Source organism: Pleurodeles waltl, chromosome 8, assembly GCF_031143425.1.
Source record: "Pleurodeles waltl isolate 20211129_DDA chromosome 8, aPleWal1.hap1.20221129, whole genome shotgun sequence".
In the NCBI taxonomy this organism is placed as follows: Eukaryota; Metazoa; Chordata; class Amphibia; order Caudata; family Salamandridae; genus Pleurodeles; species Pleurodeles waltl.
In genome coordinates, this window is record NC_090447.1 from 151,691,763 (window position 1) to 151,835,941 (window position 144,179).

At 43.9% G+C, this 144,179-nt stretch overlaps 1 protein-coding gene across 2 annotated transcripts; it reads left to right on the forward strand.

Moving 5' to 3' along the window:
• The first annotated feature begins 14,908 nt into the window (after window positions 1–14,908).
• LOC138249826 (transmembrane protein 126A-like) lies at window positions 14,909–94,466 on the forward strand. Of its 2 annotated transcripts, none has more exons than XM_069203954.1 (6): window positions 14,909–15,064; window positions 34,774–34,862; window positions 42,580–42,704; window positions 66,866–67,059; window positions 87,184–87,298; window positions 94,169–94,466. In XM_069203954.1, exons 3-6 carry the CDS (start codon window positions 42,586–42,588, stop codon window positions 94,371–94,373), a joined length of 633 nt encoding a protein of 210 aa, XP_069060055.1. In that variant the 5' UTR covers window positions 14,909–15,064; window positions 34,774–34,862; window positions 42,580–42,585; the 3' UTR covers window positions 94,374–94,466. The 2 variants fall into 2 exon arrangements, with proteins under 2 accessions (XP_069060055.1, XP_069060056.1); XM_069203955.1 differs by having other exon boundaries at window positions 42,625–42,704.
• Window positions 94,467–144,179: the final 49,713 nt, after the last annotated feature.

Below are 144,179 nucleotides of genomic sequence, written 5' to 3' on the forward strand. Positions count from 1 at the left end.
AAGGTAGGACATATAGTAATGTGTTTTATATGTCCTGACAGTGAAATATTGCTAAATTCGTTTTTCACTGTTGCAAGGCCTGTCCCTCTCATAGGTTAACATGGGGGCTACCTTTAAATCTGATTAAAGTGTAGATTCCCTTTGGGAACGGATGGACATATGGAGTTTGGGGTCTCTGAGCTCACAATTTAAAAATACATCTTTTAGTAAAGTTGATTTTAAGATTGTGTGTTTGAAAATGCCACTTTTAGAAAGTGAGCATTTTCTTGCTTATACCATTTCTGTGACTGCCTGTTTGTGGATTCCCTGTCTGGGTCAGTTTGACAGTTGGGCTGGTTGCACCTCACACTAGACAGTGACACAAAGGGAGCTGGGGTGTAGCCTGCATATCCTGATGAGCCATCTGTGCTAGGAGGGGGGGAGGAGTGGTCATTCACACCTGAAAGGGCTGTGCCTGCCCTCACACAATGCAGTCTCCAAACCCCTGGTGAGTGTGTGGGGCCTGGCCTGGGCAAGGCAGCATTTCACACTTCAAAGAGACTTTACTTTGAAGTAGGCCTACTTCAAAGGAGAAATTGGGTATAAGAAGGGCACCCAAAACCACAGACTTTAAGAACACTTCTGGAAACAAGAAGGAACCTCTGCCTGGAGAAGAGCTGAGGAGAAGTGCTGCCCTACCTGTGACTGTGCTTTGTGGAGCTATCCTGGAGTTGCTGCTTCTGCCAGAGTAAGAGGGCAAAGACTGGACTTTGTGTGCCTTCTATCTTGTGAAGAACTCTCCAAGGGCTTGATTTAGAGCTTGCCTCCTGTTGTTTGAAGTCTCAGGGACAACAAAGACTTCTCTCTGCCAGCACCTGGAGTCTCTGGAGAGACTCCTGCTCTGACGAGTGGTGCCCTATCCAGTCCCTGGGCCCTTGAAAGGAAAGCTGGTGGGAATCCAAGGAAATCGACTTCGGACCGACGCCGCTGCTGAATCCGGTGACGCCGCCTGCACCCGACGCCGTGACCTTCGCTGGAACGCGACGCTCTTCGTAGGCCCGACTCCGCTGCAGCCCCACTGAAGTACACGACTCCGTGGAAGTCACCGCACCACGTTGTGATCAACGCTGCTCGACGTGCGCGGATTCAACGTTTCGCACAGACGCCGTGATCCCCGACTTCGCACATCGGCTTGTTTTCACTCTTCACCAAAGGTACTGTACTTGGGGTTCTACACGACTCTGTGTCCGGCGCCGCTGGTGTCGGCTTGTTGGGAACGACTCCGTCACGATGCCGTGTTAACATCTCATCGAAGCATTTTTGTTTCTAAGCGCTATTTTTTTGTTTAATCTTTAAAAATTCATAACTTGACTTGTGTATGTCGGATTTGTGTCGTTTTGGTCTTGTTTTGATTAGATAAATATTTCCTATTTTTCTAAACTGGTGTTGTGTCATTTTGTAGTGTTTTACATTAAGTTACTGTGTGTGTTGGTACAAATACTTTACACCTAGCACTCTGAAGGTAAGCCTACTGCTCTGCCAAGCTACCAAGGGGGTAAGCAGGGGTTAGCTGAGGGTGATTCTCTTTTACCCTGACTAGAGTGAGGGTCCCTGCTTGAACAGGGGGTAACCTGACTGTCAACCAAAGACCCAATTTCTAACATTTGTGATCAGCGGTTGGGATTTGGACTTGTATTTGTACTTGACATACAATGATTAAGTGTACACTACTGTTTGAGTTCAGACCACTACGTGACCACATACTACTTGTTTGGTGATCTTTTGATTTTTTCTCTTTGGGACTGTTTTTGTTCTACTTCCATTTGTTTTCGCTGATTCCTTGATTGACTTTCTTTGGAACTTCATTTGGGAACTTGTTTTTCTGCCTTTGGAACTTTGCACTTGTTTTTGAATCTTCATCATGTCCAATTTGCACTTGTTTTTGAATCTTCATCATGTCCAATGCTGGAGATCCATCAGTTGGAGCTGACTTTGACCTTGAGAAATTGGAGAGTTATACCAAAGCTCAGTTGAAGCAGTTCTGTAAAGGTTTTGACTGTCCCATTAAGAGCTCATCCAGGAAGGAGGAGCTGCAAAAGGCGCTGAGGGCTTGGGTGACAGCCAAGAGCACTGAAGGGCACACAGAGGATGAGGGAGATGAGGAGGATGAGGAAGAGTGTTCAGTACACAATGGTATAGTGGGTGGGCCTGTTATGTCCAGGGAGAAGGTCTCCAGGGCAGGTAGCAGTGTCTCATCCAAGGGTCTGACACCTGAGGAGTTACAGGACAGACAGGCAGAAAGGGAGTACCAATTGGAGCAGAGGAGGCTAGCCCTTGAGGGGAGGAAGTTAGCAATGGCTCATGAGCTTAGCTTGAAAGAGATGGATCATAGAAGCCAGTCCAGTAGAGATGGTGGCAGCAATCCTAAAGTGCAGCCTGAGAGAAGGGTACACATCCCAAAAGACCTTGTGAGGGATTTTAAGAGGGAGGATGATATCTACTTGTGGTTCAAGGGTTATGAGTCAGCTCTCCACATGAACCTGGTCCCTGAAGCTCATTGGGGGGCAGCCCTGTGGAAGCACTTGGAGGTAGAGGGGAGGGATACACTGACAGCCTTAGGGGATGCTCAGAATCTCACCTACTCTAACATGAAGGATGCCTTGCTTACAAGGTATGGTCTTACCCCTGAGCAGTACAAGGATAAGTTTAGGTCCTACAAGAAGAAGGAATCCCAAACATGGTTGGAATGTGTTGATTCTTATTGCAGGTCACTGGATGGTTGGGTGAAGGGCAGTAAGCTAACTACGTATGAGGGGCTTTACAATCTGATTGCTTGGGAGCACTTGTACAGTCTATGTTTTCCAGAGCTGCGCCAACACCTGATTGACAGCAAGCTGACTGACCCCAGGAAGTTTGCGCAGGAAGCGGACCGCTGGGAGAGCACCAGGGTCCAAAAGAGGTATGGGGGAGACCACGCCAAGGGTGGGCAGGGTCCCTCTCAGAAGAAAGGGGGGGTAAGGGCAAACAGGAGGAGTTCCCTAAAGGGCCCTAAACTGATTCCCAGGGTAAGGATTCCCAACCCCCCAGTGAAAAGAAGCCATGGTTCTCCAAAGGGAAGCCAGTGGCAGGTGGTCCCCCACGTAAGTGTTATGCATGTGACCAGGTGGGTCATGTGAGGGGGGACCCCAAATGCCCCAAAAGTACACCGGCACCCACTGGTGCACCGTCCCAGGGTTTGGCCAGTGTAGCGCTTGGGGAGGAGTTGGTTTCAGATGGGTGGGAACCAGCTGAGGTGACCCTTGTCTCACTAGGGGACAGTGAGATGGTCCAGAGAACCCTAGTGCCTGAAAACACTAAGAAGTACAGGCAGTGTGAACGGACAAAGGGGGAGGCTCTGAGAGACACAGGAGCCAGTGTGACTACAGTGAGGAGTCACCTGGTGTTTGAAGAGCAGATTGATCCCCGGGTACTTCACCAAGTAGTTGCAGTGGACAACTCAGAGCGCCTGTGCAGAGTGGCGCAGGTTCCCTTTGAATGGGGGGGGTCTCAGGTTCCTTGAAGGTAGCTGTGAGTCCAACCATGCCTGTTGATTGTTTGCTAGGCAATGACCTGGAGGATTCCTCTTGGAAGGAGGTGGAACACAGGTCTCACTTGGAGATGTTGGGTCTGCCTGGGTGGGTATGCGTATCCAACCGGTCAATGGCAGCCCATCAGGGTAATCAAGAGCCCCTGGAGCCTGAAACAGTGGCCCAGGGGATCGCCAAGAAGAGGAAGGGCAGGAGGCGCAGGAAACCGGCCCCAGAAGTTCCCACAGTCTGGGAGGAGGCAGAGCCTGAGGGTGACGCCCCGGAGCCTACAGGGGAACAGGTGGCTGAACTGGGGGATGTCCCTGAACTGTCGCAGTGGCAGCAGGAAGAGGGGCCCACCAGGGAAGCATTCTGTGCAGCACAGAAGTCACGCCCTACTTTGGAGGGTTTGCGGCAGCAGGCGGCAGACCAGGCGGCTGGCAAGGAGCCAGGATCACACCTGATTTATTGGGAGGATGACCTCCTGTATAGCGAGCCTAAGGTTCCTGAGCTTGGGTCAGCCCGTGTGCTGGTGGTACCCCAGTGCTTCAGGGCCTTCCTACTGGGGTTGGCTCATGATGTGCCTTTAGCTGGACATTTGGGGAAGGACAAGACCTTTGAGAGGCTTGTCACCCACTTTTACTGGCCCCTAATGCGCAGGCACTCAAATGCACATTGCAGGTCTTGTCAGACTTGTCAGGCAAGTGGCAAGTGTGGGAGGAAATGTAAAGCTCCGCTCCAGCCTTTGCCTGTTGTCAGTACTCCCTTTGAGAGGGTAGGCATTGACATTGTGGGGCCTCTGGATCCCAAGACAGCCATGGGCAACAGGTTTATCCTGGTCTTGGTGGACCACGCCACCCGGTACCCAGAAGCCATTCCTTTGAGATCAATCACTTCCCCTGTGGTGGGTCGTGCATTGATGGGGGTTTTTACCCACAGGGGGTTCCCCAAGGAACTGGCATCTGATAGGGGTACCAACTTCATATCCACGTATATGAAGTCTCTGTGGAAGGAGTGTGGGGTAACCTACAAGTTCACCACCCCTTACCACCGCCAAAGTAATGGTCTGGTTGAGAGATTCAACCGCACCTTAAAAGGCATGATCATGGGCCTGTCAGAGCCCTTGAGGCGGAAGTGGGACGTCCTCTTACCATGCCTTCTGTTCGCCTACAGGGAGGTGCCTCAAAAGGGACTTGGGTTTAGTCCCTTTGAGCTGATTTATGGCCACCCTGTGAGGGGACATTTGAGTCTGGTTAAGGAAGCTTTGGAGAAAGCTCCTAGTAAACCCCCCCAGGATGTATTCAGTTACATGCTGTCTTTGAGAAACCAGACTGCCCGCTTCAGGAGTCTCGCTCAGGAGAACCTGGAAGCAAGCCAGGAGGATATGAAACGGTGGTATGACCAGAATGCCACTCTGGTCGAGTTTCAACCTGATCAAAAAGTGTGGGTGATGGCACCAGTGGAGCCTAGGGCTTTCCAGGATAAGTGGACTGGGCCATTTGAGGTGGTGGAGCGCAAGAGTGAAGTCACCTACCTGGTAGACTTGCGGTCTCCAAGGAACCCTTTAAGGGTCCTGCATGTCAACCGCCTCAAACCTCACTTTGAGCGGACTGAACTGTCCATGCTCCTTGCGACAGATGATGGGGTAGAGGAGTAGAGTGAGCCTCTTCCTGACCTCCTGTCTGCAGGAGAAAAAGATGGGTCAGTGGAGGGAGTGATCCTCTTCCCCTCCCTGACTGAGGAGCAGCAAGGTGACTGCCGCCACATGTTGGGACAGTTTTCCTCACTGTTCTCACTGATCCCAGGAGTCACACACTTGTGCACACATGATGTGGCCACTGGGGACAGTACACCTATTAAACAGAAGGTTTACAGGGTGACTGACATGGTCAGGGCATGCATTAAGGATGAGGTATCCAAAATGCTTACCCTAGGGGTTATTGAGCACTCCAGCAGTCCTTGGGCCAGCCCAGTGGTATTGGTCCCAAAGGCTGCTGCACCTGGTGTCACCCCAGAACTCAGGTTCTGTGTGGACTACCGGGGACTCAATGCGGTCTGCAAGACTGACGCACACCCCATCCCCCGAGCTGATGAGCTCATTGACCGGTTGGGAGCTGCCAAGTACCTCAGTGCGTTTGATTTAACATCTGGGTACTGGCAGATTGCCTTAACTGAGGGTGCCAAGGAGAGGTCAGCATTCTCTACACCAGATGGACACTTTCAATTGAAAGTGATGCCATTTGGGATGAAGAATGCCCCTGCCACCTTTCAGAGGTTGGTCAACCAGGTGTTGGCAGGACTGGATGAGTTCAGTGCCGCCTACCTGGATGACATTGCTGTGTTTAGTTCCACATAGGAGGAACACCTGCAACACCTCTGGAGAGTGTTAGAGGCCCTGCAGAAGGCAGGCCTCACTATTAAGGCGAGCAAGTGCCAAATAGGGCAGGGTTCTGTGGTGTACTTAGGACACCAGGTGGGGAGTGGCCAGGTGGCACCCCTACAGCCTAAGATTGACATTATTCTGGCTTGGGAGCCTCCCAAGACCCAGACTGAAGTGAGGGCCTTTTTAGGTCTCACAGGATATTACAGGAGGTTTGTTAAGGGATATGGTACCATTGTTACCCCCTTAACTGAGTTGACTTCTAAGAAACAACCCAGGAACGTGATCTGGACAGAGGCTTGCCAGAACGCTTTTGATGCCCTGAAGGCTGCCATGTGCACAACACCTGTGCTGAAGGCACCTGACTACTCCAAGGAGTTTGTTGTGCAAACAGACGCCTCAGAGCATGGTATTGGAGCAGTACTCTCACAGCTTAATGAAAAGGGCCTAGATCAACCCGTAGCCTTCATTAGCAGGAGGTTACTACCCAGGGAACGTAGGTGGAGTGCCATAGAACGTGAAGCGTTTGCTGTGGTCTGGGCACTGAAGAAGCTAAGACCCTACTTGTTTGGGACTCACTTCCGAGTACAAACCGACCACAGGCCCCTCAGATGGTTAATGCAGATGAGGGGTGAGAATCCAAAACTGTTGAGGTGGTCCATTTCCCTACAGGGGATGGACTTTTACGGTGGAACCCCGTCCTGGTACAGAGCACGCCAATGCTGATGGTCTGTCCAGGTTCTTCCGCCTTAGTGATGAGAACTCCCATGAGGTTGGGTAGTTGCTCCCCACTTTCAGCTGGGGGGGACACGTGTTAGACTTTTCATCCTTGGTGTGGTCTCCCTTAACTTTTTGCCTCTGTTCCCCAGGTTGTTGATGTGTGCTGGACTCTGATTTTACTGTTTTTGTTACTCTGGGCACTTTACCACGTCTAACCAGTGCTAAAGTGCAAGTGCTCCTTTACAAAATGTGTATGTGTTTGGTTTATCCATGATTGGCATATTTGATTTATTAGTAAGTCCCTAGTACAGTGCACTAAAGGTGCCCAGGGCCTGTAAATCAAATGCTACTAGTGGGCCTGCAGCACTGGTTGTGCCACCCACATACGTAGCTCTGTAATCATGACTCAGACCTGCCATTGCAGTGTCTGTGTGTGCAGTTTTATCTGTAAATTCGACTTGGCAAGTGTACCCACTTGCCAGGCCTAAACCTTCCCTTTTCTTACATGTAAGACACCCCTAAGGTAGGCCCTAGGTAGCCCCAAGGGCAGGGTGCAGTGTATGGTTAAGGTAGGACATATAGTAATGTGTTTTATATGTCCTAACAGTGAAATATTGCTAAATTCGTTTTTCACTGTTGCAAGGCCTGTCCCTCTCATAGGTTAACATGGGGGCTACCTTTAAATCTGATTAAAGTGTAGATTCCCTTTGGGAGCGGATGGACATGTGGAGTTTGGGGTCTCTGAGCTCACAATTTAAAAATACATATTTTAGTAAAGTTGATTTTAAGATTGTGTGTTTGAAAATGCCACTTTTAGAAAGTGAGCATTTTCTTGCTTATACCATTTCTGTGACTCTGCCTGTTTGTGGATTCCCTGTCTGGGTCAGTTTGACAGTTGGGCTGGTTGCACCTCACACTAAACAGTGACACAAAGGGAGCTGGGGTGTAGCCTGCATATCCTGATGAGCCATCTGTGCTAGGAGGGAGGGGAGGAGTGGTCATTCACACCTGAAAGGGCTGTGCCTGCCCTCACACAATGCGGTCTCCAACCCCCTGGTGAGTGTCTGGGGCCTGGCCTGGGCAAGGCAGGATTTCACTCTCCAAAGAGACTTTACTTTGAAGTAGGCCTACTTCAAAGGAGAAATTGGGTATAAGAAGGGCACCCAAAACCACAGACTTTAAGAACACTTCTGGAAACAAGAAGGAACCTCTGCCTGGAGAAGAGCTGAGGAGAAGTGCTGCCCTGCCTGTGACTGTGCTTTGTAGAGCTATCCTGGAGTTGCTGCTTCTGCCAGAGTAAGAGGGCAAAGACTGGACTTTGTGTGCCTTCCATCTTGTGAAGAACTCTCCAAGGGCTTGATTTAGAGCTTGCCTCCTGTTGTTTGAAGTCTCAGGGACAACAAAGACTTCTCTCTGCCAGCACCTGGAGTCTCTGGAGAGACTCCTGCTCTGACAAGTGGTGCCCTATCCAGTCCCTGGGCCCTTGAAAGGAAAGCTGGTGGAAATCCAAGGAAATCGACTTCGGACGACTTCGGACCGACGCCGCTGCTGAATCCGGTGACGCCGCCTGCACCCGACGCCGTGACCTTTGCTGGAACGCGACGCTCTTCGCAGGCCCGAAGCCGCTGCAGCCCCGCTGAAGTCCGCGACTCCGTGGAAGTCGCCGCACCATGTCGTGACCAACGCCGCTCGAAGTGCGCAGATTCAACGTTTCGCACAGACGCCGCGATCCCCGACTTCGCACATCGGCTTGTTTTCACTCTTCACCAAAGGTACTGTACTTGGGGGTCTACACGACTCCGTGTCCGGCGCCGCTGGTGTCGGCTTGTTGGGAACGACTCCGTCACGACGGCGTGTTAACATCTCATTGAAGCATTTTTGTTTCTAAGCGCTATTTTTGATTTTAATCTTTAAAAATTCATAACTTGACTTGTGTATGTCGGATTTTTGTCGTTTTGGTCTTGTTTTGATTAGATAAATAGTTCCTATTTTTCTAAACTGGGGTTGTGTCATTTTGTAGTGTTTTACATTAAGTTACTGTGTGTGTTGGTAAAAATACTTTACACCTAGCACTCTGAAGTTAAGCCTACTGCTCTGCCAAGCTACCAAGCGGGTAAGCAGGGGTTAGCTGAGGGTGATTCTCTTTTACCCTGACTAGAGTGAGGGTCCTTGCTTGAACAGGGACCTGACTGTCAACCAAAGACCCAATTTCTAACAGATGTCAGTTCCACTAGCCCTGGCATTTTGGTGAATCGACATGCATGGCACTGCTAACACCTCACGTCCAATGGATTGGAACATACAGCAAAGCCATAACTTAAGTGACAGCGAGTAGTAGCAGCTACCACTCTTGAATTTCCATTTTTTATTCCTGGTACTCCCCTTTCTACCCCTGCTGCCAAAGGTCATGGAGGAAGCAACAGGAACTCTAAAAGTCCTGCCTACTTTCTGGAGAGTCCAGTCCTTCCCGTAGATCCTCAGAAGCAAAGAGGGGCCTGTTGAATGTCGAAGTGTGTGACGTGTTCAATTCATGATGTCCTTCATCATGTAAGCAACACCTGTCATTTTCATGAACCGATTTCCAGGCTTTACAGACGATATGATATACAGTGGCACCTGCACAAGACCTTCCATCCCTTGATCCCCCGCTTCTAGTTTTTAACGCTTTTAACGATTAATTGATCCTAGGAAGCCTGGATCTCTGTGTAAGTAACAGATGTCCACCAGGCGCTCTCCAAAGAGGCAATGTGGAGGAGTCTGTTAACAACAATTTGCTAAATCTAAAAGTCATACCTAGGATATTTGCTGTACTAGTTACTAGCTGCACTCTTTGCACTAGTTATTTCAAAAGCATTGTATGTTATTTATTAGTTTTATAGAACGCGCAATTACCCAAGTGGGCCCTGGCTCGAGCAAACTAATGCACTGTATTCATCTAACTAAGAGACTCAAGACAGCTCTGTACCGTATTTATCTAACTAAGAGACTCAAGATAGCTCTGTACCGTATTTATCTAACTGAGAGACTCAAGATAGCTCTGTACCGTATTTATCTAAGAGACTCAAGACAGCTCTGCACTGTATTCCTCTAACAGACTCAAGATAGCTCTGTACTGTATTAATCTTAACTAAGAGACTCAAGATAGCTCTGTAATGTATTCACCTAACTAACAGACTCAAGATAGCTCCAGGCATAGCCTACATAGAAAAAAATTGTTCTAAAGCACTGTGAAATGTTAGAATGTTTGCTGTAAGCCAAGCCCAAGAGGGGCAGCCTGTTCCATGACTGTGCTGTTACTACAGGTAAGGCATGCCCTCCCAACCTTGCTCTCTGATGCTTTGGTGCTGCGGAGGTTGAGCGAAGCAGTCTGGGACAGGTGTGTTTTTTAAACATATCAGAGATATACGAGGACCGTGCTACCGTATAGAGGGCCTTGTGACACATACATAGAGCCTAACTTGAACATCTCATGTGAACAGGGAGCCAAAGTAGCTGATGTGGTAGAGACAAGATGTCATATTTCTATTTCCACCTTCCAAAAATCAATCAGGCTGCCACATTTTGCATCAATTTCATCCTCGTTACAAGGTAATCTGAGAGTCCAACGTAAAAAGCATTGCAAAAGTCCAGTCTAATAAAGATCAGGGCGTGCACCAGCAGCGGTCTAGAATGTGGAGGAATAAAAGGGAGGACCTCCTTTAATTGTTTCATTGACAGAAAGCACAGACATTATCTTATTAATCTGATGCTCTGCCAAACTGTCAAACGGTACTAGACTTCTTGTGGCTGTTTACAGCCCCGCATTGTTTTCTGATAGTGGGATAGGCCGGGCGCACGTAAACAGCCACTGTAACCATTTGTTGTGGGTCCTTTCGGGAAGGGCATTGCGAGGAGACACTTCCATTTAAAGCCTTTAAATGACACAGACCGGATGAACTTCAGGTCGGTGATGAAATGACTGGAACAAATACACGTCTGTGTCCATTCATTTGACACAATTTAAGGTTGCGCCATTAGGGGTGGTACATATGACAGAAGTCCGGCAACGATGGAAAAAAATAGCGTCGATGCTTTAAATAGGCGGGTACGGTCCGGTACTGAGTACCTGCACTTCTTTAATTTGGAAGGGGAAATAACTGCACTTCTCAGCACTGCTGCAATACATTTAATGGGAGAGCACCGGCACTTCTCGAGGGCAGACATTTCCATTTAAAGCACTGAATAGCATTCTACCAAAGGTGTGTGGATGTCACATAAATACGAAGAGAACACTCGGAAAGCATTCATCTTTAGGTCGTAAACAGCGGTTTCTGAAGGATAAAACTACTGGATAAAAAAGCAGATTACGTAAATATGCCTGTAATTAAAAAGGAACTTTCCACTAATACGGAGATTTGAAGCGGTTAATCCAATTAGAAACAATACATTATTCAAAAGCGTCGAAAGGGTTTGTTTGATTGAAAGTTTAACCCAGTGACAACACTAGTATGATGGGTGAAACTAGTGAATTAATCACAACTGTAGCGAAAAGCGGCCTACGCGAGTCATTCTAGTGGCTGGAGTAGTACACCCGACTCCTGTCACAGCACTCAAGATTCTCCTCACGGATGGGGCATACCAAGGCCTAAACCTGCCTGGGTTCCTTGCGTCCTATTCATGGGGGATGGGGCGTTGTGCATATATGACAGGCCCTTTCTGTAACGTAAAGGCAAGCTCTAAAAACGGTGGAATTGAATGCTACCAGGGCAACTACCAGCGGTTTTCATGCATTTGAGTTTTTCCAGCTATCATGTCTTTGTTATCTCTCAGTGCCCTACTGTCAAACGTGGCACCTTGAGTCGGCCCAGTGGAATATGGGACTTGGCGTTTCACTCCAGTCATCATAATCACGAGAGGCCACGCACGGTGAAGGTTTCGCACATGGTATGTATGGCGTAAGCACTTTGCCATGAACATATGGGCTAATGTTGCCAGATGTTTCCTGCGCGCATGTTGTAGTCTGGTTCGCTAAGACGAAGCATCACGCTCCTCTCCGACTAGGGAGACACGTGCACCAGACTTGCCTACTAATTGCAAGCAGTGTAAAAGAGCTGCCGCACACTAAAGTATGTTCACATTCAGCGCATCCTTTCGAAACCTAAACCCCCGAATCATGCGGCGAATACCGAGCCAGCCCTCTGCCCCAGGCCAGGAACATTCCACAGTGGTTCGTGTTGAACTTGAATGGTGCTCTTTCTGATGCTGCACAGGGCGCCTGCGGATCTGAAGCATGCGTAATGTATGGATCATATAAAATACTCTGTTTTTATTATGGTTCTGTAGACGTCTAGCATGTTCTAATTAACCCCAAAGCTAACGTGGAAACGCAGTAGTTCCAAAAGGATCTAAGTATTTCTCCCTCACCACCGGCACCATACTAAGTCTGGGAGTAAAAAAATAAAGTACGCACTGCCTGCTAGGTTGTGTGAAAGTATATCCGTACATTTGCCGAGGAAAACAGTTGGAACTATCTACCAGGATAATTTCGTGAACGCTATGTTGGGCCGCAAAGACCACTAGAGGGCAGCAAGCACCATCAGAAATAGTGGTGAGATGCCTCCATGTCATAAGGTCGATTTTCTGCCAGGTCTCTTTGTAAGGCAACATCGTTAGGGACATTGAACCTGGCAGACATAGGGATATGTGGAAGCTTAAATATGCTCTATTATACTTCTGGCTGAAAAGCCCAAAGCTCTGACAAAGTCACCCTCATCCCAGGCGCACACTGGACATCCATATTTCAATCACATCATGGATACAGGTACTATATTTAAGGAAACAAGTTCCAGGACACTGAACCAGTGGCCAAATGAAATACCCCCGTTAAGACAATAGAAAGTGAAACTGCAAAATTCACCAGGAGAACCACTGAAGGGACAAAACGTTCAGGCAAAAACCTATGACAGCAGCATTCGCATCTATCTCGCGTGCACAGTATTAACGAGTTTGCAGTTTGTCGCAAATGTTAATTACTACACAAACTCAGAAAAGGCAAACCAATTGCAAAAGCGCTGCACAGTATGCACCTCACATGAAAATAAACCGTGAATCATGTTCCACAAGCAAGCCGAAGAGAGATGGATCAGTGATGATGCAGGATGCGTTGTGATGAAGTCAAATAAAATTAAATAATTCAATGAACATGTGCGAACTCGCGGGAATCTCATCCAGAACACAACAAATCACCAAATCTGAAGGTTTTGCCCACCTTGCTTCTGGACAGGCATTCCTTGCGTTTCCTTCTTGTGGTGTTCAATATATGGAAAATGTAAAACGTTCCCGTTGCGATCAAATTCCGCGGCCTAAAACTGCCAAAATAATGTTAAAAATGATAATGTGTAAATCCCGATGCGATCTTCCAAGGCACACCCCTTGATGAGAGTGGTCGATTCTTCTCTGGGAGGTAAAATCCAGAGCCTGTCCTGGGAACAGGTGAATATGTCGGCCTGCGATAACCAACTAAGTTTCAGTTCTCAGTCGGCACGACTATTGGCCATGCAAGAAGCGTCGAAGTCCCTCCGACTGCCACCCGTCACTGGGCTTCGGAGAGTCACAGCCTCACTGTAGGCTCAGGACTGACTGCAGAAAGTTATCCCGTGAGCTCCGTCCCACTCGGGCTGCAACCCATCAAAACACCCGAGGCGTGGATTCTTCTCTCCGCGGGCCGGTGCGTCCACACTGGGAATAAATTGCCAGATGTCGATATCACAAGCCGCACAGGAGCCGCCTAATCGAGTCCAGTTCTGCTATCTCACTAGTGCCCCATGGAGAGCAGTGGGATGCCAGCCTCGTGCGGTGCCCGCGTGTTTTACAACCCCCCCTCCCCCGTCGCCAGGGGCTTAGTTGTGCTCGTACTGAGGGCTCTGGCCGTGGCAGGATTACAGATTCGAGCTGTCACTGTATTCGCTCCCTGCTGCCCCGACAGCTGCATTTCCTTTTCCAGGGCTGGTCTTTCTTGCACCTGATCACGCAGAGTGAGCCCCACACATGTAGTGCCATAGTACCACGGGAGGGCTGCTCGAACCCGGCCCCCTCCCTTGTACACGAGAGGGTGCCAGCGATGCGACTCTGTATTTATGCATCGGGGTGTGCATTCAGTTGGGGTATGGACCATGGGCGAATTGCTAAGGAATGTAGGCTAGTGACGGGCTGGCGAAGTGGAGAGAGTAATGTTTTAACGTAAATAGTCACTACATGGCAGTAAAGCAAGTGCGGCTGGCCACGAGGGGTGTGTGCTCCAGGGAGGGTGAGGTAAATACTGTGGATGTAACTTGCTATGTCTTCAAGCCTATGCCTAATTACGGTGTAGTAGTTGAAACCTCACTGAAGGCTGCCGAGTGTTTGTGATCGGACAAAAGGAAGTTAGTGTCCCTAGGTATGAGGCATACCCAGAGAGTGAGTGGGGGTGTTTGCAAGTTTGAAAATATATCCGGAGTGTAATTGTAATTATATAGCGCTTACTGAGCTTTTCGGCAAGTAGCACACTTCTCCAGAACCCAAGAGGAATTAGTGGTGGATTAGCATAGGGAAATATGAGTAAAGTATTAGTAATAGTATGAGTTAACTTAAGCCGAGGAAAAGTGAGTTAGTTGGATTGACTAGAGTAATGGAGGGATAGAGGGAGGAATCCATACGTGTTAATTTGGGAGTTTATAGTAATAGGATGAGGCTTGGTATGAGTAAAGGAGAGATGGAGAGTGTGTCTAGCACATTCCCAAAACACAGACCAGGTTTGTGCAAAGCCCGGTCTTAGCAACCACAGTCTTTATACAGTGGGAAGGGTAAACCTTGCGGCCTCTGCGGCACTGGTTTCACCCATCATTCTCCCCAAACGATCATACAATGAACTATGCTCTCCATCACGTCAGGCCGCTTCCTCGGGACTGTTCTAGGCTTGCCTGTTTTTCACACGCTGCTGATGCCGCCGGGTCTGGGCTCGCGCTCTCTCCTCTCGTAAATGAAAACTATTACTGAGGTCGTAGGAGCTACCCATTGTAGTCATACTTTGTGGGCTTCATAGCTCTAACATCCAGGAACCACGAGTGCTCTGCGCCCACCCAGGTCAGGATTCCTTTCCTAGTACCAGCGTTTTCAAAGATGCGAAAAGAGAAGCAGGGCTCCTTGGCAACCGTCTCTGAGCAAGGAAAACAATCGAAGGGCGGGGATACGCATGCTTGTTTTCCCCACATCCAATGTGGCCATGAAACACGGAAATGTGTGTGTGCGCGCTCTAGTGTTTCGAAGAGCGGGTGGTCACGTGGTAATCCAACATGGCAGCGCCCTGTGGTCTATGCTGAACTTGAGCTGGTGTTCTGTGATCAGTGACAGTGTTTCTCTTTTTTAGAAGATTCTTCATACTTTTCTGACTGTGAAGTTGAAGGTGAGCCACGGTCGTGCGAATGTCTCTTCCAAGCTGCTTCCCCTTGTAACTGGCTCGGAATGAGTGTTTGCACGAAGGTTATAAATGGCCACTTGTAAACAGACATGCATGTTTGCAAGGGTAGTCCAGTCTAAACTGTCCCACAGAAAAATACCGGCTATCTGTTTATGTTTTAACCTTCTTGAAAGGCCCAGACCTGATTCTTAATTAGAACTTTATACGACATCGTATCTATTCATTTTAGCGTGGCCTTTCCCTAACTGACACGTTTTGAGACTGCTCATGCGTGACATATCCATAGTTTGTCTGATAATGTGTGACATTTGAATTTCTTATGTGTGACACTTGGAATGATACCGAGCAGAGAAACGGGAATCAGAATGCCCAGTGCTCCCAAAGGGTTTATGCAAGGTCTGTAACTTGGTTCTGTGTTTATGGGATCACATTCTAAGCATATTTGGCACTTTGATAACTAATGAATACATAAAATACCTTTTATTGCATAATTAATAAAAATCTTTGCTGTCAGCAGTGTACATAAAAGCATTTTCGGGTTAAAATAGGCAGCCAGAAACAACCTCCCGGGTTTCTAATTCACATAGAGTTAAAACACTGATACCAAAATAAGTACTGGAGACCTGCTTAAATAAGATTGTGTGGCTCATCACGGGGGTAATAACATGAACTGTCCCCTTCAACTCCATGCTATCCTTAAAGTTCTGCATCTAGGCTGAGCGTGAAGTAGCATTAACAAAGTTTCTTATTCATGAGATAATTAGCTCAATCAGCTTCCACAGTAATTGGCACATGCTTTAAATATGTTAATCTTTTAATATTAATTTTGCCACACATGCCATGTGCTGTGGTGTCAGCTCTTTGAGACAAAATAGGATAGCTTGTTGGCACGATCTAATGCCATTGGAGATACACATGTTTTTGAGATACAGTTTCCGCCAGGGTAACAGTGCAGGGCATATGCATAGAAGGTGTAAGAAGTCTTCCTGATGGTATACATATAGACTGCATTTCCAATTGTGTGAGGGTTTGAGCCATTTTGGAACTGAGTCCTGTGAGGGGAGTAGTCCAAACCTAGTGTGCAGCACTTTTGTTTTTAGAGATGTAGTTAGTATTACTCTCAGGTTCGGCTGTGCACCTTATACGTGTTGATAGTCATCCATGAGTGGGTTCATAACCTGAACTTGTCTTCGTCCTTACTCAATGATAGCTGTTTGATTTGCTTGATTATTAGTTGCTTGAATGATTTATGCGGTAAGGACTTTTGCCACAGCTCTTCTGCCCGGATTGCCAAGAAGGTTTTGTCAGGCCATGAGTTTGAGACATCTGGCGTGTTCAGGCCTGTTTACCCAGATAAGTGCTTTTAGTATGTTCTTAGTAAAGAGGCATATTTGAGGATAGCTCCATTCTGTACCAAGGCTTGGCCTTGTAGCCCGAATTACAATCTGACTTGTGCCGGTGAGGAACTGTATGGCAGGCGGAAAAGAAAACAGAAAACTTTAGTCTGGGCAATATTGATAACCAATGAATATATTGTTAGGGTCATTATTATAGTTCAATAAACCCGTATGTTATGTTAGGGAACATATTTCAGGTAAATTAAGCAAACTGTTAAACCATAACAGTCCATCGAAGACAATACATGGTAAAATGGAACACCAAAACAAAACTGGGAACCTTGGGCCAGATGTAGCAAAATTAGATTTTGCGACTCGGAAATTGTGATTCGGTGCGACTCGCAATTTCTGAGTCGCAAAACCATATGCAGAATGGTGTCTCAGACACCTTCTCCGTGCCGCTATGGGGTCCCAAAGACCCACCTCATTAATATTAATGAGGTGGGTCGCATTTTGCGACCCCATAGCGAGTCCCTGCACTCACAGGTCACTGGGATGGTGGCCTGCTGAAGTCAGCAGACCTCCATGTCTGTTACTGCTTTTTAAATAAAGCAGTTTTTTATTTTTATTTTTTGCAGCCCGTTTTCCTTAAAGGAAAACGAGTTGCAAAATAAAAAAAATAACGAAACCATTTGGTTTCAGTTTTTCCGAGTAGGCAGTGGCCCATTGGTCCATTGGACCACTGCCTGCTCTGAAAAACCCTTTTTGGCAACATTCACAAAGGGGAAGAGGTCCAATGGGGACCCCTTCCCTTTTGCGAATGTGTGGTAACTGCGAATTGCTTTGTGACCGCATTTGCGGTCACAAAGCAATTTAGCATAGCGATGCGAGTCGCAAATAGGAAGGAAACACCCCTTCCTATTTGCGAGTCGCATTCACAATTTGCGAGTCGGTACTGACACGCAAATTGTGAATGAGCATCGCAAGCGGCATTTTGCATGGCGCCAACTGCGATTTTCGCAGTTTGCACCATGCAAAATGCTTGCTACATCTGGCCCCTTGTTCCACTTTTCAAGGAATTGACATTCACCACCATGGTAAACTGCAACATGTTAAAGAGCAGGTATTTTTGAATAAGTCAATGTTTAACATGGAAAATGAACAACAAAAGAATAGAGCTACTCATTGGTTATCTCCCTTTCAAAGCCAGTTGGGATTCAGGCAGCATTTGGTATAAAGGCAAAGGACAACAGTGGCCTTTCCTTCCCCCTCTGCACCTTCTCAGTCACATTATAGTTCCTGCCTCGCCTCACATCTTACAAAATTGGGAAAGGGCAGCCTGTCTTTGCTTTCTGACCTCCTGCAGCATGTCTCAATAATCAGAGGGCCTTTGTGACAAAAAGTGAGAGCTGTTTCCAAGGGAACTTCGCCTTTTTTGACAGTCTCTGCTTTGCGCACTCAGAAGCATGATGACAGTTTTATTTATTTTCACACTGTCATGCTAAGAGCAGAGTGCGTGACATTTAGTTTTAGCGCCGTAAGTGGGGCCCAAGCACTGAAATGTGTTAGACTAACCTACAATGCGTTCCACTTCGCAGGCCTACCTTTCTGTCTTTGTTTAATTTAAGTACCATTTGGGGCCATTAGGGCAGCTGTAGAACACATTTTAAAGTGGTTTCTTCAATTACTGTTTAAAGTATGTACTGATAAGGGGGAAAATACCAATTTAAAGTGAGTTTTCTAATGTTCCCACTGGCCGGGACATTGAAATACCCATCATGCCAGAATTAAAGCTGCCAGGGGGGAACCCTACAGTTCACACACTAGAATATGTGCGTGCTACTCATACAAGATTGTGTGTGGGAGCACAAATGCTAAGCACATGTGTCCACTCAACTGGTCATTTGCCTAGCTGTCTTGTTGTGTCATCCATTTCAGTCATTGTATTCCACACAACTTGCAGTTTGATACGTATTATGTGCAGAACATTAGAAATGGAAAATCAAAATCTCAAGTCATTAAATGTAATGTTCAACTGGTTACATTTGCAACAATGTGTCATTCCTACGCCATGAGTATGGTGGTACAGACACATGTGCACAACGCCAATTGGACTAAAACAGATTCAGCCCCACCAACCCCTGCATCTTATGTGCTCTTTATACTTGGAATGTATAAGTCAACCACCCCCGAAAGCTATTTACAGAGGCTTCTTTAAGAAAACAAGAACAGTGTTTCCCTTGGGTGGTTGGAGGTTATAGCAAGATATAAATCATATATGTTGGACCTGGCCCTTTCTGCAGGGTCACCCTCAAACAATTTGCCTTCCTCCTTCCCTTTTTGCTGAATTTGGTTTTGTTAGCTTTAGGTCCCTGGGCACTATACCACTGCTAATCAGTGCTAAAGTGCATGTGCCTTTTCCCTAAAACATGACTTGATTGGTATATACCTAATTGACATATTTAATTTACTTATAATTCCCTATCCAAGAGCATTACTTGTGCCCAGGGCCTGTAAATTAAATGCTACTGGTGGGCCTATAGCACTGATTGATCTACCCACTTCAGTAGGCTTATAAGCATGACTCAAGCCTGCCACTGCACAGCCTGTGTGTGCAGTTTTAAACTGCCGTGTCGACTGGGCAAGTTAGTTCTCTTGCCAGGCTCAAACCTTCCTTTTTAATACATGTCACCCCTAAGGAAGGGCTTAGACAGCCCAAGGGCAGGATGCAGTTTATTTAAAAAGTAGGACATGTACTTTTACGTTTTACATGTCCTACTAGTGAAAAACTCTTAAATTCGTTTTTCACTACTGCAAGGCCTATCTCTCTCATGGGATAACATTGGAAATTACCTTATTACATTTTATAGCTGTAATTTCCAATTGGGAAGAGAAGGGACCCCCCAAAGTTGGTGTCTGTGGGATCACAATTTAAAATCACAACGTATGGCAAAGTCAGAGTTTAAACTGAAATTCTGAAAATGGCACTTTTAGAAAGTTGGCATTTTCTTACTTTTAACCATCTAGTGCCTTCTGTCTGTCTCCGAATATACATTTGGGTGTGTGACAGTTGGGATTTTGTGCATTCCCTCCAGGCAGCCACACACAATCCACATCCTGATGGTCCATCCTAGGCAGGAGGAGAGGGAGGAGCTGGCATGTACACCTGAATGGCCTGTGTCCTGATCCCACACAAAGAGCCGCTTAATCCCCTGTAACAAGTCTGGAGCCAGGACAAGAAGGGTAAAGACTCTGTGTACTTCAAAGGTCCCTCTTTAAAGTCTTTTCCACTTCAAAGCCACCTCTAGGTATAAGAATTGTACCTCAGACACCACCAACTCAGTACACATCTGCACCTGAGTATATTCTGCCAGGGAGAAGGACTGCTGTGCTGCTGAAGGGACTGTCACTCTGCTGGACTTGCTGGACTCCTGCTCTGCCTGCCCTGCTGCTCTCTTTACCTGAGAGTGAGAAGGACTGGACCTGCATCTCTACATCCTCAGAACCAAAGTGAGTCCAAGGGCTTGCTGACTTGCCTCCTGTTCTAAAGTCTCAGGGACATCAAAGACTTCACTTTATACTGCAACATCACCTGGACTTCTCTTAATGCAAGTTTTCCTCTGCCAGGTGATGCCAATCCAGTCTTGGCCCCTTGGAAGTGGGTAAAAAGTGATGTATCCGCTAGAACCTACACATCGCCGCCATTGCGCCATTCAGCACTGACGCATCTCCTTCAGCGCCAACACATTGCCTGCTTTGAAGACATCCTGTCGCCGGCTGCGTAGCTCGACGACAATGCATCACCTACTTTGAAGGAAGCCGACGCATCTCAATTTGCGCAACTCGGAACCAACACATTGCCTACATCCAGTGGGATCAACGCTGATGCATCACCTCTTCTGCGCATAGGGCCCCGTCAACAGTTAAACGCTGTACTGTTTTAGCGGGACAAGGTTGGTCCCTGTAGCTGACCCACTGTCCATTGCGGTCGACCTGACTTTTCAGAGTTTACCCAGTCTAGTGTGCTTGGATAGCTCCGGTTGGCACATTATGCTTCTAAGAACTATATTGCATTTTAATCTTTAAAAAATAATATCTCGCATTCTGCTTATTGGAATTTTTGTCATTTTGGTCTTGTATTGTTCGTTAACTTAAGCTATATTTTCCAAATCAGGTGTGGTGTATTTTTGTGTGGTGTTTTCACTGCTTTACTATTTAAGCGCTGCACAAATACTTTACACATTGCCTCTTAAGTTAAGCCTGCCTGATCTGTGCCGAGCTACCAGAGGGTGAGCACAGATTAATTTATGGTGTGTATCTGACTTACCTTGGCTAGGATTGATGATTTGGTACTTCTGTGTGTGCTGGCTTATGCTGGTGAGTTGCACACATGCAAAAATAGTGAACAAGACTAGTACATGGATGAAAGTATAAAGGTATGGCTGCATAAGTCTTCCTATTAGGAGGGAGGTAGAGTCCTTTTACCTCTAGTTGGCAATGGTAAATAGCATTAGCAGTCCACATTAATAACAGTAAGTTGACATTTCAACCCTCAGGATACTAGGGTCATCTTCAGTACAGGTCTTAAAGACAGTGTGAGGGTGAGCAACCCTTCCCTAGTAAGGAATATATTAATGAAGGTAACCCAATGAAATATGAATTCTGAGTTTTCCATTTGTCTCTTTAGAAAGCAACACAACCAGGACTAGCTAAAAGGACCAGCCATGACCAGAAAGCCACTTGGCAGGTGCGCATGTGCATATATAGATGCAATAATGTGTTGATAGCAATGCACTGTGTGTGTATAGTGCTGGAAGTGGAAAGAGTTTACCATGGGACCCCACAAATTAGATGTGTCCGAAAGAGAGTGAAGTCATACGGAACAGAGTGGCTGAAAGTCAGACTTCATATTATTTTCATATTCTCTCCTATTGAGAAATCTGCAACAAGGAAACATGATAGAAAAGCTGTTCTGGTTTACTTAACAGGTCACAAATAGATTTCATTTGACCATAGCTGAGGGGTTAAACAGTGTTTTAAGTGGGCCGAAAAAGGTGTGGGTTGGTTTCTAAAGCATCTGTGGCCAAAGAAGAGTAATTAAGAATCTTTTATAAGAGCGATAATGCTAACTGGGCTTGTGGCCTATAATCACGTTGGCCTCATTGTCTACCACTTCCCCCTGGTCTACTTCCTTCCTGTAGTCCTCCTCCTTTTCCACTCTTCTTCCACTTGGATTTCAACCTGGAGATCCTAATCCTAGTAATTTATCCCAGTGATGCCCCCCCCAGCCCATCTGTCCTAATATTCCTGGTTCTTCTTTAGGACTTGAGCCTTCTGGACTCCTGCCCTCGTTGATGACCGCATCGGGATTCAGCCCTCCTGCAACACATCGGTGTTGAGCCTGGCTTTGGTTTTTGCCCACTACCTTCAATGCCAACAAACCCATATATGACCCGTCGATGTCTAGAATTGTTTCTAAGAAAAGATGGTAGCTTTTTGACTGCGGCAAACGTGGTCATCCTTACCTTTTAAGTTTTCTGCAGTCCAGTACGAGTTACCTGCAGTTGGCGCTTTGCACTTTTTTGTGTTATTTTTATTTAAAACGTATAAAAATCATGTTTCCAGTTCCCTCATTGGCTCTTTATCGTTTTGGTGTCATTTGGTTCATTAAAATATTCTCTATTTCTATAAATTAGGGTGGGATTGTTTTTAGTTTTTAGTTTTTGACTTTTTAACTCTTTTGGTACTTCTAAATGCTTTACACATTTTCTTAGGTTAAGGCCTGTCTGCTCTATGCTATAGCTACCGGTTGTTGAGCTCAAGCTTGAAATACTGAAACCTTTCCTGGACCCAACAAGAAATAGTGACAATATGTTTACTAAAACTGCCATGGAAATGAGATTCATGTTCTTTCAGAGAATATAATTGCCATTCTTTGTATTGTTTGTACTTGTTCATATTTGGATATTGACAGATAAAATCATTTCTACACCAAATAGGAAAGTATGTCACGGGTTTTAGTATCAGTTAAAATTAATTAGGAATTGCCTGTACATCAAGGTAGCTGGTACTTAATATAGCTTTTAAATTTGTGTACTGTATTCCTTGATTTTACATTTTTTATGTGACATAAATTAAATTGTAAAACAAGACAGCCATACACTAAAGCTACCAGACGGTTGGTCTCTACCTAAGAGATTCATACCTCTTCCTTCCACATATCACTACACCTTCATCACCCAACAGCTGCCTGTTGAAGATTACAATTATAGTGGTGAACTATAGCAGTCTCCTTGCTCACAGAACACACCAGTAGTGGAAGATATGCTGCTGCTGAAGACAGCTTTAGAATCATTTGTTGCCCTTTTCAGAAGGCTGAATATGTACTTGAAATTGGTTCTTATCTCTCTTGCCACAAGTTCCTGAAATAAATGAGTTCATGAAAGCACTGTTTCCTTGTGTTTGCATTATGTATTTAAAGGTTTCCCAGTCTGTAAAAGATGAGTAGTCTATGACAGTTTTCACTGTGTTTTAAACTAGTAGTCTCATTGTTCTTCTGATTCACAACATTACTCATTTTAAGCTGTGTTTTAATTAGTGACCCTCAAGTGTAATAATTTATTAGCCATTTTGACAGTTCTGTAGCCAGTAAATGTATATTTTTAATTATGTTTTATTATTTCCTAACCTTTAATTCACAACACAAATTATTTGAAACCCAGTCCACATTAATACTTGAGCATGCAACTACTTAAAAAAGGAAGCTGGAAAATTAAAATGGAAAATTAAATGTTCAAACATCAACTCTTTTCGAGGATCACAGTCAAGTACTTCATAAAGCAAATTAGGAAGTTTAGTACTTTACTGGCAGACCTTCAAACCTCTGCTACGCACAGCTCACTTCCAGATTCAACTGAGCGAATATTCATAAAGTAACTTTCCAAGTAAAGGCTATAGCACAGCCAGATTAAGACAGAATAGAATGTATTATAACACTACTGTCTGCCTGCCCAAACCCTTTTAGTTTTAATGTACTTCACAGAAATATGTGATTCTCTTTGGCACAAAGAAATTGTATTACTGGCTTTGAATTGCTGTATAATTAATAGAAAAAAATTTAATAGCAAAGTCAAGTTTTTTTCAACCCAGCAATGGCAAAGAAGAGCACTTCTTTTTATGCAGATGTGCACATGTGATCAGGAAAAAGATTGCCCCTCAGGTGAGCTAGTGGCTAAAGTGGGGTGATACACTGCCCTATTCTGTATGATGTTTTGGCCAGAAGCAAAACGTGAGTGAACAGATCAATGGATAAAGAGTGCTGACCCAAAGCCCCTCTCTGCAGGCATAATTCTATTTATTTTCTAACTGCAATTTTTTCCATTACAAGTTGGGTGAGGAGCTAAAGTTGCCACTAGGCCAGACTTAATGAATGAAAAAAGTTGTTAACTTTCAGTGGAAGTGTTTAGAATAAGCTGGTATGTGATGGTACATAGACATTAAGAAGCACTGCTTGGATCCATTATGTAAATTTAACATTGGTGAGTTTAAGTTCCAACCAAAATCTCTATGGCAGTAGCTTTGCACTAAATGCATTTGAAGTAGGCTTGGCTTTATTTGATCGAATCTCTGTGTACTCCTGCCTCAGTGCTTAAGTGCGTAGATGTTTCTGAAGACAGGAGCTGGTTCAGCATGCAGTATGAAGAGTATGGAAAATCCCCTGTGGACTCAGATTTTGATTCTGGGTAAATCTTCAATGAGCAGAGAAAGTCCCCGAAGAAGACCATATATTGGTGGGTGCAGTGAAATCCCGATATTAGATCCTCAATGAGCTCTCAGTTGAAATTTATGTTTGGACACAAGCCTATAAGTTGAACTCTTATTGTGTAGACATGTGTTTTTAATTGAGAAGATTTCAGAATTTTCTGCAAGAGTGTACGAGTAGTATGGAACAGGCCAGAACAGGCTTAATTCAAAGTTTGGAATTAAGAGAAAATAGTTTGGTTTCTAGGTAAGTGATAAATCAGGAAGAGAATTCAGTAGAGGAATTTCCTATACTCTAGGTGTAGGGTGCTGGCAGAAATTTCAGTGGTGGATTCTCCTCTGAATTTAGCACTTTTACCCATTGATGAAGAATTTGACAATATCATCCAACTCTGGGTCAGGCCCTAATTCATTTTTGTTGAAATGTCATGTCTCGATCTCTGCAAGAGACTGGTACAAGTCCAGTTGGTCCACCTGTGTTGGAATTTGGCATTCTCCTATGTTTTATCCCAGTTCACTGTGTCATGGAGGTCTTTGTTCAACCATTAAAATCCTGAACAAGACATTGGGCTGCATGGCCGCATCCTTCTGAAGTTCCCAGTAACATGGGGCTTGGCTCACTGAAATATGGTCTTAAGCCATGTGGGATTAGCATTATAACTCAGACCATGTGTGTGAAGTCCTGGCACAGCCGGAGAAAGTACTGAATTGGGTACCGGAATGTTGTGAACCTGGCAGGTGCAAAGTACAACCTAATCAGGTAGAGCTATTTTTAGGACCTACTCGCCCCTTCTGACGAGTTGACAAAGAACAGATGTTCTATTCAGTCAAAAAGTGTAGGAGCAATAAAGACGCCTTTAAATCTTGTTCTTATATTGTCACATTTGCTCTGTGTTCAGAGACAGAGGTCAATAGTCAGTTTGTCTTTTTACAATTACTTTTACTTCTGACTGCATCGTTCCAGGATTTTGTAAGGTCAACTGTCTGACCTGCAATACTAAGAGTGTGAAATGAAAGGCTGTAGTTTATCAGGTTGTTCCTAACACACAACATTTAAATAACTGAGTCAACTGTACAAACATTTCAAAATATATTTCAGTGGTTGTGAAAGCCCATTTTTTGTACTTCTTTGTGATGAAAACATGTTATAATAGGATGAAAACTAATCAGAACACTTTACTTGGTGGCGTGCAAATGATAAATATGTTTTCTGAAACCCAAGTTTCGCAGATTATTGTTAATGCACTATATAGTTTTATCTGTAAGGCTGCAAGTTAGTGGAAAGGTGTTTGGACATTTCATGGAAATCTACTGTCTGTAAATGACAGTGTACTACCATATCATGCTTTAGTAATATATTTATTAAAAATGAGTGTTTAAACATAAACACTTTTGCTCTTATGGCAATGCTAATAGTAAACTTAGAGGCAAGTCATGGATCATGTGTATCCTATATGTTGGCTAGATTCTTATTATACATGGAGCTAACGGTTAGTCTATCTAATCAAACAAAGGAAGGTTTTTTGTACAGCAGAAATGCTGAACTCACATACTTGAAGGTGCAGCCATATTTGAGAATGAAGAAAAAGGTGACTCTGTAAAATAAAATATTTCTATAGGATCACACAATTTGAGGCCCGTTTAGGGTTCAAGTACATTACAGTTAGGTCAAGTAGGTTATTCAAGTTACTCAACCTGCAGGTCTAGTAACATTTCAATGATTTTTCGAGGCCTGTCTATGTGGTGTTCAAGTGTGTGGGTGTATCACTGTGAGTTTGTGTGTGAATATGTGTTATGGGTGTGGTTTTATTACTGTGTGCATGCATCTGTGTGTACCTGTGGGTCTGTTTATTTGTGTGTATGAAATTTTGTGCATGTCCCATATCTGTGTATGTATGCTGTGTGCATGAGTGTGGTGGTATCACTGTGAGTTTGTGTATGTGACGTGTGCTTTTGGTTCTATGTATCTTTGTGTTTGAGACTGTGTGTATATTACTGTGTGTTTGTTTGTGCAATGTGCATGCCTATTTGCCTGCCTGTGTGCCTGCTTAGAATTTATTTCAAGCACTACAGTGAGGTTACAAGAAGAGGCGCTAGGGGTGCCTTACGTTTTAACAATTCTAACCGTGCCCCCAATCCAAAACAATCTGCCCCAATCCAATCCAAAACAATTTGCCCTACTCCAACCTGCCCCACTCTGGTCTGCCCCAATCCAAATCAAAATAATCTGCCCTGGATATTTACATGTAAATTAAATGGTTTACTGCTAACAAACATTTAGATTATAAAAAATAAAAATACAAGGACAAATAAAAACCTTCAACAACAGAAAAAGGTCTTCTTTATTTACAGAAATGTATTCTTAAACAATATGCACTAAACCACCCACCAATCAAGTTTATAATTACCTATGCACACAGGCATATCATTACACTTTGCCTTTCCTAATAACAGCAAACAAATAACAAAACCAGTAAACGTGCACTCACATCCAAAAGGCGAGACCTATTGGTTATGCCAGTGCTTGTTTGTACTTCTGTGTAATGAACAAAATATTTTAATAGGATGAAAACAAATCAGAACACTTTACATTGTGATCTTCAAACAATAAATATGTTTTCTGCAACCCAGATTATGTTCACAGATTATTGTTAAATTACTATATAGTTTTATCAGTAAAACTGCAAATTAGTGGGAATGATTTTTTATGTGTCTTGGAATTTTACTGTCTGTAAATGACAGTGCGCTACCACATCATGCTTTAGTAATATATTTAGTAAAAGTGAGTGTTTAAACAGAAACATTCCTGCTTCATGGCATTTCTATTAGTAAACCAAGAGGCAAGTCATGGATCACGTGTACCCTTATATGTGAGCTAGATTCTTACTATACATGGAGCAAACGTTTAGTCTATTTAATCAAACAAAAGAGTTTTTTTTGTACAGCAGAAATGCTGAGCTCACATATTTGAAGGTGCTCTCATATGAGAAAATGAGAAAAAAGTCAACTGTAAACTAAAATATTTGCCTAGGATCACACAATTTGAGACCTGTTTACTGGTCAAGTACATTAAAATTAGGTCAAGTAGATTATTCAAATTGCTTGACCTGCAGGTGTGGTAACATTTATATGATTTTTTTAAAGCCTGCTAATGGCACACTGAAGAGAAGGACCTCGATTGGGGCCATGGCACGAAGACAATAGCTGACAATGCTCATAACAGGGCCAGATCAGCAGGAGACAATTTTGTCAGGAGGTGATGTCTTTCATCTGTGGTGGTGAACCTGCCAAGGACTGCATGGGAGGCGTGCAACCTGAACATTGGGTGGCAAAGCAGTGGAGCTGTGGTGGCAGCTACAGTGAGGAAGAAGAGAAAGAAGGTAGCCCGTGCAACACCAGCATCGGTAGTCTTTGAGACCCACACCTTTGCAGTAGACCCACTGCAGCTGTGTGACTACCCAGGTGATTGCCAGTACTGTTCTTTTAACTACCACTTCATATTCATGAGCAGAAAAAGAGGATGGAGAATGAGCCTCAGTGACAGCCATCTTTGTTAGGGGCATTGCAGCCCTTTCTCAATGGACTAGTTTCATATGGACCTACAACTGATGGACAGGTTCTGTTCTTCTGGCATTCTGCTTATTACCTTATTATTGGGCAAATGGATAGGGATAGAAAACAGTAATGCTTACAGAAGGAAAAAGAAAGCAATACTTTTCTGAGAACTCAGATAATCATTATCAGCTAGTACTTATTCTAGTCTAATTTTCGATTCCCCCATTGGCGCTGTTTTTTCTTTTAATCTTACACACAGTGACTGAGGCAATGGCTGTCACCCCTGTGACTACCTTGTTGTGCAACACAAAAGACCTCATTACGAGGCTGGCGGTTTGAGACCACCAGCCTCACTATGGTGGTCAGAACTTTTGCTGCAGTGGCAGTCCGAGCACCACATTACGACCCTGGTGGTCAGCCCACCAGGGTACTACAGTTTCTGCCGAAATCGACGATTTTGACGGGCTGTCAGTGCCGCCCTGCTGATTACAACCTGGTTCTCAGCCATTCTTTTGAAAAGACTGGCAGCGAACAGGTGCAATGGCCCACAGGGGGGCCCCTGCACTGCCCATGGAGTTGCCCCCCCCGCCAAGCACCCACGCAATGCTCACTGTCTGCTGCAAGCATTGCGAGAGTGCAGACAGTGAGCATTGTGAGAGTGCTGGCGCCCACTGCAGCGGCAGCATTTCTGCCGGCTCGGTTACGAGCCGGCGACAGTGCTGCTGCGACTTTCCTACTCGGCTAACGGACGGAAACCTTGGTTTCCACCCCTCAGCCCAGCGGGAAAGCCGTAATGGATCAGGTAGCCAGCATGGCGGCAAGCTCCCTGTCAGAAGTTCGGCAGACGGGTCTTCCCATCCGCCAAACTCCTAATCAGGCCCAAAGTGCTTTCAGACTCAATAGTCTAAACTGAAGACTGTGCGCCAGTTAATTTTCTCTGAGGCAGGTGGAAATACCTGCAAGACCATGACACACCCTAAAGACATGATTTTTCATCAAAGGCTAGAATGTACAGATTTCAGGGTGTGAGATTTGAAGAAGAGAGTGGACTGCATCCCAGAATGGGGTCCAGACATCTGGTCATTGAAACAAAAGGAAATAGACCTGAAAGATAGGAATCGTAGAGACAATGTACAAATCACCTAATCCTAGAGAAGGGAGTGATATGTTGGCTTTTAAAAATAAACTTTGGCCTTCTTCTAGAACTTCAAAGAGCTCACAGAACAAGGACATGCAATGCTTCCCCAGAGAATACACCTCGCAGAATTTTAGCTTGCTTCTTAAGCCACGAGCCGGACCAACTAGTCATTACTGTGCAAAGAAACACGACCCCTACCAATATGAGAACCAACAAGTATTTCTATCAGATGTCTCATGTGGATGAGCCACTGAAATCTGCTACTCAGACACCATCTAGGAACATGGACCAAGAAGAACACCAGAGAGTGGAAAAAGTAATGCAGACTTGGTCCAACAGGGTGAGACACTTGAATAAGAGATGACCCTCTGAGGGACAAATCCAAATCACCTATTAAAAGGTGACACTGCTGCTTCGGACTAAATTGCACAGGCCCTAGATGCCCAAGTTTTACTGCACACCAAGTGGCAACTTATCGGTCTCAGTCTTCATTTATTGTGAGAAATTATACTGTATAATTCTTCCTGTAAGCTATTGCGTGTTGGTATTGTTATATGCTGAGAGGAAGTGGTTATTTTCTTTTATACATGTGGGGGATGTTTTTTTTTTTTTTTACATATTTTACTCCACCTGCAGGCTAGAAACTTTACACATTCTTAGTCCTGCTTCCCTGTCAGCTAAGCATATGCACCATCTCATGTACTCCCCAATAAATGTGACAGAAGAACACCACATGCCTGGCTTGGAGGCGAATTGTTAGGAGTATAAGATTAGGAGCCGAAATCGAAGAAGAGGTAGCAAAAGCAATTAATGAGATGGCAACTAATAAAGCACCAAGGGATGTCCATCTGCCAATAGAATATTTTAAAATAGCTAACCTTTAATAGTCCCGTTGCTATGTAAAGCATGGAGTAAGCATCTGACACTTAAGGCGTTGTGAATGAGTTTAATAGAGCCAGAATTTCACTAATGCCAAAACCCGGGAGAGAGATCTGCTGCAGTGTACAAATTACAGACTAATATCCCTAATTAACTAAGACATTAAGATTTTGACAAAGATTTTAGCCAGCAGATTTAGGGTTCCATACCTTTATTGGCCCGTCCTTACCAGATTGGATTCCTGCCACAAAGCTCATCCGCAAACCATCTTAGAACGATATAAAATGGCAGGTCAAGGATGGCGATTACAAGAAAGTCCTATCACTAGATGCATAAAAAAGGCATTTGACCAAGTGTTCTTGGTATTTGCTTGAGATAATGAACAGAATGGGCTTGGGGAGATGTTTGAGTGACAACGTTTCTAGCTATAGACCAACCCCAGGGTATCAGTGAGTTGTGGTGGGCTCTCTTTGCCCTATTTTAACATAAGACTTAGCACAATTCCACTGTTTCTAATAGTGATTGAACCCTTGGTCATTGCTATACGTAGGGACCAGAAAATAAGAGAGGTGTACACTGTACTGGGGGAATGTTAAGCATCCTATTATGGAGACAATGTTTTATTAATCCTTCCAAAACCATTTGGTTCCATACCAGCTCTGATGCTAATAATTGATTCTTTTTATAAATTCATAGGCTACAAGGTTAACTGGTGCAAGTACAAGGTGTTAAAAATGACTTCCCATACTGCTAAAACCTGAATATGTCACTCATGATTCAGGTGGCTGCAAAGACACCTTAAATATCTTGGCATCTGCTGAAAAGGAACCCTAAAACAAAATGGTGAAATAACTCCTTATTAGATACAATCAAAGCCAAATTTGCTAGTTGGTCTAGGTTACATTTGTCCATGTAGGATAAAATACAGATAGTACAAATGAATGTGACACCCTGGCTTAATTACATTTTCGTTATGATACCACTGATAGTACTGCTTTCCATGTTACAAGCACTAGATAGCACCATTAAGGGGTTTGTTTGGGGCAGACGTAGACCAGGACTAAAGGCATCCAAATTACATGCAGCTACGGCTGCAGGAGAATTACAACTCCAGGATACTGAGGGCCTGATTTAGAGTTTGGCGGAGGGGTTGCTCCATCACAACGGTGAGAGATATCCCGTCCGCTGAAATATAAATCCCATTATATCGTATGGGATTCAAATTTTGGCAGACAGGATATGCGTCACTGTTGGGCCAAGCATTAAATTAGACCCTGAGTCTTAATGGCTTGCTTCCCAACTAGCACAGACAATATAAAGGTTAAAGACTCAATGGGAAATATCGGAGTGGGCACAAATACAACAGCATGTACTCGAGACTAAAAGCCAGCTGACAGTATTCTACATAAGTCACATACGAATACAACTGGAACATCACCCCATAATCCATTCCTTTCGTTAAAAGCGGAAGAGAGTATGAAATCTAATATTGGTTCTGGATTCTGACTGACACCGTTCTTTCACAAAACAATGCAAAAATTAGAGGACCATTAGAGGACCATGACAAAGCACTAAAAGAAGCTATATTTGAATTTAGTTATCTCAGGCTAAGTTATACAGCGCATGTGTCACAAGACTCTGATTGCAGGTGATGTGACGCCATCGACAGTGACATTGTACATACTTTGTGAGAGTGAATGATGCTATCCCATTACTAATGTGACACATCAGCTTTGCCTTCATTGCACTTCCACAGTAAACAATTCTTATCAGAGACACTGACTGTACCAGAAGTAGGTATATTGCGACACTGGAAGACAGCTGTACTAACAAAGTATAAACATTGTCTGAAAGGTGTGCACAATATGGCCACATATGAGAAAATAATTTATAAATTACAGGATCGACCGTACTGTTTTGAAGAGGTGTGGGGTAAATTCCTAAAGTAAATATAATTTACCACCAATTCTGATATGACACATAGCGGATAGGAGATGTATATATTTAATTATTGTATACAGAGAGATGCAAGAGCGCTAGTGGGTTGCGGTGCAATCAGAAGTAAGGGGCGTGGGCATAACAATACTTGTTTTATACTAATATATACATGAAATTAATTGTAGGGAATTGGGGCATCCTACTGAGTTTTATTACTGTAAGAGTCATAAAGACTTTCTTCTGACCTGATTCTAGTTTACGACTTCATTGTTTCTATTTCATTTATCATTGCCATATGCTGTTGTGAAGGATTATCACAATTTGCTGTTTCATGTGATTATAATTATAAATGCCAATAAAGAATTTAAATACAAAATCCTGAGCTGAGCTTAAGCTAATGGCTGTTGCACAGGCCATGTGCTCATAGCTATTGGGCTTTCTGCATCCACTTTAGGATCCCTCCACAGATATATCTGGAACCCACAGTGATGCCACCAGGCTCTAGGGCTGATCGACTGAATGAAGCTGTAGAAAAAGTGCATCAGATTATCAGAGGAAGGGTTTAGGGATAGGTAGGAGAGAGAATATATTCTGCACAAATGGTAACGGTAAACAGATATGAAGTAACTGAATTTCTCGACATTGCTTCGAATAGTAACACATTTATTCCATAAGCATTATCAATGCTCATATATAACTGAAAGTGCAGTCTTCTAAATCGTGGTTCAGATAGAAACAGGGCAAACTAAATAGTGCCCAACAGCTAAATGCGGCTGAATTTGGAGTTTCACATGCCTAAATCAGATCTTCCAGCTTAAATAAAATCCCTTCAAAAGTATGAAGGTTGAAACTCAAAAGTGCTCTGTTGAAGCCTTTAAATGTGCTCTAGGATGGTAGGATAACACTCATGTACACCTTCCTTGTCACATTCAGTGTAATTCCCTCCTCTCTCCCCTTCTTGTTCTCCATGCCTTGGATTAAAAATGTTCTTATATATGTTGTATATGATAAATAAATAAATACAGTTCTGTAGTCCCATAGCGTGCTCTCCACCAGTGTAAAATATGTGCAAAGTTATAGATTCTTCTACTCACAGACACACATTCCTCCAAGTGCTTTATCAAAGACACTGCAGATACACAGGCGCTACACACCAAGTACACATACATTACACGCCCATGGAGTGACTTAAATTGGAACTGAAGGGCAAAATGGGCCTGAGCACAGTAGACGGTTCTTCAACACCCTTGCAGTGTCTAGGGGTGCTGGCAGAGTAAGGTGCCAAGCTCACAGTGAGTATCATGAGCTCTCATTTGCACCCAGAGCACCATTTCAGAGTTATTAATATTTGGTCGGACACTATTCTAAGGATGGATTGTTTTATTTATTTTTCTGTATAGAAAATATGCATGGGGCTTGTGGGAAGGAATTGTATGGTTTATATACCTTGATGATCATTGATTACGAAAGGATGCCTTGCATAAAGTCAGAGCATTAGTGACTTGAAGATGTTATTGCCATGTCAAGAACTGACGTTCTCCCCTTTGAAGAGTAAGAAGCGTGATCCTCATGGCCAAGTAAAAGAACAAGAACACTGGACAGTTTATACTGCTGAGGGTATGTTTCGACAGATATATAAAACAGTGGCAGACTAAAGTTCCATAAAAAAGCAGGTAGTGATGAACACATACTGGGTTTAAATTCAGAGGCAGAAAGGGGTCCAAAGTGTGATTTTTAAAGAAGGGAAGCTCATAACCATATTTCAGAGACTAGCGGAAAGTAACAGAAAGCAGAGATAAGTTGTTAACAGTGCTGATTTGAAGAAGCTGATTGACTATAAGAATTCAATGTAAAGGGGGGTAGAATTCATATGTAAATCAGGAGGGCATAGCATTTCTAGTGAACGAATGACCGTGGTACCAGTGTTAAGTAAGCCATGACATATGTATCCTTTTGACAATATCCAAGTCACTTGTTTGTTGTTTAGTGCAGAGAATGAATTAAATATGGAAGAAGGTTATATAGAAGAGTAGTATCGTTGACACTACAATATATTTGACCCGATTCCAAAAGTTGTATTTGTTTACTCCTTTTTAGATCTACCCCTACACTTAAGGGCAGATCTCCACGTTTTCCAAAGGGAGATTTACAGCTGACTTACATGTCTCCACTCTCTCAAATAAGGGGGTGTAGCCTCCCACAACAGGGTTTATGTGTGTAAAAGTACTGGTAGAAACTCGTCACATGTTGGTGGAGATCTCTGTAAGGGAAATTGTAGTGAAATTTAATAAAGTTTATTTAAAAATATTTTAATGTATAATATGTGTTTAAATATTTTTTATTGACATGAAACTAATATACTAAAATGTTACAGCGGAATAATTCATCAAATTAAATGTGTGTTAAGTAATACAATATTTAAAATGTAATAAAATATAACTATTAATTTTAAACAGTAATATGAAAACAAAATACATTCCTTCACTAGCAGTTTTATTTGTATTTAATTTTTAATAAACATGAGTAAAAGTTATTATTTATATTTATTTTGAATACAGTTTAGCTTTAAAATAAGTTAATTTATTTAAAATAATTTTATTATTAAGGTTTAAAACAACATACAAAATAACTATACATATTTTTATCACTAATATATACATAAATAAATATATAATTCAAATGTTGAATACATTTAATTAGTTTCATATTAATTCCTATGAGTGTTATTTTAATTCCATGCCGCCATTGTTTTCTATGGAAGTGTGTTGCAATACGAGTGATTGGCCGTGTGAGGTGCTTGACTTATTACAAATCTGCCCTGGAGTACAATCACCTTTTTTGATATTTTGAGGGCAATAGTAACTTTAAAAGTGTATTTTGTGAATCACAATGGTCTACCTCTTTTGTAGGTGTGTGTATCATCATGTACCTCCCAACCCCCTCTTTAAATTTCCCATATCCCATCCTTCTAATTTTTGATCTTTGGTAAAAAATGCATATACTGTCTCCAATCATGTGCATTGTCTAAGTCCTTCTATAAATTTTAACTGATATTAAGATTTATTTATGCATTTTCATTTCTACAGGCTATTAAGGCATTGAAGACGTCATTTCTTTAATCCGGACTACATGATGCAAGAGTGTTTCTTACAGATTTAAGTTGGGACAAATTCAGGTATGAATCAATTCTTTTTCACACTTATTCATACAACGCAACATATGTCACCACTGTTGCAGTTTCCGTATCTAACATCTTCCATGTTCCTAAGATGAGCCTTTCTACAAATGTCTCTAGCTTTACCTTTTCTTATATGCCTCACAGTTACAAACATACGCTGTACTAAGGCCACAATTTCTGCATAGTCTCTCTCGATTTTTCTCCTTTTCAAGAGCAGGTGTTATGACTCTGGGCACTGTGAAACTGTCATTTATTACCACTCTGCATGCTCTTTGCTCCTATAGTACCAGATCAAGTTGGCTAGACTCAAGTGACTTATTTAACTTTTATGTTCTGTTTATTTGCACAGCACAAAACTGCCCAGTGCTTTTCTGGTGCCGAAATAGAAGACGTGGGGAATATTGCCTAGAATTCAGGGATGAAAATGCAGAGTTTTCAGTTTCCTTCTGAATCAAATCTAATCTGGTACTGACTATTTAAGGAGAAGGGTTTGCAAAAAGTCGTAGCCAGGACAAAAAAACTTTTATTTAAGCTTGACGTTAGGACCCAGAATGCAGTAAACTCCTAGGATGGTAGAGCTTTGGCAGAGATGATTAGCTAATTCCTTAACAGGCCTATTGTGCAACACACAAGCGTTTCAATTGTATTCTGGCAGACTTAAATAACCAGTGTAAAGACTTCAGCAGGGTACAGACCTACCCCTGCATCACTCATCTAGTGAACAGCTGCATTATAGATTTTCTGGAGTTTGCTTGTAAACTCTTGGGTTGCTCGAATCGGATACATTGACCCAACAATAGCACCGCTTGCTGAAGTAAGGCTTAGAATATTTATTTGCCTATTTATTTGTTCAATAATATAGTTCTTGAGTGCAAACCTCGCCAGAATTACCTTCCCTGTAAAGGACATATGGACAATATTATGGTCTTGAAGTAAAGATATATATTTTCTGTCATGGCCATTTTTGTGAGTGCACAGCTGGAAACCTTTCTCAGCCTCGTTATTAAATTAGGACTTTCTACAGTTTAGTAGGTAGACCCAGGTCATGAGCAGACCTAAGCATATGCTAGTACGTTAGAGAAGTCATGACACCAGAATTGCATTTGCCACTGATTGTGTAAAAAGGAATTCTTTGTAAAATCCCTAGTCTGTGCTTGTATGCACATGTTAGAGCCATCTAGAATTCTGAAGTTGCATACCCCCAACACTAATTTTCATCAAAGGCCAATAGATTCTAGCAAATACTGAGACAATCAATGCTCTACCACTAGTTTCTTCAATTGCATTTCACCAATTCTGAATTTAATTTCAGCATATTCTGGTTCATTCTGGCTGCTATATCTGCAAGGCATGATTTAAAGTATACCTATGTTATACTCAGACCTCCACCCTGTTATAAGAGGATCTGATTGTTGTTTACATGCATATAACATCTGAGCCAATAGTCCATAACAAGGACCACCAGTGACTTCACGAAACATTGAAGAATAAGGGGTAGAGGAATGAGCACAGTGAGACAATGTTAATGTCTTTGAGCTCCACTCACATGGGTGCAGTACCACCAGATGTTTTCTGGCACTTAGGTAGAACACAATCCAGTGGATTGTCTTAGTATTAACTCATATCTGATTGACTTTGAATAACAACTATTTCACACGTTCAGGAGGGTAGAGGTCCCTGGAACACCCAGAAGGCCTGCTAGGCAAAGAAACTTCCTTGAATATATATTATGTGATACTTTGACATTGAGTGAACACAAGTAGAGATGGTCACCCTTTCTCCATGGTTTCCTGGTTCTCTTGCTCAACTCTTATGGCAGGGTCATCAAGGATCTTTTGTGACGCAGTGATATTTGGAGATAGATCAACTGAATTATGAAGATCTTGGATAACTGTATTGTGCTCAAGTCTTTCCCACTCTATAAAATAAAATATTTATAGGCCTTGCAGACTGTGACGTTAACCTAGACTGTGTGCATTGATTAACCACAAGGCTTAACTGCAGTTGAATAGATGTCAGTGTTTACCCTTTGCATTACTTTGTGCCTGTATAGAAAGTTACACAAAAGACATTGAAATCACTATGACAGCAGGTTTGCTGTTACTCTACACTGTGGTCCTCATTTTATCATCTTTGCAACTGAGCAGACCAACTGAGATTTGAACCTCTGACTTCTAGGATGACTGTCTGACAATGTTTGTAAAGTGTGCCATATGCTTCTATTGGTTACAGGAAGTAAAAATAACAAATGCTAAAATCCTGAAAGCCATTACCACAACAACACATATGTAAACCTTTACCTAAGATAGTCAATTCATTTTAAATGCTTTAAACAAAAAAGCACCTTCACTGTGGCAGGGCCATGAATATAAATGAAGAACTTACTGTTGAATTGCATTGTACAATTTGTATAGTCTCTTAGCACAGTTATGGACCCAAAGTGCTCTCATGGGCGATTTGCTGCAACGTTTCCTCCTTTGTTTTATATGTTTTGGAGCATTTATAGTGTCGGTTTATAGTGTGGCCTATGTTGTAAGCACTGGGTGTTGTGCATGAGGGTTTAAAAGGTGACACATTCAGTTAACTGCGAATTTGTTGCATCTGGGCATAAAATGAGCAGAAGGCATTGGGCAGAAAGGAGGATGCTCCCGTTTACCAATCACAATCATCTTGTTCATTGTATGGGTGAAGGTATTGTTTTGCGGAAAGTGGCCATAATATTTTTATAGTGCACTAGTAAACAATGCCACTTTAAACTAAAACCGTTGTTCCAAAATGGCAGCACAATTGATTGTGACTCCACCCACTAAATGATTACACTCTTCACGACCCCTAGAAAAGCAACACGATTGTGCTCGAGCGAAATATCACAGCCCCATTGCAAGGACAGACGGGTTTAATCAGCAACATTGTGCAATTATGTATTTTGTTTCCACGTATTACCCACAGTGACAGGAGCATATCTGAAAGTGTTAACGCCTTGGCAATAGCACGTATCAAAATGACTACCTTCTGAGAAACCACAGATCCGCATGGCTCTGGGGCGGACCCTGGCACAGTCCGTCATGAAATGCTTATTCATGTACCAGCTCGAGGAGCAACTTAGGAGCGGAGGTAGGGCCAGATAAGTGGTAACAAGGGGGTAAAGTAGGGCATATGGAAAATTGGACCTGAGGTTCACCGGCACCGGAAACAAGTTACTGTACCATCAGTATAGAGTGAGTCTGTGCCCTGGTGGGGAGGCGGGTTCCAATGTGTAGGCAACCTTGTCATTGGTAAGTGGAAAGCCTGGTGCTGCGTGTGCCCACAACAGAATGAGACATACAGAGGCGGAGTGTGCTTGCAATATGGGAAGAAAGCGAGCTTAAAGAGATCAACAGTTAGGCCCATATTTATACAATTTTTGCGCCGCATTTGCGTCACTTTTTGACACAAAAACAGCGCAAACTTACAAAATATAATTGTATTTTGTAAGTTTGCGCTGCTTTTGCGTCAACAAATGACGCAAATGCGGCGCAAAAAAAAGTGTAAATATGGGCCTCAAACAGTTAAGAAAATGCAGCCTGACCTAACTAAGCACCAACTCCAGCTACAAAGAAGCTTCAGAAAACTGTTCTAATTTCCCCCTTAACTCGCATTGAGTGAAAAACGCTTCACCAAGCCTACTCCTCCCCATGACCCAAAAAAGTGGCTGCCTTCCTGCGAGGATTTGTCAGAGATGTGTGTTGCAGCCCTGGTGAATGGAGCTTACTGTGGTTGGTACGTTTATTCAGAAGGCTTGGAAGGAAAAAAAGGCCTCGGACAGAGCTAAGTTCCACCAGATTGGTAGGGGGGATGGGGACCCCTATCCTCCAATAAAAACAAGCACTGGCAAAGCCAGTATGTATCGCCTGTAAGAGCTATTGGTTTTGGCCTTGTTATGTAGCCATGCTGTACATTAGTGCAGATGCTTTAAAGTGTGGCTACAACTAATTTTAAAAAGCGCAATGACACAGCCAGGGCTAAAGCACTTTTAAAAAAATAGGTGTATTACCGCTGGATGCATCATAGCCCTTGTCAGAAATGGGGTCTCGAGTTGGCAGTCGGTTTGCACCCTGTCCAAGTAGGGACCCTCACTCTAGTCGGGATAAGGAAGATACCTGCTCAGTCAACCCCTGCTCACCCCCTTGGTAGCTTGGCACAAGCAGTCAGGCTTATCTCAGAAGCAATGTGTAAAGCATTTGCACATAACACACAGTAACAAGTGAAAACACTACAAAAGGACACCACACCAGTTTTTAAAACAATAGCCAATATTTATCTGTGTAAAACAAGACCAAAACGATAAAAATCCAACATACAGTGCTAAAGATATGAATTTTGTAAGATTTATCTTAAAAATACAGTTCCTTGAAGTCGATAGCACAGGATCGTGAGAAACAAAACCAACAGTTCAGGCTGGCTGCAGCTTCGCAGGCCAGCTACGGTGTCGGGAAGACCCGCAAACAATACCTTGGATTTAAAGGCGGTCGTGATCCTCGTGGTGAGCTCCGGAGAGCGCTGTCGGTTCTGAAGTCGGTGTGGGAGTCAACGGGCCATTGAAGTCACACACCTCTGAGATCGAACCCCGGGCTGATGAAATCAGATGCACTGGCGTGGATGGCATCAGGGCTGCGGTGCGAGGCAGAATGATGCGACATGTGGTGCCCACAGGTCACAATGCAGGCAGTGGCTCGATGATGGCGTCCAGTGGCGTCAGTGAAACCAGGGCTGCGGTGTGAAGCTGGGCGGTGTGACGTGCAGTGTCACCAGGCCATGGTGCAGGCAGCGTTGTTGTTGTTGCTGAAGCTCTGTTGTCGGTAGGCCCAAGCCAGCGGTGCGGGATGGGACAGCGCTTCGTGACCCTCACGAGCGGTGTCCACAGGCCACGGTGCAGCCAGGATGCCTGGTGACGACACGGGAGTCGATGATGCTGGTGTCGGTGCCCCGGAGCTGCAGTACCGGACAGGATGGTGCTTCGTGTACATCACGAGCAGTGTCCACAGGCCACGGTGCAGGCAGCATCGTCGTCGTCGTAAGCAGGAGTGGCGACGTCGGAGATGCCCAGGCTGCGGTGTGAGCAGGCAATGCCGGTCTGAGCAACGTTTACAGGGCTACATATGTGGGTGGCACAATCAGTGCCTGCAGGTCCACTAGTAGCATTTGATTTACAGGCCCTGGGTACTTCTAGTGCACTTTACTAGGAACTTACCAGTAAATCAAATATGCCAATCACGGATAATACAATCAACAGCACAATTTACACAGAGAGCATATGCACTTTAGTACTATTTTGCAGTGGTAAAGTGCCCGAGTCCTAAAGCCAACAAAAACTGGTCAGAAAAATTAGGAGGAAGGAGACAAAAAGGTTGGGGATGACCCTGCAAAAAGGGCCAGGTGCAACAGCCCTCTTTTCTTTATTATGTTTAGCCACACTGCTATACAGCATGACTACAAATCATTGTCAAAGGTGACAATGCACATGCCGTACTGCATGCACAAAAGGAAAAGACAAAGCCAATAGTCTCAAAGCCAAGACCTTTGGCTTTGCCAATGCTAGTTAGGTCTCAGCACAACAACCCTGTAATTCAAAACAATTCAGTTAATCTTCCCTTGTGTGACAAAGAAAAAAAAAATAACATTTGAAAAAAATCCTAACAAATTAAGAAAGCAATTGCACCCATGTTCATGTCTTGATGAAAATATATTTTGAAGCAGATAACATCTGCTGTCATAATACAAGCAGATAACATCGGTTGCACAATTAGCATCCATTTCAATGGATAAAAAGGCTTTTTTTTAAATGTGTGAGATATAGTAAAATGCAGCTACAAATGGCAAGGGGTTTAACAAGAATGCAGCGAAGAAGTAAAAGTAGTACATCTATCACAAAGCTATCTGGGGAAGGACAGTAGTGAAGCTGAAGGAATCAGTACTTGGTCTACGCTCCAGCCGAAAGAAGAAGTGAAGCCAGCATGCACTGGCCAATTAGAAGACAGCCACTAAAAGTGACAATGAAGCCAATGTTAAGCATTGGGTGGCATGCAAGTCGCTTGTTGTACACACTATCTCTCACAAGCGAGAACACATACAGTGCATAGTCTGTGGAATGGAAGATCTAAGAATTAATAAAATGAAAAGCATTATTGCCATTGTGCTTATGGACCACTTGTTTAGTGTTCCCATCCTTGATATGCCATGGATTGATACCATTACTAATTGATAATCCTGTCATTCAGTGCTTAAATCCAGCTGAAGCACGACAGCATGACAGCCAATGGCTAAAACAGGCTGTGTAGAAGTTCTTTCTGTCTCTGTATGTATTTGTATGTCGTGCAGTGTGGTGTGTTTGTGTGGTAACATGAACTCTTCAGACAGCTAACACTTTCAGCTGGTGACACCTAAAGAGTTGAGAGAGAAAGTAAGCTTTGGGTCAGCCGCTTCACCCATTTGCCTTCTTGTATTTTCATTGACGTTGTTAAATGGCTGTTCATCAAGGGCGTGGCATTTTGAGGATGTGTTCAATAAGGTTTGGTAATCACCGTTATGCATTCATTTCTTTCACTTTGCTGCCATGATAACATGCAGGAATTATGGAATTTTTTGTTCACAAGTTAAAGATTTGCATGTGTGTAGGATTTTTTTACTGTTGCAACCAAAATACTGTACAATTGTCAAAAGTATTTACTATGCAATAGTTTGCATTGTATGCCTTTTAAGTACATCAGTTTCCACACAAACTTCATTTTCTGACTCCCCTACACAGAGAGACTGCGAAATAGAGAGGGATCAAAAATATAAACACATGAACAGAAGAAAGCGCCATTTTAAAATCAAGAATGATTGTAAGCAGCATCACTTAACTGAACCGTCACAGTGTTGGGGGGAGAAAGGGTGTGACCGCTTTAATAAAGCTAGAGTGAATCCATCCCACAAAGGGCCAGATGTAGCAAAGATTTTTACCCATTCTGTGTCTATGGGAAAAAGTGTTCGTACGTATGGCCCAAAGCCTCTCCAGTGGGCCTGCATACGATGTGTGAAGCTTTTCCAAATCGTTAAATGGGTTTGTACATTTGAAAATGGGTTTTAGTTCTTGCAAACCCTCTGATTCACTGAGTCAGAGAACGCTAGAATCCTTTGTACACGAGGCCTGAAAGGGCTAAATCTTTTCAAACCTCGTAAGTAAACCTGTGATGCGTGGAGTTTTGACTTTTTCAAAAACATTTGTCAAAAGTGCCTCTGTTATTTCACCCTGTGGTGATATTGTTATATATTATGTTATACTGTTACTTGAAGCGTGAAAGTACATGCTGGTAAGGTTATGCAATCAAGAAATAAATTAACAATGCCATTTCTGCATGTTCATACACAAGGAAACTTTGAAGCCATGGGTATTGGCACCTACTTTGTGTGTTTAAATAAACTAAAGTAATAACTCATTAAAAAATAAACGTAAGCAGTGCATGTTGGAAGAGGTTTATGCGTGGCAGGATGTCATAAACGGCTAATGTGTGCAGAGCTGCTATTTGTACCTTATAAGATAATCTAAGTGTGTTTTATGCAGCTGCCCTTCTCTTTGTAGTGGACTGTGCTGTTTTGGAAAATAAGACAGGCTTCTGTGCAAAGAAAAAAGGCAACATTGCTGTTGAGTATGAACAGATGCAAACTGTGCTACAGATATGTGGTGTATTTTCAGGTTACGATGTCGGCAAAAGGTTTTATAGAATCTGACTCTTCACAGATGGACCGGATGGACCTTGGAAAGCCAGAGGTCGTAAGATTCTTGATTAAAAAGTTGGAGCAACTTCCAGAAGGTGACAGGTATTGACGATTTTCTGTTTCTTCCACCTTTGCCATTATGGTGTGTCTGATTTTATCTGTTCCACTTATTTTATATATGAGAGTGTTACATTAGTATCACGTATAACTTGGGAGCACATTTTAAGCACAATGTCTAATACAGGCTCTTTATAGTCCGTTCCTAATGTTACATATAAAGTATCATCACTGATCTAACTTATTTTGAGACGCTGCCATATATTGGGTGAAAACTCATAACCAGGGGTTATCCCAAATGCCTTGTGGAACGCTTTCTGAAAAGGGCATGGTAATGCCCTAGGGAGACATTACTCACCCCAAAATCCAAGGGAGTAATGTCTAAGAAAACGTATTTGTGTGACTACCTTCTCTACAATTTCTAGCTTAGTGCCTCAAAGCATTAAGAAGCATTGGAAGATATTGGCTGCAGGGTGTTAGAAATGGCATTGTGTTTTTTCTTCTTTACACTTGTTAGAAATGGGGTCTCTGGTTGGCAGTCAGTTTGCACTCTGTCCAAGCAGGGACCCTCACTCTAGTCAGGGTAAACAAGATAACACCTAGGATAACCTCTCCTCACCCCCTTGGTAGCTTGGCACAAGCAGTCAGGCTTATCTCAGAGGCAATGTGTGAAGTATTTGCAGAAACCCACACAGTAACACAGTGAACATACCACAAAAGCACTCAACACTAGTTTAGAAAAATAGCCAAATATTTATCTGAGTAAAACAAGACCAAAATGACAAAAATCCAACATACACAAGCAAAGTTATGAATTTTCATAATTAAACTTCAATATAGCGCTTACAAACACAAATGCTTCAATTTAGTACTATCACGGTGTCATGATGGAGTCGTTCCCAACAATCCGACGCCAATGGCGCCGGTCACGGAATTGTGCGGACCCCCAGGTACACAGTACCTTTGATAATGGGGAAACAAGTCGGTGCACGGAGTTGGGTAAGTGAGGCATCATTGGATCCGGTGCTGCATCAGTTCCTTACTGCAGAGCAGGAGAGATGATGCGGCATTGGTGCGAGGCATTGGTTCTTTACGCTCTGGGGCAGTCGATGTATCTGTCGGATCAAGACGCAGTGGGGCGACCTCTCGGGGTCGCAGTCATGCCACGGGGCTGCAGTCGGGTGACAAGAACGTTGGTGACATGGCACTCAGGACTCATGAAGTCGCTGAACGTAAGCGGGCTGCGGTGGCATCGGGCCTGCGGAGTCAGTCACGGTCGTCGCACTACAACAGGGGCCACGACTTCTGGTGCAGGTGGCGTTGCGGAGTCAGGCAGCGGCGTCGGTCCTGGCATCGTATGGAGTCGGTGCACCTGTTTTTTTCTTGTTTTTACGCCAGCTTTCACTCCCAGGGGCCCAGAAACTGGAATAGGCACCACCTGGTAAGTTAGGGTCCACAGCAAGGGAACCCAGAGGCTGGTAGGTGAAATCTTTGCTGTCCCTGAGACTACTTCTGAACAGGTGGCAAGCTCAGTCCAAGCCCTTGGAGAAACTTTACACGCAGGATGCACAGCAAAGTCCAGTCTTTGTCCTCCCTAAGGCAGAAGCAACAACTGCAGGCCAACCCAGTAACACACACAGCAAACGGGCAGTACTCCACCAGCTCTTATCATTGACAGAGGTTCCTCTTGATCCAGAAGTGTTCTAAAAGTATGGGGTTTTGGGACCACTACGTATACCTATTTCTACCTTTGAAGTAGGCAAACTTCAAAGGAAAGTCTCTGTTGTTTGCAAGATCCTGCCTTGCTCAGGCCTGGCCTGAGACACACACCACAGGGTTGGAGACTGCATTGTGTGAGGACAGGCACAACCCTTTCAGGTGCAGGTGTCAGCTCCTCCCTACCCACTCTAGCCCAGGAGACTCATCAGGATATTCAGGACACTCCTCGGTTACCTTTGTGTGACTGTCTAGAGAGAATTCACAAACAGCCCAACTGTCAGTCTGACCCAGACATGGATTCCACAGGCAGCCAGAGGCACAGAATGGTTAAGGAAGAAAATCCCCACTTTCTAAAAGTGGCATTTTCAAACTCACATTCTAAAAAACAACTTTATCAAAATATGTATTTTTAAAGTGTGAGCTCAGAGACCCAAAACTCCATTTCTCTAGGGGAAACTGCACTTAATAGATATTTAAAGGCAGTCCCTATGTTAACATGTGGGAGAGCTAGACCTCGCAATAGTGAAAACCTAAGTTGGCAGTATTTAACTATCAGGACATGTAAAACACATCAGTACATCTCCTATCTTTTTAATTCACTGTGCCCTGCCTATGGGGCTACCTAAGGCCTACCTTAGGGGTGATTTACATGTAGTAAAAGGGAAGGTTTGGGCTTGGCAAGTCGGTATACTTGCCAGGTCGAATTGGCAGAGCAAAACTGCACACACAGACTCTGCAGTGGCAGATTTGAGACATGTTTGCAGGGCTACTCAAGTGGGTGGCACAATCAGTGCTGCAGGCCCACTAGTAGCATTTGATTTACAGGCCAGGGGCACACATAGTGCCCTTTACTAGGGACTTACCAGTAAATGAAATGTGCCAGTCCTGGAAAACCAATTACCACTACAATTCAGACAGAGAGCAACTGCACTTTAGTACTGGTTAGCAGTGGTAAAGTGCCCAGAGTCCTAAAGCCAAACAAAACTGGTAAGAAAAAATAGGAGGAAGGAGGTTACACGTTTGGGGATGACCCTGCAAAAATGGACAGGCCCAACACAGGGGTTCTTATTCTGGAACCCCCAATGATCTCCTTCAAAAGGTTTAAAAATCTGACAGACCACTTAGTAAGGGCCACACTTGCACCAGAAAAATTGCCAAAAAACATTATTGATCATTGGGCACTACCCCCGTCACTGGACACTTTCAATGTGGCCAATGTAGTGTGTGCCAGTTCTGTATGGAATCTGAATCAATTCAACATTCCATTATTGAGATACCCCTCCAGTCGCAATACTTGGTATGTGATCTACAGAACAAAGTGTCTATGCAGTAAAATGTATATTGGGCAAACCACCCCAAAAATCAGAATACATATCTGCCAACATTGGAGCCGTGTCTGCTGCAAGGTCCCCAGTGCCTCCATGGTAGAACACTTTATTGCCGAAGGCGTACACAGGATGACATAGGATGGCAGGTGATCAGTTTTGTAAAATTACCTGAAAGAGGTGGCAATTTCGAGCAGCTACTCAATAAGGAGGAGTTCAAATAGATCCTCAGAATATACATGATGACGGCTGGAACAAAGAATGAACTAATTTGATTTGAGCAAACTCCAGTGTGTGTTACACTCAGCACCCTCACTATGGACCCTTTAATTATCTTAATATCAGTTCTCAGTTTCCAGCTTGACTGCTCAGGGCTCCATCATTATTCTCCCTTTGACTTTGCCTTCTACTTTATGATTGGGACTACTTTAATAGACTTCTGTATTTATTATAGTATATTGTTATGTTACATATGACTTCTGTTGATTTCTTATGCCTGACAATACATCTGTTTCTAATCTGATGATTCAGCTATGTTTTTCCTGTTCTTCTTTCCTGTGATCATACTCCTCTCTTTCCTTGAGACAATTTTTATTTTCTCAACATGGCGGCAATTTATTCCCCTTTGTCCATTAGTCCTTCTTTGCCCTTCACTACTTTCCCATTGTAGTGTGGTCCTTCCCCGTTGAGCATGTGCTGTGAGAGGCGCTTCTGCATGTATGCAAGCACAACACTCCCTTTGTCAGAATTTGACCGACTCTTATGCACACCTGCTGTCAACAGACCATTCTTTGTTAATCCCTGTTTATTTTCTGAGATGGCGAAGCACTCTGTGCTTGCATGTGCTGCGATTCAGTGCGAGCAATTTCTGTGCACATATACACAGTTTTTTCTCTTTTTCTTGGATAATTTGACCTCGCCAATATTCTGGAACCACTGAATTCCTTCAATATTGCCTCTGGGATCAAGGAAACTGCAATATTTGCCGCCTGTTACAATGTTATATTTTTTATTCACTTTCCTTTCCTATGGCACCAGAAGATTTTTTCCCTCCCTCCCTCCCTTTTTTTTTTTTTTTTTTTTTTTTTAAACAATTGTCTTTTTCAACCATTCTTCAGTGGGATGGACATCGCAGCTATAATATTGTTACCTGTTAATTCGAACTACCAGAATTCAGGTAGAGCTTGCTCTCCCCACTTCTGCTGTTTTTTTTGTTATTGGGTAGCTTACCGGCTACATCTTGTAATCTGACCTCCTTATTTTAGGGATGGCTGCCTTTCTTCCCCGTAGAAGCTTTGAATCTTTACTCTTTGCGTATGCACTCTATTATAAAGGCTTACACCTCACACATTACAACTGTCCTTTGTAAAAAATATTTATTATTCTTTCTTTCAGTCCTCGTTTTCCTTGTTTTGGGCTCCTCTTTATCTTATGAGTCCTGATGATGGTCCCCCTATCCTCTTTAGGGAGTGAAACGTCATTGACTACCACAAAGGATCCTATATAAATTATATATAATTGCACCATGTTTTTGTTTTTAAGATACACATCTTTGATCACTGAATTTGTTCACGTGTATTACTTTGATGAGAGCACCAAACACGTTTCTTGCTACACACTAACTGTGCCGTCACAAACTAAAAGTTTTTTTTTTTTTAAACAAATGTTCTTTATATATAATTTATTATAACTAATGATTAAAATGTCCATTTGGTTCATTTGAATTTATTGTATTGTTTTCAACTGTAGGACCAGTGTTTCTTTCACATGTAATTACCCAAGGTCCTTCGTAATTCTTGGTCTCCCTTGTTAGCTGCGACTGGAGTTCCCAAGAAGGCTGTCTCTCTGAAACACAATCTGCCTAGGTTGGACGATGGGGCTCTTTTATGCCTTCTTGCCATACCTCCCCTGCCTGGAGTTCTGAAGATCTGGAAAGACAGGCCCAGCTCATCCTAGTGGCTCCAGATTGGGTCGGAAAGTGTGGTTCCATTAACTATGAGACATCAGCATTTGTAATCCAATCGGATTGCTGCTTTCTGAGGATCTTCTGCCACCAGCGCAGGGTGCTACACTCGGGCCTGCGCAATCTGCGCCTTCATTTGTGCAGATTTAGTGGCAACAGTTGCTAGCTTTTGAACACCCTTGAAAAGTAGGGGATGTCTTTACAGTGGCCACATGTCCTTCTATGAAAACTGTTCAAGCCGGACACTGGGATAAATGTGTGGCCTGGTGTAAATCCTGCCATACAGAACAATAGGTAGAGTTTTTGGGATGTTCTGCTTTATGTGCGCAGATCATGTGGGCTGGAGCCATCGGTGGGCAGTGAGTGAAGCTCGGAAAGTTCTAAGGTGTGACTAAAAGGTACAAGGATGGCCATATTTTGCATATCCACCTCTACTTAGTAGGTAACAAAGAGGGGTGTGTACTAAAACATGGTAAGGGATCTAAATCCTGGTGAAGGCCAAACAACCCAGAGTGGCGAAAACTGGGCTGAAACATGTTGATTGAAGCAGAGAGAGGACAGGTTCAGCCCTAATAATAGTTTTTAACCCTGCTGGGGGGGGGGGGGGGGGGAATTGGAGGGGTTGGCATAAATTTATACAGTTTTAAATGTATTCTGCATAATGGAACACTTGTACAAACGGGTCATTGATCCCATAGAATACATGAGGCTCCACTCTGTTTGTCTGCACCCCAGTATTGTAGCACACCCTATGATGAAGAACGCCACTGTTAAGTGGGTGAAGACAACTTTTATAAACCACTCTGGTTTCTGTAATTAGAGGTCATTTACTATTTCTTGTAGATTTTTCCTCTTTTCTTTTTTTGTGTGTGGTTTGGATACTGTCTGTTGCCCAGCAAGGATTTGCCGTAGGCACCTTTAAAGGTTATTTGTCAGCCCTTTCAGCCTTTTTGCATTTACCAAACCAACAGTCCTTCTCTGAATCACCTGTTATGGGGCATTTTGTCAAAGCTCTGGGTCCATGTATTTCCACCCAAACCTTTTGTAATGCCACAGTGTAACCTTACATTTGTTCTCACTTTTCTTATGTTTACCCCTTTTGAACTGATGCACAGCTGTCCTTGGCATCTACTGAATTTCCAAATAGTCTTCCTTATAGAGAAAACCTCAGCTCATTGTGTGAGTGAGATACAAGCTCCGTCAATTAGTCCACCACTTTTTTTCCAGGATAAACTTGTGTAATGGTCTAGGGCGGCACAGCTGTCAAGGATTGTGGCCTCTTTTCTTGTCAGACAATCCATCACTCTTCCGGCATTCTCTGCTTCACCTCACCACTAGAAAGAGGGGGCAGCCTTGGTCACTTGGACCCCAAGAGAACTTTGAGCTTTTACATTGATCGCACCAACGGAAATCAGGGGGACGAACAGGTCTTTGTGGGGTTCACTGTGGTGAAGAAGGGTAAGGCAGTGCAGTAAACGACTATATGAAGTTGGATATTCTTCTCTATAAAAATATGCTACACATTGGCCAAGAAGTGCCCCTAGAGGGGCTAAGGGCTCATTCAACTAGAGCCAAGGCTGCTACCACTGCGTTGGCCTGTGAAGTGCTTGTTCTGGATATCTGCCAGGCCGAGATAGCATTGTTTCTGGTGGGTATTCTCTCTAACTGTGCATTCCTCACTGCCCTCCCACATCCCTGTTCTGTGGAATTAACTTTTTTCACCTTCCATAAAAGATCATAATTTAGAAATCTGCACACTGCATAGCTGATCATTTAGTAAGCTTCGGTGACGCATACAGTCAAGGAAGAAACTGGCATGAGCACGCAGGGGTGGTGCATAAATGTGGCTCCGGGATCCCTCAGGGGCAGTATAACGGCGATGCTGATCCACACAACGCTTCATACCGGTGTGCGGGAGCAACGCTGAAGAAAATCTACAGATCAAGTCTGGCACCTGGTGGTATTCACAACATGAGGAATCTGCATTTATATATAAAATATCCACCAGAACGAGTGTTATCAAAGTTAAGTAACATGTTTTGTGAGATGGAGGATGAATAGGATATTCAGAATGTATATCTGCGTTATAGTGTGTTCAGTTCTACATAGCTCAGTCTCTATGATGCGCTTTAGAATGTTGTTGGGGAACGTCCTGAGTGGCTGAATTGTGCGTTCAGTTGGTGTCTTTGCCTGGTGTGGACGGACTTTGGGGTTGCTTCTGATGGAATAAACTCCACTTGATACAGACTCCTGTATTGATAGCAACATTATTTACAACAGTTTTGGTGACAAGGCTTCGTCAGGCACAGTCTGTTTGTTAAATGAACCCTGTCAGTGAACGTGGTGATTGAGCGCTATGTTTCTGGACTTTGGCTATTCCCCAGTCTCAGGTAACCACCCTGTGATCCCCATCCTGCTGCACTTCCATCATGGAGGTATTGCTATATTATTATCACTGTGTTACCTGGAGGCTTCTGTTATGTGTGTGTATTCTTAGCGCGTTCCTGCGAACGCAAGCGTCTGAACATTCGGGAGTTGGCAGTTGAACCTGTGCTCTCCGGAGTGGCTGGACGCTAGGTCGCGCTGGTAATAAAGCTGTCTTTCAAGCTTGTTTATGCTGTGAACTTTATAGCTTTCATTCACCACAGTTTGGCGACGAGAGTTTTGCGCGACCTAGGTCAGCCCTGGATTCTATTTCTGCTGTTCTTTTGTTCCGGTTGTTGGTAGCGGCTGGTCGTGAGGATCCTGTTTTGCCTGGCGGCGGCTTTCAGCAGCGGTGTCTCAAAGAAGCAGCTTGAAGGTGCGAGAACACGGATTTGGGGTCATTTTGGCCATACTTTCGTCTGTTTCTTCTTGCTGGATACTGTGGAAGGGGCTGATTACTGCGCTCCTACGGCATTTCTTATTTATGGGCCGGCAAGTGTGTCAGCGTCTCCTAGGCAACCAGGAGCGTTTCGCACATCGGCCGGCAGCCTGTCAGAGTGTTGGTGTCTCCGTGGCAAATTTAGACACTCTGCATTTTGGCCGGTAATGTGACAGCATTCTAGCGACGTGAAATTTTAGACGCTCTTTACTTTGTTGAGCCTTAGCGTCTACTTGGCAACAAACAGGGAAATCCTTTGATTTATTCAGGAACACAGGTTGAAGGAAAGGAGCTTGCACTACAGGGACCCATGGCTACCCAGGCAAATATTTCTCCGCCACCATTATTCCTTCCACTTCCAGGAGTTCCAACTCTTCCTTGGGAAGATTGGATAGAAATGTTGGAGAATTATATTGTAGCGTTGGATGGACAAGGTTTTTCTTCTCTAAGGAAGAAAGCTATTCTTTTAAGTACTTTGGGGTGTGAGGGTCAAAGGATTTTTAAATATCTTCCTCCTTCCATGGGGCCAAATGGACAGCCTATGGATGATGTTTTTAAAGAGGCCATTAAACGGTTGGAGAATAGGTTTGCTAAGGAAACCAATTTGGTACTAGTTAGGTATAAATTCTATACGCAACGCCAGGATTTTCATGAGTCTATTGACGATTTTGTGTCCAGGCTGAGGGAATTATCAGTCAAATGTAGGTTTGGTACTATGACAGATGAACTGATACGTGATCAACTTATCGTTCAGTGCCGTGATAAAAGGATTCAGGAGAGGTTGTGGGCGGCAAAGGATCCCACCTTGCAAGAAGCGATTGACCTTGCGAAAGTTATTGAAGAATCGAGGCGTTGTATAAAAGAAATAGAAAGGAAAGAGAAAACTGGAGAAGTTATGGTTTTATCAAGCGAGTCTACTGGATCTCAACAGGAACTTGGAACTGTACCAAAGAAAGTGGGGGGTACTAAAAGCAAAGGAAAGGAGTGTTTTCGGTGTGGCAGTACTTTACACTTGGGGGATTCCAAGAAATGTTTTGCTATCAATAAGGAATGTCGCAAATGTGGTCGCAGGGGGCATTATGCTCGTGTGTGCAGGGAAGGTAACCGATTTGTTAAGGAGTTGAAACCGAGCATAAATATTGTGGAAGACTGTTGTGAATCAACTTGTGAGGACAGGATATTAGCAATTGAGGATGGAAGGATTCCGAGTGTGTGTGTGAGTGACCGTAGATGCTCTAGACCAATGGCTCAATTCTATATTGGGGATATTCAAGTGAATTTCATGGTGGATTCTGGTTCTTTGTACACCATAATCCCTGAGAGTCTCTTTAAATGTTGGTGGGCGAAGGAAGAATTGTTGCCAAAAGATATATCCCCTGGTGGGTATCAAGGTGTGGAAATTCAACTGCTGGGATATATGTTAAAAGAAATTCAATTCAAGGATAGAAAGGTTATTGGGAAAATCTATGTGGCAGTTGAAGGTCCACCCATCCTAGGTTGGATGCATCAATTTGATCTCAACATAGTTATCAGTCCCAGGACATCCAATCAGGTTTTGTTGATAGATAACATACAGTTGGATGATATATTAAAGGGGGCTGGTAATGTTTTTAAGAAAGAGTTGGGATGTTTAAAAGGTTATGTACATAAGATTATCTTGAAGGATGATGCTTACCCTACTCAACACAAGGTTCGTAAAATACCATTTGTTGTCAGGGATGAAGTCAAGAAAGTAATAAGCAACATGTTGAAAGAGGGTATCATCGAACCTGTGGAGGTTTCTCCATGGGTTTCTCCAGTTGTTATTACACGGAAGTCAGATGGCAATGTGAGGTTGTGTGTGGATTTGAGGTCTGTCAACCAGAATGTTGTGGTGGATGTCTATCCTTTGCCAAATATTAATGAGCTGTTAACCTCAGTTAAGGATGGTAAGTTTTTCTCAAAATTAGATTTGAGAAGTGCCTATCATCAGATTAGGCTTCATTCTGAATCCAAACATATTACGGCGTTTATCACTCCAGAAGGTACTTTTCAATTTACCCGCATGCCTTTTGGTTTGGCATCTGCGGCAAGTGTGTTTCAGCGAATGATGGCTAAATTGTTTGGGGATGTTAAAGGAGTATTATTTTTCCAGGACGATGTGCTAGTGATGGGGGAAACAGTTGGTGAACACAACATTACACTCCGAAAAGTTCTTAAGATTATTGATGAGGCTGGTCTGAGCTTGAATAAAGAGAAGTGCACCTTTCTGGTAGAAGAAATTGACTACCTAGGGTACTCGATTTCGAATGGGAGTATCAAGCCAAAGAAAAGCTTATTAGAAGCTATTAAGTTGGCACCAGCTCCGACTGATAAGGAACAGTTGAGGTCCTTTTTGGGTCTTGTGGAATATTACTCTAAATTTGTAGATAAGTTTGCAAGCAAAACTGAGGATCTTCGGAAATTGTTGAGGAAGGGAAGTAAGTTTTGTTGGTCGGATGAGCAGGCGTTGTGTTTTAATGGGATCAAAGAAGAAATTTGTGGAGCTGGTATCTTAACAGCTTTTGATATTAATATGCGCTCTATTTTGACTGTGGATGCCAGTAGCACAGGGTTGGGAGCGGTGTTGTCACAAATGCATGGTAAGGGTGAAAAAACGGTGGCGTTTGCGTCTCGAACTTTGACCATGACAGAACGTAACTATTCTGTTATTGAACGTGAGGCCTTGGCGGCTGTCTGGGGAACAGAGTACTTTAGAACATATTTGTGGGGATTGGAGTTTACTCTAAGGAGTGATCACAAACCACTGTTAAGGATACTGTCTGCTGGTGGTGTGGGAAAGGGGTCAGCGAGGTTGGCCAGACTTGCTGCTAGATTACAAGAATATTTGTATCGTGTGGAGTATATTCAAGGTTGGAAAAATGTTCAGGCGGATTGCCTGTCTAGGTTGTCTATTGATTGGGAGGGAGTTGATTCTCAATCGATAAGGTGTTGTGATACTGATGATGCTGTGGCCTCCATTGGTGATGTGGTAGAGTGGGGTTTAGGTACATTCACATTGGAAGAATGGAAACATGAGATGGCTATGGATGATTGTCTGAAATGTGTTTTTAAGTTAGTTTCTTTAGGGGTTAGAAGAGGGAGTTCTCTTCCACTGTCTGTGAGGCCATTTTTGGATGTGTTGGATGAATTGTCGTTTTGTGGGGAGAGTGTATTGATGCGGGGTGAGCGTTTTATTCCACCAATTGGGTTGAGGTTTAAATTATTTTCTCTGGCTCATGAGGGTCACTTGGGTCAGGGAATGACAAGTAGGAGGTTGAAGGAGTTTTTTTGGTGGCCAGGCTTAGATGGTCAGGTTAAGTGTTGGGTGGAGCAGTGTAGGCTGTGTAAGGAGAGTGAAAAAAGGTTGAAAGTCGGTGTGGGCAGGGTGGAAGGGCATATTGAGGATCCAGGGAAACCTTGGCACACAATTTGTTTGGATTTTATCGGTCCACTATTGGAACTTCCGCTTCAAATGCGTTTCGCAGTGGTGGTGATAGATGTGCACTCAAGATGGTTAGTGGTGAGATTTGTACGTGATATCACCACGACCACAACCATAAAGGTTTTGGAGGATATTTTTATGGAGGAAGGTATTCCCACGGTTCTTATTACAGACAATGGCACTCAATTGACTTCAAATGAGATGTGTATTTTTGAAGAATTGTGGAGTGCGTCATACCAGGACGTCCCTATATTATCCACAGGGTAATGGAATAGTTGAAAGAATCAACAGGTTAATCAAGGGTACTATACAACTAGCTCTGGCTAATCATTGTTGTGTGCGGAAAATGATAATTGATGTTGTACGAGCTTATCGTTCCACGATTCATAATGCTACTGGTAGCTCTCCTTTTCGAGTGATGAGGGGACGATCGGTGGGGACTAAATTGATTCCTTCTTGGCTTCAAGAGTGGGTTGCATCTGGTGGATGCAAGACTTCTGTACCCTCTCAACACAAGCATGGATTGAGGGTTGGAGATTGGGTCAAAGTCAAGTCTGGTAGACTGAAGGGGGGTGTTTCTAAATTTAGGGGGCCGTTTTGTGTGAGGAAGGTGGGAAAATTTCATGTTGAGTTCGAAGGAGGAGAGAAGTGGAATGTGAGGAATGTAGCTTTGTACCAGAGGGGTGGTGAGTGTGATTTAAGTCGGGGGGAGGAAGAATGTTCTAGCTCTTTCTTCTGGGGAGGAGAGGAAGTGTCTACTTCTGGTGTAAGGCATGGTTCTGGTCATGAAACTGAGGGTTGTGAGTCACAAGGTACCAGTACAAATCAAGAGGGGAAGAATCAAACAAATGTTGCTGTTCGTGAACAACCGATGAGGACTCGGAAATGTCCTAATTATTTGAAGGATTATATAATGATGTAACAACTGGTTTGCCATAGATGTTCTCTGTTTTTCCTATGTGTTCTCTTTTTATAATTACAATATAAGTTTTCTTAGCATCCTTTATTAGTTATTTAATGTGAAGGGAAGAGGATAATGTTATGTGTGTGTATTCTTAGCGCGTTCCTGCGAACGCAAGCGTCTGAACATTCGGGAGTTGGCAGTTGAACCTGTGCTCTCCGGAGTGGCTGGACGCTAGGTCGCGCTGGTAATAAAGCTGTCTTTCAAGCTTGTTTATGCTGTGGACTTTATAGCTTTCATTCACCACAGCTTCCTAGAAATTAAAGTTATCAGGCAGAAGCGAGCCTGCCTGACCTAACCATGCGGTGGTGTGCAAGCCTTCCCAGTGTCAGCGAGCCTCCCCTTAACATCAGAGCAGTGCGTGCACTGGCTCTAGCATGATCCACATTGTTTAATTATGATAATGTGACTCATCCATGCATAAAGGCCTCGTGTCACAGGAGGATGTGCCACGCATCACCTTCAAACAGACCACTACCCAGGGCCGTACATTTTGGAAGAAGTGAACCGGCTGTCTCCCGCCCTACTGATTCTTAAGCGGGTTGAGTCGTAATGAGTGCCATTCCTCTTGAGTTGGCTGCATCTAATAAACACTTGTTATAGCTAACATGGAAAAAAATAAACTTTAAGCTATTTCATCACCTGTTCAGTCACATACCTCTCGAAAGTGAGTTCATCTCCTCTCCAAACGTTACATTGCCACCTAATTTACACTATAAGCAATCAAATGAACTCTTATGTTCTTACTCACCGTGGGAGCATTTTACAGTGCCATCTAGTGGGCACAAATATATCACAGAGTTTTGTTGCAGATTACGTCATTCACACGAACAATTAACAATTAATATAAATCAGTCAGTTGTGGTACCAAAATAATTTGTAATGCAACGCAATAGATCCATCGATAGAGTGGGAACATTGGATGGAAAGTTATGAGAATTACATTGTGGCACTTGTTGAAACAACATTTTCTCCTATTAGAAAAAAAAGCTTTGTTGTTGGGTTGTTTAGGTACAGAGGGGCAGCATGTGTTCAAGTACCTATCACAAGTATATGAGGAGAACGGAGAAGAAATTGAAGAGGTGTACATAGAGGCTATACAACGATTACAAAAATGATTTGCAAAAACAGTTAGTATAGTGATGCAGCACCACAAGCTTTGCTCTGGTCCCCAAAAACCTTTTGAGTCTGTGGATGACTTTGTGGCCAGATTACATGAGTTAGCAGCAAAATGTAACTTTGGAACGATGACTGAGGAGTTGATCAGGGCCCATCTGATAGTCCAATGTTACAACAAGAAAATGCAGGAGAGACTATGGACTGCCAGCCATCCTAGTCTTAAAGATACATAAAAACTGCTAAGGTTGTGGAGAAGTCAGAAAGGTGCAGGAAAGAGATGCAGAAAAGTGAGTGAAGAAGCAACACTTCTGAGATGGCCAAGGTTGATAGTAGCGCAGACCTGGTCAATGCTTTCAACAAGAAAATGAATGTGACTAACAGGTTTTTTGGCAAAGGGAGCAGTGGACTGATGGGGGAGTGTCAAATACTTGTACCAATCCTTCAAACCTTGCCTGCTACGGATGTAGTAGCTCTTTTCATTTAGGTGACTCAAAGTCTGCTTTGCTGTGGGGAAAGAATGTCGGATTCGTGGTAAGAAAGGCCACTTTACATGTGTGTGCAAGTCATCTGAGAAGTGCTTAGAATCTGTGGATGATGTGAAAGAAACTGAGGAGCATAGACTGCTCATGGTTGATGATAGCAACTCAGCGATGGGGAAGCATGAAGATAAAAGATGGAAAATGCGACCTAAAGCAAATTTTAAGGTGGATAGCAGCCATTGTTTTGATGTCAGATTCAGGTTCACAGTACACAATCATACCAAAGGATTTGTTTGATCTTACGTGGTTTAAAGGGAACATAAAAGCAACTGATGTGGTTCTAGAAGGATATCAAGGAACTGACATAGCAGTAATGGGTTACTTTTTAGGAAATATTGAATTCATGGATAGAGCCAAGCTTCAAAAAGTATATGTGACTGCCAGTGGTCCGCCAATCTTGGGATGGTCACACCAGTATATTTTGCACATAATTGTCAACCCTTGTGCAAAAACCAACTGATGGTAATAGACGATAATGAAACTGAAACACTTCTAGAGCAATTCAAAGCTGCTTCTGAGGGCAGATTGGGGGAGGCAAAATATTATAAACACAAGATAGTGTTGAAAGAGAATGCTGTGCCAGTGAAACATGCTGTAAGGAAAGTACCCTTGGCAGTGCTGGCTGAAGTGAAAAGTCTAATAAATCAGATGATACAAGACAACATCATAGAACCAGTTGAGGCTACGCAATGGTGTTGAATGAAAATTCTCATGGCACACTAAGATTTAGTGTGAATTTGCACAGCTTAATTCAGAAGGTGAACATGGATTGTTTTCCCCTTCCAAATATCAATGAGCTCGTCTTACTGTTGTCTTGAGGATTTTTTTTTCAAAATTAGACATGAAAAGTGCAAACAAATTCCAAGTACCTGACAGCTTTCACCATGACTGAAGGTGTTTTTCAGTTTAATAGGTTGCCGTTTGGCTTGTCATAAGCTGTAGGTGTCTTCCAGACATTTATTACATAGTTCTTATCTGGTATGAAAATGGTAGTGTTCTTTCAGGGTGACATCCTGGTGTTTGGAGGAAGCATTGATGATCATGATAAAACACTGCAAGAGGTTCTGTATTGTATACATGAAGCTGAAATGATGCTGAGAAAAGTAGAGTGTAAATTCTTAGTGACCAAAGTCGAGTACTTGGGATATCTCTACACTGATGAGATTAAAACTGAATTTGGTCAGTGCCACTGTTAATGCAGAAGTGCCGGATTATAAAGACAAATAACTCTCCTTCATGGGTCTTGTGGAATACTACGCAAAGTTTGTGAAGGATTTTGCATTCAAGTCAAACCCCTAAGAGGACTGTTGAGAAAAGGAAGGACATTCTCATGGAATCAAACCCAACAAGAAGTATTTGATCAACTTAAGAAAAATATCAGCAGTGCTGGCATTGTAGTTCCATTCCAGTTTGGTCTAAAGATGATTCTTATTGTTGATGCCAGTGTCATTAGAACTAGGGCTGTTCGGACTTAAATTAATTGTAATGTTGAGAAGACAGTAGCTTTCGCTTCCCGCTCACTGACTAGTTCAGAAAGACACTACTCTGTTATTGAGCGAGAGGCATTGACTGCTTTGTTATTGGACACTAACTTCTTTTGCACCTTCATTTGGGGTGCCAGAGTAACCATCAGAACAGATCACAAACCACTTATCAAAGAGTTGGGGCCGAATGGCATATGCAGTTATTCAGGACATTTGGCAAGGTTGGCAGTCAAACTCCAAGACTGTGATTGTGAGGTGGAATACCTTCCAGGTTGGAAGAACAAAGTGGCTGACTGCCTATCGAGATTGCTGGATAAAGCCTCAGATTATTGTAATTTGGAAACTGAGGAAGTCGTGGCTAATGTGGAAGATGCTACTGAAGGGTTACAGGAGTGTGTCACAATGGATGAGTGGAAGTGTGCCATGGAGAGTGACTTGGTTCTCAAGGTGGTGGTTGAGATGCTGAAGAGTGGTGTGAGAAAGGAAAGTGCTTTTCCCGATTCAGTGAAATCATTTCATAAAGTGGTAGGATAATTATCATTAGTTGGAGACAGACTCATTATGAAGAATGAAAAGTTTGTGCCTCCTGCCACTTTCAGGGATAAACTCATGCGTTTGGCACATGAGGGTCATTGGGTCAAACGCTCACACTCAAGGGACTCTGGTGAGATGCTGGAAATTTTGAGTGACCTTGGTGTTAAGCACGAGTGCACCTCTCTTTACAACCCTCAAGGAAATGCTCAGGCTGAGAGGATAAATCGGTTGGTAAAGGAAACCATGGAAATGGCAAGTAAAGCTGGTTTGGATGTTCAGAGTGCTATGAAGGACATGTTATGGGCACCTCGTACGACAGTGAATATAGGCACAGGTTAGACACCGTTTGAAATGATGGGAGGTAGGCAGCCTGGTACTAAGTGGGTTCCCTCATGGTTGTGAGATGAACGCTTCAGGAGATTGATTGGTAATGCAAAACTGTTTAAGGGTTAACGCTGAATTGATGTGAGGCATTGGGTAAAGGTGAAACCTGGTGGTGTTGGTTTGTCCAGGTCTCGTGGTTCGGATAGAGTGAAGAAGGTAAGTAGTAATTGGGTGAAGTTGTAATATGGTCAGATGTGGAATATGAGGAGGGTTGCTTTGTTCCAGTAGGATGGGAGTGGTTTGGTGGAACCAGTAAGAGGTAGAAAGATGTTCAGGTTGGTTGATGATGGAAGATGCAGATTTTCTGCCGAGTTCTGTGTGTGACAGGGTAAATGCTTTGGGTACTCATGTTGATGAGCAAGATCACACTGTTGCACTTAACATTCATTCTTGCAGACCTCCAAGTTGGTTGGGTAATTTTGTGTGGGGTTGAGGGAGGTTTCAAACTGATGTTTATTTGTTAAACTGTTTTGTTTCCAGTTCATACTGGGAAGATGGTGATTTGTGGTCTTGTCTTGAGTGGTTGAATGTTGTGAGTGTAGCTGTTTGGCTGGGTGTTTTTTTTGCCTTAGTGTTGTGTTTATTGTGTTTGTTTTTTTGTGGGGGAAGGGGATGTGTTATACTGTGATCATCTCAGCATACCTCAGTCTCTGTGATGCGCTTTACAATGTTGTTCGGGAACATTCTGAGGGGTTTGAATTCCGTGTTAGTTGGTGTTGGGGCCTGGCATGGATGGACTATAGGGCTGCTGGTGGAATAAACTCGACTTGATACAGACGTCTGTGTGGACAGCCACATTATTTGCAGCAGTCTCATAATGAAGTTGTTTTGCCGGGTTTAAACACTATAATAACGTGTTACTATTAACCAACTTAATGGTAAGTAATTTTCCTACTTCTGAAGGATGGGAGACAGGATGGGCCAAGCCAGGATTTAAACCCATGCCCTGCAAATAACTACATAGCTCAAGGATGAAAGATTAATGCAGACTTGCTGTCATCCAAACTCTTAATCTGCAGTCCACTGCAATCCCCAGTGGCAAGCATTTAGCTCATTGCGCCATCCTGACAGCCTTCATTTGATTAAACCAATAGCCATTTGCCCCTTTTGTACAGATCATCCACATTTAGGTTCATTGCATGTCAAATTATCTCAGATGGAACCCCTGAATGCGATAAACAATCGCGCAACTCTGGTCATTTTTTTTTTGCTTACCTTGCTACAGGACACAGGGCTGTCGGCTCGGACCACCGCAACTAGCGGCACCCGCTTCGCGGCCGCCGCCGTTGTAGGCTGCCTGCTAAAACACGCTGGGAGGACTACAATACCCAGAATCCTCTGGGTTTCCTGTGCGCCAAGTGGCGCGAAAGTGCTGTTACGCCCCCCGGGCCCTTAAATTGCAACAAGGTACACCGCACCGCGGGACACGCAACTCTGGTCATTTTTTTTTTGCTTACCTTGCTACAGGACACAGGGCTGTCGGCTCGGACCACCGCAACTAGCGGCACCCGCTTCGCGGCCGCCGCCGTTGTAGGCTGCCTGCTAAAACACGCTGGGAGGACTACAATACCCAGAATCCTCTGGGTTTCCTGTGCGCCAAGTGGCGCGAAAGTGCTGTTACGCCCCCCGGGCCCTTAAATTGCAACAAGGTACACCGCACCGCGGGACGCGCGCGGGCGGCGCCGGGCTAAGCCCGGGCAAAGGGCGGGCCCTCTGTGGCCCTCAGAGGCCTGAAGAGTCTGGACTGGGCACGGGACTCTGCCTAAACTGTAAATTAGCTGTATTACATCTTGATTACGCGGTTTTGTGTTTTGTATTGCTGAATCATAGCTGGTGGTACTTACTGCAACCAACCTATGAAGGCTAACTGTAATAACTCCGCCAAAAATCTAGGGGCTACTATGCTTGATAACTACCTGGTTAAGGTGGTTAAAAAGATTAATAGCGATCGCAGAGTCTCCCTAGGGAAAGGAGGTTCCCCCGTTCAGATACACCCTAGTTCCTCCCCACATATAGTGTCTACTTTTGAGGATCTGGGCGCCAACACTGATAAGGATATGATATTAACTGAGGCACAGATACATTCTAATCCCTTAGACTCAACGGGTATAATTGGCGAGAGCCCATCTAGCCCGTGGTTATGGCAGAGACTCCCCCCCAACCAGCAAGAGCAGTTAGGGCTTGTAGAAAGTCGTTGGGCAAAAGAGGAGTGGGGAAGGTCAGCAATTCTCGAAAGCCCCTCGAAGCAAAATCCCATACTATTAAAACAAAAGGACTAGACGGGGGATCTGATAAGCCAGTGGGTTGCTGTCATAACAGGCAGTATATAGAAAATATACTGGCAACAGTAGAGGATAAGTTAGCGACAAAAATGGCTGAAATTTGTAGCGCATTATTGCTGAAAATTGAAGTACTTACCCAAGAGGTTCATAGTCTGAGGGTACAAGTAACATCGACACCAGCAGATGTACTAACGGTACCTCTAGATTTACCATCTGGAAATTGTGTTGAGCAGGCAATACTCGCGGGCAGCAGTTCAAGACACAAAGCCCCATGTAACGAAACAAGTTTGGAGGCGGAGCCCACTATACTTAGGGAACCCGAAGTGATTCGAGGGTCCCTAGAGGGTAGGCCTCAACCAACTCGAGTCCATAAGGAAGCAAGGGAGCACAACAATAATTATAATGTTAGGATTGACCTCCCACCGGAGGCCGCTCCATTTGTATGTATATTGTCAGGAGTCCCAGAACTTAGTCCAGGTAAAAAAGAAGGTTACAATGATTTAAAAAACAAAGTAGCCTTCTGGCTTACTAAGAATAGACCCCTCCCCCCTACCATTGATGGTAAAATTTTCAATGTGAGAAGGGTGGGTTGGCTTGGCCACATGATTAAAGATATCCCAAGTGATCTGGTAATAGTTAATTTCAGGAGTATTAATGTGGTCCCATTTTTGAGAGGCTGGTGTCCGCAACTTGCAGATGGACCAATAGTCACGTGGGAACTACCAGATTTTTATCCTACGGTGTATCCCGAGGTGAAGGTGCTTTCCCAGATTAACAAAAATGTCATTAACCCCCCCAGTGGATGGTTCGCACCAGAAAGCATTGAACCCTTGATTACTGTCGGGAGATATGGGCCGTTATCCTGCCTAGATGAGAATGATTGACTCATCGGGAGAGAAGAAATAGTTAATTTAACTTTATTGACATCCCCCCACATAGAAGATATAAGTTGGAAGGCTATTGCCACAGATCAAAGTAATAATCCTGACACTACCCCTGTTGGTACATTGTCTGCATTACCCAATTTTAGTACGGACTCACCCTCTGCTTTAGCTGAGCCTGTTGATATGTTATCAAGGTATATATCCTGGAATATAGCCGGTCTGGAGTCCAGTCAGTGTATTCCTGATTGGAAGGACTTCATAGATCAGGGTGATATAATTGCATTCCAGGAAACATGGGCTATCATACCGATATTTCGGGTGGGGTATCTGAATTTTAGCAAGCCAGCAATTAGAGGCCAGAAAGGGCGTCCTGTTGGAGGTCTTACAATTTGGGTCCGCCAAAGTGCGGGTGTAAGAGTTGAAGAAGTGACAATTGATAGTCCAGACATAATTGCTTTAAAGATAAAGTCCAACCAAGGTACAAACATCCTGTTGGTTAATATTTATGTCAGGGGCCTCCAGGGAGGAAGGGTTTCTCCGACCCTCCTCCTGTTGGATGACATTTTATCAGGAACAACGACCGATGGCCACAAGATTGTGATGGGGGATTTTAATACTTGTTTTGAGCCTTTGGGTATTGAGGATGGCCCGCTCACCGAGGATGAGGATCTATCTTGGGGTATTCCCCAACTCGAGATACCCCTGATTGCTAAGTGGTCGAGCTCAGCCACCTATATCAAGGGGCTATGCCTGGACATGGGTTTAAGAGCTGTTAATGGAAGGGTCAAGTCAGATAGGAAGGGCAGGCATACGTTCAACAACGGCAGACACAGTAGTCGTATCGACTATATTTTGGTCGATGTGAGGCAGTGGTTTGCAGTTGTTGATATGCTAGTTACGGAACGCCTAGAGAGCGACCATGACCCGCTGGTTTTGACCTTAAGGGATTCCAGCTTTCAGAGGTCTGAGGGCAGTGGTCCTTATATAACAGAAAAAGAGGTCATTGTGAGCAATGATACGCGTAGGGTACGCTGGTCTAAAATAGCTGTGGACGCTGGGGCCCGCAGGGCGATAAGAACCTTAGTGTCTAGTTCTGTGGAGCTTTTAAACAATTGTGGCTCACAGGACGAGATTAACAGCGAACTTATACGTACCCATTCTGACTTGTTTCAGGAACTTAAAAAGTTGTTCATCAAATTTAGCCCTAAACAACCTAGGACCAAGAAATACTCATCCACTACCTGGTTTGATAAAGAGTGTAGCAAGATAAAAAGAGTTCTTTTTGAGGCTATTAAAAACAAAAATCATAGCCAGATTAGATCTTGTAGAAAACTCTATAATGAGGCAAAACGCAAAGCAAAACATAAGTGGGATGAGGAACGCTGGCTTATGCTGTCAGAAGCCTGTGGTAAACGCAATATGCAACAGTTTTGGTACCTCATAAAATGGGGTATCTCGCAGGACGCGCACTATAGCCCAGCATCTGTCTCTAATCATCAGTGGGTAAAAAATTTTGAGGATCAGTTTAAGTGTCATACAGTAGAAGTGACTATACCCTACTGTCTTGAGCCCGTCGAGCCGTTAATATTCTCAGTTACTGAAGTTATCAAGTGCCTGCAAAACATCCCCAAAGGGAGGGCCCCTGGCCCTGATGGTATTCCAGCTGACATTTTTTTGGAAGACCAGGTCCTGTGGGTACCTTATATACTCCACCTGGTGAATGCAGTTGCAGCAGGCGCTAAAATTCCTGACTCATGGTATGGGGCAGAAATCCTTCCTATATATAAGAAAGGCGATCGCTCAGTACCCTCAAATTACCGGCCTATTAGCCTTATTGATGCGATCCAAAAAATCATAGCGCGCCTCATTTTAGGGAGGATACAGGAATGTATAACAGACTCAGATATTTTGACTCCGTTGCAGGCGGGTTTTAGACCTCATGTAAGCACCCTTGATCAAGCCTTTCGTTTTGCCCTTTTATATTGGAAAACAGTTTTTTTGGGTAAGGGCAAGTTGTATGCAGCTTTTGTGGATTTAAGATCTGCATTCGACTTGGTCCCTAGGACTAAATTATGGGATTGCATACTGGAACAGGGAATGCCCAGGGCTCTAGTGCGACTCTTAATGAATCTTCATGCATACACTTATGCCCAAGTCCGCTGGGGTAAGCCTGGCGAGGTTACGGACAGGTTTCATGTTTTGAAAGGTGTTAGACAAGGATGTGTCCTGGCTCCCACTTTGTTTTCCCTGTTTATTAACGGGGTTACCAAATATTTTGCAACACATCCCACGGATGCTCCCCAGATAGCGGGAATGAAAGTACCATTGCTCATGTTCGCGGATGATACCTTGTTATTATCAAAGACAAGGCAAGGGCTCCAGCAGGCCCTACTCAGATTTGAGTTATTTTGTGATGAGCTAGAAGTAAATGTTTCTAAAACAAAATTCATGGTACTAAGAGGTCAAACACAAACTGTGGCAAGGGTTAAAATGGGTGGTGCTATTCTTGAGCAAACTAATGAATTTACGTATCTGGGTGTGCATTTTAGTGATAATTTTAGTTGGAAACCCCAGATTGATATCCAAGCACTTAAACATGTTCAATTAGGCGGTGCCCTTCTTAAGGAATATAAAAGATCATTTACCCGCCCGATGTCCCCACTTATGGAAATTTATGGGTTAAAAATTCTTCCCTCAGTCTTGTATGGGGCAGAGCTTTGGGGTTATAGCAATCTGGACCAACTGATGCTGGCCCAAAATAGATTTACAAGAGGGGCGGTTGGTCTTCCGAGGTCATCCCCACGCATCCCGCTCCTTTATGATCTTGGGCTCCAACCGGTGGAAGATCAAGCCAGATTTCGTCCTTGGCCTTCTGGCGGAGGTTGTGGTCTACCCCAGAGCTGTTATTATATGCGAAAGCATGCCTCGAGGTAAGGGACACCCTAGGATCCGATAAGATTGGTTGGTTTAAGGGTGTTAGAACCACCCTTTGTGCCATGGGTTTAGGTGCCCTTTGGCACAACCCAGACTCAGCTACTTTTCCTTCAAAAAAAGAGCTGAAACAACTATATTGGAAATGGGTGGTAGGCATAAGACACTCATCCCTTATAGGTAGTTCCCTTACAACAACATTTGTACACGTGAAAGATGTTTCTGCAATTGAAAAGTACTGGGATGTTATTACGAAACCTATGGACCACAAATTATATCACCAAGTTAGAGTGGGCTCAATACCATTAAGGTGTTTAACCTGGGTCACTGGAGGCCCAGATAATTGCCCATTGTGTACCGAAATGCGGGAAAATGTGAGCCATTTGTTTTTTGTCTGTCCATTATATGCTGCCCCAAGGAAGAAGTGGTTGGTACCCCTATGCAAAAGTCTGGGCACACAATCGGCCGAGACTGCTTGTAGGATCCTTAAAACTGATCTTTCACCTACTATAGCAATAGGGGTGGCCAAATTCCTGGGGTGGGCATGGATAATTCGTTCTGAATTACTAAAACAGCTACATGTTTTAGATAAGTAAATTATCTTGAACTTTAGAACTGAGTTTTTAAAGTAATGTATTTCTTTTTTTAATATGTTAAAATACTTAACAAATGAAGCATTAGATAGATTTAATACGTTCTTAGTAGCTTTTATGAAATATTGTATTTATTGTTTTAATCGTTAGTACTGATAATTTTATAAGTATTATGACGTGTAGCATGTCTTTTATGATGAAATATCGAATAAAGACTTCATTGACTTGACTTGATAAACAAACGGCTGAAAATGTTACTTTGAATTGTTGTCATTCTGTAATGTTTTTGTGTGTTTGTAGCAGCCGATTTGGTCATACCTTATGTAAATGTTATTTTATTCTGTCCTTTAAAAACGGATTCCTTATCCAAAGCTATTATGACGAACTGAAATTAGACATATCAAAGCGTACATAAATATAAAAAATAATCGATACACAAATATATTCAAATTGTCATTGATTTTAGATTTTATGCAAAAACCCTAAGCATTCACAGCCTAGGGCCGTGGTATGTATATATTTATAAAAATCGGTATGTATAGGGCAGATCTAGAAAGCAAAGGTGCGCTGTTCAATAACATAGGAATGGTAAACAGACCAGAGAGCTAGCGCGAGGAGAGGTAGAAAGAATACTTTTTCTGCTGTAATATAACATACTTATGTGGAAATATCAATAGGAAATGTCTGTGAACGGGCACAAAGTTAGGACCTTGCTTGCGTTTACTAGTGGCACCCTAACCTATCCTGTCCCTACCCAGAATGGTGACAAATCCTCTTTTTGCGTATTTTCTACCACAGTGGAAGACTGTGAAAACCAAATTCAAAAAGGTGGCTCCAACAATTCATTAAAGAAATTAAAAGATTGGACCTTTTACAGAGATTGGTACTTGTCATTGGCCAACCAGATTATGACACTTGCAAGTTGATTGAATATTTCAAAGTTAAACTTTGTGGTCGGATTTCATGAGGCTTGTGCTTAGCTAGATTCACACCTGCTCAGTGCCAAGATACTGTCCCGGGTGAGAATGCTTAAAAAATCGACATAACATTTTGATTTGCCAACCTTTATCCACACAGTGCTCTCTGATGGGTCAATGTGGAGCATGAAAAAAGTACACACTGTCATGGTAAGCCATTGCTTTTAACATTTTCTTAATTGTAGAAAGTTGTTCGCATATGGATCCGTCTTCCTAGGAATCAACAGCTCCTTTGCTGGTCTGATCGGAAACAGCTTCTTCAGACGCACCCTGAATGTCACCCAGGCGCATTTTACATCTAGTTTGCCAATGGCCGTCCTTCCATTTTTGACAACAGTAATAGTTTATAATGGAACTGTAACCACCCCATTGCTTTCAGGTGAGTCTCTGCAAATGTTACGTGTTACTTCAATATTGTGTGTAATTTTTGTAGCCTTTTTTAACCACTTAAGAAAGTTTAGTGCAGGTTTTGATTCAATGACTTTCATATAGTCACAGTATTCAATTCAGCTAGGCAGCAAATCTATCGTTTTATTTTACTGCAGCTGTCACATACATAAGTAATGTAAAAGACTTATAATTACTGTTAAGCCTGAACTTTGTGTTTAACCTCTTGACTGCTAGGACAACCCCCACCCCACCACACATCTACCTACCCAACACCACCTCCTCATGATAATCCCATTTTTGGATGTTAAGAATAGCTCTCATTAAACCTTCAGAGCTTTTTTTTTTCCCCACATAACGTTCCATGTCATATTTGCTTCCCTTTTTCCACTTTCTTTCCTAAATTTTAAAGGGATTCCAAAGGTACCCACTGTTTGTAGATTCCCCTGGAGGGAACCTAGAAAATCTCCAAAATATAGCTACATTGTGTTTATTTATGGGAAAAATGAGGAAAAAAGTGCTTTCCATGACAGTCTATGGTTTTTGTGAAAACTGAATCAACGAAAGGCTTGCTCTGCTAGAATTGCCACCTTCCCAGCTTTCAGGAAGGAGTGTTCCATCAAAAAACAAAACTTTTTCCACCATTTTTGCATTTATGGAACACATAGCTGTTTTTTCTAATTTTTGTGGTTTCTGCCTATTTGCAGTTTGTGGTGTACACAAGTGCGAAACCCATGGTTGATCCAGAAAAGCTATACATTTCTGAAAAGTAACACAAGGTTTGAATGGTCATTTGTGTAGCTCCCGCAAGGCTTTCTGAAAGCAATCCACACCATGGTAGGTAGATACCCCTATGGTGGACTCACCCTCTATCTGGGTTATCTTGGGGTGCGCTCATTTGGAATTACCATTTTGTAAGAGGAGTACCCTGGGTATCCAGTCAAATGTTATCTGAATAGCAGTTGAATACACCTAGGTGGTATCGACCTACCTTGGTGTGGATAGGACACCAATGATGAATCATATCACAACAAGTGTGTGAGGTGGCCTATCCATATCTTGTGGGTACTTGCAGATAGCTTCAGATCCTACAAGATGTCCTTCTAAAAATCCAACTACAATTTTGTATCATATATTTTGTTTTGGGAGGCTGTGCTTGGGTAATATCCTCTCACTCTCTCTTGGTGGTTATTTGATTTATAAAAGCAGCATAGGGTTATGGCCAACAGGCCCTCATGGTCGCAGAGATATATTTAAGGTTTGTAGGTTCTCCAAAAACATGCAATACCCCAAGCCAACAACTGACCGTTTTTCATTGTGAGGTGACATTTTGTGGTAAAATATAAAGACTAAAAATGGATGTTTAAAAGACCTATGTATTTCCAAAACGTACACAGGATACTGAGTTTAGGAACATTACTTATTTGTACAGCTCTGAATTTGTGGTAACACATACTATCGTGATTCAGAGTGCATTTTGCAAAATGTCTTCTTTCTTGCACAATGGCTTATACTTGAAAACCACAAATACAGAAAAATCTACTATTCTGTGTTCCTATACGTCTCTCGATTAAAAACGGTACCCCACTTGTGTTTCTGGGTCTAGCAACTGGGATACAAAACACCCCAAAACTCAGCCTGAAGACATCCTGTTTCACCCAGCAAAATCAACATTTTTTACGGTGTGGCTAGCTGCGGAATTTGGGTCCTACCTCACCAGCACCACAGAAAAGTACCATACACAGACATTTCTGAAAGCTAGACACGCAGGGGAGTCCAGGACGGTGTGACTTATATGGTTCTCACCCGGTCTTGTTACACAAAGAAGTCCTTGAAAACCTCAAACTTTGACATAAAACACACATTGTCCTCACATTTCTGCGAAGGAAAGTTCTGGAATCTGCAGGGAGCCACAAATTTCCTACCACCCAGTGTTCCCACGCATCGCCCAATAGAAAGCAATATCCCACTTTTGTGACTGAGCCTGCTGCCCAAGACAGGAATGGATCAAACCAGGGTCAATGGGAGTCACCCTCGCAAGGACTCCCATTGATAGTTTGAGCCATTACTGTTGCTGAAAGACACTATTGCCCCTTCTGGGGTGGGGTCATGGCCTGATGCTAGGCTCGATTGCCAGGGGCAAATTAAGGGCAAATCACCTCTCTATCCTCCATCCCAGGGGGGAAAGAAATACTTGTTTTGCCCCTTTTAGGGTAGCAGTATGGCCCAGTGACAGGGTGGGACACCCACACTCTTTTGCTTTGCCCAAATGTAAAATCCCTGGTGTCTAATGGGGTTTCTACCCTTCTTGGCTTCTGGGGGTGGGGGCAGATTAGGGGCAACCGCTCCAGTCGGGCTAAACCCCCTTACTATCCCAGGAAGGCAAACAGATTGTTGCCCCTTCAGGGATGGGGATATGGCGCAATGTAGGTGTAGGCTGCCCCCATTCTTTTGTTTGTTTTAGTGCCATTTTAAAATCCCTAATTTCTAGTGGGCTGGAGCAGTTTTTTCATGGGTTTCCCTGCCCAATTCACAGCGGGCAGGGGAACAGATGAAAGTCCGCTCCCATTGGATGGGAGCATTTCACATGCTCCCACCCATTGGGAGCGGACTTATAATCTGCTCTGGCTTGGCAGAAGCTTTCCAATAGCTCCCGCCAAGAAAGAGCAAACAGCTATGTCCCAAGGATGATAACCTTAGGACATAGCAGAAGCCAGTAATGGGGGTGGCAGTCCCCAGGGCCACTAATATCTCCAGGAGGGGGGGGGGGGGGGGCGGGTAGTTCCCTGCCTGTTGAAGTGCACGGTCGTGCCCCGGGGAGGTGGTGGTGGTCCCCGGGCCTAAAACGGCCTGGAATGAGGGCCGCAGAGCCACCATCCCCGATGTTTAAAACAGCGTTGCCCTGGTGAGTGCCTCCCTCCCAGTGGTTAGTTCATAAATAAAAACGTGCGTGTGCCCAAAGCTGTCCTCTGAAACACGCAGATGCAGCAAATAAATGTGGGAGCACGGAATACTGAGGCAGTGTAATCCTAAAGCCATCCTACTCCTCTTTAAGCCATTTATAGCCTCTTCCAGCCCCTTCTTCAGCTCACTCTTGTAGCTTTCTGCTTTCTCCCTTTGTAACGCTTTTCAGTCTTTCTCTGCTCCATCTTTCCACTATTGTGCCTTTTGCTTGCAGTAAATGCCTGATGCAGAAAAATAAGTGCCGGTGCGCACATTCAAAACCACTGGCTTAAAATAAGCACTGCTCTCTCCCCAAATATATATATATATATATATATATATATATATATATCTCAATACACCCCCCAGGACCACCTGGGTGGGAAGAGGGAGATATAGAAAACAATCACAGCAGCTGAGTGTTTTTTAATTTTACGGGATTCGCAAATGCTCCGCGATTTTGCAGTAAACATTTTAAACCCTCCACCAGGTTTGGTTTGGGGGGTGAGGGTAGATCCTGCCCCCTTGTTTTATTTCTTAATGTTTTTCTGCTGGCAGCCAGTCAGATCTCAGCATGAGATCTGTGGGATTCGCAGACCCTCCGAGTTCCCAGATATCTATATTTTGTTTTTCTTAAATAACTCGAATACTACTTGAACGTATTTACACCACATTACAAAATGGGCTCGTTCTGGACCAAGAACTATCTTTCTGTTAAAACTGGTGTAATTTTGTCCAGCGGTTCAGGATGTAGTTGTGTCTAAAATCCCTATTGGAAATTGCATGGGGAGAAAGCATTTTGGGACTTCCCATTTTCTCAGCCCCCACTTGACGGATTAACCCAACATTTTCCAACCAGCAGTTGATATAACTAGTACACTAGTATTGAATATTTCGCCAAACTGCGCCAAAGTTACTCACAAAATCAAAAATGCTTTTTCTATGGAAACTACGTCCTAACTATGACTACCTACTGGCGAGCACAAGTAGTAACAAATATATATTACAGGGATGCTGTAGTTAGGTTCAGATTTTACACACACAAAGCAAAAGAAAGTCAGCTTTTAGATATTTTAAGTAACTATAACTCATGCCCTAAGGTAACTATAGGTTGCACCCTCGCCATGCACAGTTTTCTCATCAATAATTTTACTGCAGACGTTACAATGATATTATCAATGATGTCATAGAAGATGTCATGAGTGATGTAATATCTGGGGTAATTAGCAGTGCATGGCAAAGGTTCGAGTGATAGTTACCTTAGGGCACGAGTTATAGTTACTTGAAATTAATAACTATATAAGCTGAATTTCTATAGTTTTATGCTTGTAAAAAATCTTAACCTAACTACAATGTCCCTGTAACGTTTGTGTTTTCTTTGTAATTTTTTTTGTTTTTTAAGGTTAAGTTAAGATGCCCATCACAGAGGAGGGAGGGGGTTGGATGCAGGGCCTGGCCTTGCATTGTGGTGCCCCCTCCAAAGCTTGCTGCTCCTGTCCTCCTCCTCCTTGATATCCATTGGCAAGTCCATGCCCCTGCTCCCGCATTACAGCCCTGTGTGTGCCATTGTTCTGCCACTGCTCTTCCCGCCTCCCCTGAACAGTTAACTTGCTGCCCCATATGTATTTTCATACATATATATGTATATTAACTAATGGCGGTCGCAGTTCAGCAGTTATTGTTAACTCAAGTAATGAAAATGTCACTTACCCAGTGTACATCTGTTCGTGGCATTAGTCGCTGCAGATTCACATGTTTAGCACAGTCCGCTGCCTGGTGTTGGGCTCGGAGTATTACAAGTTGTTTTTCTTCGAAGAAGTCTTTTTTGGTCACGGGACCGAAGGACTCCTCCCTCTTCGGCTCCATTGCGCATGGGCGTCGACTCCATCTTAGATTGTTTTCCCCGCAGAGGGTGAGGCTGGAGTTGTTTGCTATAAATAGTGCCCATGCAATGGAGTGAATACGTATGTACATAAAAAGTTTATAATAATTATTTACAAATGTACAAATGTTTAAGATTTAAGATTTACTTCTAAACGGCTACAGGCTTCCCGGGGAGGCGGGAGGGCACATGTGAATCTGCAGCGACTAATGCCACGAACAGATGTACACTGGGTAAGTGACATTTTCAGTTCGATGGCATATGTCGCTGCAGATACACATGTTTAGCATAGACTATAAAGCAGTTACCTCCCCTAAAGCGGTGGTTTAGCCTGTAGGAGTTGAAGTAGTTTGGAATAATGTTCTTAGTACAGCTTGGCCCACTGTAGCTTGTTGTGCATTTAGTACATCTACACAGTAGTGTTTAGTAAATGTATGAGGCGTAGACCAGGTTGCAGCCTTACATATTTCGCTCATAGGAATGTTTCCTAGAAAGGCCATTGTAGCACCTTTCTTTCTGGTTGAGTGTGCCTTTGGTGTAATAGGCAATTCTCTCTTGGCTTTAAGATAGCATGTTTGAATACATCTGACTATCCATCTAGCAATGCCTTGTTTAGAGATTGGATTTCCTATGTGTGGTTTTTGAAAAGCTATGAACAGTTGTTTTGTTTTCCTGATTAGCTTTGTTCTGTCAGTGTAGTACATTAGTGCTCTTTTGATGTCTAATGTATGTAGTGCCCTTTCAGCCACGGAATCTGGCTGTGGGAAGAACACTGGTAATTCTACTGTTTGATTTAAATGGAATGGTGAGATTACTTTTGGTAGAAATTTTGGATTTGTTCTTAGAACTATTTTATTTTTGTGTATTTGAATAAATGGTTCTTGTATGGTAAATGCCTGTATTTCACTTACTCTTCTGAGGGATGTGATTGCAATGAGAAATGCGACTTTCCACGTTAGATATTGCATTTCACAGGAATGCATGGGTTCAAAAGGTGGACCCATGAGTCTTGTTAAGACGATGTTAAGGTTCCATGAAGGAACTGGTGGTGTTCTTGGTGGTATAATTCTTTTTTGCCCTTCCATGAATGCTTTAATAACTGGTATTCTAAATAGAGACGATGAATGAGTAGTTTGTAGGTAAGCAGATATTGCTGCGAGGTGTATTTTTATAGATGAAAAAGCGAGGTTTGCTTTTTGCAAATGTAGTAAGTATCCCACTATGTCCTTTGTAGAGGCATGCAATGGTTGGATTTGATTGGTATGGCAGTAGCAAACAAATCTTTTCCACTTAGATGCATAGCAGTGTCTAGTGGAAGCTTTTCTAGCTTGTTTTATGACCTCCATACATTCTTGTGTGAGGTCTAAGTGTCCGAATTCTAGGATTTCAGGAGCCAAATTGCTAGATTCAATGATGCTGGGTTTGGATGCCTGATCTGTTGTTTGTGTTGTGTTAACAGATCTGGTCTGTTGGGTAGTTTGACATGCGGTACTAGTGAAAGGTCTAGTAGAGTTGTATACCAAGGTTGTCTTGCCCATGTGGGTGCTATCAGTATGAGTTTGAGTTGGTTTTGACTCAATTTGTTTACTAGATATGGAAGGAGAGGGAGAGGGGGAAAAGCGTATGCAAATATCCCTGACCAACTCATCCATAGAGCATTGCCTTGTGATTCGCGGTGTGGGTACCTGGATGCGAAGTTTTGGCATTTTGCGTTTTCTTTTGTTGCGAATAAATCTATCTGGGGTGTTCCCCAAATTTGAAAGTAATTGTTCAGAACTTGGGGGTGAATTTCCCATTCGTGGACTTGTTGGTGATCTCGCGAAAGGTTGTCTGCTAGTTGGTTTTGGATCCCTGGAATAAATTGTGCTATTAGGCGAATGTGGTTGTGAATCGCCCACTGCCATATTTTTTGTGTTAGGAGACACAATTGTGTTGAGTGTGTTCCTCCTTGTTTGTTTAAATAATACATTGTTGTCATGTTGTCTGTTTTGACAAGAATGTATTTGTGTGTTGAAAGGCTTTTAACGCTAGAAATACTGCTAACAGTTCTAGGTAATTTATATGAAATTTTGTTTGGTGTACGTCCCATTGTCCTTGAATGCTGTGGTGATTGAGGTGTGCTCCCCACCCTGTCATGGAAGCATCTGTTGTTATAACGTATTGAGGCACTGGGTCCTGAAATGTCCGCCCTTTGTTTAAATTGTTGCTGTTCCACCATAGAAGCGAGAGGTATGTTTGGCGGTCTACCAACACCAGATCTAGAAGATGACCCTGTGCTTGTGACCATTGTGATGCTAGGCACTGTTGTAAGGGTCGCATGTGTAGTCTTGCGTTTGGGACAATGGCTATGCATGATGACATCATGCCTAGAAGTTTTAGCACAAATTTTGCTTGTATCTTTTGGTTTGGAAACATAGCACTTATTACCTTGTGGAATGCTTGAACTCTTTGTGGACTTGGAGTGGCAATTCCTTTTGATGTGTTGATGGTTGCCCCTAGATATTGTTGTGTCTGACACGGTTCGAGGTGTGACTTTGTATAGTTGATGGAGAAACCCAGTTTGTGAAGGGTTTGTATGACATATGTGGTGTTGTTTGTGCACTTTCTTACTGTGTTGGTCTTGATTAGCCAATCGTCTAGGTAAGGAAACACATGTATTTGTTGTCTCCTGATATGTGCTGCTACTACTGCTAGACATTTTGTGAATACTCTTGGTGCAGTTGTTATTCCGAATGGCAACACCTTGAATTGGTAATGTATTCCTTTGAATACGAACCTTAGGTACTTTCTGTGAGAAGGGTGTATCGGTATATGAAAGTACGCATCTTTTAGGTCTAATGTGGTCATGTAATCTTGCTGTTTGAGCAGTGGAATGATGTCTTGTAGTGTGACCATGTGAAAGTGGTCCGATATGATGTAGGTATTTAGTGTCCTGAGATCTAATATTGGTCTTAATGTTTTGTCTTTTTTTGGAATTAGAAAGTACAGGGAGTAAACTCCTGTGTTTTTTTGTTGTACTGGTACTAACTCTATTGCACCCTTTTGCAGTAGTGCTTGAACTTCTAGTCCTAAAAGTTCTAAATGTTGTGGTGACATTTTGCGTGTTTTTGGAGGGATGTTTGGTGGGAATTTGTGGAATTCTATGCAATAGCCATGTTGGATTATTGCTAATACCCAATTGTCTGTTGTAATCTGGTGCCAAGATTGGTAGAATTGGCTTAGTCTTCCCCCCACTGGTGTTGAGTGAAGGGGTTGTGTGACTTGAAAGTCACTGTTTAGGTGGAGGTGTTTTTGGAGTCTGGAATCTTCCCCTACTCCTTGGGAATTGACCCCCTCTATATCCCCTGAAACCTCCCCTTTGGAATGAACCCTGATATGGTGTGGTTCTTGTTTGTTGGCTGGTGGTGTCTGTGGGTTGGCCACGAAACCCCCCTCTAAATGGAGTTTTTCTAAAAGAGCCTCTGCTCTGCGGGGAGTAGAGTGCGCCCATGGCTTTGGCCGTGTCTGTGTCCTTTTTAAGTTTTTCAATGGCTGTGTCCACTTCAGGGCCAAAAAGTTGTTTCTCGTTGAAGGGCATATTAAGGACAGCCTGGTGGATTTCAGGTTTGAACCCTGAAGTGCGGAGCCAAGCGTGTCTCCTTATGGTGACAGCAGTGTTGACTGTTCTCGCTGCAGTATCGGCTGCGTCCATTGAAGAGCGGATTTGATTGTTTGAGATCGTTTGTCCCTCTTCAACTATTTGCTGCGCCCTTTTTTGGTATTCCTGGGGAAGATGGTCTATGAGAAGTTGCATCTCATCCCAGTGTGCGCGGTCATATCGGGCTAGCAGCGCTTGAGAATTTGCGATGCGCCACTGGTTGGCTGCCTGTGATGCTACTCTTTTTCCTGCCGCATCAAATTTTCGGCTTTCTTTGTCCGGAGGTGGGGCGTCGCCAGATGTATGGGAATTTGCTCTTTTGCGAGCTGCCCCTACTACTACGGAGTCAGGTGGTAACTGCAAAGTAATAAACACTGGGTCTGTGGGTGGTGGTTTGTATTTTTTATCCACCCTTGGGGTGATGGCTCTTGATTTTACGGGCTCTTCAAAAATTTGTTTTGCGTGCCGTAACATCCCTGGTAGCATTGGGAGACATTGGTATTGGCTATGTGTAGCCGAGAGGGTGTTAAATAAAAAATCATCCTCTATAGGATCGGAATGCAGTTGGACATTGTGGAATTCTGCTGCCCTAGCCACCAGTTGCGAGTATGAGGTACTGTCCTCTGGCGGTGACGGCTTTGTGGGGTATGAATCGGGATCATTGTCCGGCACTGGGGTGTCGTATAGGTCCCAAGCGTCTTGATCCTGATTATCTTGACTTATAGTAGTTTGCGCTGGTGAGTGCATTTGTGGCGGAGTTTGTGCCGGCGATGCCTGTTGTGGTGGAGAGGGCGGAGGCGTGACTTTTTTAACCACTTTGGCTTGTGGTTGTGTGTCATCCTTGAGAAATCCGATCCTTCTTTTTCTCATTATTGGGGGAAGGGTTGATATCTTCCCTGTGTCTTGTTGGATGTACAGTCTCTTTTGTGTGTAGTCTGATTCTACACTTTGGAGCTCTTGTCCAAATCTGTGCATCTGGCCACTTATTCCTTGTTCCTCTGTGTAGGAAGGAGGTGAGGAACTTTTCGGCGCCGAGAGAGAATCTTTTTTCGGCTTCGGTACCGACTGAATTTTTGTGGCTTTCGGCAGTGTGTCTCGGTGCCGATGTTTTTCGGTGCCGGCATCTTGTTTTTGCTTCTCGGAGCCGCTATCTCGGCTCCGAGGTTGCTCCATGGCGGTTCCTCGACCGGAGTCGGGTGTCTTCGCTATGGGCGTGCCCTTTTTCGGCGCCTTCGATGGCTCGCCGGTCTTATGGGTCGAGCCATGGCCTGTTGGCAGTGGCGTCCCCTGGGCTTTTGTTTTTTCGATGGTTTTTATTTTCGACGTCTTACTCACTCTGTTTGTTGTTGTTGTTCGACGTCGGAGTCTCCGGATTCTGAGTCCGGAACCGAGAATGTTTCCTCTTCGTCGTCGAAACGTTGTTTTGTCGGCGTGGACGCCATTTGTAGACGCCTGGCTCTTCGGTCCCGGAGTGTTTTTCTGGACCGGAAGGCTCGACAGGCCTCACAGGTATCCTCCTTGTGCTCGGGGGACAAGCACAAGTTACAGACCAAGTGCTGATCTGTATAAGGATACTTACTGTGACATTTTGGGCAGAAACGGAACGGGGTCCGTTCCATCGGCTTCGATGTCGCACGCGGTCGGGCCGACCAGGCCCCGATGGGGGATCGAAGCTACCCCAAAGTCTTCCGATGATCGGTGTCGATGTACCTAACTATCCCGATACCGAACGGAACAATACCGACGCTTTCTTCCGAGATTCTGACTAACTTTCCGAACCGAAACATGGAGCGAAAAGGAATACGTCCGAACTCGACAGCGGAAAAAAACAATCTAAGATGGAGTCGACGCCCATGCGCAATGGAGCCAAAGAGGGAGGAGTCCTTCGGTCCCGTGACCAAAAAAGACTTCTTCGAAGAAAAACAACTTGTAATACTCCGAGCCCAACACCAGGCAGCGGACTGTGCTAAACATGTGTATCTGCAGCGACATATGCCATCGAACCTATAATTCGCACCCTAAATTAACTATAACTTGCACCATGGACAGCTAATTACTCCTCATATAACATCATTGGTGTCAACTGCTATGGCATCACTGATATTACTACTGCAACATTTGCAATAAAATTACTGATGAGAAAACTGTGCATGGCTGGGGCGCGAGTTATAGTTACTTGAGTTATCAATAACTAACTGCTGAATTTCTATAGTTTTGTGCCAGGAAATTCAGAACCCAACAATAATGTCCCTGTAACCTTTGTTTTTTTTAGTGTGAATATAAATATTACTGCGAGCTTTAGCCCTATGCTCCAACTGACCATTTTCTAGTAAGAGCCCTAGTTAGTTAAAATGTTTTGATTGTTTGATCTTTTACTCTGCCGCTTGCAACTTTGCCTTAAACTCTAGTTCGGACTTCAGGCTACCCAACATGTTATTTTATTTTTAACAAAAGCATCAATGATGATGATAATAAACATCACTGTTTACATAGTGCTTGCAACCAACGCGATTAGCCAAATAAAGGGCCTCTTACTTGTGATTAACTGGAAAAGGTTGTGTCAGATACCATAGCTTTGATCTATTTGGTATGAAAATGTAAAACAAGGTAGTTGGCCTGACTTATTTATCGTGAAATCTATTTATTAAAATGACATGCCTAATTGGCTCATTTTTTACTGTTAAGTCGGATGTCAGAGGCCTGATCAGTTTATTATGAGTGCAAGGATGAGTGACTTCTTGAGTTTTTAAACTCATCAGTGACTGTAGAGGCACTTTCAGTTATAAGCTACTCCTGTTGGCATTCCCTATTCTTGTTCTGCTTGCATCGGATGTTTTGGCCTTTATTTGAAATACACACTATCAGGCTTGAAATTATCCAATCCAAATGATCACCTGGAGAGTTTGGGCCTCATTACGGTGACTGTCGGACTGCCCCAACTGTGGCAGTCTGACTGCCACATTACAACCCTGGTAGGCAGACCCACCAGGGGACCACTGTTTCCTCCGGGAACCTGGGTCCAGACGGTCCAACAGCAGTCTGAGTTGTACTCAGCCAGGGCGGTGCTAATTTCAGCGCCGCCTGGCTGAGTACAATTCAGCTTTCTGCCAGGCTACTCATGGCTTGGTCCCCGCCATGAGAAGGCTAGCGGAAAGCCCCCTGCCCAGCACTGTCAGAAGGCGCACTGTCTGCAGACAGTGCGCATTGTGATGGTGCTGTGCCGAGACCAATATTGTAGCACTGTTCCCACTGGGCAGCACGGAAGGATCCGTGTACAATGTTCCCGCTGGTCAGCCCAGCTGGAACATTGTAATGTGCTCGGGGGGATGCCATGTATATGAAAGTACGCATCTTTTAGGTCTAATGTGGTCATGTAATCTTGCTGTTTGAGCAGTGGAATGATGTCTTGTAGTGTGACCATGTGAAAGTGGTCCGATATGATGTAGGTATTTAGTGTCCTGAGATCTAATATTGGTCTTAATGTTTTGTCTTTTTTTGGAATTAGAAAGTACAGGGAGTAAACTCCTGTGTTTTTTTGTTGTACTGGTACTAACTCTATTGCACCCTTTTGCAGTAGTGCTTGAACTTCTAGTCCTAAAAGTTCTAAATGTTGTGGTGACATTTTGCGTGTTTTTGGAGGGATGTTTGGTGGGAATTTGTGGAATTCTATGCAATAGCCATGTTGGATTATTGCTAATACCCAATTGTCTGTTGTAATCTGGTGCCAAGATTGGTAGAATTGGCTTAGTCTTCCCCCCACTGGTGTTGAGTGAAGGGGTTGTGTGACTTGAAAGTCACTGTTTAGGTGGAGGTGTTTTTGGAGTCTGGAATCTTCCCCTACTCCTTGGGAATTGACCCCCTCTATATCCCCTGAAACCTCCCCTTTGGAATGAACCCTGATATGGTGTGGTTCTTGTTTGTTGGCTGGTGGTGTCTGTGGGTTGGCCACGAAACCCCCCTCTAAATGGAGTTTTTCTAAAAGAGCCTCTGCTCTGCGGGGAGTAGAGTGCGCCCATGGCTTTGGCCGTGTCTGTGTCCTTTTTAAGTTTTTCAATGGCTGTGTCCACTTCAGGGCCAAAAAGTTGTTTCTCGTTGAAGGGCATATTAAGGACAGCCTGCTGGATTTCAGGTTTGAACCCTGAAGTGCGGAGCCAAGCGTGTCTCCTTATGGTGACAGCAGTGTTGACTGTTCTCGCTGCAGTATCGGCTGCGTCCATTGAAGAGCGGATTTGATTGTTTGAGATCGTTTGTCCCTCTTCAACTATTTGCTGCGCCCTTTTTTGGTATTCCTGGGGAAGATGGTCTATGAGAAGTTGCATCTCATCCCAGTGTGCGCGGTCATATCGGGCTAGCAGCGCTTGAGAATTTGCGATGCGCCACTGGTTGGCTGCCTGTGATGCTACTCTTTTTCCTGCCGCATCAAATTTTCGGCTTTCTTTGTCCGGAGGTGGGGCGTCGCCAGATGTATGGGAATTTGCTCTTTTGCGAGCTGCCCCTACTACTACGGAGTCAGGTGGTAACTGCAAAGTAATAAACACTGGGTCTGTGGGTGGTGGTTTGTATTTTTTATCCACCCTTGGGGTGATGGCTCTTGATTTTACGGGCTCTTCAAAAATTTGTTTTGCGTGCCGTAACATCCCTGGTAGCATTGGGAGACATTGGTATTGGCTATGTGTAGCCGAGAGGGTGTTAAATAAAAAATCATCCTCTATAGGATCGGAATGCAGTTGGACATTGTGGAATTCTGCTGCCCTAGCCACCAGTTGCGAGTATGAGGTACTGTCCTCTGGCGGTGACGGCTTTGTGGGGTATGAATCGGGATCATTGTCCGGCACTGGGGTGTCGTATAGGTCCCAAGCGTCTTGATCCTGATTATCTTGACTTATAGTAGTTTGCGCTGGTGAGTGCATTTGTGGCGGAGTTTGTGCCGGCGATGCCTGTTGTGGTGGAGAGGGCGGAGGCGTGACTTTTTTAACCACTTTGGCTTGTGGTTGTGTGTCATCCTTGAGAAATCCGATCCTTCTTTTTCTCATTATTGGGGGAAGGGTTGATATCTTCCCTGTGTCTTGTTGGATGTACAGTCTCTTTTGTGTGTAGTCTGATTCTACACTTTGGAGCTCTTGTCCAAATCTGTGCATCTGGCCACTTATTCCTTGTTCCTCTGTGTAGGAAGGAGGTGTGGAACTTTTCGGCGCCGAGAGAGAATCTTTTTTCGGCTTCGGTACCGACTGAATTTTTGTGGCTTTCGGCAGTGTGTCTCGGTGCCGATGTTTTTCGGTGCCGGCATCTTGTTTTTGCTTCTCGGAGCCGCTATCTCGGCTCCGAGGTTGCTCCATGGCGGTTCCTCGACCGGAGTCGGGTGTCTTCGCTATGGGCGTGCCCTTTTTCGGCGCCTTCGATGGCTCGCCGGTCTTATGGGTCGAGCCATGGCCTGTTGGCAGTGGCGTCCCCTGGGCTTTTGTTTTTTCGATGGTTTTTATTTTCGACGTCTTACTCACTCTGTTTGTTGTTGTTGTTCGACGTCGGAGTCTCCGGATTCTGAGTCCGGAACCGAGAATGTTTCCTCTTCGTCGTCGAAACGTTGTTTTGTCGGCGTGGACGCCATTTGTAGACGCCTGGCTCTTCGGTCCCGGAGTGTTTTTCTGGACCGGAAGGCTCGACAGGCCTCACAGGTATCCTCCTTGTGCTCGGGGGACAAGCACAAGTTACAGACCAAGTGCTGATCTGTATAAGGATACTTACTGTGACATTTTGGGCAGAAACGGAACGGGGTCCGTTCCATCGGCTTCGATGTCGCACGCGGTCGGGCCGACCAGGCCCCGATGGGGGATCGAAGCTACCCCAAAGTCTTCCGATGATCGGTGTCGATGTACCTAACTATCCCGATACCGAACGGAACAATACCGACGCTTTCTTCCGAGATTCTGACTAACTTTCCGAACCGAAACACAGAGCGAAAAGGAATACGTCCGAACTCGACAGCGGAAAAAAACAATCTAAGATGGAGTCGACGCCCATGCGCAATGGAGCCGAAGAGGGAGGAGTCCTTCGGTCCCGTGACCAAAAAAGACTTCTTCGAAGAAAAACAACTTGTAATACTCCGAGCCCAACACCAGGCAGCGGACTGTGCTAAACATGTGTATCTGCAGCGACATATGCCATCGAACCTATAATTCGCACCCTAAATTAACTATAACTTGCACCATGGACAGCTAATTACTCCTCATATAACATCATTGGTGTCAACTGCTATGGCATCACTGATATTACTACTGCAACATTTGCAATAAAATTACTGATGAGAAAACTGTGCATGGCTGGGGCGCGAGTTATAGTTACTTGAGTTATCAATAACTAACTGCTGAATTTCTATAGTTTTGTGCCAGGAAATTCAGAACCCAACAATAATGTCCCTGTAACCTTTGTTTTTTTTAGTGTGAATATAAATATTACTGCGAGCTTTAGCCCTATGCTCCAACTGACCATTTTCTAGTAAGAGCCCTAGTTAGTTAAAATGTTTTGATTGTTTGATCTTTTACTCTGCCGCTTGCAACTTTGCCTTAAACTCTAGTTTGGACTTCAGGCTACCCAACATGTTATTTTATTTTTAACAAAAGCATCAATGATGATGATAATAAACATCACTGTTTACATAGTGCTTGCAACCAACGCGATTAGCCAAATAAAGGGCCTCTTACTTGTGATTAACTGGAAAAGGTTGTGTCAGATACCATAGCTTTGATCTATTTGGTATGAAAATGTAAAACAAGGTAGTTGGCCTGACTTATTTATCGTGAAATCTATTTATTAAAATGACATGCCTAATTGGCTCATTTTTTACTGTTAAGTCGGATGTCAGAGGCCTGATCAGTTTATTATGAGTGCAAGGATGAGTGACTTCTTGAGTTTTTAAACTCATCAGTGACTGTAGAGGCACTTTCAGTTATAAGCTACTCCTGTTGGCATTCCCTATTCTTGTTCTGCTTGCATCGGATGTTTTGGCCTTTATTTGAAATACACACTATCAGGCTTGAAATTATCCAATCCAAATGATCACCTGGAGAGTTTGGGCCTCATTACGGTGACTGTCGGACTGCCCCAACTGTGGCAGTCTGACTGCCACATTACAACCCTGGTAGGCAGACCCACCAGGGGACCACTGTTTCCTCCGGGAACCTGGGTCCAGACGGTCCAACAGCAGTCTGAGTTGTACTCAGCCAGGGCGGTGCTAATTTCAGCGCCGCCTGGCTGAGTACAATTCAGCTTTCTGCCAGGCTACTCATGGCTTGGTCCCCGCCATGAGAAGGCTAGCGGAAAGCCCCCTGCCCAGCACTGTCAGAAGGCGCACTGTCTGCAGACAGTGCGCATTGTGATGGTGCTGTGCCGAGACCAATATTGTAGCACTGTTCCCACTGGGCAGCACGGAAGGATCCGTGTACAATGTTCCCGCTGGTCAGCCCAGCTGGAACATTGTAATGTGCTCGGGGGGATGCCATGGCAATGGCGTCCTCCCCGCGAGTTTGGTGGTCCCACGGTGGGACCACCAAACTCATAATAAGGCCCTTAGTTCAAAGTGAAATGTTGTCAACATCTGTCTTTGAACCATGGAAACTAATGGTGCTTAAAGTGTTGTGATGATACAGTTCTGGGTTGCCAACTGTTTCCATTAAAATGCAAATTTGTAATTTGCTCCGCTTATCACTGCATATTCATACCAAACACTGTGCAGTTGTCAGTTGGTTTCTGCATAAACAATCATAATTGTGCGTATTGCAAAGATATGAGTTGTTTTATTAAACTGAATCTGCTGAATAGTATTTATGTACATATGGATCATTATTGGTCCTCTAATGATGAGTGAAGGTACAATGAATGTGAGGGGTACAGTTGTCCCACAATACAGTGCAATACCCAAGTTTCTAATAGTATACTGGGTTGCCCATGTTCATTTTTACCACCTCCTCTTCTCTGGGAAAACGTTTTGCTTTTCTCCTTTGGTGAAACTTTCAGTGTGAGGGATGCTTTACCGTCACTTCATATTCGAAGCTGTCATCAATTATTTTTTGGTGCAAATTTGCTTCATTTTTGCCATGGATTAATTTAATGTGAAATAGCTTCAGAAACCTCCCATGGCTAACAGAGTCATCTTGTGAGAGAGCTCCAGGTCTTAAAACCATTGAAACTAAGTTGTTGAATAGTAACACCTGTACTGTACAAGACTACAAGCTAGGTTGCATGTATGTTTGTTAGGTCTGTAGGTCCACCTACCTTGGGGCCAATAGATCAGTCAAATGCTCTACTTCTAAAGGATCCAGAGATGATCTATTTTAGTACAAATAAGTGGGTCTCAGTAGGAAAAATCAGTGGCAGAAACACTGCGCTAAATAGAGTGGAGGCATCCACCTTAGTGATAGTGGACTGCCCCATCTAGTGTTTCCAACAGCAGAGCCAACTGAGGTTGCACCATTGGAAAGTTGGAGATTTTCCCATCTCTAAACAAACCCTAATGAGGCCCTGAGCCCTTTCCACAAAAATCCTATGCGGAGCAGAACTGCCGTGAATACAGGTACAGAGTGTTCACCAAAATACAACTGTAGGAAAGTACCATCTTGCCTGGCATGTTACCCCCATTTTTCACTGTATATATGTTGTTTTAGTTGTATGTGTCACTGGGACCCTGTTCACCAGGGCCCCAGTGCTCATAAGTGTGCCTGAATGTGTTACCTGTGTAGTGACTAACTGTCTCACTGAGGCTCTGCTAATCAGAACCTCAGTGGTTATGCTCTCTCATTTCTTTCAAATTGTCACTGACAGGCTAGTGACCAATTTTACCAATTTACATTGGCTTACTGGAACACCCTTATAATTCCCTAGTATATGGTACTGAGGTACCCAGGGTATTGGGGTTCCAGGAGATCCCTATGGGCTGCAGCATTTCTTTTGCCACCCATAGGGAGCTCTGACAATTCTTACACAGGCCTGCCACTGCAGCCTGAGTGAAATAACGTCCACGTTATTTCACAGCCATTTTACACTGCACTTAAGTAACTTATAAGTCACCTATATGTCTAACCTTTACCTGGTAAAGGTTAGGTGCAAAGTTACTTAGTGTGAGGGCACCCTGGCACTAGCCAAGGTGCCCCCACATTGTTCAGGGCCAATTCCCCGGACTTTGTGAGTGCGGGGACACCATTACACGCGTGCACTACATATAGGTCACTACCTATATGTAGCTTCACAATGGTAACTCCGAATATGGCCATGTAACATGTCTAAGATCATGGAATTGCCCCCTCTATGCCATCCTGGCATTGTTGGCACAATTCCATGATCCCAGTGGTCTGTAGCACAGACCCTGGTACTGCCAAACTGCCTTTCCTGGGGTTTCACTGCAGCTGCTGCTGCTGCCAACCCCTCAGACAGGTTTCTGCCCCCCTGGGGTCAAGCCAGGCTTGTCCCAGGATGGCAGAACAAAGGACTTCCTCTGAGAGAGGGTGTTACACCCTCTCCCTTTGGAAAATGGTGTGAAGGCAGGGGAGGAGTAGCCTCCCCCAGCCTCTGGAAATGCTTTCTTGGGCACAGATGTGCCCAATTCTGCATAAGCCAGTCTACACCGGTTCAGGGGACCCCTTAGCCCTGCTCTGGCGCAAAACTGGACAAAGGAAAGGGGAGTGACCACTCCCCTGACCTGCACCTCCCCTGGGAGGTGTCCAGAGCTCCTCCAGTGTGCTCCAGACCTCTGCCATCTTGGAAACAGAGGTGCTGCTGGCACACTGGACTGCTCTGAGTGGCCAGTGCCACCAGGTGACGTCAGAGACTCCTTCTGATAGGCTCCTTCAGGTGTTAGTAGCCTATCCTCTCTCCTAAGTAGCCAAACCCTCTTTTCTGGCTATTTAGGGTCTCTGTCTCTGGGGAAACTTTAGATAACGAATGCAAGAGCTCATCAGAGTTCCTCTGCATCTCTCTCTTCACCTTCTGCCAAGGAAGCGGCTGCTGACCGCGCTGGAAGCCTGCAAAACTGCAACATAGTAGCAAAGACAACTACTGCAACTCTGTAACGCTGATCCTGCCGCCTTCTCGACTGTTTTCCTGGTGGTGCATGCTGTGGGGGTTGTCTGCCTCCTCTCTGCACTAGAAGCTCCGAAGAAATCTCCCGTGGGTCGACGGAATCTTCCCCCTGCAACCGCAGGCACCAAAAAGCTGCATTACCGGTCCCTTGGGTTTCCTCTCAGCACGACGAGCGAGGTCCCTCGAATCCAGCAACTCTGTCCAAGTGACTCCCACAGTCCAGTGACTCTTCAGTCCAAGTTTGGTGGAGGTAAGTCCTTGCCTCACCTCGCTAGACTGCATTGCTGGGAACCGCGACTTTTGCAGCTACTCCGGCCCCTGTGCACTTCCGGCGGAAATCCTTTGTGCACAGCCAAGCCTGGGTCCACGGCACTCTAACCTGCATTGCACGACTTTCTAAGTTGGTCTCCGGCGACGTGGGACTCCTTTGTGCGACTTCGGGTGAGCACCGTTTCACGCATCCTCGTAGTGCCTGTTTCTGGCACTTCTCCGGGTGCTACCTGCTGCTGAGAGGGCTCCTTGTCTTGCTCGACGTCCCCTCTACCTCCTGGTCCAATTTGCGACCTCCTGGTCCCTCCTGGGCCACAGCAGCGTCCAAAAACGCTAACCGCACAATTTGCATCTAGCAAGGCTTGTTGGCGTTCTTTCGGCGGGAAAACACTTCTGCACGACTCTCCACGGCAAGAGGGATCCGTCCACCAAAGGGGAAGTCTCTAGCCCTTTTCGTTCCTGCAGAAATCTCAGCTTCTTCTGTCCAGTAGAAGCTTCTTTGCACCCACAGCTGGCATTTCCTGGGCATATGCCCATCTCCGACTTGCTTGTGACTTTTGGACTTGGTCCCCTTGTTCCACAGGTACCCTAGATTGGAAATCCACCGTTGTTGCATTGTTGGTTTGTGTCTTTCCTGCATTATTCCTCTATCACGACTTCTTTGTCTTTGGGGGAACTTTAGTGCACTTTGCACTCACTTTTCAGGGTCTTGGGGAGGGCTAATTTTCTAACTCACTATTTTCTAATAGTCCCAGCGACCCTCTACAAGGTCACATAGGTTTGGGGTCCATTCGTGGTTCGCATTCCACTTTTGGAGTATATGGTTTGTGTTGCCCCTATCCCTATGTGTCCCCATTGCATCCTATTGTAACTATACATTGTTTGCACTGTTTTCTAAGACTATACTGCATATTTTTGGTATTGTGTACATATATCTTGTGTATATTTCCTATCCTCTCACTGAGGGTACACTCTAAGATACTTTGGCATATTGTCATAAAAATAAAGTACCTTTATTTTTAGTATAACTGTGTATTTTGTTTTCTTATGATATGGTGCAAGTGACACTTGTGGTACTGTAGTAGCTTCACACGTCTCCTAGTTCAGCCTAAGCTGCTCTGCTAAGCTACCATTATCTATCAGCCTAAGCTGCTAGACACCCTATACACTAATAAGGGATAACTGGGCCTGGTGCAAGGTGCAAGTACTCCTTGGTACTCACTACAAGCCAGTCCAGCCTCCTACAACAACCAGACCCATTACGCTAGAGTTTCATCTATCTTCTTGTTGTTAACATTAATATTTACTTGATTTAGGTGACTTGAACTGCCCTACATGTGCAGTGGTGAGAGGTGCACTGGCTGGCTCGGTGGTAGGAGGTCTGTACCCAATTGCATTAGCATTGCCAATAAATGCTGGACTCGCTGCCAGGTAGGTTGGCTTTCCTTACAAATGGTGAATAAAATGTTTTGAATCTGGTAAATGAATCATGATGCTCTTAATCAAAGTTATTTCCCTAATGAACATATACATGTTATTCTATGAGGTATAGATAGGGCGCTGAGGCATGAAGTATCAGCTCAATCGTTGTGGGCATCCTTCCTCCTAGGGCTCCCTGAAGCATGGTGAAGTCAAGGAAAATAAAGAATAGGGAAAAGAAATACAAATAATGTAAACCTGTGGTTCAGTAGATAAATGAAACCATTACTTACTGCTAAACGTCATTACTCCCAATACCCTTTTTCTCGACCTCAACACTGACAAGAGGTGTTCGACCTCTCCCCAGGCTCACGTGCTCTAGTCAGAGCCAATTAATTTGCCCGACATAAAATCCCTCCTCCCCTGACCACCAAGTACCTCCTACCAATCTGGTGATAAAGAGCACAGAAAACATCCTGTACGTCCCCTAGACGAAATACTGAGGAGTCAGGTTGTGATCCGGGGATTAAACAGGGAAGCGGGACATAAGTATTGATACAAGAAAAAGGGTAGTCGGAGTAATCAAGATTATTGGTATGTAATGGAATCATTACCTCCTCAACCCTTTTTCTGGGCCCAACCATTACTGACATGAGGATATACCAAAGCAGCACCAAACAACCTGAATCCCCCAGCAATAGAAAGAATGCTGTAGATCCATGGTCACTGCACAAAGTTATTGTAAACCAAGGAAGGCATCAACCAGGAAAACAGATAGTTTTCTGAGAAACAGCTGACAGAACACCAGAACCAAAGGCCAAAGAATCACACACATCTAAACTGTAATGAGAACTAACGGTAGAGTAGAAAGCCCAAGTGGCGGCTTTGCAAATGTCCAGAAGGAAAACATCTGCTCCTCCGCCCAGGACGCCGCCATGCCCCTAGTGGACCACCCCTGGACACCACCCAGCAGGCATGCATTTTGTGATTCATCGGCAAGAGAAATCATGGTTTTAATCTAACTACTGAAAGTAGGCATAAAAGCTTTTTGACCCTGATGGAAAACACCAAAGTTCACAAATGTTTTGCACTGGCAAAAGTCCATGGTTCTAGCCAAGTACATTTTCACAGCCCTCAACGCATCCAAGGTATACAAAGCCTCCTCATGAGTAGCAGGCTCAGGAAAGAAAGAGGGCAAAGTTATCTCCTGTTGTTAGTGAAAAGAGGAGACAACTTTAGGAAGGAACCCGGGGCCCATCTGAAGAACCATCCTGTCCGTGAATAGCTGCAAATAGGGAGGCCTTACAGACAAGGACCCAGCTCACCCAACCTATGGGCAGAGGTAATGACCACCAAAAACAAAACTTTCAAGGAAAGAAACTTCAAACCTACTCTGTCAAGGGGCTCAAACAGTGGGGACTGCAAGACCCTAAGGACCAATCGCAGGTCCCAAGCAGGGGCCACCAACCTCACTGTTGGTTTAAGCACAGAAAACCCCTTAGGAAGGCGGTAACACAAAGAAAAAAGTTCAGGCACACCACAGGGAGAGCAAACCACCCTAATGGAGGCCCACTGGACCTTCAAAGTAGAAACCGCCAAGCCCTTCTGGAACCCATTCTACAAAAACTGTGAGATTCAGGAAGCTGAGCAAGTGGTAGGATTCAGAGACCTTTCCGCACACCATTTGAAAGATGAAGAGCAATGGTGATCATAAGACCTCCTAGTGGAAAGCTAGTACAATGGATGAATGCCTGGTTTTCAATGTTAGAGGACATAACGCACCAGTGGACCTAGGTAAAGCTGTGCCCAAGGAATGACAAACATGCAGACTGGCTGAAAGAAAAAGAGAACATAAGAGGCTAAATTTTAGAAACGGGAAGGGCACAATCAGTACCATGTGGCCCTGAAGGCGCAACTAATCCTGCACCGTTGCCACCAGTCTCTGGCCCAAAGTCAGTAACAGATCCCTCAACACTGTGCTCTGTATGAAGGGGGACTGACCACACACACCGCCGTCTGGAAGCGATCCCCGATGAACTGTAGATCCTATGTGGTGTGAGATGTGACTTCTCTGAGTTGATCAAAAGGCCAAAGTCCTCCAGGGTCTGGCACGCCAATGCAAGCTGGGACTGAAGAACAGATTGGCCTGGTGATGGGAAGCCAATCATCAAGAGAGTGGACCATCACTCCCAGGCCATGTCGATGAGCTACTGGGGGGACCATGACCTTGGTGAACACTCTGGGGGGAGTAGTGTTTCTGCTGATGATGCTGGGAAATGGGCATGTGCAGATTGGCATCTCTTAAGTCCAAGGAGGCAAGTCATTCGTCTGGATGGATGACAGGAATGATCTGCTGAAGAGTGTCCATCTTGAATCGGGCCTTTTAGGAAGACATTCAAAGCTTTCAGACTAAAGATGTCTGAATGTTCCGGAACGTTTTGGGACCAGGAATACAGGGGAGTAGAATCCCTTCCCCTGTTGAGTGACTAGGACTAGGATTACAGCATGCTTCCAGACAAGGTCTGCAATCTCCTGAGTAAGAACTGGAAGATTGGACGAGGCCTTGACAGACTCCACAGTATCCTGCTATGAGGATCTGCAGCACCCAGGCATCGGAAACATGTCAGGTCAGTAGAAAAAATTAAAGTTTGAACTGAAACAGAAAAGGAAGCATTGCCCAATTTAAACCCTACAAGGATCCAAAGTAGGCCCATGTAGTGCCTGAACAAAAAATACCAGTGCAGGAGCAACAGGCAGGAGGAAGGAAAGGCTCCCAACAAGGAACGCACACCACTTGACCACACAGTATGGGTACATTAATTAATTCCCATTCATCTTATTCAACATGTTGTTATAAAAATTTAGTTTTATATATATATATAGTTGTTCCTTGTTTCTTTTCCTAAATGTGGGAAAAAGCAAAAGATTGAAGCGAGCCATGCTGGGATTCGAACTGGGATCCAGAAGTGTCCAGCAAATCCCAGCTCTGGCAATAGTGGGCCTCCTGCCACATGGAAGGGCCAACGACAATGCTCCTTCAAGCCAGGAAGCGCGTCTCGACTAGAGGAAGCCCCGACAGCAACAGCAGCCAGCAGAGGAATGCCAAAGCACTGGGAGCACAACGAGAAGCTTGTGGTGCCCGAAGTATCTCCAATGCAGCAGTGACCAAGCCTGTGGCATCAAGAGACAGAAAAAGCCTTACCCTCACAAAAGAATGTGGCTGTCATGTCGCACCAGAGCACAGAGTCTCTGGCACTCCGTGTATAAAACGCAAGAGGAAACAGGCACCAACAGGACTAACCATTGATGGTTAAATAAAGAGGCAGCCTCTCACATGAAGTAAGCAACCAAAACCTCAATGAGAAAGGCACCCAAATCCCCCAGAAAGTGTCAAATGGGCTTAGTAAAAGCAGTAAAAGAAGGCCCAGACTTCCTGAACCCAGGGACCAGGGAGAACAGAAAACCCCAACTCCAGATACTGTGCCTTGCACAGTAGCCAACTCACCATTATGAGATTTTACATTGGAAGCCAAAAACAATCTACCCCAAGAGGCCCTTCCTCCCTTAGCTTACCTAATTGAAGAAGGCTCTAAGGACCAACGTGGACTTGAAGCAGACAAAGAAAACAGGATGTTTTCTGGACTCCATGCCTCTTTATCATTAGATTGGTGGGAGGTACTTGGAGGTCAGGGGAGGAGGGATGTTACGCCAGGCAATTTGATTGGCTGTGGCTACTGCACGTGGGCCTGGGTAAAGATGGAACACCTCATGTAAGTAAGGATTGGGACGAGAAAAAGGGTTGAGGAGGCAATGGACTCAGAAAATATGGAACTGCCAACAACGACGGGCGTAGCCGTAGGAGAGAAGAAAGGAAAGTAGAGGGAGAACGTGGGTAAACTAGTCGGAGTAATTTAGTAGCATGCCTGAGGTTCTAGGATTGTAATTATTGAAATCAATGTCACATGTTACTTCTGTCACCATTATATCATGGTTCTTTCCTTTTTTTAACATTACTTATTTACCTGGCACCTTTTGCCTGACACTTTCCTTAGTCTCCTTTGTGTCCTTATTATATCAATGTTGTGTTTCTAATTTCCTCCTTGACATGTATTCCTGCCCATAGTTCCCCCATTCCAGGTCCTAACATATGCCTTGTCTGAGGTGTAGTTTGTCTCTTTCACCTCTGAATCACTTTTAATACTGCATAGCGTAGGCAGCATCCTGGTAAGGGTTACTGTTGTTGTTTAGGAGATGCAAGTCCATAGTCCTGTTACTAATGATTACTGATGTAGTGCACCCTATAAGCTGAATTGTTGCTTGGCGCTTATACATTAGGCACTACTATTATCATTTTTACTGCGCCAGATCATTGTTACTCCGGTCAGGTGGGCATTCACATCGCTCCAACCTAACATTGAGTTAGGACTGCGCTGTACCACTTTGTGTGTTTACAGAAGCGTGGCATGTGGATTTTGTTCTGTTCAGAAGGAATAGGACTGTTTCCAAGTAATGCACTATAATGTTGTTCACAAACGTGACATATGTTAGTGCTGGCTTTAGTTTGATACAGTGCATTGTACTGAGATGTAGAATGTTGGAGCTTTCAATAAAGGTACCCTTGCAGGCAGCGATGCATTAGATGTCTCCTTTATGCTACAGTAAAGTAGTAAGTGTTCTTTTTTTTAACATTATTTTAATGGAGATTTTAATGGCTCAATAGCCTTGTGAACATTCCCTGGCACAGTATATTCTAGTATCCTAGTCAGATTATATTACGTGGCTGAGGTATGATTTGATGTGAATTTGCCATGATGTGATTAAGGATGCTACTGCCACTCTGTTGCAGGACATCAGGGAGACAGTATAAGCACATCTAACGGTATAGCCCACCATTCCTCAACATGCTAAGGGACGTACACATCATGGCCTAGTTGAGATATGCCAGATTTGGAAAGATGGAGGAGGAAGTTTGCACACCCAATGACTGTGATACCGGTTTGACTGCATTGCGATCTTGTTTTGCCTCAGCAGTTTTGCCAAATGCACATAATAATGACTAGACCAAACTAATTGGATCCATGATTACAAAACCACAGGCTGCGCATGCTTGCAGTATGTCCTTCCCAGACCATACTGACTAGAAAATCTAAGGCCACTGGTATGATATACAAAAAAGTGATGGATGGAATGTTTGAATTAATCTCAGCCGCTGGTAATTACTCAAGACTGCATCCCAAACCAATGTTATTTAGCATACCATGCCACCTCAGTTTGGACCTAGCCAAATGCAAATCAGTTTTGAACCTGATCCAGTGGAAATAGTGCAGCCCGAATTGCCAAGTCAGGTCCTTTCTGAATTGGAACGCAAGCAGCCCAGGTCTGGTTTCGCCCTAGTTTAGAGCTCATCAGCCAGGTACAGCTTGGTTCCAGTGACACAGTGTACATGGGACCCATGTCTGGCATGAACATCCCACCTAGAGTGACACACTAATGTATACAAGAAAGTGAAGAGTGGATTGCATGAATTTATTTCAGCCACTTGTAATTACTCAGGACTGCATCCCAGTCCGTCATTATTGTTCACTCCATGCCACCTCAGTTTGGACCTAGCCATATGCAGGTCAGTCTTGACCCTTCTCCAATGGGAACAGTCCAGTCCAAACTGCCAGAACAGGTCCTACCTGTACCAAAACAAAAGCAACCCAGTCCTGCTTTTGCCCTAATAATGGCTCACCAGCCAGGTATATCATGGTTCCAGTGACCCAGCGTTCACAGGATCCACGTCTCAGCATACATATCCCACCTAGGACCACACACTAAAATATATACGAAGTGATGGGTAGAATCCTTGAATTAATCTGAGCCACTGGTAATTACTCAGGCTGCATCTCAATCCATCCTTATGTTGCATCCTATACCACCTGAGTGTGGACCCAGCCATATGCAAATCAGTCTTGACCCTCCTCTAATGCAAGCAGCCCACCCCAGACTGCCAGGAAAAGTCCTCCCTGAACCGAAACACAAGCACCCCAGGACAGTTAGGCCGAAATCTGTTCTGGGTTGCTTGTATTCCAGTTCAGGGAGGACCTGGCCTGGCAGTTTGAGCTAGGCTGTTCTCATTACAGTAGGGTCCAGGCTGATTGGCATATGGCCGCGTCCAAACTGAGGTGGTATTGTGTGCAAAATAATGCAACTACCAGGGACTGAGATTAATTCAATCACTTTTTTGTATACTTTAGGGTGACTGGTATGGGCCACTTGATGCCTCTTTACAGATACTTACACACATACAGACATATATATATATTCATTTAAAAACCAAAGGTCACTTTAAAAAACACCTTAGAAATGCACTGAAAAAAAGCACTATTGCTTAATCGGCAAAGATAAAAAAAGTAAAATTCCAGTTATACGTAACTGAAATAAATATGTACACAGTAACCAACCATGCCAACCTCAGAAACCTACCTTTCTTCACCTTTCCCCCTTCTATAATGCAGATACCCTAAAAAAAAAACGCTATGTAAATGAACTTTTTTGCCTGAGTAAAGGGAATGTACTTTTCTAGAATTCCCTAAATTCCTGATTTGGAACTTTTAAACATAAATTCAGCTTGTGAGCATTCCAGGTAGCACAGTTGTTGTGCTTGAAGGGGTTACCGGTAGTTAAGGAAGAGAGCGTTTTCCCTTCTGCAGTGGTATATCCAAAAGAGATAGACAAAGAAATTTAAGAGAATTTTGAATTTGCTCATTAGAGCCTGACCATATTGAAGATGGTATTCACTTTAGTTATTCCAATGTAATAACACACAAGGACGGTGTATATGCTCAAAAGTATTTTTTTTTTTTATGCTAAAGATTCTACATATTTTTTCATCCTTAGGTACAGCACTGCCCCGCTGCCAGAGAAAGGGAACGTGCTTCGCTTTTGGATGTCTGTGTCCAAACAAGTCTTGAAAAGGATGAGCTACGTTTTAATTCTGCAAGCTTTGTTTGGTGCCTACATAAGTTCCAGGCATTATTCTCTATATTTAAAAATGCTGCAACTTCCTGAACCTAGAGTGGATGCAGAAGAACTGAACGAGTAATGCTTCCTGCGTGGTTTGTCAAGTTAATGAAATAGTATAATTGGCAAAATATATCTTTGTAAATAAATAAAACCTAAATTGATTTAACATTCATTTTGATAACGCATCCCTATTGTTCTTCTCTGCGAACCAGCTCTGATTCTCCCAGAAAACGTAGATTTGCCTGTATTTGCTACTTCATTTTCCATAAAGTCCTTTATGTTCTGGAGCAAAGAAGAAGGTAGGTAGATAAAATGTCGAACAGAGGGCCTCATTTACAAGAACGGACACATCGGCATTAAAGCGTCAGATTTCTTGCACCTTCCACAAATGCCCTAACGATGCCATGGATGCACTGTATTTACAAGACAGAACTCCATGCAACAAGATTTCACTGATCTGTCAGAAATTCTGATGCAACCGTTGGCGCTAAAGTGATGCATTGCTGGAGTTTGTCATAAAAGTGATGCAACTCCAGCAATGCGTCAGAACAAAGAGGATAGTTCTATGTTAAAAGCCCTGCATCCGTACTTACGCCTGGTGTGAGCAGGCATAAGAATTTTGACGCAGACAAGTTGCCAAGTGACACAATGAAAAGTTGTAAATTTCACTGCGGCAGTTCTCCATGGCTTTTAACGTGGGAATGCCTACCTTGCATACATTATACCTGGCGCAGGTATAATATGACGCAGGCCTCTACAAACTGAAACATTGGGCCCAATGTGTAGTTTGTAGATATGGAGCAGTGTGGAGCACTGATTGCGCCACCGCTGCGTTACAAAAGATGATGCAGTGGTAGTGCAAGCTCCTTGTAAATGAGGCGCCAAGTATGCATGTGCAGCAAGGAGGTGTGCTATGCGGCCACCTTGCTTTCACACTAATTGTGATGACCATCGATTGGTTGAGGTGCGGGGTGGGACTATGTGCGTGCAATGACCAAGTGGGCAGCTATATAGCCTATAACATGGGTACTCACAAACATTTCCTCGTAAGCCAAAATGTACAGTGTGAAGTGTGTCCAAGTGCCGAATCGATGATGTGGCACCACCACGGAGGCATGGTACGTTGGGGATTAGCAAGACACAAAAGAAAAACACACATTTCAAGAGATTATTAGAAAATACTTTCTTTCAAATCTTTTTCGCACATTTTGCGCAGTTTGTTATACTGTGTTTAACCTTTACATATTTTAAATTGTGCAGGCTACTTTATACTGTGTGCAATATATTTTTAAACTAATGACTCACAAATTCACAGTGCCTGCTGTCACAGGAAGACACCTCGTAGCGTTATATATGCACATCAGTTTTCTACAGTGCACCAACCACGATGCATCTCTGTGACTCTGTAGTTATACACATAGGCATGTGAATTCTGTACTGATGGAATTAACTAACTCAGCTTTCCTACCAAAACCGTGCGCCTCCACAGATTAGTTTCACTTGCACTCATTTTTTCATTTAAGGTGTTTGCATTATATTTTATATTCAGATTCCTGTAGTTTAGAAGGCCAACAAAATAGTTACAGAATATTTTGTTATTTTTGACTAACTCTCTGCCACACCCCCTCACTTACCCTGCCATTGTAATCACGGCTATTTTTCCCATTATTTTGTAAGCACTTTCACATTTCTCTCATCTAAGCTTTCACCAATGTGCAGGGCTACTCTGTTGAAAGTACAAGCTACACTGGCTGTAAACCAAAGCCCATAACCAAAAGTGCAAAAAAGAAATGCTTTTATAAAATTGTTTTTTTGTCTTTTTGAGTAGGCTTTGTTTTCACAGCCATTTATGCATGTTCTCTGAGCAGGGCAGCCCCTTTCATAAAACACACTAAACTGATCACAGAAACAAAGCCCAGAATGACATGACGATGTTGCTGGGCTACCAGAAAAAAAAACAACCACGGATCTGGAGCAGTTTTCTTTCTCGGTTTACCAGGAATCCCAGAGGATCGGCAGGCCGCAAGGAAAGGGCTGGCGGCCCGGGGGCCATACTTTCAGTACCACTGGCGTGGAAGATTCTTCCAGGAATGGGAACGAAACCAGAAAATGCAGCCCAACTTCAGCCTTGGAGCTACAAGCGGGCCCATATGTTATAGAGGAGCTTCCAAGCTTATCAGACTTAAGGATCCACCATGCTCAAGGGTTGAGGGGGTCTAGTTTTAGAACACAATGATCTAGAGGGCAGAATGTCCTAATGTTCTCGGTGTAATCTAATCTGTGGCGAAGAGGGGACATTATGCATGGTCAGATTTATATAAAGTGAGCAGTGGGGATTAAGTCAGAAATAAATGTAATTTGTATTAAACAAGCCAGTCTGATTAGTTATTGTAAATAATAGACGAAATACATCTATTTACAGGGGTCTCAAACATCTTATACTCAGGAAACCTCTCACCTCCCCGAGTAAGAAAACATTTGGCTAGACCCTTCTGAATTATATAATTTAGAAAGTGAAAAAATGAACAATGATAATACACATTTAATTTCAAAACAAATATATATATTTTTTACTTCTCTTCACCTGCTCTCCAAACATGCATTGTAAAGTGTGCCCAGTCGTGTATACAGCACAGAGGCAGCAGCGTAAGCATCCCTCATGGACTCACTGATCAGGTACACACCAGTGCAAGCTTCACACTCACACCACCTCCCACAACCAGGCAAGTAACAGTCAGAAGCAGTGCAAGATTCCCTAACCCTCAAAGATAAGATACAGCAAGGTCAGCACCAGTGCAAGCAGGAGCACAGCACAGTAGTGCTGCAGCTGCAGTTGTGTAAGAGTCAAAACATTTGAGAGGCCCATTCCACACCAGTTGTGCTTGTCTTACTGCCTAATTGGCTGTCGGCCCTCCAAGATTATCAGCCGGCAAGACACTTAGCAAAATCTATGATATCCCAGGCTAGGCCTCAGTCAACCATATGCTAGTTCCTAGCCCACATCACTCTCTACTGGTCTTATGACAGCCTCACCAAGCCCTCAGGTTTTCACGCCCCTTCTGCCTGTGCTTGAGTCTGTTAATCGCCTTTGTCTTCTGCCTTTCCACATGCAACCTTAAATTGCTCATAGGCCATTTTAAGTCACCCTCTTCTCGGCCACTGAAGCACAAGAAACGTTTTCTCTCCAGAGAACCTCACCTTTCACTGAGAAGTCTTTAAGTTGACCTTCAAATTTGCTCAGCTAGTCCTTACAGGCTCTGATGCCCTAACCCTATGGCCACGACAGCTAATCCAACCTTTTATGCTGGCTGCTAGAGCCCATCACCTAGCACTAAATGGCATCTTATCTGGCCTGCTGATGTTTTCTACGATGACTTAAAAGTATACAAAAACCACTTTTGCTAGCCTTCAAAAACCCTCACTTTTGAATCCTAGGAATCTCAGTTCCTCGATCATGCAACCTAGAATCCTTTAGAGACCCTCCACTAGCCCATGAGCAGCTAGCCGGTGCCACTCTTTGCCAACCTGCCCTCAGTTTTCCAGTCCAATGAGTGCCCACACACCAGCATTCATAGTGCAGCAAGGACCCTTGTACAGGTACTTTTAGGGTTTTGGGGTGGCAAAAGGTATAGGGAAGTAAGGACATTTTAGAGTGTAGGGACAGGAAGGGGCATGGGGCGGAAAGGGTAATTTTAGGGTGTGGGGGATGGGTAGGGGCATAAGGTGGTAAGGGTATTTTTAGAGTTTTGTGGTGATTAGGAGTGTAGGATGGTAAGGGTGTTTTTAGGGTTTAGGAGTTGGTAGGGCATAGGGTGTTAAGGGTATTTTTATGGATTAGGGGTGAGCAGGATTATAAAGTGGTAAGGGTATTTTTAGGGATTACTGTGGGTAGGGGAATAGGGTGGTAAGGGTACTTTTAGGGTTTAGGGGTGGGTAGGAGTATGTGGTGGTAAAGGTAATTAGAAAAAGGTTGCAGCCCCCGCCTCCGGGAAAGATAAGAAAATTGTAATTAATGTAAAAGAATTGGAGAGGGTTTGGCAGGATGTCTTCCCTCCCACCAAAAAAACAAGACAATTAGAAAATCTATTTTAAATTATACATATATGTATTTATATATTCATTAAAAAAACGAAGGTTACAGGGACCTATGTGCTTCTAGACAGGAATGTGCTTCTAGATAGGAAATAGAATTTTAAAAACATTAGAAATTCACTGAAAAAACGCCCACAGGTTACAGGGACATTATAGTTAGGCTCAAATTTTACACGCACAAAACCACAGAAATTCAACATTTATATTTATTCTTATCTCAAGAAACTATAACTCGTGCCCTAAGATAACTATAACTCATTGCCAAACCCCTATAGGCACCCAACCCTGCTCCACACATAGCCTTTGGCCATGCTTGTGGCCAGGACCTCGCCTGCAGCCAATCCCTGCCAGCACCCACCCCCACACCTTGCAGGGCCTTCGTCCTTCTCAACGGGGCGCGGAGGGGGCTGCGGCAGGGCCTACCACCCCCCATATTTAGGCAACCTGGGAGGAGGACACACAGCACCACTCCCCAGGCCAAGGCAATTTGTGAAAGGGGAGGGGGGCCTGTGTAGTACCCCCTCTGCCTGTGCTCATTTTGCCCCCAGTGACCCCATCCACCGGGGCCCTGCCAATTTGTGAAAGGGGAAGGGGACTAAGTGGCTTCCCCGGCCGGGCAGATTTTGGCCCCAGGGACCCCATTTCCCAGGGCCTGGCCAACTAAATGGAAGGGGAGGGGGCCACGCTGCACCCCTCCCTGGGCAAAGTTTTGGTGGCATACCCCTTGGTCGTAAACAGTCTTGGGAGGGGTTCCGCGTGGCTCTCTCCACTTCATTTACATTTTGCCTGCCCCAAGGGGGTGGCGGTCCCCAGGGTTGAGATCATCCACGGAGGGCCGCGTGTACCCCTCTCCAACTAAATGACATAATTGCTCCGTGAACCTGGCCCACCCGGAGGGTGGGGAAGGGTAAGTTTAAACATGTTTTTTTTAAAAAAAAATTTGCCCGAATCCACGGATTCTCTGCTGTTTTTGCTGCAAAAATTCAAAATAATAAAATTTAAAAATTTGCTCTTGTGGCCCAGGCAGGGTCCCTTGGGGGCGCTGCCACCAGACCTAGGGAGTCAAGGTATTCCTATCCTGCCCTCTTTTCTCTTTTTTAAAATTGTTTTTTTTTGGGAGACTCCGCTGAGTCCAAGTTCCAAAATGTCTACCAACACTTCCTGGTTGAAGTGGTAGCAGCTAATTGCGGAGGATATATAGATTTCTTTTTCCTTTAACAACTCCAAAACTACTGACCGGGTTTACACCAAATTACAAAGAACATGCTCTCTGGTCCATCATCTAGCTTTCGGTCAAATTTTGTGTAATCCCATCCAATGGTAGCCTGAATAATCCCTGAGAGATTGCATAGGGAAAACTCTTTTTGGGGTCCCCCCCCCTCCCATTTTTCTCAGCCCCTGCTTGACGATGCATCCTGAAACTTTCAAGAAAGCAGCTGAAGTGAGTGGCAAAATAGCTTTGAAAATTTTATGAAGATTCGTTAAACAGCCCCAAAGTTATTGGCAAAAAAATGCCTTTCCTATGGAAACTAGGAGGCATATTTACACTCTGTTTGCGCCAAATTAATGTCATTTTATTTTTAACATAAATTTGGCGCAAACCTAGCTCTTTATTTTGATGTTAGACACGTCTAACGTCAAAATATAGGAGTTTGCATCATTTTTTGGATGTGTGCACCTTCCTTGTATCAATGAGATGCAAGGTAGGCGTTCCCATCTAAAAAAATGTGCTTTCCCCATAGGCCCATGCTAAAATGATGCACGGGTGGGAGGAGGGGCCAAATAATGGTGCAAAGCTTGCCATGGGGGTGGTGGGCATGACTCCTGTTTTTCTTAAGACAGAAGTCATGTTTTGGGTTATTGTGTGCCAGGAAATGGCCCCAGTCTGGGTAGAGCAGAGGTCTTCAAAAGGTGTGATGCCTGGACCCCCTCCTGATAAAGATTTCTCGAACCTGGTACTCCTCATCATCAACAATATTAAACGTCCCCATTTCCCACAGCAAATAATTTTTACTTAATAATATTAAACAGTGTTTTGCAAACCAAAGGTCAGTGAGTGTGTGGGGGGGCGTGGTCAATTGTGTGGCTAGAAACAAAGGTCCTCATTTATGAGGAATTGATGTGGGGCAGCGCCGCATATCTTCTTGCTACACTGCCCCACGCCAGTTCCAAAGGGCAGGAATGGACTGTATTTATTAAATACAGTGCATTTCTGTCCTTTCCCCCTGAGCTGGTGCATAATTGCTGCCTAGTGCTAACATAGGCAGGGTTGTATTTGAGCAAGAAGGGGCACCTTCCTGCACAAAAACAATCCAGTAAGGCATTGTACCTCTTTCTATATGTGCGGCAGAATGCAACACACATGGAAAGAGAAAAAAAACAAGGAGAAATTAAAACATTTCTCATCATTATGCCTGCTCTGGAGAGGCATAAGGTTTTGGCACTGCTTCAGTTTACATGATTTTGTAAATTTGGGGCAGTGTCAAAATCCATCTGTGTTGCATGGGAACACCTACCACAATGCCCATGGAACACCTCCTTGACACAAAGTAAGGCAATGCTGCGGCTTGCACTGCTTTACTCGATATCTACAAGGCCATTCAAAGCCACTCGGGGTGGCTTTGCATCACCTTATAGGTATGATTGCGAGGCGTGTGCCGCTGGAGCATATAAAAATGTGATGCTCCAGCAGCGCAAGCCTCTCATAAGTAAACCCAAAATATTCTCTCTGTTTTTTTTCTTAACATTTTTCATCGTCAGGTAGCTATATATAAAATAACAGCCAGCTTAAATGAAAACTAAATAAAAGAAAGTTGTTACTCATTGGGGAATGCACTGTAGTGCATTATGAAACCTCTATTAATTAATGCACTACAGAGGTCTGTGTGTAACCGGAGATTGACAGAACTAAATCTTGGTTATTGCAGTTGAGAATGGGACTTGTGTATTTTTAGTGCCACGAGGTCACAGCTTGTGACAAAAAGCACTGTGAATATGTAAGGCGTTAATTTATACTTGCATTACACACAGTATAAGATAGGCCACTACAAAAAGGTTGAAGATAAACTGGGCTTCCAAAATGTAGATTTAAATAATAGAGCATATGCAGTACCTTTATTTTTTTTTTTTTTTTTTAAATAGCTGTCCTTCAGCACCTCCAGGTGAAGTAAGCACTGTGGAAATACAATTACAATTAAAAGCACACACTTCACAGTGCAGTTGTTAACTCTTTGCACTACCCCTCAAAAAGAATAAATGTTTGTCCTCACAAAGCGTTGAGTGATTTGATCATTTAATGCTGCTCCCAAGCACCCTTTAAATTTGCAGATTAGCTCATAGAGCACATTTGCATTTCATTCAGGAAGCAGACGCCCTGGGATTAAGGTCTCTTTAGCTGTCTGTGCAGCTTTCACAGCACAGGAGACTCAAATTAAAGTTCATATGAGGCATTTTAAGGATCGGTTGGGGGAATGCGCGACCCACTCTCCCGGACTCCACTGCCCCCCCCTCGGGGGGGGGGTCACTGCCCCCAGATTGAGGACCTGTAACCAGGCTAGCGTCATTTTCTGACGCACAACCACCTCCTTCCCTACTGCCACTCCCACCTGGATAGCGTCTTTTTAAGATGCTAGCCCAAGTTTAGCACCAGCTTGCAACATTCCTTTAATACAGTGCCCAGCTGGCGATGTGGAATGGCGCAAGCCAGCGATATACGTTTTGCTGCAAAACTGCATTTGTGCAGTTTTGGGGGCAAAAAGTATATATCTGGGCCTATGTCTACTAACTACCTACTGCCATATGTGTGGTAAAGTCATGCATTCTTCTTACAGTTGTTGCATTTCCTTGTGTAATATAGAGGTCACAAGTTCATATTCTGGGAAATAGAATATTGGGCTCTGCACTTGTTTAAACATCTATATGTTATTTGCCATGCACTCATGAGAAAAAGCAAACTTTCCTAAACTGGCCTACCAGGTGAAAAAAAAAATGAAGAGTGTAAAGCAGTAACAAGATCATAAGAGCACCACATGCGTTGATTTCTCCTCCCACAACCCTACCCTGGCGTTCACAGAGGGTTTAACCATGATGAACAGTGAGTAAAGGCTGTCAGCAAAAGATTTGGGAATTATGCTTTTGTAGCAGGTAAATTTGGGGTTGGATTAGACCAACGCTGTAACACTTCTAGCAGCCCAATTTTCCTTTTCCAATAACGTCAAGCTTGTGAGTGAAACCTTTACTCTGTCCATCTCCCACACTGATGAACCCTGGACCCTTTCACTTGAGCTAGCTCCAGCTTGCTCAGCTGGTCTTAGATCTAGGTTAATCATGGCGTGTAACCAGTCTGATGTGCGGGCGAGGGGGCTGATTTACTAGTGCTTCACGCCATGGAACGCAGCAAGACAGCTTGTTGCTGTGTGTTGCATGAAAGGGAGAGCAGAAATGCACCACATCTACTAAGATATGATTTCTGCTCTATCCCTGTGCTGCTGCACTGTGTGCTGCTTAGTACCAAAGCAGGCACCCTTGCGCCATGGTGCAAGGGTGCATGCTTTATGCGCAAGATCATTTTTGTGAAGGAAGGGATTCCTTTTTCTAGGTGTGTTGCAGAATGCAGCACACATGCAAAGGAAGTAACAAGCCTAAATAAAGATATTTCTCCTCGTTACGCCACCATTACACCATTGCCACATTACTCCATTGTGACACAATCCCAGGTTTAGTGACTACTAAATTGGGAATTGCTGCCTTGTGTTACTTTGGCTTTACCAAACTATGGAGGGCAAAGCACGGTGGTTTTGGTGGCTTAGTAAATCCCACTAAAGGACTTGGGATGACTTGCGTAATGTAAAGGCAACCTAAGCCCTTAGTAAATCTGCACCTGGGCATCTAAGTGCTTGTGTCAGAACAACAGTAACAAAAATACAGTGCGACATACACTTAGTGACCTAAATATTGTTTACAAAACTATCTTTCCTCTGGCTGTAGACTTTCTTTCTTTATTTCCAATGTGGTGATCATTTTGTAAACTATGTTTATAACACAATATTTGTGTTAGATTATATTTAGGTCACAATATTCTGTTAGCATACCCCCTCTGCTAAAGAAAATGCACACTTGGAGGAAAATACTGCAATTTGCTGGTCGAGGATGATTTTGAGGACATTAAAGTGTATATATTATTATTAATAAGATAAAGCAGTATTGGCTCCTCCCACCTCTTCAAAGTCCCTTGGGATTCCTTAGTACTTTTGTTGGCAGTCTAAAGCTGCTTTAAACTTACAGAGGTTTCCATTTCTACTTTAGGCATTCCTTCATTGTAGATGGTTTAGCATTGCATCGGGTTGCCAAAATTGTAACATCTGTCCAGTATTTGGCACTTTTTTATACCTGTAAATGGGGCCTGGCCAAAGCTGGAGCATTGAAAGTTCCAACCCTGATCCCCATTATGGCTGCTTAATGACCTCCTCCCATGGTGGACTGCAGCCAGCTGTGTCAGAATGATCTGGGGAATCGCAGAGGCAGCCCAGTCTGGTTTTGGAACTGGACAGACCTGCAAAATGAGGTATACTCACCCTGGTGGTGGGGCAGTGCACCGTCATGACATTAGCCATCTTGGACCTGTCAGAACCCTGGGAGAGAGGTGCCACACTGGTCTATAGCTCCTCTTGCAGCCATGACGGAGGTGAGGGTGGCCAGTGCCCTAGAGTGGAAAGGGAGTACCCCATCAGAACCTAAAGCGAGCCCTGAGGCACAGTTCTTCATTCACCCCCCCAACCCCTCCTCTCCCCCCAGCAATAATGCTTCGCCCAATCTACATAAGGAACCACAAATGTTCAAGTCATGATTTAGATGGTGTAGCCTCCTGTTACACTATGAGAGCAACCTGACAGGAGATGTACTGAAAGACTTATTTTTGCAGCTGAATGGCGAAAGCAGACTTCCCTAGACACAAACCTAATTTGTGCTACTGCTGGAAAAAGTGTGGGTCAAACTCCAGTCAAGACACCTGGGCCCATATTTATACTTTTTTAGCGCCGCATTTGCGCCTCTTTCTAACGCAAAAACGGCGCAAGCTTGCAAAATACAATTGTATTTTGCAAGCTTGCGCCGTTTCTGCATCAAAAAATTACGCAAATGCGGCGCTAAAAAAGTATAAATATGGGCCTTGATGCGCACCAGGAAACTCTTTAACAGTGGCAGCAAAAAAACAGAATGATCCAAGCCCCTTAACAAATGAGCATTTACTGAAATGCCTCTCAGACCTCCAGTGAAAGCTCATGCCTTTGTAACTCATCAAAAGGATGTGAAATTAGAAACAACAACCACTGCACTTTTAGCAAAACATGTTCAAGCAATATGCGAAAGGGTGTAGGCGAATTAAAATAACAGTATACATTTGGAATCAGCCATGGATGAGCCCACCTCTACTATCAGCCATTTGGAGAAGGAAATAGGGACATCAGGCACGTGTGACATTGTGGAAGATCGATCAAGACATGAAATCATTTGACTGTGAAACATAAAGGAGGTGGATGAAGGCAGAGATGTCCAAAAATTGCTGTGCAAAAGAATGCTGATTGTCCTCCAGGTCCAAAATTATTTTCTCCATTGATGATGTGAAGGAGAACAGTTGGTCCACCAACTAGTTCATGCCCTTTAGACCTCTTGGAGAAACCTTTGTCATCTGCCATTAAGAACAGGATGAGCTAGAAAGTCAGAAACTACAGACCTCCAGGAGAGTGCAATCCAGCGGTAGCAGATCTCAGAACAGCACTCCTAGTAAGTGAAGGACATTCATACCAATCACAACTGAGCTGTGGGAGAGACAAATCAAGAAGTGCTTGGCATTTCTCTATGCACTCTGGCTTCAACTTGACTCTAAATCATACATGATCAAACATCCAGGATAAGGGAGCTGAAGTCCTTGGTCCATAAGTAGGAAAAGAAGTAGTCTGTTCTTCCTCAGCTTGTGTGCCATTGGGGTATTGATTGTGGCAGTCACTGAAGGAGAACCAGGAACCATTAGGCAAGATAAGAAGAATGCTCTCCCTGGCTCCTTGCATGTGAAATCAAAGGCCTCCTAATGGGCACACTGTTTCACTTTATGGAACTTCTGCAACATATCAACCATTTGGATAGAATGCAGAATGCTTCTTATACTAGTGGATACACTCATTTTGGATAGCATGTCTTGGGGGAAGGAGGTGGTTGGACTTGAGTGAAAGGAAGTAAACCAGCCGGGATAGGAGACTGTCACAATGAGGCGACAAGTTTTCAACGTTGATGCGTCAATTCACTGAGCCACTAGATCAGGCATTGCCAGGCATCCTAATGACAAGTGCATAAACTGAGCTCGGTGACTGAATAAGCAGCACATTCACTGCATTCGTATAGAGGCAACCCCACCATTCAGATAGAGAATAGTTTCTTGCATTGGCCCTTGATCTATTTCAGAATAGACCTTATGTGGGTATTTGATACACTGACTATGGCCACTGGTGAAATAGAACTAGATCTCAATACACCCCAGTTACAAGGGACTTCCCTCTGGGGGCTGGAGGAGAGAGAAGATTGTCCTGGAGCTTTCAACAAACTATGTTAAAAATATGCTTGAATTTCCATGGGCTACTTGTGGCACTGTAGCAGAGCATCCCAGGTTCTCCCACATTTGTTGTTCTAGGTCGAGGGGCAATCTTTCTTCAATAGTTGATATGGATTTGGTGTTCTAGATTGTGATTGCATCCATCTTCCTTGTATTAAATGAGCTGAGTATTAGAAATCAGTTTAAACTGTTATTATTCATATGTATGTACTTCCATTTCAAGTTGACAAAAACACAAAAATGCTGGCTATGCCTAACGATTATACTTCTCTTTCGAGTTATTGAGGATACTCCAGTAATGGATTTACCTGCACATGTTTCACAAAGGGGCTTCTTCAGGACAATTTCATTTCAATGTTATAGTAAGGTACAGGGAGTGCAGAATTATTAGGCAAATGAGTATTTTGACCACATCATCCTCTTTATGCATGTTGTCTTACTCCAAGCTGTATAGGCTCGAAAGCCTACTACCAATTAAGCATATTAGGTGATGTGCATCTCTGTAATGAGAAGGGGTGTGGTCTAATGACATCAACACCCTATATCAGGTGTGCATAATTATTAGGCAACTTCCTTTCCTTTGGCAAAATGGGTCAAAAGAAGGACTTGACAGGCTCAGAAAAGTCAAAAATAGTGAGATATCTTGCAGAGGGATGCAGCACTCTTAAAATTGCAAAGCTTCTGAAGCGTGATCATCGAACAATCAAGCGTTTCATTCAAAATAGTCAACAGGGTCGCAAGAAGCGTGTGGAAAAACCAAGGCGCAAAATAACTGCCCATGAACTGAGAAAAGTCAAGCGTGCAGCTGCCACGATGCCACTTGCCACCAGTTTGGCCATATTTCAGAGCTGCAACATCACTGGAGTGCCCAAAAGCACAAGGTGTGCAATACTCAGAGACATGGCCAAGGTAAGAAAGGCTGAAAGACGACCACCACTGAACAAGACACACAAGCTGAAACGTCAAGACTGGGCCAAGAAATATCTCAAGACTGATTTTTCTAAGGTTTTATGGACTGATGAAATGAGAGTGAGTCTTGATGGGCCAGATGGATGGGCCCGTGGCTGGATTGGTAAAGGGCAGAGAGCTCCAGTCCGACTCAGACGCCAGCAAGGTGGAGGTGGAGTACTGGTTTGGGCTGGTATCATCAAAGATGAGCTTGTGGGGCCTTTTCGGGTTGAGGATGGAGTCAAGCTCAACTCCCAGTCCTACTACAAGTTCCTGGAAGACACCTTCTTCAAGCAGTGGTACAGGAAGAAGTCTGCATCCTTCAAGAAAAACATGATTTTCATGCAGGACAATGCTCCATCACACGCGTCCAAGTACTCCACAGCGTGGCTGGCAAGAAAGGGTATAAAAGAAGGAAATCTAATGACATGGCCTCCTTGTTCACCTGATCTGAACCCCATTGAGAACCTGTGGTCCATCATCAAATGTGAGATTTACAAGGAAGGAAAACAGTACACCTCTCTGAACAGTGTCTGGGAGGCTGTGGTTGCTGCTGCACGCAATGTTGATGGTGAACAGATCAAAACACTGACAGAATCCATGGATGGCAGGCTTTTGAGTGTCCTTGCAAAGAAAGGTGGCTATATTGGTCACTGATTTGTTTTTGTATGTCAGAAATGTATATTTGTGAATGTTGAGATGTTATATTGGTTTCACTGGTAATAATAAATAATTGAAATGGGTATATATTTTTTTTTGTTAAGTTGCCTAATAATTATGCACAGTAATAGTCACCTGCACACACAGATATCCCCCTAACATAGCTAAAACTAAAAACAAACTAAAAACTACTTCCAAAAATATTCAGCTTTGATATTGATGAGTTTTTTGGGTTCATTGAGAACATGGTTGTTGTTCAATAATAAAATTAATCCTCAAAAATACAACTTGCCTAATAATTCTGCACTCCCTGTATATCAGTATCATTTGTATCACAGTTCTTTGTTCTGTTAAATATGCTTGAGGCAATTTCATTTATGTCTCATGATACTATCTCGGTTAATTAAATTCCTGTGATATAATTCATAACTGTGTATAAAACAAAAAAAAGAGAAAGCACCAAGAATTATGCTCACTCAAATTAACAAATTAAAACAAATCATTCGAAATGTCAAGAAAATTACTGAAAAATTAATTTCATATTTCTTATGATGTAGCTTTTATTAACGTCTTGACTGTGGGCTCTCCGTGAGCACAGAAAAGAGGAGAAACAGAACAATTACAACTTACTGTGTTTTACTAAAAAAAGTACCTTTTAGTCCAGAAGTGTATCATCTAGTAACCTAAGCTATTAACAATTTGTAATTACTATGTGGGTGGCATGGGTTATGTTGATATGCATTCATACTTTATGTTCACCTTTCACAGTAATTACTTGTAACCACACAAATCTATTCAGTTGTGAAACATAAGTTGTATTGATATTTATTCGTGCAACATTTTATAATTTTTGAACCACATTAGTATTTTTTATAAACACTATATAAATATTCATGCATGGTTCTGTCTCCATTAGTTTAGTAGGACTTAACAATAGAACTTACAGGAAAAGTCTGTATGGTGTACCAGAGTGAGGTTGGTGTTCCTAACGTCTCAGTAAGGAAATTCCAGCTCCCTGACCAACGTGTGTAGGTACCTGTAATTAGTAATGTTTAACTTTCCTTCGGCCTAAGAAAACAAATGTGTATCAATACCGATGATTTAAAGAAAGTAGTAAATCTGAATAGTGTTCTGTTGTTATAAGCAGAATGTTAAGGGTCTGCTAAAGTATTGTATATATATATTGACTGAAATAAACAAAAGTTAAAGGGACGTAATATTTAGGATCTGAATTTACTCTTACAAAACCATAGAAATTCAGCAGTTCTAGTTATGAGTTCTTTCTAATAACTATAACTCTCTCCCTAAGGTAACTATAACTCACGCCCTTGCCATGCACAGTTATCTTATCAATAATGTTATCGCAAACGTTGCAGTGATATCAAAGATGCCATACAAGATGTTATCAATTACATAATATGTGGAGTAACTAGCTGTGCATGCTAAGGTGCAGTGAAGGTTGGCCACAGGGCCTGTCTCTGTCAGTGGATGTGTGAGTCAGTGCGCGAGTGTCTGAGTGAATCTGAAAACGGGTGTGTGAGTCTGAGTGGGTGCATGAGTGGGCACCTGAGCCTCTGAATGAATTAGTGTATGAATGAGTCAGATTTTTCTTTAAAATTTGTCCATATTGCGAATATTTTGTGAATTTGTAAAAATTCACAAATTTTCACAAATATTGCGTGCTGTGATCCAAAATCATATTAAACCTATAATTTGCCCCTAAAAACCACTTATATCACACCCCTAGGGTCAGGGTACCTTTACCATTTGGCCACCTATGCCACTTTCAATTTGAATTTTCACTCCCTGGGGACCGTGTCCCATGAAATAAAATGGCAGTCGCAACTCTCTAGTCAGGTTGCGGTCAGCCAATTGCAACGCTTCTTTTTGCACACGTATTCGTGAAAATTTGCAAATTTTGCAAAATATTCGTAGCCAGAGATATACAAATGTATTTGCCCTTAAATATCTCCTAAACTACTGAACAGATTTACAACAAATAACAAAGCACAATCTGCATAACGGCAGCTTGCTTTCTGCCAAATTTGGTGTACTTCCGTCCAGTGATTCAGGCTTTAGATGTGTTGACAGGTCCTATAGTAATTAACAAGGGAAACACAACATTTTTTTAGCCCTCTTTTTCTCGGCGCCTGCTTGACCTATAACCCTGAAACTTCCCCTGCGCAACAAGAATCACCGAGCCACGGATCAAATGAAAAAAATAAAATAGTAATTGGGCAATTTCTTGCCCACGAGGCAAGGTGTCCTATGGGGGAGGATACTTGTATCCTGACCCCTTGTGTGTTTTTGCACTCTTCTTTTTCCACCCCCAAGCCAATGCAACAAACAAAATGGCGGCCGCAACTTTTCTGTCACGTTCAGGCAGGACAATCAGGACCTAGCTTTTGCCCCAGATCAGTGGAAGAGGACCCAGATCCACGGGTCCAGATCCGCGTTCCTATACATCTATATTTTTCAAACTTTCAAGAGCTAGGTTTCTGCCAAATTTGGTGTAATTCCGTCCAGCGGTTCAAGCTGTAGTTGTGTTCAGGAATTTGAAAAATCCTATTGACTATTGACTTAAATGGGGAAAAAGTGTTTTGGGATCCCTCCTTTTTCTCAGCCCCCCAATTTGACGGATCACCCGAAACTTTCAAGACAGGAGCTCAACTGACCAAAGCATATAAGCTTTGAAAATTTCTTGAAGATTCGTCAAGCAGTGCCAAAGTTATTGGCAAAACCAAAAAAATGAAGCTCAATGCTCCAGTACAATGAGTTTTTATTTTTGGACCTGGGGTGAGTCTATTCCCCTGCTGAGCATCTGGGGAAGGCGACACGACTTTGCGTGACTGCTCTGCCTGCTGTTATGATGGCTGTGGTCGTGCAAGGTAACTTATTTTTCAACAACTCTCCCCCCTAAGTGATCAGGAGAAGCACATTGCCATCAACTGGTGAGCACATAGGAGTACAAGCATATCAAATGTGATTCTCTTACTATGTGGGACCGTATTACCTGACTTGCCCATGGTGGCGGAACAACAAGATTTGGCGATATTGTGCTGCTTTGAAACAGGAGAATCAGGAAGTACTTTCTTGTTTCACAGCAAGCCTGCCATTCAGATACTTTGCAAGAGGAAGCTTTCCAAGTGTTGCAAAACTATGTGTAAACTGTCTCTTCTGGTGTGGCGTGTTCTAGTGGTGCTGGGCGAGAGCAGATGTCCTCTTTTCAACTCCAGGAAGGTCAAATTGTGAAGGGTATTGAGGATGCCTTTCAGGCTAGAGAAGCAGCACCCCCTGCAAAGAGACCAAGCCAAGACTTTTCTCCATACAAGATACTGATGTGTCTGAAGAGGAAGTAATTCAAAGTGCTGGGTGCTCACTGAAATCATTCAACGCTTGCTCACAAATGTATTCCTTCCCTCTACTTCAAACCAGTAAGATAAGAAGAATTTCTTCCTACAATACCAAAGTAAGGAGACTGAATCTTTGCCACTGCACAAGGCGGACAGAAATGTGATGTCTAAGGTATGGAAGGGTATTGATAAATATAGGGCCATATTTATACTTTTTGACGCAAAACTGCGCTAACGCAGTTTTGCGTCAAAAAAATTAGCGCCGGCTAACGCCATTCTGAAGCACCATGCGGGCGCCGTATTTATTGAATGGCGTTAGCCGGCGTTAGCCAACCGGCGCTGCCTGGTGTGCGTGAAAAAAAACGACGTACACCAGGCAGCGCCGGCGTAGGGGAAAATGGCGTTTGGGAGTCCAAAAATGGGGCAAGTCAGGCTGAGGCAAAAAAATCGCCTCAACCCGATTTGCGCCATTTTTTTACGACGCCCAACCCCCATTAACATGACTCCTGTCTTAGCAAAGACAGGAGTCATGCCCCCTTGCCCAATGGCCATGCCCAGGGGACTTATGTCCCCTGGGCATGGTCATTGGGCATAGTGGCATGTAGGGGGGCACAAATCAGGCCCCCCTATGCCACAAAACAAATTAAAAAAAAATACTTACCTGAACTTACCTTAATGTCCCTGGGGTGGGTCCCTCCATCCTTGGGTGTCCTCCTGGGGTGGGCAAGGGTGGCAGGGGGTGTCCCTGGGGGCAGGGGAGGGCACCTCTGGGCTCATTCTGAGCCCACAGGTCCCTTAACGCCTGCCCTGACCCAGGCGTTAAAAAGAGGCGCAAATGCGGGGTTTTTTGCCCCGCCCACTCCCGGGCGTCATTTTTGCCCAGGAGTATAAATACCACGCACATGCCTCGGAGTCATTTTTTTTAGACGGGAACGCCTACCTTGCATCTCATTAACGCAAGGAAGGTGTTCACTCAAAAAAATGACGCAAACTCCATGAACTTTGGCGCTAGACGCGTCTAACGCCAAAGTATAAATATGGAGTTAGTTTTGCGTCGAAAAAAACGACGCAAATTCGGCGCAAACGGAGTATAAATATGCCCCATAATTTCTCTGAAGTTTTGGCTCATCGTTACCTGATTGCTAACTTCTAGGATGAGTTTTGTCCTGTTGCCAAGGTGGACTTCCTTTCCTTGGACCGATAAATTCATGGATCCATTATCTCTGAGGCAGCTCCTCCAGCAGGCGATGTTGACAAGGTGAAAGGTGCTGTAAAATAACTTATTCAGCATCTATTTTTCCATCAGGACCAGATCATTTGTCACATACACAGTTTGCTGCAAGATTTTGGTCTTTAGCTGAAGAAATGTGATTTGGTTTAGACTGCACTTCCCATTTGTCAGTTGTGGAATAACAATTCCAATGTTTGTCCAATATCTACGACCATAATCTTTGTGCAGCTGCAGCAGCATCTGGGACCACTGTCACTGAGAGAACACAAATCTTGATGAGGTCGTGAAAAGCTGAAAACCTCCAGAAAAGTTCTCAGTCACATTCCATTCAGTGGAACACATTTGTTTGCATTTGAGCTCGAAGGTTTAGTTAGAGTTAGCAGAAGACTTCAAGTTGTTGTTCCTGGTTCAGCTTCCGCAGATCATTTAGCACTCCTCCTCACAGTAAATCGTCTCCGCTCTTTGTTGATCAGGGTCGTGGCCGGGGATTTCCAGTCTGTCAACCACCATTCCAGCAGACCTGCCTCCTCCCAAGTCCTGCCTATGCAGAGAAGATTGGTAGAAGACATCTGAACTTCTACAGCATTTGGGAAAAATCAAGAGGGAACACTTACCTTCCTCAGCAGATGTTCAAGAGAATGACCTTTCAGAAACTTCTTCTCTTTTTAGCCCTCTTGGGGCTTCGTAGCATCCCTAGATCCAAAGAACGCAAATCTACATGTGCCAGTTCATTCTGTCTGATATGCTTCTGTTTGACGGAAAATTACTACCAATTCCAGGTCATAACATTAGGGCTACCTTGTGCCTCGAGAGTCTTCACAAAAGTATTGAATCTGATAGTGGGTGTTCTTCATAACAGGGGAATCTTAGTTTTTTTCCGTCTTGGATGACTGGGTAATCAATCTGTGCATCTTCTTTTTTTGAAGGCACCGGAGGCAGTCCATCAGCTATGCAAGACACTGTCTTGTGGTTTTCCTCTAAACCTACTAAGTCCCACTTCATTCTGGTGCAAAATCTTTTGTACACTTCAGCAACTTTCAGAACAGACTTGGGATTCTCTCAAAGGAGAAGGCCAAGCAGGTGATACAGGCAAAACAACTATTGAATAGTAAAGCTACGATTTTGCATTTCCCTCCTCTTTCTCAAGACCAGACCGTCTCACCTGGCGGCACTTAAGTCAGGCTCTCCCCTCGATCCTGCTCCCCCATTCGTACTATCGCGCGGGGGGGGGGGTTGGCCATTGCTCCGGCTTTAACAGAATTACTGAACTCCTCACTTGTCAACGGTATTGTCCCTGAACAGTGGAGACACGCTATAGTTAAGACTTTGTTGAAAAAAAAAAATTAAAAAAAACCTGGACGCCACCGATCTCAACAACTATAGGCCCATATCACTACTTCCTATAATGGCGAAACTATTGGATAAGTATATAAACTCCTCATTATCCACGTTTTTGGAAAGTAATAATATCCTTCACCCTACTTAGATGAGCTTCAGGCCGCTTCATAGCACCGAGTCGCCTCTAATAGCTGTTATGGAAGATGCAAAGATGCGGATGGATCAGGGCCAGATGACAGCTGTGATTCTCCTGGACCTGAGTGCGGCATTTGATACTGTGGACCACCTCACCCTCACCCGTAGGATGCAGGACGTAGGAATTAGTGGTTTAGCCCTCAATTGGCTTCCCTCATTCCTTAAGGATAGTTCCTTTCAAGTGCTGGACCGATCATATTTGTCCGATAGGTTCAACTGGAGCTGTGGGGTGCCACAGGGATCTTCTCTTAGCCCTACGCTATTATATATTCACCTGCCCCCCCCTTGGCGGAGCTGGTGGAATCTTTTGGCCTCTCATTGGTTCCCTATGCAGATGACACCCAGTTAGTGGTATCTTTTTCCACCAATGGAGGGGCAATACGATCGTCCCTGTCTCCATGTCTATGTGCATTTGCAGGTTGGATGACAAACAGTATGCTCCAACTTAATGGGAACAAAACTGAAATAATTATTTTAGGCCATCCCTCTGATCCAGTCGACATTCCTCCACTTCCTCCCCTTTTGGAGGACTTGCCCAAGAAATACCTTAGAAGTTTGGGAGTCTGGTTAGATCCCCTTTTCACTCTAGAACAGCACGCCAAGAAAATTTCCGGCCCTTGCTTTGGTTTATTAAAAAAAGGTTTTTGGAATAGTTACACCTCTCTCTAAAAGGCTAGCGGTTCAAGCAATTATAATTATAAACTTGACTATGGCAATAGTTTGTTCCTTGGCTCCCCCAAATTTGTGATCAAGAAATTACAGCTAGTCCAGAATGCCGCAGCACGCCTCTTATTAGATATTCCAAGGCATACCTCAGCTAATCCGGCCTTGGCTTCCCTCCATTGGCTCCCTGTGGAGCAACGTATAAAATTTAAAACGTTATGCTTCATTCATAGACCACTTCATAATAGGGGTCCGCACTTATTAAAAAATCTTGCCACCTTCTATAAGCATAACAGAGTCCTTAGATCTGCCACTTTAGCTTTGACCACTTTGCCTAAAATCAAAAAAGCTAGATGGGGTGGCACCACAATGGAATATTTAGGGGCAAAACGGTGGAACTCTCTCCCTCTCAACATTCGGCTACTTAGCCATGAACTTGATTTCCGAAAGGCCATTAAAACCTGGCTCTTCTAGGCATTATTGTCCCAGCCTGGTTTATGTTGTTGTCCTACAAGCGCTGCGAAGCCTTTCGGGCAGATGGCGCTATAAAAGTCAACTAATATAATATAACATAACATTCATCTTCCTTCCTCTGCAGAGACGAATACAGCTTGTCACTTATCTAAGTACACTCCTTAATCACTCCAATGCATCTGCCATTGGATGATTAAGAGTACAGGGGGGACATGGCTGCTCCTCTTTTGCTGGTACTTTGGGCTTATTTCCATCTCCTATCCCGGTCAACTATTTTCTGGCACTCTGGGATGACACGTTAAAAGGCTACGAGCTATAGGTGCTGGTTTCTCCAGCCATTATAAGGATCTTCAGTAGTGGTTAGAGCCATACCATCTTACCAAGGGGATTCCACTAGCTCCCCCTCCCATAGCAGTAATGTTGAATGCCAATAGATTAGTTTGGAGAGCCACTCTGGGAGATGATCTTGCTCCCTAAGGCTTTTGCTTCTCAGATTTCCAGACAGGCAGATCTTATTCAGACAGAAAATCAGGTTACGAGGGACTATTAAAGTCACTTGGAAAGAACCAGAATTCTGAGACTCAACATCTTGGTTCAGCAGATAGGTAACTGGGCAAGGGTTGAGTCTCATATCCATCTCAGCAGTTTATCTTCCAGGGATGGAGAATGGGCATGAAGATTGACTGAGTAGAAATTTTCAGTAGAATTTTTCCAATGTCAGGCTCTCTGTACCCACACCTTTTTCTTTCCATTCAGAAGAGGCTCAGGACACCATCTCAGAATGCCCTGCTGCCAACGTTCTTCTCTCTTCCTTCATCCTCAGAAGCCTGGGATACAGATGCAGTGACAGTCCAGTGGCCCAGAGGGCTCCTTTATGCCTTTCCAAATTACCATTGCTGGACAGGGTGTTACAGAAAATGAGGTAAGATCATGTGGAAGTTCTCCTGATAGCATGTGCCTGGCCCCAGAAAAAGTGACTTTCGCTTTTACAGCAGATGGCATCCCACTTGGAACTACCCCATCAATCCATCCGACACCAACTCACCTCTCCCTCCAACCCCAATCCCCCCCACCACCCGTTGCATCTCTGAAGCTGCCAAAAGGGATCACTTCAGTACCTACCCCTAGTGGGTCAGGATATTGAGTTTGAGTTTAATTTTCCTGGTGCTGGTTCACAGAGGTTTTGTGAAGTACTCTTATAAAGCGCAATCAGCTACCCGAATAGCAGGCATCCCAGCACTGTATCAAAAATCCTACATTATCTAGGATGTTAACCGGGCCTTATACAAACAGGTATGCTGTTAATTCTTTTTAAAGCTTAGTAAGCCACTATTAGACTTGAGCCTGACTGGGAGAGTGTTCCAGTTTCGCTGCCATGTGGACAAATGAGCCACCCCCCCCCCTCTTTCTCTCTTAATTCTGGGAACATCAAGGAGGGAGAGGTTATTAGATCTTAACGCTCTCCTGGCCACATGTGGAGTAATTAGGTGTTGCAAAGGATGAGTCTCTGTGGAGTATTTTAATCTGTACAATATACAGAGCTTTAAATGTAACTCTTCTTTTATTCGGCAGCCAAAGCAATTCCACTAAAGCTGGCTTCGCAGGTTTCCTCTTTGACGCACCTAATAATACATGAGCAGCGGCATTTTGAATAACCTGCAACTTTTATGTAATATATGATGGACTACCAAGATACAAGGAGTTGCCATAGTCTAGGCGTGACAAAATCAAGCCTTGGACAACCAGCCTACTGCAATCCCAAGGGAGCCATCTGAGTGATTTTCTGAGAGATCTTAATAACACAACACACACAGCCAATACCTTCTGGATCTGAGCAGCCATGGTCAGCTCCTTGTCCTGGATAACGCCAAGGCTTTTCGCTTCAGGTTTAGGAATGGGTGGCACTCCCAAGCAAGGGGGCCATACATATCGGCCCCATATCGAGGGGTTGTTTCCAACCACCAACACCTCAGTCTTGTCCCCACTAAGATTTAGGTGGCTTACCACCATCCAGCTAGAAACCTCTTCCATGCATGCATGTAGTGAATTTTTGTTTTTAGAGGTGGATGTAGTGTCCAGAGATAACGAGACGACAAATCTGTGTGCCGTCTGCATAAGATATCATTGTAAATCCGTTGGAACAGATGATGTTGGAGAGTGGCCGCATAAAAACATTAAACAGCATGGGGCTCAAAGAAGAGCCGGGGCACACCCACAAATCAGTTTGTATGTTTCTGACATAAAAGGTCCCTCGCTCACTTAAAAGCTCCTATTTGTGACAAAGAAGTTAGCCAAATAAGCTCTAACCCTGCGATCCCAACTGCTTTCAACCTTTCGGTCAGGCCTTCCTGTCAAAGGCTGCGCTTCAATCGAAACGAACGAGCGCTGCCAAACTTCCTTGGTCCAGCGTCCTTTTTTATATCTTTAGTGGCCCAAACAAGGTAGGTCACTGTGCTGCATCGCTGGTGAAAGCCAGTTTGGATATAACGCATCAGGTCATTCATTTTCAGGAACTTCAAGATTACTCCACTAAGGATTTTCCCCATCCAAGGGAAGCAAGGAAACGGACCTATAATTTTCTAATGTATCCTGATCTAGAGAGGGTTTTATCGACAATGGTTGAATTACTGCATGTTTGAATTCGTCAGGCACAGTACTTGATTCCATTGAAGAATTACACAAAGTTGTTAAGGCATAGATTACGTTACCACCACCTTGTAAAAAAATGTTCACTGGTGCTGGATCAAGTTGTGAGCTGATTTTGTTCACCTTGCTAGATCGACAATAACTGATTTGCTCACTTTCGGAAAGGAGGAGAAAACTGCTGTGGAGTTCCTAGCTGGCTCACATGATTCAATTGTAGGCAGATGTTCTGCTGTCCCCGTTAGAGAGTCGAAGATTTGTCTAACTTTACCCAGAAAAAATTTAGCCAGCTGCTCTCAGCGATACTTGGAGGAAGAAGCAACTTTTCCAGTTATGGTAGGTTTCAAAAATGAACTGAAGATTGCGTACATCTCTTTAGCTGGGTATATGGCTTGGTAGATCTTAGTCACATAATCACACAACTTGGCCCTGTGGCTGGAGCAATACTTTTTTACTGCTTTCTTATAAAGTACTTTACTTTCCTTATTATATGAACGTCTCCATTTCCTTTCCAATTGTTCACATTGCTTTTTTTAGTTCTCTTAATTCAGACAAAAACCTCCCCGCCCTTACTTTTACACTCCTCGGTTTCCCGTTTTCAGAGGGACCAATGTTTCTACTACGCCCTCTATCCAATCCCTGAAGATCAGAGATAGTCCACAGAGATTTCTTTTAAAATTTGGGGATATGCTTGCTGAGAACATGCTGCCATCTTGGAATATCCAGCTTTGCCCACTGTCTTGATGCAGTTTTGCGTCAAAAAGTTTAGCTCCAGCTTGCGTCATTCAAAAACACCAGCCAAGCACCAACCTTATGTAACCCCGCAAGCCGGAGCAAAGGGTGGGCTAACGTGTGGCAAAATGACGTTAGCCGGGTGGGGGTGGCGGTATGGGGGAAGGGGGTTTTACACCAAAATATGACAGGTTGGTTAGAGGCATAAAAAAAAGAAAGCCTTTAACCAGCCTACCATCATTTCCTGACGCAAAACCATCCATACCACATGACTAATGCTCACCACCCCAATGGCCAGCACAGGGTAAAAGTGTCCCCTGGACATGGCCATTGCACCCAGTGCTATACAAAGGGGGGGCATTTCTGGTGGGGGAGGGGGTTTTCTGGGGCTTGGGGTGGGCACCTGTGGACTCTTTCCTTGGTGTTTGACCATGGAAATGGGTCCACAGGTCCCCTAACACCTGGTCTAACCCAGGCGTTAAATAATGGCGCTAAGCAGGCTTTGCACCATTATTGAGGCCCGCCTCCCTCCTGTGCACCATTTTTGCGCAGGAGGATAAATAAGGTGCTAGGGGCTCTGAGTAATTTTTTGGGTGGGAATACCTGCCTTGCATCTCATTGACGCATCCAAAAAATTACTTTAACCCCAATATTTTGAAATATAAATATGGAGTTTAGTTTGCGCTGAATTAGCTTAAAAAAAATGGCACAATTCGGTGCAAATAAAGTATAAATATGCCCCTAAACATTTACTCTAGAAATTCTTGAGGTCTGGTTGGTGTTTACCACTTTAGTAAGTGGACTGCCATTAGAGCTAAGACAAGGTCCGATTTCCTTTAGTTTGATTCCTTAGATTCTTAACTTCTAAGGACTTTTCCTCAAAACATCCAGTGATGCATTCTCCCCATATCTCGTTCTCATTTACCTCTTCTACAGGGTCTCAAGTCAATGGTTTTGAACCTGTCTTCTACTCCTTTAAAGGTTTAACATTAAATCCATCATCACAACTTTGGCAGAAAAGGGTGAGGTATTTATCACACATGGTAAATATTATTATGCCAGGATGAGGTATTTACAACCATTGTGCCCTGTAAGCCCTGTATGCATCTCACCTACCTCAAGCACGCAGCCTCTGGTGTGAAGCACGCACACATCACTTAAGTGACCATTGTGAGCTACTGCAATTAACATGAAAGAGGTGTGAAAAAATGTTCATGCTTATTTCTAGATCAGAGGAAGCAGTTGCAGTGATCTCTGGTGGAGGAGCACACCTCTGTGGAAGAGAACATGAGATGCAGGCTTTCCACCAGTGGTGTAACAAAACTTGAGAGGGGGGCCTGCAAAATGCATGGAGGGGGCCCCACCACGCTCCAAAATGAGTCAGGAACTCTTAGGCCATGGGCCTGCCACCCTTGCAGTGTTGGTAGGGGCCACCTAGAGATCAGCCTTCCCCCCCCCCCTCCAAATCATCGTAGCGGTTGCGAGGGCTATTGTTACACCACTGATTCATCTCCTACAGCAGCCTGTGGGGTTCCTATTGGTCACAAGTTGCACAGTAAGTGGCTCACCTACATGCTACTTGCTGCGTTTGTTTCAGAAACAGGAGCACGGCTACAGGTTCACACAGGCAGGAGCACCATCTCAAGGCATGACATGCATTATACTGTTGATTATTTTATACAATAATCTGCATTCAAGGATACAATGCATGACTTGCAGACAGTGTAGGTTTAGGTTGAAGAATACCAGACAGTTTGCTAAAGACAATCTGGGGACATTCAGAGAGCTTGCCTAAGAATGCATTCTGCTCATTACATACCACTGGCTTTGTAGTTTGTAACCCACATTTGCTTGGTTTCTATGTGCTAGCTTTAGTTATTTTTAGGTTTTCCATCTTCAGTGTGTCCCTCCTGTAGAGCATTTCCTATTTACTTTATCCTTCCATGAGTGTTCAATTTCTTTTAACATGCCTTTAAAACTTGTACAGAGTAAGACAGAGCCTGACATTGGACTTCTTTCTGTCTTCAAAGAGAGCTTGGTGTTTACCTTTCGTTCTCGGACTTCAAAGTGAGAGGATCTATGTGACAATCAAGCTGGCCACTGGGGCTGTGCTGGAGGAAGGCCGGAGGATGTTATTTGTTTCTAGCACACAACCAAATTTAAATTCTGTAAATTAACTGTGCAGATATTTAAGGATATATCAGAAATAGGAAAGCAAAAATGAAGCACAATTTTTGGTAATTCTGAAGTGTAGTGGAAACGTATGTTTTAATATGATCCACACAAATCAATACACTAGGAGACGACATTTCCACACATTATCGTTTGTGCGCTTTATACTTCTGTCAGTAAAACTGTATGTCTATGCAAATGTAATGGTTGTTTCAATTGAAGATGTATTGGCTGTAATGGCAGTGCACTACCACACCATTTATACTCCACTTTATGCCACTTCACTCTACTCTGCACCACTCCACACTGCCACTGAACGCCTCTCCACTCTGCAACACTGCACTCTACGCCAGTGCACTGTACTCTACCATTCCATGCCAGTGCACTCTGCCACTCTAACCTACTCTGCACTCAACCCTGCACCACTCAATTCTATCCCCCTTCACTCTACTCTGAAATAATCTACTGCACTCTACACCACTGGACTCTACTTTGAACCACCCTACTCTACGCCACTCTGCTCTAACCACTGCATTCTATGCCACTCTATTTTACTCTCCTCCACTTCACTCTAAGTCACTGCTCTGTATGCCACTCTACCCTGCACTCTATTATACACCACAGCAGTATCTGCACTCTACTGTGCACCACTCCATGGCACTCTGTCAGTGTACTGTATGCCACGACACTGTCACTCCACTCTCCATCACTCCACTGCACTGTCACTCTAATGTACTCTGACAACTGCACTCTGCATCACTGCCCTCTGAAATAATCTATTCTACGTCACTCCACTCTAAGCTATGCTACTCCACTCTGACATTACATTCCACCATACTCCACTCTCCATTACATTAAAATGCACTCCACGACATTCTACTCCACTCTGCGACACTCTGCATTGCTCTACACAACTCCCTCTGCCACTACACTCTACTCTATTCTGACTTTACTACACTCTACGCCACACAACTCCAATACACTCCATCTACTCCACTGAATTCTGACACTCTATGCCACTCCACACTACCCCTTCCACTCTACGACAAACACCCTACAACACTCCATGCTACTCTTCATTACACCAATAACTTTTAGCCATGCTGAACAGCAGCCAAGCTAATGTGCAACATGGCTAAAACACATTAGCAAAGCCAATAGCTCTTGCATAGACGCAACCTATTGGCTTTGCCAATGCTTGTTTTAAAGTCTGTACTCTGGGCATGGTATGCAATTTAGGAGGGTACAGCAAATGGTCCTGTAGCGAGGGTGTCTGCTGTTCCACTCCTGGCTGTGATATAAAGAGATACAAATCAGCCTGCTTTGTATTTCGGATTGCTTTTTCAAAGCAAACATATCAGGTTTCTGTTCATGTTTAGGACTCTGCAAAGGGCTGTATCAGTTGCTCACATAGTACTTGGGGGCATATTTATACTCCATTTGCGCCAAATTTGCATCATATTTTTTTAAGCAAAATCGGCGCAAACCTAACTCCATATTTATATTTTGACGTTAGATGGGTCTATCATCAAAATATTGGAGTTTGCACCACTTTTTCAATGCGTGAAGCTACCCTTCACAAAATATTGTGCTAACCCCATATTTATCCCTGCGTGCTAAAATGATACACGGGTGGGAGGTAAATAATGGTGCAAAACTTGCTTTGCACCATTATTTAACGCCTGCGTTAGACCAGCCGTTAGGGGAACTGTGGACCCATTTCCATGGTTGAACACCATGGAATGGGTCCACAGGTTCCCCTCCTCAAGCCCCAGGAACACTCCCACCCACACCAGAGGGACAACTGAGATGGGGTCCCCCATCCTCCAGTAAGTATAGTTACGTTTTTTTTTTTTTCCATTATAGAGCCATCAGGGGCCCAACTTGGGGCCCCCTGCAAGCACAGGGTGCAATGGCCATGCCCAGGGGGACACTGGTCTCCTGTACTGGCCATTGTGGTGGTGGGCATAAACACAGGAGTCATGTGGTATGGATGGTTTTGCGTCAGGAAAGTTTTTTGCCTCTAACCAGCCTAATGTAATTTTTTATTGAAAACCCCTTTCTCCCATCCCGCAACCCCCACCTGGCTAATACCATTTTCCCCCATACTCTAGCGCACCCTTTGCACTGGCTTACGGGATTCCATAAGTTTGTGCACCCTGGCTGGTGCCCTGGGTTTACGCAAGCCAGGACTATACTTTTTAACGCAAAACTGCATTCGTGCAGTTTTGCGTCAATAAATATAAATATGGGCCTTAATTTGAAATAATTTGTGTTTGTTTATAACACGACTTTTCTGCTTTTGTTTACTTATCGATCTAGACTCATTCCGCAGCTACAGAAAATATTTGTGTTCTGTTTATATTTGCAGTCTGACGTGTGTACTGATAAGGGGGAAAATACCAGTCTTTCCTAATCTTATTTATTTATTTTTTTGTAGCAGCTAGCGCATTAAATACAGCCGGCTAGGTGCCAACCCTAATTGAAATCCTGTAATCCTTGCATGGCAGACCTTGACAACACTTTCTACGTTGCTGATTGTGACAAAGGTTTTAACTGTCTCCTTCACTGCTGACAACTAATTTTTCCCAGTTTGTATTAAGAGGTAACCCTTCAAGTTGTTGGTAAAATTGTTATTTTTGTCACTAACATTATCTTTGAATGCCCAAGGAATTTATTCTCATACACAACATTAATTGCATCATCTTCTATTAGGCACACCCGGTCACTGTTTTTATGTAGTATTCATGAAATTATATTTTTTCCATTTCCACTCTGCATCCTGGTCTTTCTAAAACGATGCATAAACTCAAAGGGGGTCATTCTGACCCCGGCGGTCATGGACCGCCGGGGCCAGGGTTGGCGGGAGCACCGCCAACAAGCTGGCGGTGCCCCGCAGGGCATTCTGACCGCGGCGGTTTTGCCGCGGTCAGAAGTGGAAAACCGGCGGTCTCCCGCTGGTTTTCCGCTGCCCTAAAGAATCCTCCATGGACTGCGCCGCCATGGGGATTCTGACACCCCATACCGCCATCCCGCCAGGAACAGGATGGTGGTATGGGGTGTCGTGGGGCCCCTGGGGGCCCCTGCAGTGCCCATGCCAATGGCATGGGCACTGCAGGGGCCCCCGTAAGAGGGCCCCACAAAGAATTTCAGTGTCTGCTTTGCAGACACTGAAATTCGCGACGGGTGCCACTGCACCCGTCGCACCTTTCCACTCCGCCGGCTCAATTCTGAGCCGGCGTCCTCGTGGGAAGGTTGTTTTGCATTGGGCTGGCGGGCGGCCTTTTGGCGGTCGCCCGCCAGCCCAGTGCAAAACCCAGAATCACCGCAGCGGTCTTCCGACCGCGGAGCGGTATTCTGGAGGGGGAAGTCTGGCGGGCGGCCTCCGCCACCCGCCAGACTTAGAATCACCCCCAAAGTGTCAATTGGCATTGTTGGTATTTTGCATCAGGAAAGGGGATTCGCTCAGCACCTCACGTCATTAAAATGATTATTAAGAGTTACCAGCACTACCACTGCCTAAGGAGTGAACCTTTCACCTACCTCTTCTAGGTTCATACAGACTTCACTTCTATCTAAACTAAGAAAGTTATCAATTTGTCTAATTTACAAATGGAGTTCGCTACATACATGTAACAGTAATAGATTTTAGCGTATATGCTTTAAAAACACTATAAAGTACATACTCATCCAAATGTGTGTGCTTTGGAAATAGACACACACACATTTACATCAGGTGTTATAAATATCCAGGCTCTGTTTTCAAAATACTGTAGTTAAAGTGACGTTCAGGAGGACACTTTTACAAAACCGAAGGTCTGGGCTGTTTTACATTTTAAAAGAGATCTTAACACTATCAGTCTTCAGGTTTGTGACCTGCAAGCTGCAGATCTCTGTAGTGGGTGTGTTATCCATCTGAGTTAGCTTGCACGTTTATAAAGTACAATCATGCAAGCACTAAGTGTATAATATTAAACTGAAAATCACCATTTTTTTTTCTCTGTATGTTGTGGCTCGCCATAGGAGCAACAGAGGTTCAGGAATGGCCTTAGCACTGGTAACACCCTATGTGACAGTGTTTGTTGACACCCCCCCCCCAATGACCACTTCCGCCACGGATTCCCTTACTACCACCCTTTAAAAGTGCCCCTCAAGTCTCCATAACCACTCCCTCTCAGGTACATTTAGTTTGTCATAGGTGTGTAAATCAGAGTATAAGAAATGTTGCATAACACAGAGGACTACAAGGTGTAGGAGTCACATGTCATCCAAACTGGTAGGCTGTACAGATTGAGTGCCTGGTCTGAAGAAGCACAAACTCAGAATTTAAAATGAAACACCATGGTTGGTGTTACATTTTAAATTCTTTAAATAAATAATTGATTTTTACCAAATTAACCCTTTTTGCAACATTAGGACAATGAAAGGCTGGGGGGAATCATAATGCTCTCATATATATCTTGCAGTATGCATGCAGTTCTTTGATGATAGTTAATTGCTTACTGTCCTACATTAGGATTTTAATTTATAAACTGCAAGTAACAAAAACACCTCTCACAAAAGTAGTAACCCACTGACCTATTTGCATTATATGCACTTAATCTGCATGGTATACATTCTTTGCAGCAGGCATATTAACCCTCCGAGCTACCTTTAACCGTCCACTAAGAAAACTCTGATCTCTCTCCAGGCAGAACATTAATCACCAGAGTTATTTATTGATGAAGGAAAGGAACGCCGCAGTAGGTGCTTTTGAAACCATATTTCTGCAAACATGGCGCCCCCACCCAAAGGCAGCAGCCGGGTCAGTAGCACTGGTCGTACCACCCTAGAGCCGACCTTGCTGTTGTTCATACACTACTGCATGACCCTGTCACCCCATTACCAGTCCATTTAAAACAAAGTACACTGGGAATCTGGATGCTTCACATTTTATTTTGTTATGTATTTCCGAAGAAGATTCGACTTTCCAGATTATGTGAATCTAATTTGATTATGGAAAATATGACCATGTACAAGTGCCTAGTGTGACCCGAGTCACATTTAGGTGTCTTGAGTAGAAATTGTGAATGCATTTTTATGATGGGACCTGATTGAGAGCTCGAGTGAAGGCAGAATGCAGTGCCACTTCTCACAGTGGCTGTCACTGGGTCCTAGAGGTGTCCAGACTACATGCACCTCCAAACTTTGGTCTCTTTACATACCGCAGAGACCAACAGTGTGAGGCCAATAACATTAGCTCTATTCAGTTGAATAACAGTTATTAGGTGGTTTCTGTGATCTACCAGATCAAAAAATGGATAGCTGGAAGTTTTCATGAGTGGGTTTTCTTCACTTCCAAACATTGGAGGGAGAACTCACTTGCTAATACGTGAGTCGTCTTGCTGCCTTGCCTCATAGGAGGGGTGTCCCTAATTATTTAAAAGGGCCTTCACCCACTGGGATTCCCATTAGTATGCTTCATCATAAAGGCCTCACACAGGACTCTACGGACGAAGCAAGTCACTAACAACCCCAGTGGGGGAAGAGTCCTTTTAAATTGGGACACCTCTCCTACGTGACATGGTAGTGAGAATCCATGCATTCTTCTCTGTGTTTTTTGTGATCTTTCATCGCCCCTCATGCACAAATGATGTGTTTTCCTTTTGAAGTACGTTAGGGGCTTGGAATAGCAATACAACTGTTATATTTTGTTTTAGGTTGGAATGATTACCGTATTTGCAAATTACTATCTGTGACAAGCCAGACAAAGACAAAGAAATGCCTCCCACAGATGAGTGAGCTTTTGGTTGGCTTTAGTCAACCAATCAACCAATGCTTTTGGGGGGGGGGGGGGGGGGGGGGGGTGGAGATCATGGTTTAGGATTGACTGTCTATCAGACCAATTACTTTTTGTAGACTGTTACATTTGCTCATTTGTATTTCCTTTGTGTTTAATGATGGGCTCAAGCAGCCTTTTTTTAGACTGCAAAAGCGGTATTGGTAAGGAGGGGGCTGATGGGGCCTTTGCCTCACCTGTAAATGTCTACCGCTATCCCCCCACCCCGCTCCCCCAAAACAGCCACAGACAAAATGAGACACTCCATCCCCGGAACAACAATGTTGTTCCTTTTTACATTTACAGTTTACTTACTCTTGCATTAGCTCAAAGTATTTTATATTTTTTTCTTCAGGATGGTGTATTTCTTTCGTTTTTTCAAGCAACATATGACTCGTGTACTGTGCCTATTGTTAAGAGTTACTCTTACGTAGCAGTGCGAGTTGAGGTTGTGGGTGGGCCATTATTTAGAGCAGGCCAAACAGTAAGAATTTCTCATAGTCCCTGTTCGTGGGTCATAAAGGGGTTCAGAATACACTTTTATCCAATCCTTTGCCTCTCTGCAGAGCAGTTCTGAGGTGTGTCAATTGTGATTATATACGAAAGTATGCTAAGGAGGTAAACAGTTGTCAAAACAGTGACGTGGCGAAAGTTAAAGAAAATGTTGTGCATACAGGTGAGTGGGTGCATTGTGTGAGGGGGAAGAAGTGAAGGCAATGCAAGAAAATTTTTAGATAAATAACTTAATTGTCTTCATCCCATTTTTTGAATGCCACTTGCTGCATTCATTTCTACAGGCTCGAACGTGGCCTAGCCCGCCCTGCGAATTTCTTAGCTCCCCCAGCTCTCAACCACCTAAGCAGTATGAAAGTCAGGAAAAAGCTGCATCACAAATGTTTAACACACAATGCAGATTTTTAAACCAGTTTGGCATAATGGATGCTAATAATGGATGGATGGATGGATAAAGAAGCACATGCCTATTTTTCGTAAAATGGAATCCCAGTTAGCTATTCGATTGCTTTTCTATTGGAGTCTCTGGACCAGTCACATAGACTGTTTTTGTAACTCCTACAGCCTTTGCTAAATAACTTCTCTTCAATTGCAGGCTTGCAGTACGTAAGGTATTTTGATCTGAACATGAGGGCATGAATACCCACAAAGCGAAGGTAATTCTGTTTGTTTCTTGTTGGATTTGGAGGCTGCTGGGTAAACAGTTGCCAAATCTTCAAAAGCTTCTCTTTTCCAGGTTTGAGACAGTACCACATACACACATTTGAACGAGCATACACGAGGACAAGCACAACAGGTAAATGTTTTGTAGAGTCCAACTGTGGTGCACCTGGTACACTGTAATATGAAAACATTTTTAACCATGTTTTCTTCTATTGTTGATGTTGCAGACAGTACCACACACACATTTGAACAGGCATACATGAGTACAAGCACAACAACAGGTAACTGGTTAATGCAATTGTAGTGCATCTGGTACATTGCAATATAACTTGCTTTAACCATCTTTTCTTCTATTGCAGGCTTTACCGACAATACCACACACATGTGTAAGTAAGGACGAAAGTGCACGCAGAAAAAACAAGTAATTGTTTGGTATAGTTCCACTGTGGTGCATTTGGTATATTGCAATATAACGATGTGCTTTAGCAATTTTTACTTCTTTAGCAGGCTTTACAGTGCTACATTAGATTTTGGACAGACAGGTGTGAAAACTGAAAAGTACAGGTAATGTGTATCTACATTTTGCCAGCGTTGCCTCAGTACTGTGTGACAGATTACATTCATGAACATAGGTACCAACTTTAACCATTTTTTTTTTTTTTTTTGCAGGCTTTGTAGCGTTGTATGCTAAAACTGGTTGCCAACAAAATGTTGACATGCAAAGTTAAATCTTCTGTAGAGGGCACTGCTTAACCACAGAGAAAAATGTTACCTTGTGTTCAAAGAAGAGTGGCTGAAAGAAATTCTAAAGGGTGAGACGCAGAAATCAATAAGCAAAGTTTGCATGCTACACAGGGAGCTATTTCAATACAGTCCAGACCTGGTTCTGATTTCCAATATATGAGCCAAAGCAAAGCCTGTTGTGACTTCCCTACAGGGAAGAAATGAAGTGATGGTTTATAACTGGATTACCAGAGATGCCATCTAATTAGCAAATTTCATAAATCTGCTTTGATAATACTGAGGTTTGGGGCTGGAGTGCAGACACTGCTGACAAACTGACAAAGCGAGCGCTAGAAATCAGGTTTCTGGATGACAGAGGTATGCACTCTGATGAAGCAGAAACCTCAATCCTAGCCAGGGTATCAGGCAAACCCTAACTTGACCTTTGCTCACCTCTGGTAGTTCAGGCTTAACTTAGAGGCCATGTGTAAAGTATTTGTGCAACACTTCAAAGAGTAAAAACAGCAAATAAATAATGAATAATACCGAAATGACAATATTCCAATCGCGGACACCTGGTCGGGCCGGACTGGGACGTCAAATGTTCAGGCCGACCACAATGGAGCGCTGGCCTGTTACAGGGACCCACAGAGGCCCGCTGATACCTTAATCCTGGTTGTGTTGACTTCGAAGATGAGGGGTGCAGCAAGAAGCAATGCACCGGTGTCCAGTCCCGCAGCAGAGGATGATGTATTGATTTTCTCCACAAAGTAGAAGCAATAAGGCAGGTTCTGAAGCAATGCTATGAGTCTGTTCCTGCAGCAACATAGATGAGTCGGTTACGATCCATGCGACAGAAGCGATGCACCAGTTCCAGCCCTGGCATCGGCCACAATGCAGGGGGTTGACAGAGGATGCATTGGTTCTGCTGGAGCAAACACCTTAGGCCCACTTCAAGGGTCCAGGACCGGGGTGGCACCACTTGGCAGGGCAGACTCACAAAAGGTAGAGTCCATAAGTAGAAGTAGACTGGTTGAAAGTCTTGTGTCTCAGACTTCAATTCAGGAGACCAGTCAGCTGGCCCTTGGAGTCACTATGTTCAAATGATGCAGGTCCAGTCCTTCTCATTCAGGCACAAGAATATCAGGTAGCACAGCAAGGCATGAGTCCAGCAAAGCAGTAATCCAGCAGTGACAGTCCTTCAGCTGCACAGCAGTCCTACTTCCTGGCAGAGTAGTGTCAGGTCCAGAAGGATAATGAGTTGGTAGGACCAGTACTTCTACCCAGTTGGGCCTTTGACGTAAGGGGGAGGGGAGAGACTTCAAAGACAGGCCTTTGAAGTGCACAGAGGTCCTGCCCTGGCTCCAGACTCCCTACAGTGGGCTATAATACAGCCGTTTGTGAGGGGACAGGACACAGCCTATTCAGGTGTAAGGAAGGCTGTGGCCAACTCCTCCCTCCCATCCTTCCAGGATGGCACATTCAAGTCACACCTATTGTGGGGAAATACACAACGCCGAGCTGTCACCTGCCCCAGACAAGTGATCAGAGACAGGCAAGCAGGCACTAAAAGGTTAAAGTAGGAAAACACCAACTTTCTAAAAGTGGGGTTTTCATCATTAAAATTGAAAACCTGGCTCGACCAGAAGTCAGAGACACCAAACTCAAAACGTTTATCTCTTCCAGATTATGAATTACACTTGTATAATAAGGTAATACCAATGTTATCCTATGAGAGAGAGAGGTCTTGCTGTAGTGAAAAACAACTTTGGAAGTTTTTCACTACCAGGATATGTAAAACTTAAAAGGTACATGTCCTGCCTGTTCATTTCACCCTGCCCACTGAGTTGTCCAAGGTCTACCTTGGGGTGACATATGTATTAAAAGGGAAGGTTTGGGACTGGCAAAAGCATTATATTTATTTTATTTATTTCTCAAGTGTGCACCAAATTGGGATGGACATCCACCTGTGAAATTTCCCCCACCATAAGGACAGGATGGTGGAGATATTGTCTGATATTTACTGCAGTCCATGTGTGACACCTTTTTTCTTAACCAACAGCACTTTGCATGCTTAAAGAGCTATACTAATCTTTAGAATGTGTTTTTATAATTGATAAGCAGCAATTTGCTGGTGCTTTCTCCATGCAGTACTGACTGAACACATCATGCCCACATTTCGAACTGTTTCAAAGACAGGTCACATCAGGTATTCTCCTTAATTTTAGAAAGGCCACTCAAACATTTTGGGTCATCCAGTTTGGGATTAACAATTCAGCTTTAAATTCCTATGACCTGTTCACAGAATATTTATATATCATGGCCCATACTTTGGTCAAATTCTGTCCTCTAGCCTATAGTAGTCTAAGATGGAAGAAGGCACTAATAGGCATGCATTCAGTTTTACTTTTTATCAGTGAGGTCCAAGCATGTGCTAAGTATTTTTCAATTTCAACATACAGTATATGTTTTTCAGTTCAGAGAACAGTCTGGTTTAATCCCATGAGACAACAGCAGTAAACCTCCTAATAAGGGTGCCTCACTTTTAAGGTGCAGTTATCAGACTGGATTTTATGCAACCAAGTACATGTTTACTGTTTTTGGCAATTCAATCTAGCCTTCATCAGGAGTCCAGTAGGTCCTATTGCAGAAGCACCCATTTATAATTGCAGAACCCAGCAAGTAAAAAGTAAAGGTTTATGTAGGGGAACAAACTGATGCCAAATAGTTCATAGATATCCTGCAGTAGCTGTGTAATGGCCTAATCAGTGTATAGTATTCCTAATTAAGCCCCCATTGCACACAATTGGTATCAAACTCTGTCTTGGTTCAACAGGGCTACCGTCTGTCTGCAGCATAACCCCATTTTCAGCTAGCTGAATGACTTAGTGGCATTCCACCACTACCACCACCACCTATTAAAAACAGTCTACATTCAATCCGTGATGTCATGTTTGTTCCTTTACTTTTAGTTGAAAAGTCACAATTTTAAACTTGAATGAATGGGCAGTATGTATGGCTCTGGAATCAAACATGACAGACTAAACAGTATTTGGTGGGTGGAGGGAGGGAATACTACTAGGCTGTGAAATAGGGATTTCTGTCAACAGTCAAGTAAAGTCTATGGACCTTATTTCCATATCCAACATTCAAACTCTAACCAATGCCCCACATATTTTCTTCGTATAATATTCACAATTTCCCACACACCTTACAGTACTGGTGATCATCAGAAAGCTCCTTTTTGTACTTCAAGTACAGGCGATGATAACGTTTTCTGCAGTAAGAAAAGGGACATATTTGTGTATTGTGATTGAAGTACAAATATAACGTAGCTTGGCAAGACCAATGCCACATATATCATGTCCTAAATAACTGTGCAGATAGGTAGTCCATTGGCAAGAACGAAAAAAATCCATATTGTGCATCTCTTCTTTCTGGAAAAAAGAAGAGAATAAGTGTCAACAATAACAATCACAGTTTCATCACATAGCAAAATTAACTCCTAAAAAGCTTAGTATGGAAATATTCTCCACATAAGTTGCAGAAAGGGACTTCTTGTGGTAGAAAGTATTCACATACTACCAAACCTGCAAAGACGTTATCATCTCAAACGCATCCATATCCATGCACGCAAATAAATTGCTAAAATGCATGTTCTAGTTTAAGACCAACACGCAACAATATACCCGCACGTAATAGTAACCTGTGCTAGGTCCTAGTTGCATTTATTCATAGTACAGACCACTAACAGCAAGTTAACGGTATTGAGCTGGTGCAAAAGAGGCATGTGTCTCCTACCAGTGTCAGCCACTCCTTGCCCAAGGTATTACATCCCCTACAGTTCCTGAGCAGCATGCCAACAAGGCATGCAGAAACAGAGACCACCAATGTTACTATAACAAGCAACCAAGGTCACGGGATCCAGTCAGAAGTTACCGACACCCTCCCCTCAGATGCAAATAAATAAACTAACGTGTTCAGCCAAAAAATGCATGTTGTAACAACAAGGCCCTTGGCCAAGAAGGGATACCTCCTAATTTGTATAAATCGGAACCGGAGTTTTGAGCTATTCCATTATTCTTACCGTTTTAAAAAAAGGGAGACCGGGATAACCACCAATACTATAGACTGATCTCGTCAATTGACTCAGTTAAGTTGTTAGTAATTCGTCAGGTTATCATTAACAGGCTATCTACCCGGCCTGAAGTTAATTGTATTCTCTTGAATTTGCAACATGGATTTAGACTGGGACGGTGTACTGTTGTTCATTGTCTGAATCTATACTTTATAGTGCATAAGTGCACAATTGTCCAATCTGGATCGATCCACCTGCCCTTTATGGACCTTTCATACGCCTTTGACAGGGTGAACAGGGACACATTGTGGAAACTTTTGATGACTGGAGGAGGCACCATGATATTACATATTTCTTGCATGATTGGCATAAGGATATGTCAGTGGTAATTGACTGATCATAAGAATGGATGTTCTGATTCTTTTGGGATCGGGAGAGGGTACATCAAGGCTGAATTCTAGCCCCGTTCGGGTTTACTCTATATGTAAATGAGTTGGAACAATTTTGTATTACAAAGGGACTAGATACCTCAAAAGTTGAAAAGTGACCATCGCCTGTGTTGTTATACGCACATGATGCAGTTTTGCTTTAAATAACCGCATCTGGGGCTGCAACATCTCTTGCACTCTTTTGTGATGTTCATGGACAATCTAAATCTGCCAGCCAATTACAGTAAGTAACATGTGATGGTGGTTAGATCGAACTCGTCTAGATCCAGGAGTTTTCATATACAGGGTCAAGAATTCATTAAAGTGGATTCCTTTATTGATCTTGGAATTCTATTCAATAAGGAAGGAACTTGGACTCCACATTTAAAGGCAAAGAAAAATGTATTTTTACAGACCAATGGTTCTGTTTTTGATTTTGCCTTGAGGTTAGGGGGGGGGAAGCTGTGCTGGCATTTTTTAGCTATCAGGATAAATGTCTTTCTTCAGTGACTTATAGAAATTATATTTGGGATACACGGACAGTAATTTGTTACAGGTTCTAGGAAATAAGTTTCTTAGGCGTTTACTGAACGCCCAAGAATCTATTTCTGCTTATGTGGTGCACAAAGAGGTGAGGATGTTTTTTTTTATCTGATATCTGGCTCTGCAATTCCTCCTGCGCTGGATCACCATCTGGTCAAACATTGAGGTCTAAGTCAAGCCATTATGCGAAATTGCCTCCTCTTAGAAAAAGTAATGCGCATTCCAAGGCTTGTTTATATCGAGATATGTTTATTCAACTAGGCTGCCGAGACTCATTCACAAACCACAAGGAGGTTACCAAATCTGATTTAGCATGGACCAGAACTGCTCTCGAGATGCCAGGTTGTCAGGAAGGAGCTGGAATGGCCCAAACCTACTTTGGCTGAGCTCTATCTGGGTTATTTTTTTTTTATTATTTTTTTTTTACAAAGCCCTACACATCACTTCCTATTAACACGTTTCAGGATGAATCTCATACATTTGTCTATATATCCCAAAAGGCGGGGGTGGGAGGAGGTGTCTTTCTGCTTGTGAATGTACTCGGGTGTCTTCTCAGCTCAGAATTTTGCTCCATTGCTTTATATTTTGATGTTTTTACATGGGTTCGGGAAAGGCTATTTTACCACTTAAATTTAAAAAAAAGATGCATTTTAGACAGGTTAGAACGGGTATTTTATATTTGCAATTATTAAATAATGAATAAATCTATTATTCAGTTGCTTTCTTTTTACCTGCTGCTCTGGCCATCAGAAACTCGACTGACTTGATTTGCAATGTGTGTGTGTCAGATTTTAAACTAATGAACACGTTTTTACCCTGTTGGTTTTGCTGGGGGGAAGGGGGGTAATGTTTTGTTGACTGGATATTTTTAGTTTTGCTTTATCTTTGATCAATTTGATGCTGTGATTTATTATATTGTTCTTTTACGGTTTCTTTTGTTAAACTGAATAAAGATATTATGATGATTGGTGGTGTGGCAGAATCAAATTACTTAAATAAAAGGAAAGGTATGAGCCGAGACTGATTGTACACACTATTAACAGCATGTACTCTGATCACCTTGTGGGACAGGGCGTGACCTATACAGATTGTATATCCTGTTTAGAACTCGATAAAAAGTATTGAAAATTAAGACCAAATGCAGCGCAAATTATTTCTGGCAAAAACAAACAGGCGGACTTAACTGTCAATCTCGCCAACCATCAAGTTCAACACCAAAGACAGTAGATCCAAAACAAGCAAAATTGTATCCAACTGAATTTTCTGCTTAGTTTGAGCTAGTGTGTCAAAATTACATTTTAAAAGAGTATTGCTGTTAACTTTACGTTTGTGCTGAACAAATCAGCAAAGCAGTAACTTCAAATAATAAAATTAGTGGCTCGAAACTAGTAAGGTGTTGTACCATTTGGAACATTATTTGGAACACAATGTCACTAAATCAATGCTGTTAATTACACATCACTGTGTTTAAGTGGAACACAGCACAAAAAAGCATTCACACTTTCTAGGCTCCATTCAGTTGGATCCTCACATGCAAAGTAGCAAAGCGGGTGCTGCTACAGATTTTTGCTCTTCGATGACACTGATTTACAATTAAAGATTTAGTATACATATGTATAATTCCAACTGATTGCTACTGATTAACTATTTCAGAATGGGTGCTTCTGTCATGATTGTGGGCATCGCATGTTAAATTCCAAAATAAAGCCCCAAGACAGCAGAGCTCAGAACTCAGTGGATTCCAGCCATAGCCTTTATTCACCAAACACAAACAGGAGTGTTTCGGTATACAAGCCTTTCTTCAATGTCAGTGATTAACAAAATGTCACAGCATAGATCTTTAAATGTTGCAAAGTTCACTCATATTGGATGAAAGGCCACAATTAGCAAGATGACTGTTCTTTTTATGTATCTTAAGTAGATGATACATAAAAAAAACACTCCACTTTTGCTATCTGCTTATTGTGGTCTTTCATCCAATAGGAGTGAACTTTGCAACATTTAAAAGTCTATGCTGTGACATCTTGTTAATCAGCGACATTGAAAAGCCATGTACGCCGAAACGTGTCTTTTTGGTGAATAAACACTATGGCTGGAATCCGCTGAGTGCTCTATTCTGTCCCGCCTGCGGACTTTGTTGTGGAACACACACACATTATATATATATATATATATATACACACACACACATATATATATATATATATGGAAAATGTCACTTACCCAGTGTACATCTGTTCATGGCATGGGACGCTGCAGATTCACATGCTTTGCACATCCCGCCATCTAGTGTTGGGCTCGGAGTGTTACAAGTTGTTTTTCTTCGAAGAAGTCTTTCGAGTCACGAGATCGAGGGACTCCTCCCCTTTCGGCTCCATTGCGCATGGGCGTCGGCTCCATCTTAGATTGTTTTCCCCCCAGAGGGTGAGGTAGGAGTTGTGTATTATAGTAATAGTGCCCATGCAATGGAGTAAACATGTATGTACATAATGTAGTTTAAAGTGATATATTTACAAATATTGAGAATCAACTTCAAAACTGCTACAGGCTCCCAGGGAGGCGGGTGGGCGCGTGTGAATCTGCAGGGTCCCATGCCACGAACAGATGTACACTGGGTAAGTGACATTTTCCGTTCGATGGCATGTGTAGCTGCAGATACACATGCTTTGCATAGACTAGTAAGCAGTTATCTCCCAAAAGCGGTGGTTCAGCCTGTAGGAGTTGAAGTTGTTTGAAACAAAGTTCGTGGTACTGCTTGTCCTACTGTGGCTTGTTGTGCTGTTAACACATCCACGCAGTAGTGCTTGGTAAACGTATGAGGCGTAGACCATGTGGCTGCCTTACATATTTCAGTCATTGGAATGTTTCCTAGAAAGGCCATGGTAGCACCTTTCTTTCTAGTGAGTGTGCCCTAGGTGTAATAGGCAGTTCTCTTTTTGCTTTGAGATAACAGGTTTGAATGCATTTAACTATCCATCTAGCAATGCCTTGTTTTGAAATTGGATTGCAACAAATAATTGTTTTGTTTTCCGAATTTGTTTTGTTCTGTCAATGTAGTACATTAACGCTCTTTTGATGTCTAATGTATGCAGTGCTCTCTCGGCTACAGAATCTGGCTGTGGGAAGAACACTGGTAGTTCTAATGTTTGATTCAAGTGGAACAGTGATATGACTTTTGGTAAACATTTTGGATTTGTCCGTAGAACTACTTTATGCTTGTGTATTTAAATAAATGGTTCTTGTATAGTAAATGCTTGGATTTCACTGACTCTTCTTAGAGATGTGATGGCAATTAGAAATGAAACTTTCTATGTTAAATATTGCATTTCACCTGAGTGCATGGGTTCAAATGGTGGCCCCATGAGTCGTGTTAAGACAATGTTGAGGTTCCACGAAGGAACTGGTGGTGTTCTTGGTGGTATGATTCTTTTTAGGCCTACCATAAATGCTTTTATGACTGGTATCCTAAACAGTGAAGTTGAGTGGGTAATTTGCAGGTAAGCTGAAATTGCTGTAAGATGTATTTTAATGGATGAAAAAGCTAGTTTTGACTTTTGCAAATGTAGCAAATAGCTTACGATGTCTTTAGCAGATGCGTGTAAGGGTTGAATTTGATTATTATGGCAATAATAAACAAACCTTTTCCACTTATTTGCATAGCAATGTCTAGTGGTTGGTTTTCTAGCTTGTTTTATGACTTCCATACATTCCTGTGTAAGGTCTAAATGTCCGAACTCAAAGACTTCAGGAGCCAAATTGCTAGATTCAGCGATGCTGGATTGGGGTGTCTGATCTGCTGATTGTGTTGAGTTAACAGATCTGGTCTGTTTGGTAGTTTGATATGAGGCACTACTGAGAGGTCTAGTAGTGTTGAATACCACGGCTGTCTTGCCCAAGTTGGTGCTATGAGTATGAGTTTGAGTTTGTTTTGACTCAACTTGTTTACCAGATATGGAAGGAGTGGGAGAGGGGGAAAAGCGTATGCAAATATCCCTGACCAACTCATCCATAACGCATTGCCCAGAGACTGATCTTGTGGGTACCTGGATGCGAAGTTTTGGCATTTTGTGTTTTCTTTTGTTGCAAATAGGTCTATTTGTGGTGTTCCCCAATTTTGGAAGTAAGTGTGTAGTACTTGGGGATGAATTTCCCATTCGTGGATCTGTTGGTGATCCCGAGAGAGATTGTCTGCTAATTGATTCTGTATCCCTGGAATGAACTGTGCTATTAGGCGAATGTTGTTATGTATCGCCCAATGCCATATTTTCTGTGTCAGGAGACACAACTGTGTTGAGTGTGTTCCTCCCTGTTTGTTTAGGTAATAAATTGTTGTCATGTTGTCTGTTTTGACAAGAATGTGTTTGTGGCTTATTATTGGTTGAAATGTTTTTAACGCTAGAAATACTGCCAATAGTTCTAAGTGATTTATGTGAAACTGTTTTTGCCGAGAGTCCCATTGTCCCTGAATGCTGTGTTGATTGAGGTGTGCTCCCCACCCTATCATGGAGGCATCTGTAGTTATTACGTATTGAGGCACTGGGTGCTGAAAAGGCCGCCCTTGGTTTAAATTTATATTGTTCCGCCATTGAAGCGAGGTGTATGTTTGGCGGTCTATCAACACTAGATCTAGAAGTTGACCCTGTGCTTGTGACCATTGTGATGCTAGGCAATGTTGTAAAGGCCGCATGTGCAATCTTGCGTTTGGGACAATGGCTATGCATGAGGACATCATGCCTAGGAGTTTTTTTACTATTTTGACTTGTATTCTTTGGTTTGGATACATGACCTGTATTACATTGTGAAATGCTTGTACTCTTTGTGGACTTGGAGTGGCAATCGCTTTTGCTGTGTCGATTGTTGCCCCTAAGTATTGCTGTGTTTGACACGGCTGAAGGTGTGACTTTGTGTAGTTGATTGAGAAACCTAGTTTGTGTAGGGTTTCTATGACGTACTTTGTGTTGTAAACACCATTCTAGTGTGTTGGTTTTGATTAACCAATCATCTAGGTATGGGAACACATGTATTTGCTGTCTTCTGATATGCGCAGCTACTACTGCCAGGCATTTTGTAAAAACTCTTGGTGCAGTTGTTATTCCGAATGGCAACACCTTAAATTGGTAATGTACCCCTTGGAATACAAATCTTAGGTACTTTCTGTGTGAAGGATGTATTGGTATATGGAAATATGCATCCTTTAGGTCTAGTGTTGTCATGTAGTCTTGTTGTTTGAGTAGTGGGATTACGTCTTGTAATGTCACCATATGTAGGTATTTAATGTTCTGAGATCTAATATAGATATAGAGTAAACTCCTGTTCCTTTCTGTTGAATTGGTACTAATTCTATTGCTCCTTTTTGTAGCAATGCCTGGACCTCTAGTCCTAGAAGATCCATGTGTTGTTTTGACATATTGTGTGTTTTCGGTGGAACGTTTGGTGGGAATTTGAGAAATTCTATGCAATAACCATGCTGGATAATTGCCAGTACCCAAGTGTCTGTTGTTATCTCCTCTCAATGTTTGTAAAAATTGCTTAGTCAGCCCCCCACAGGTGTTATGTGTTGGGGATTTGTGACTTGGAAGTCACTGCTTATTTCGAGGAGCTTTGGGGCTTTGGAACTTCCCTCTATTCTTTTGGAATTGTCCCCCTCTATATTGCCCCCGAAAACTTCCCCGCTGATATTGACTTTGATAAGTGGGCCTTGTTTGTGAGGTTGTGGGTTCTGTAGCTTGACCTCGAAACCCCCCTCTAAACTGTGTTTTGTGAAATGTGCCTCTGCTCTGTGGGGAGTAGAGTGCGCCCATGGCTTTGGCCGTATCCGTGTCTTTTTTAAGTTTTTCTATACCAGTGTCCACCTCTGGCCCAAACAACTGCTGTCCATTAAAAGGCATATTCAGCACGGCTTGTTGTATTTCCGGCTTGAATCCTGACGTACGCAACCATGCGTGTCTCCTTATTGTTACTGCAGTATTTACTGTCCTTGCAGCTGTATCTGCTGCATCAATTGCTGACTGTATCTGATTATTTGAGATACTTTGTCCTTCTTCCACCACTTGTTGTGCCCTCTTTTGGAACTCTTTGGGTAAGTGTTCTATGAAATGCTGCATTTCGTCCCAATGAGCCCTATCGTATCTTGCCAGAAGTGCTTGTGAGTTGGCAATGCGCCATTGGTTTGCTGCTTGTGCTGCAACCCTTTTTCCTGCAGCGTCAAATTTGCGACTCTCCTTGTCTGGAGGTGGTGCGTCTCTCGAGGTGGGAGAGTTTGCTCTCTTGCGAGCTGCCCCTACTACCACAGAGTCTGGTGTTAGTTGTTGCGTGATATACACAGGATCTGTAGGCGGTGGCTTGTACTTTTTCTCCACCCTTGGAGTTATGGCCCTGCCCTTCACAGGCTCCTGAAACACCTGTTTGGAGTGTTTTAGCATTCCCGGTAGCATAGGTAAGCTCTGGTATTGGCTATGAGTGGAGGATAGTGTATTAAACAAAACGTCATCCTCAATCGGTTCTGCATGCAAGCTGACATTATGAAAAGCTGCTGCCCTTGAGACCACCTGCGTGTAGGATGTACTGTCCTCAGGTGGGGACGGTCTCGCTGGGTAACAGTCTGGGCTGTTATCCGATACTGGCGCATGGTAAAGGTCCCATGCGTCGGGATCGTCTTGACTTATTGCGGTATGCGTTGGGGATTGCATCAGTGGTGGAGTGTCTACCGGTGATGTGTGCATTGATGGTGGTGGAGATGGTGGCGGAGTTGTCTGTCTTGCCACCTTTGCCTGTGGCTGCTTGTCCTTTTCTTGAAAGGCAAGTCTTCTTTTCATCTTAATTGGGGGAAGAGTGCTTATCTTCCCTGTGTCCTTTTGAATATGGAGCCTCCCTTGAGTGTAGTCTGGCTTCATTGATTCTAGTTCTTGCCCGAACTTATGTCTTTGCATTTGGGAGGACAATCCCTGTTCCTCTGTGTAGGAACCTGATTTCGGTTCCGATGCTAGATGTTTCGGAATGGAAACCTTTTCAGTAGCCTTTTTCGGCTCCAACGACACTTTCTTTATTTTTGGCGTCGTGATCTCTTGGTGCCGACCCATTTCGGTGCCGAACTTGCTCGGAGCCGCTGTCTCGGGCTCAAGATTGCTGTGTGCCGGTATCTCGACCGGAGTCGGAGGACTTCGACACAAGCGTGCCCTTTTTCGGTGCCGATGGTCGGTCACCTATTTTACGGGTTAAGCCATGGCCTGTTGGCGGTGGCGTCCCCTGGGCTTTTGTGGTCTTCTTGTGAGTTTTATGTTTCAACGTCTTACTCACGGTTTTAGGCGTTTCTTCGGGATCGAGCTCGTCCGAGTCCAACTCCTGGATGGAGAAGCTTTCCTCTTCCTCCTCCAAATGCCTTTGTCCTGTCGGCGCCGACGCCATTTGCAGTCTTCTTGCTCTTCGGTCTCTTAATGTCTTCCTCGACCGAAACGCTCGACAGGCTTCACACGTCTCTTCTTTGTGTTCTGGAGACAAACACAAGTTACAGACCAGGTGCTGATCTGTATACGGATACTTGTTGTGACATTTTGGGCAGAATCGGAATGGGGTCCGTTCCATCAGTCTTGAAGAGACATGTGGCCGGGCCGACCAGGCCCCGACGGGGTTCGAAAAAACCCCAAAGGGCCACCGGAGCTCTTCAAAAATCGGTGTTGATGTGTAGTAACTAACCCAATACCGAACGCAAACAATACCGTCGATTTTTCCGAGATTCTAACTAACTTTCCGAACCGAAACACGGAGCGAAAAGGAATACGTCCGAACCCGATGGCAGAAAAAAAACAATCTAAGATGGAGTCGACGCCCATGCGCAATGGAGCCGAAAGGGGAGGAGTCCCTCGATCTCGTGACTCAAAAGACTTCTTCGAAGAAAAACAACTTGTAACACTCCGAGCCCAACACTAGATGGCGGGATGTGCAAAGCATGTGTATCTGCAGCTACACATGCCATTGAACATATACATCAGAAATACACACGCCTCTGTGCATTTAAAGTAGTTTTTGCCATAAATCAATGTTAGGGTAATTTTGACTTGTATGTGGATGTGCTCCTTGTGAACACCTAAATACAGTCACACAAAGTGAAGTTAGCCAGTGGCAGTTGTTGTCATATGCTGTGTGCAGTAGTAAAAGGAAGCAAAATGTGAATGAAATGAGAACAGACCATTAGATGAAGCGAGGTGGCTGAAAGCCCCTTTATGTAAGTATAATATACACACACTTCTGATGGATACAACTACTACCTATTGATTCCTCACCTCATGATTCCTCACCTTATGAATTCTCCCATGAGCCAGCACCCGACAGAAAATCTTCTTCCCAGTTCTCCACGTCGACGAGGACATCACAGTTGCACGGCTCCACGCGACTCCGTCTGACGTCACCGTGCCAATAAGAGGTCCTTGCTGGCATGCTGACACCAATTCCCTTTTGTCCGTGCCTTTGACGCTAACGGTTTTCTCCTAGCTCTTGCTATTGTTGAAGGTGTTCCATCTTGTTACTAGTTACAACCTGGTTTCTAGTTACAATGTCTCCTCCTAGGAAGTCGGGATTTAAGCCATGTCGAGAGTGCGGGGGGTCGCATGTCGGTTACTGACCCTCATGATGATTGCCTTTGGTGTCTGAGCTCCGAGCAGGACGTCGAGGAGTGTGTATCCTGCCAGAGCATGAATCCTAAGGCTCTGAAAGAGAGAGGCCAAACTCTTTTTGGCCAAGGCAAAGAAGGGGCATAAGAGTCATCACAGGTCCTCTTCCCATACTTCGTCTAAGACACACAAGAAGCGACGTCGTCATGACTCTCGGCGTCGTTCGGCTCAGAGCCGTTCAAGATCAAGGTCTCCATCTCAGCGGCGCCGTACGACGTGGGAGGTTAGTCCGACTGACACGACAACCTCAGAGCCCGCAGGCTTCTCCGGCGCCGTCGGTCTTCAAGGTAGTTGCACCTCCGGGGAGTCCTCGATTTTCACCTGCTGCACATGATTCGGATGTTCAGCAAGCGCAGGTGCAACATGGAGACCTGCGGTATCCTGCCTTCCCGGCTCCGGGAGCGGATTCGGTGGCATTTTTAAATGCCACGTTTTAGATGTTTCATGCTATGGCCCCTGCAGGTCCGTTAGCATTTTCATTGGGCTCCCTGGCTCCTTACAAGGTGGCGCCGTTTATGCCCTTCTATCTGGCTGACGGTGCCAGTGACGTTGCCTCGAGGTCCTGCAGTTCCAATGACGTCGCATTCCAGACCTATGGCGGCAATCTCATCACCCTGTCAGTCGACTCCGATGGAGCCTCAAGTGTCCACGGCGCCATTGGGATCCGCTCTGGAGCCGGATATTGGATTAGACCGAAGCCAGCCTTCCTCTCCTGTTCCGCGCCTTGCTGTTTTGAAGCCAGTGTCATCGATGTCAGCCAATTCTATGTCAATGCCGAGGTTAGAGGCCAGGCTGAGGTCGCGTGGAAAGGTCTTGAGACTTTTGGAAGAGGAAGGGTACCAGTGGCAGTTGTTGGAAGAAATGGAGACTGGAGCCCTTGGGAGAATATCAAGGGCTGGATTCAGCCAGTGGGCTTGACACTTCCCCGGAATGGGACCGTTCTTCGCCAGGGGAGTTCACGGAGGAGGCGGCCTCCTTTCATACTGTGATTAGGAAGGCGGCGAATTTTTTGGATCTTCCATTGCCTGCTGCAGAGATCAAAACTAACATTCTGACGGAGGTCCTACACCCTTCTTCAACTTCGGCGGATCCATTGCTTCCGTTTAATGACGCTCTTACGGAGCCCATTTTAGAGCTATGGAGGAAGCCTGTATCATCACCTGCTGTCAAAAGGTCTGTGGCAAGGAGGTACAGGGAGGCACCTGGAGATACGGGGTTCTTATCAAAACATCCTACCCCAGAGAGTCTGGCTGTTCAGGCCTCTTGTTGCACACGGTCTGCACCAGGCTCTATCCCTGTGATTCCGTTGGATAGGGAATCCAAAAGGATGGAGCAGTCGGCAAAGAAAACGTTCTCTTCTTGCAGTATGGCTCTCAAGGCGGCGAATTCTACCTGTGTTCTTGGTAGATACGTCCATGCCATGATGGATAGGGCTATGGTTCCTGACCTGCCGCAGGAGGTGCAGGGACAATTTGGTGAACTCCTATCGGATGCTCAGGCTGCAGCAAAACAGATAATTCAGTCTGGCCTGACTCTCGCTGTGCCCTCCGCTCCATCTCCCTCTCAGGGCAGACCTCCTCTCGCTGTCGCAGGGGCAGGTTCTACAACCCCACCTCCAGAGCCTGCACCTTCATTCCTGGAGAGCGAACAGAGCAACCTGAGTTCTTTTTCTCTCCCACCAGATGTAGCAGATGTTAATCTATCGGCCAGGCGATACTCCACTAAGACCGTTTATGCCGGTAGGTGGGCAAAATTTATGGCTTGGTATGGAGAGAAGCAAATTGATCCTTTGAGGGCCCACCTCTCCGATATTCTGTTATTTGCTTTAGATTTATCACAGAAGGGTTGTGCAGTTGCTACTGTTAAGGGCTATTTGGCGGTATGGTCAGCCTTTGTCTCCCGGATCAGCCCTCTTTGTTTAGATCGCCTATTGTTATTAGGTTCTTAAAAGGTTTGAATAATAGGTTTCCTCCCACTCCTTTTCATATGCCTCAGTGGGATCTGAATCTCGTTTTACCTTTAATGGGGTCACGTTCGAACCCATGCATTCTTGCCCGCTAAGGTTTCTAGTTCTTAAAACAGTTTTCCTGGTAGCTATAACCTCGGCTAGGCTGGTTGGTGAGCTTCAAGCTCTTTCTGTTAAACCCCCCTTTACCTTGTTCTTTCCAGATAAAGCGGTGCTGAAAACCAGGGCGGCTTTCCTACCAAAAGTTGTCATTCCTTTTCATATAGGGCAAACCATTACCCTTCCATCTTTCTACCCTCCTCCTCACCCCTCGAAGGAAGAAGAGAGGCTTCACCATTTGGACCCTAAAAGGGCTCTTAGTTTTTATATTGAGAGGACGAAAG

Bases quoted from the DNA above. Each gene is read 5' to 3' on its own strand.
- LOC138249826 (XM_069203954.1), top strand. From the start codon at position 42,586: ATGTCGGCAAAAGGTTTTATAGAATCTGACTCTTCACAGATGGACCGG. The intron at 67,060-87,183 runs GTGAGTCTCTGC...TACTTGATTTAG, and splicing joins AACCACCCCATTGCTTTCAG to GTGACTTGAACTGCCCTACA. The intron at 87,299-94,168 runs GTAGGTTGGCTT...TTTCATCCTTAG, and splicing joins AATGCTGGACTCGCTGCCAG to GTACAGCACTGCCCCGCTGC.